Source organism: Gossypium hirsutum, chromosome A11 (genome assembly GCF_007990345.1).
Source record: "Gossypium hirsutum isolate 1008001.06 chromosome A11, Gossypium_hirsutum_v2.1, whole genome shotgun sequence".
Classification (NCBI taxonomy): domain Eukaryota; kingdom Viridiplantae; phylum Streptophyta; class Magnoliopsida; order Malvales; family Malvaceae; genus Gossypium; species Gossypium hirsutum.
In genome coordinates, this window is record NC_053434.1 from 30,386,149 (window position 1) to 30,530,327 (window position 144,179).

Sequence of the window (144,179 nt, forward strand, 5' to 3'; positions counted from 1 at the left end):
ATAAGGTCGCACGGGTCGCCGAAGACGACTGCGGTCCGATCAATGGCTGAGTGCCGATCATATTTACCCGAGGTTGTGTGCCGACTATATTACCGTCGCTAATGGCTGTGTGCCTAACATGATACAACTACCGATGGCTTAAAGCCTTCTGATTATGGCTTTGTGTCAACCTACATATGGCTCTGTGCCAACCTGATTATGGCTGTGTACCAAACGTATTTGCCTAAGGCTATGTGCCAATATATGGTTATTGATGACTCTGTGTCGATCACATTTACCTAGGGCTGTGTGCCGGTTATGTTACTCTAGTTGATGGCTATGTGCCTAACATAATGCAGTTATCGATGGCTTTGTGCCACGTATTCTGTTAAGTGGCTTTGCCACATTATCTGTTCCTGGTGGCTATGCCACAAATATCTAATCTGGTGGCTCTGCCATAATATCTGTATCTGGTGACTCTATCACAATATCTGATAATTGAGCAGCAATGCTGCAACTGTAGAGTGTAGGGCTGGGTGGGTTGTGCTATTCCCCACATGGAGTGTAGGGCTGGAACGGGTGGAGTGTAGCGGTTGGTTATAGGCTGGATTGGGTTGGGATTGCTTTCACATTCTGATTTTTTATTCTGTTACCTCATACTGATTCTGATTTTGATTCTGTTACTTGATACTGATTCTGATTTTGATTCTGTTACCTGATACTGATTCCGATTCTGATTCTGTCACCTAATTCTGATTCTGATTTTGATTCTAGTTTTGATAATGTTTTTTATTTTGTAATAGGTTAAAGCCTATTTGGTACTGTCTGTTATAATGGGCTAAGGCCCAATTGGTACTGAAACTGTAAGTAAGGCTGGGGCCAGACTTTTAATTCTTTTATATGACAACTGTTCCTTTTATATAGTAGGGGATTTCACACTGAGTTTTCGTAAACTCACCCCGTTTATTAACCTTTCAGGTAATTTCCAGCCTTAGATGGATCGGGGCTCGGAGGAAGCCACAAACACTATTTATTTTATAGTTTCGATTATTACTTTTAAATGTTTTGTGTGGGTTGTAGTAAAGCCGTTGTAATTTTTTGGATTTCAAATTTGGAATTTTATTTATTGTTCTTATAATTGCTAGTATTAGAACACGGTTTTCCAAAGCAACTACTGTTGTTCAAAACATCACGTATCCGCAATTGTTTTTAAATTAAGTTTTCGCAACTACCAAGATTTTTACAAAGTTGTTAAGAATGTTATTTAGCTGAGGTTTTCTAACAAGGTTTAAAAAGGGTATAAGTTTTTAATTATTAAGAAGGGTTTTTAATGGAAACATGGTTTTCGAAAAACACTTCAATGTGACACGCCAGATTCGAGCCAAACTTCCATGCCGGGTTTGGGGTTTTACAATTTTACTTTGACCAGACTTCAATTCTTAAAGGAATCTGATTATAGGAATAATTTTTTCCTTATCCCTTATAAATGTCAAATATAGAGTTGTAATCCTATGCAAACTTGTAAACCTTGATCTGTAGTGTTGTGCGGAAGCGTGTAAAAGTGTAAAATTATTGTACTAAAAAATCACACTAAGTTCAATTCCCAGGAAAGAGAGGTGGATCACAAAGATCGCTTAAGTACAAGGTCCTTCCTAGTCAGAATATCCCTCTATCATAATTTAATAGCACAATAAATCACTACAATCACACTTACAAAATATGCAAAATAATACAATAAAGAACACTAGAATTTTAACGAGGTTAAGCAAATTTTGCCTACGTCCTCGGGCACTACCAAATATATTTCACTCCAAAATACAAGTGAAGATTTACAAAGAGAGAGAATAATGCCTAAAGTAGAGAATGACAAATGTGATTTGATTAAAAGAATAAATGGTTAGGCCTATTTATAGTTGAGCTTTAGGGATCAACTTGCAAAGTCACTATATAATTAAGGACCAAAAATTGCAATTATCTCATGCCAAATCTCAATTCCACTTTTGGTGCCTTAAATCTCAGATTTCTAGTGCCAACATTTTGATACCCATATCTTTGACTTTCCAAAGTATGGATGATTTCCAATAACCTCCACCTTGAAGATTTGATTAGGATAGTCTTATCTTCACTCAATTCTTTCTGCCTTTGTCAACAATACTTGATAGTGCCTTCTTCAATTGTTAAACTTGTAGGATATTGATCAAGTTCAAACAATGTTTGAACTTGGTGGTTGTTACCACCTTTGTCATCATATCTGCGGGATTATCTGCAGTCTTAATCTTCTAAAGATGAATTTTCCCCTCATCAATAATTTCTCGTACAAAATGGAATCGTACGTTGATATGCTTTGTACGTGCATGATAGACTTGATTCTTTGCTAAATGAGTAGCACTTTGACTATCAAAATACACGTTAATATGCTACTGAACCAATTCCAAGGTTTTAACCATACCTTGTAACCAAATAGCTTCCTTTACAACCTCTGTTACAGCCATGTATTCGGCTTCTGTGGTTGACAATGCAACTATAGACTGCAATGTAGACTTCCAACTTATTGGTCCTCCAACAAGTGTAAACACATAACCGGTGGTTGATCTTCGTTTGTCCAAATCACCAGCATAGTCAGAATCAACGTACCCAATAACTCCTTTATCAAGTGTAGTATCCTGCTTGAATAGTAATCCAACATCCATGGTCTTCTGAATATACCATAGAATCCATTTCACAGCTTGCCAATGTCCTTTTCTAGAATTATACATATACCTGCTCACTATACTAACTACCTGTGAAATGTCGAGTCTTGTACACACCATTGCATACATCAAGCTACTTACTGCATTAGAATACAGAACTTGTAACATGTATTCTTGTTCCATATTCGTCGAAGGAGATAATTGTGTAGAAAGCTCGAAATGAGAAGCCAACAGGGTACTTACAGGTTTTGTCTGCTCGTTCATGCCAAACCACTATAGTACCTTCTTCAAATATTGCTTCTGAGACAAGCTAATTCTTCCATGAGCTCTATCTCTACATATTTCCATGCCAAGAATCTTCTTAGCTTCACCTAGATCTTTCATCTCAAACTCAAGGTTGAGTTGAGTATTTAATCTCTCAATTTCAACTTTACTCTGAGATGCTATCAACATATCATCAACATATAAGAGCAAGTATATGCAAATTCCTTCTTGTAGCTTCTGAAAATACACGCAATGATCAAATTTAGTTCTTGTATACCTTGGCCCTTTCATGAACTAATCAAATCGCTTGTACCACTACCTCGGAGATTGTTTCAATCCATAAAGGAACTTTGTCAGTTTGCAAGCCCAATTTTCTTTATTAGCAACCTTGAATCCATCTGGCTGAGTCATATAGATTTCCTTTTCCAAATCACCATGTAAAAATGCGGTCTTCACATCAAGCTGAATTAGTTCAAGTTCATATTGCGCAACCAAGGCTAGCAAAATCCGAATAGACAAATGTTTTACAACTGTAGAAAACACTTCATTGTAGTCTATTCTTTCTTTCTGAGCGTAACCCTTTACTACCAATCTAGCCTTGTATCGAATTTCATTTTTACTAGGAAATCCTTCCTTCTTTGCATATACCCATTTGCATCCAATTCCCTTATTTCCTTTGGGCAGTGTCACCAACTCCCAAGTCCTATTTTTATGAAGAGACTGCATTTCTTCATTCATAGCTTGCTTCCACTTTACACCATCAGGATTATTTCTTGCTTCTGTGTAAATAGAAGGAACATCATCATTTGCAATTGGAAGTGCATAGGCCACCATATCATTAAAGTGAGCAGGCATACGAACCTCTCTTCTTGGCCTTCTATATGTAATTGAATCTTATTATTGTAGAAGTTCTTGGGTCAAAACTTCTTCATCATTTGTTCCTTCAATATTAGATGGATCATCATTAACCATTTCAACCTCCACCTACTGCAAAGTACTATTGGTTTTATCATCATTTTTTCAATCCTTGTTCTTCACCATGGTTGATTTATCAAAAGTCACATCTCTACTAAAAATAATCTTCCTTGTATAAGGACACCAGAGATGGTATCCTTTTACTTCACCAGTTATACCCAATAATAATGCTTTATTTGCTCTTGGGTCTAACTTAGATTCTTTTACATGATAATATGCAGTGGAACCAAAAACATGTAAAGAATCATAATCAGTAGCAGGTTTACCAGTCCATATCTCTATAGGAGTTTTTCCATTTATTGCAGCTGATGACAACTGGTTAATTATATGGCACGCATATGTAACTGCCTCAGCCCAAAAATCATTGCCTAATCCAGCATTGGACAACATACATCGAACTTTCTCCAGTATAGTCTGATTCATATGTTTTGCCACCCATTCTGATGTGGTGTATCCTGAATAGTGAAGTGTCGCACAATGCCCTCATCTTGACATACTTGTAGAAATGGATCATTCTTGTACTCAATACCATTGTCTGATCGAAGTCGTTTGACCTTTCGACCAGTCTGAGTTTCCACCATATTCTTCCATTTCAGAAATGCATTTAAAACTTCACTTATTCTTTTCATTTCATACACCCATACTTTTCTTGAATAATAATCAACAAAAGTAACAAAATAGTGCATACCTCCCAAAGAAGCCACTTTGGTAGGTCCCCACACATCACTGTGAACGTAGTCCAAAATTCCTTTTGTATTGTGAATTGCTAAACCAAATTTTACGCTTGTTTGCTTGCCCAGAACACAATGTTCATAGAATTCCAATTAGTAAGAATTTGCACCTTTCAACAAACCTTGCTTCGCCAAATTCTGCAAAGCTTTTTCACCAGCATGTCCCAATCACATATGTCATAACCTAGTAGCCTCTGAATCTGCATCTTTCGCAAAAGCTATTGATGTTGATACAATAACTGTACTTTCATTTAAATATTACAAGTTATTCCTTCTTGTGCCTTTCATCACCGTCAATACCCCAGCTACTACCTTTAGTAATCCATCTTTCAAAGTGATTGTGAGCCCTTTAGATTCTAGGACCCCTAATGAGATGAGATTTTTCTTCAAGCTACGTATGTAGTGAACATCTATCAATACTTGAATTGAGCCATCGTGATTCTTAAATTGTATTGTACCTACTCCCATTGTCTTACAAACACTGTCATTGCCCATAAAAACAACTCCACATTCTAGTTCTTTAAGACTAGAAAACTAGTCCTTATTAGGACACATATGGTAAGTACATCCCGAATCCAAAATCCACTCATCTGTATGACATGCCATTGCCATACCAACCAAGCTAAAGTCTGACTCCTCATCATGCTCCACTACACATGCATTTGAAATAGCCTTGCCCTTTTGTAACTTAGGACAATTCTTTTTCTAATGCCCTTTTTCATGACAAAAAGCATATTCATCTTTGGCAGGTTTCCCTTTGGACTTACTCATTCTACCAGATTTGTTGCTGTTGGAACAGCCTCTTACTGTTATGACTTCAGCAGTTGTATCTCTTTTATCTTTCTTTCAAGTATCAGATCTATATAATGCACTATAGACTGCACCAAATGTGATCATATCATTCCCATGAAGTAATGTGGTGGTAAGATGATCATATTCATCAGGAAAAGAATTCAACAACAACAATGCCTTGTCTTCATCTTCAAATTTCTCATCCAAATTTAGCAAGTCTATTAAAATTTTATTGAATGAGTTCACATGGTCATTCATCGACATACCGAGTACATACGTGAATCGATAAAGATTCTTTTTCATATAAAGCCTATTTTCAAGACCTTTCATTAGAAACTTTTCTTCCAGTGTATCCCACAACTTCTTCACTGATGTCTCCCTCATGATAGAGTACTTCTGCTCTTTGTCCAAACATAGGCGAATTGTACCACACGCCTATCGATTGATCTTGGCCCACTCCTTGTCATCCATCTTGTCAGGTTTTTCTTCAAGGGCTATATCTAGCTCTTGCTGACATAAGACATCCAGGATCTCACATTGCCACATACTACAATTATTGGTACCATCAAATTTCTCTACTTCAAATTTTGCATTGGTCATAGTATTTTTTGCTGATGGCGATGCCTTTGCTGTTTTTCTCCTCAATCCCAACTACTGAATATGTGAACAGTACCGTCAACGTGAATAGAACTGTGGATGAACAACACCGTATGCGCAAATAGTATCATAAACGATTGTATTCTCCAAGTACGAATCTAGCTCTAATACCAATTGTTGCGCAGAAGCGTGTAAAAGAGTAAAATTATTGTACTAAAAAATCACACTAAGTTCAATTCCCAGGAAAGAGAGGTGGATCACAAAGATCGCTTAAGTACCAGGTCTTTCCTAGTTAGAATATCCCTCTATCATAATTTAATAAGTTAGAATATCACTCTATCATAATTTAATAGCACAATAAATCACTACAATCACACTCACAAAATATGTAAAATAATACAATAAAGAACACTAAAATTTTAATGAGGTTAAGCAAATTTTGCCTATGTCCTCGGGCACTACCAAATATATTTCACTCCAAAATACAAGTGAAGATTTACAAAGAGAGAGAATAATGCCTTAAGTAGTGAACGGCAAATGTGAGTTGATTAAAATGATAAATGGTTAGGCCTATTTATAGTTGAGGTTTAGGGATCAACTTGCAAAGTCACTGTACAATTAGGGACCAAAAATTGCAATTATCTCATGCCAAATCTCAATCCCACTTTTGGTGTCTTAGATCTCAAATTTCTAGTGCCAACATTTTGATACCCATATCTTTGACTTTCCAAAGTATGGATGATTGCCAATATGTAGTCTGAGAAAAAATTGCATCATGTTTCTATTGAAATTAAGACCCTGTAATTGAAAAATATTTTATCAACTTTATCTCATTAGATTGAAATCCAAAAGTTATTAAAAGTTATAGTCGATGATAATGTAGAACTCGTATTTGTTTTCCTACAAAAGCAAGGTCTAACTATTGAATTTTATACCATTTCCTTCTTCCTATTATACTGATTATTGTTGTTTTTCTTTCTCGAAACCTCAAGTAGAGAGTTCAAAGTCAATTTTGTTATAACTCTTGACTATCGATCAACATGGTAAGAGATAGAACATGTGGCATTTGTGATAACAATGGTGGATCAGTTCCAAATTATGGCAATCAACTTGGACAGAGGAAGATTTTTTTTAGAACTTCATAAAATCAACATGGAAAGGAAAAATTAATTCTAAATTTGCAATATCAACATGGTAAAGAAAGATCAATTCCGAACTTTGCAATATCAATATTGAGGCAATTCTGATCTCAACAGCATCAACATGGTAGAAGAACATGTAATATCCATCATGACCAATGACAATTAATCTCAAACTTCACAACTTTCTCATGGTTGATAAATAAAACATGTGGCGCTTATCAGAGATTAGTTTCAGACTTTGGAGTGTCAACATAGTGAGAGGTAGAGCATGTGCCAAAGAAGTTTCATCTTAGACATAGAAATACCAAGGTGGCGAAAATAACTTATGCACACCAAAGATTATCCATCCAAATTTTGAAGTGCCAAGGTGGTGAAGATAGCTCATTCATTGTTTGTGGCAATCAAACCCTAGATTTTGAGAGAGTCTATATTGAGATAATGAAAGTCTATTTGTTTTGATGCATCTAGATAGCGGGAAAATTCATTCAACCTTTTGCAACATCAAGATGGTGAAGCATGTACCAAACCTAAAGACCAAGGTATATCCATTGAAGCACTAAGATAATTGAAAATCAAGTGTGCACTGAACTTACTGACTAATGAATAGTCTCCTTATTTGTTATTACATCATGACTTAGAGTAGATTTGTTTTCCAACTCAAGTTAGAGGTTAGGTTTTGAAAACTCAAGCCCTTAAGCTTTTTCTTAGGACTTAATTTAACCAGATTTTTTCTCCAAGGTAGATTCATTTCCAACTTGAGGTGGAAGTCCAGCTTTGAAATCCAATGCACTTTGAACTTCAGCTCTAGTGATGTTTTTTTTTTGTGGTGGTTACCAAACCTGGTTATAAAACCAAGCTCGTGCTTAATAGCCACATCATTTTGAAAGAACAGTTTAGGCTTATGATTAAGAGCATCATCATTTATTTTGGATGAACAGTTTAAGCTCGTGCTTAGGAGCATCATCGTTTAGGCTAAACAATTTAAGCTTGTGTTTAGGAGCATTATTTTTTTGGATAAATTATTTGGGCTCGTGTTTAGGAGCAATATTATAGTTTAAGCTCATTTCATAATGACCAATTCCAAGTTTGATTATGCTACTTCTTCTTCTTCTTGGAGTTGCATGATTTTATCTCAAATTTCTTAAACTGATCCATTTTGAGAAGTCAAACTGAGAGGCTTTCGAGAATGGTTATGATATTGAATTAGAGTGGTATTAAATAGAAATTAGACATTAATTAGAGTTAGTAAGGGTTAATTTAGAGGGTTTAGTAGTTATGACTTATGGACTAAATTGTAAGTTTATCAAAATTATTAGGATCAATGTGTAAATATTAGAAAGCATGATTTAGCATATTAAAGGTCATTATCTTGTAAATATCACAAGCCTTTAATAGCAATATGCCTATTTTTACATTTTTAAGAGAGGCAACAGTTAAGGGAATTATTTTCCATGATCATTTTTCCAAAAAACCACACACACACACACACACAATTCTCTGAAATTCTCTCAACTCTTCAGGATTTTTCAACTTGCAATTTTGATTTCAATTGATGCAAGTTTGAATTTAATATTGTTTTTTAATAAAATATTTTATTAAACAATGATTTTATATCAAGATTTTTTAATATTTCCCATGGTTTTTTTAAGACACATTAGATTTTGGTAGAGGAGGAAGGAATTGATTTTTGAATTCTTTGCTAAATTTTTTGTTTCTACAACAAGGTAAAGCGTGTTCCAACATCAATTTGTGATCCTTGAAACATGAGTTTTAATTTTATTTTTACTTTTCCTTTATTTTTTAGATTTCCTATGTAGATAGAGAAAGCTTTAGTCTGAGTTTTCCTTGATGTTTATGAGTTAGATTACTGTTAGAAATGAGGTTAGAATGTAGTGTGATAGCTTAAATTTAAGTTGAAGAGAGGTTTGAATGAGGTTTCTTAAGTTGTCACTGCTGAGAGCTTTTAGAAGTTCTAAAAAGAGTGTGTGTTTGTTCATGAAGGGTTGGTGGTTTTTGAGAGTGTAGGAGTTTCTATTCCATGTTTAGGTTCTAGGTACAGTTAAGTTAGATTGTATTTCTCTTAAGTTTTTTATAGAAGTTGGAAAGTTCTCACTACAATGGATTGCATCTCATTAATAGTCTTAGGTGGTTTTAATGTTTGATTATGTATTTCTAAAATTTTTTTTATCATTTCAATTGATTGTTGCAGCCAAGGAAGTGGAAGACATCAAAGGCCAAGGGAAAGGAAAATTTTATTGAGGCATGACAGTTTAGTTTGTACTAGCTTAAACAAAATTCCTAGCATAATTTCTTTAAGTGATTTAATTTAGGATGTTTTTATTGATGGCACACTATTATATAATTTGGTTGTTTGTTGATGGTACATTGTTATATAATTTGATTGGATGTGCCATGTTTATAAGTTGAATAATTATAATGTGATATGTAGGCAATGCTTGAACATGGGTTGAAATAAAGTTAAAGCTACGTTGTTAATGATGATATATGAAGTTTTATATCAAATATGTATAACACGTGGTGTTTCCAAGATGTGTTTTAATTCTAAAAAATTATAGCCCCTATTAACCAAATATGGATGCAAGAAAAGATACATGGATTAACTCCTAAACCTTAAACCTTAAACCCAATATTACAAGTCAAAAAAGAAAAAATAGTTGAGAGAATTTTGTGTTTTTTCTCCTTTAGAAAAATGATTGTGGAAAATAACTCTTTTAACCATTCCCTCTATTACAAATACATAAATAGGCATATTGCTATTAAGGTCTAGGGATATTTACAAGATAAGGACCTTTAATTTTCTAAATCATGTTTTTTAATATCTACACATTGACCCCACTAGTTTTGCTAACCTTACAATTTAGTCCATAAGCTTTAAGTACTAAACTCTCTAGATTAACCCTTTATTAACTTAAATTAATGTCTAGTTTCTATTTAATGATACTCTAATCCACTGTTGTACCCATTCTCAGAAGCCTCTTAGTCTGACTTATTGGAATGGCTCAATTTAAAAAATCCAACCCAAAATTGAATTTCTCGGCACCAAAGAAAAATTGAGTCATTATAGGAGGTTCTCAATTGGCAGCAGTTGTCATACTAAACTTCATGTCATGAGATCAAGTAGATAATTCTTCAATGGACTTTGGCTTGATGCTTAGGAGAATATAGCACAAGCTCTACATCATGCCTTGCATGCACAAGTTGATTGCAATTTATACTTAGATTCCTTTAATAGTAGATGTAATCAATGAATAGATTTTATTTTTCTTATTCTAAGCTTATGAGCTCGATCATGTTGACAATATGACGAGTGCTATAAAATTGATTGAAAATTTGTCGCTCAAGTTCTTCCCAACTATCAATCAGTCCAAGCTCAAGATCAGTGTGCAATCAAAGGCATTCTTTTTCAAATACTGAACAAACTGCTTCACCATAAGATTTCCATTAGTACCAGCGCTATTACAAGTTTTCATGAAATGAGCGACATTTTATTTATTGTTGAACTGTTGAAATTTTAAAGGTTGATAATTTCTAGGCATTCTAAAATGATAAATGTTGTAAGAGTATGGTTTGACCTAGGGGTATGAAGGTTGAGTTACATAATTAACTTGATCTTCGAAAACTTCTTTGATGAGCTCATTGAATTGATCGGCATTGACAACTTCATTGATTGTTGGTTGAGGATGTTTGACAACTTGTACACTAGATTGTTCAATTGCCTCTTCTTGTATATTCTCATGTCGAACTTCTTCATTGACTGGCCTCTTCCTAGTAAGTTCAAGGATTCTTCTCATCGTGAAAGCCATCTTATCATCCATTTCTTTAAGACTTGTAGTAAGACTCTCCACCATTTTTGCTAGAGACACCACTTGTTCTTCCAAAAATATGATGTTAGTCGTTATTGTTGAATCTTGTGCCTTAAGTATAGTACATTCGTTTGTAAAATTATAATTTTTTCAAATAGATTGCTTAATAAAATAATTCATGGATTACATTAATATACTTTGTATAATGTCCTCATGTTTCTGCATGCAAAGAAAAATAGAAACAAATATCAACTCATTGGTTGTCTAATGTTTAAACTAATACTAAGCGATGCTACATGGTCAGACTAGAATACAAAAAGACAATTTATATTAGTAGTCAAACCTAAACATGTCCTTAATCCAATCAAAAGAAAGAAAACCAATTGAAAGGCTAATATGTCGTTTATCAAGTTCAATTGTGGAGATGCCTTGTCATGGGCATCTGAGCGAATGACTCCCTGAAGATATAGACATAGATGTGACTAACTAGACTAAAAATACATCAAATTAGACACAAGAAGAATAGATCCTAAATCTGTTTATGGATGTATTCACTTGTGATGTTCAAACTATGGTATACCTTAATTTTGAGTGGATAACGAGTTATGTATGTGTAACTCGTATACTTTGATGTAAGTAAAACTCTATTTAATGCCCCAAAATTTCTATTTTGACTTTTGTGGAAATGTGACAAAAATGTGTATCTGCATCAGTGGTTAAGTGTTCTGGGTGTGTGTGAGAGGTCCCAAGTTCAAGCTTTGCATTTGGCAAATTATGGTATTTTTCTGACTTAAGCCTTATCCTTGCTCAATAGGCTTAAGTTTATTTGTTACTGTTTGATATCAGAATGGGCCTACTGGTCTGGTGGTTAAGTGGAAGGTTAGTTTGCTGAAGGTCCTTCGAGTCTCTGCGTAAGCAAGGGAATTATTTTTGTTACTAGCGTCGGGTAGGAGTTTGAAGTAGTCGGGATTCTAAGTGGGTTAGGGGGGAGAACATTTAGGGATATAGGAGCATAATTTGGTTTGTTGTTATATTGTCTCTCCTCCTACATCCCCAAAATAATTCTAACATCAAAAGTTTCTTCCCTTATTCCTTTACTATTTTTGTTTTCTTTTTCTTTCCCAATTGTTGTTTCTTTCTTCTCTTTCAGCGTCACTTTTTTGGCTTTTCAAACTACTGCTTCTCCGATCACGGTATTCGAACTCATTGGTAAACGATGGCGGTATTTTTGTTTTGAGCAGTGAGAGTTCTTCTTAGAGCCATTAGAGTAGTTTTCTTTTTCTGTCTAATAACAAACTAGTGTTTTGACAGCAGAAAATTAGGAGAATAGGGGTTTCTGTCGTTCAAAATCGTAATCGAACCATCGAGGTAATTGTGTAAGTGTTGGATTTTGGTATTGGTTTTGTAATTATGATTTAGTCGTGAATTAAGTTTGGCACTAAGTGTTCGGTTGTCAATTTTTAGGTTTCTGGAGGCTCGGGAGTGGTTTCGCATTGAAAACAAACCAGGTATGTACACTATTTGCAAGAAAACGCATTCTCGACAAAAGCTGAAAACCTTTCTGTCGACGTCACACGGTCATATGGTAGGCCGTGTCCGTGTGCCATAACACGAGTATCTGATCGATGAGGCCAGGCCGTGTGATGGCTAGGTAGGCTGTGTATGACGCACGGGCTAGACTAATTTTTGACCGTGTGGGCTACACGGGCGTGTGGGTCCACATGAGTAGTCCATATGGGCGTGTGAGATTCTGGGGCAAGCTGTGTGATCCACACACCAAGGCCAAATGGGCCGTGTGGGCCACACGGGCAAGCCACATGGGTGTGTGAGCCCATTTAACTAAAATGTGTTCTAAGGTTGCACGAGTTGCCTAAGTCGACTGTGAACCTACTGTAGGATCGGTAAGCACTACTGAGACCCTTAATTGCGTGAACTGTATATATGATGTATGCACTGAGCATGATGATTATATGAATAAATATTGAATTGTATGCATATCTTATGTTCATGTATTAGCATGTCATATATTGTATGTTGCATTGCATTGGGTTGGGATGTTGATATCTGGAGGAAGTGTACTAAAAGGCTCTCAAGCCTATTATCTGGCAGCTCAGCTGCAATTTACTGATTATGTGCCACATTCGGTACCACTTGGAGCGTAGGGATGGGTGGGTGTTTTAAACCTCACGTGGAGTGTAGGGATGGACGGAGATGGTGTGTAGAGGCTGGTTAGGTAGGACTCTGTTTACTGATTAATGTATATCTGATACTATTACTGTGATGGGCTTAAGCCCTAATGCATATCTGATACTGAAACTGAAATGAGCTGAGGCCCGAACTGCTACTGAAACTAAAAAGGGCTTAGGCGTAGACTGCATTTGACTGTTTGTTGTAATTAACTGTATGCATGTCTTCTGTAGGGATTACACACTGAGTTTACGCAAACTCACCATTTTCTGTTTTATATGTCCAGGTAATCCCTAAACTTAGGCAGATCGATGCGGCGGGGGACTCGACGATGGCCGCGTGGTTATTGAACTACTTTAATTTTAGTTATGGTATTTATTACCTATTTATTTTCTGAGTTATTTTTTATGTAAATTGGACTTTTGGGATTGTTGCTTTTACTTTGGATTTTCACTGTTTTCATGGATTTTTAAAGTGCAAACTCAACAAAAGCTCAGTTTAATTTAAGACGATGTTTTCCTACACGCGAACGACTTTCTTTAAATATCACAGTTTTAAAAGCTTCTACTACAAGATGTGTTTTTAAACAAATAAGCTAACCAGAAAATAGTTTTGAAAGTGATGAAAGATAAAAGCTAACAAACGGAAACGATTTTAACTTGATAAGTTTGATTTCAAATTCCAACTCCTGTGACATCGCCAGATTCGGCCATAACGTCTAGGTCGGGTCTGGGGTGTTACATTTAGTGGTATCAGAGCCAGGTTACAAAACTCAGCTGTGGATTTTGGGTTTTTAAAATTTGGTTTTTAGGAACTGATTTTCAAATGATATGAAATGATTTGACTGAGAAAGTGGTACACTGAGTCTCCAACGTCGATCCTGTAAGTATTTTGATAACTGTTATATATAGCCTATTCTAAAAACACTTTAGTTAGTGTATATTGAAACTGTAGTGAAACTGAAACTGATAGATACTGTTCTTGCGAAAAATAAACTCTGAACTTATGATACTGCTTTACATAAAACATCTTTTAATAAATACTGGAACCGTAACTAATTCATAAAATTTGTAATACAGATAAATTCGAGTAGACATGAGTACGTGAGGTATCCGAGGATGTGGTATTAGAGGTCGAGATAGAGGCCGTAGGGGGCTCGAGTTGAGTCCTCTTTTTTGGATAGCATGTCGAACCTGGATACGAGTGAGACACTGGTGTCACCTACTTCTGAGACTGGGTCTCAAGATCGCATGGCTAGGGACGATGTATTGTCCCAGGCTATGATAAGGATACTAGAGAGGGTCGCTAGGCCCAATACTAGATCTGAGGGCCGAGGGTTGGTTACGAAATGACTCTGTTGCAATAGAGCTAAACTTTTTAAGGGTGTCACTGGAGTCATCCCTAATGTGGCTGAGTAGTGGATAGAGGCTACTAAGAGGATAATGGACAATTTAGACTATACCCCTGAGCATAAATTGAAGGGTGCAGTCTCGTTGCTTCATGATAAGGCCTATCAGTGGTGGTTGACTGTTAAGGAGGGCACACAGTCCGATCGTCTATCTTGGGAGTTTTTTAGGTCTGCCTTCCGAGGGAAGTATGTGGAAGCAAGTTATATCAATGCTCGTAGGCGTGAGCTCCTAAACCTCACTCAGGGAGACCGATCAATGGCTGAGTATGAGGTCAACTTTCTGAGACTGAGCCGCTATGCGCGAGGTATGGTGGTGTCTGAATATGTGAGATACGTCTGTTTTGAGGATGGCCTTAGAGATAATCTAAGGGTGCTAATATCTCCGCAGAGGGAGCGAGAGTTCTCTGTTCTGGTGGAGAAGGCGAAGATCACAGAAGAGGTCAACTGCACTGAGCGCCAAAACAGAGATCACGAAAGGGGTAAGAAAAAAAAGGATTCAGAGCCCTCGAGTTCATATAGAGGCCTAAGAAAAAGGACAATATTGATGGGCAGGTTAGAGTTGGGCCCCCTGTTACTCCTATTAGACTTTAGCTGTGTGGAGATTGTGGTAAACACCATCAGGGTGACTGTTAGAGGAGGATTGGGGTGTGTTTGAGGTGTGGATCATTAGAGCACCGCATTTGAGAGTGTCCACTGAAAGCCGATCAGATGCAAGCTTCGAGTTTTGGTACTTCGCAGCTGTAAAGGGTAGTTTAGCAGCCACTGAAAGGCCGTGGTTAGGCTAGGGGTGGTAACGGTATGGGCCGTGGAAAGAGAGCATCAGGTAGGGGTGTTGGACAGACTGAGGTGAGGCAGCCCGCTCTTGTTTATGCTGCTCGTCACCGAGAGGGCAGAGATGCTCCAAACATTATTGTCGGTACGTTCTTAATTTATGATGTGCCTTGCTTTGCTTTGATAGACATAGGTTTCACATATTCCTATGTAGCTAGCACTGTGTCTAGAAACTTGGGGATTCTAGTTGAGAGTACTTCTAGTGAGGTGATTGTATTGAGTCCACTGGAGCAATCGGTTTAGGTTAGCAAACTGTATAGAAATGTTCCGCTAGAGGTTCAAGGGCTGGTATTTCTGGCTTATTTGATGGAGCTTCCTTTTGGGGGAGTTCGACTTGATTCTGGGTATGGACTGGTTGGTCAAGCACCATGTTAGTCTGGACTATGCGACTAAGAGGGTCGTCTTGAGAACTGAGGAAGATACTGAGGTAGTCATGATTGGAGAACGTCATTATTTGGCTAATGTGATCTCTGCACTAATCACTGAGAAACTAGTTCATAAGTGATGTGAGCCGTTCTTAGCCTATATTAGTGTTTTCGTTTCTAGGGAATCTACTGTAAAGGACATTCGAACTGTAAGGGATTTTTTGGACGTATTTTCTGAGGAGCTACCGGGTTTACATCCGAACCAGGAAGTGGAATTTGGGATTGAGCTTCTTCCTGGTATAGCTCCAGTTTCTATCGCTCCATACCATATGGCATGGAAGGAGCTTACAGAGCTAAAGGCTCCACTGCAAGAACTGTTGGATCGTGGGTTCATCCATCCTAGTGTGTCTCCATGGGGAGCACTAGTTCTATTTGTTAAGAAGAAGGATGGGACCATGAGGATGTGTATAGATTATCAGCAGTTGAATAAGCTGACCATTAAGAACAAGTATCTACTTCCAAGGATTGATGATCTGTTTGATCAGTTTCGATGGGCTTCTGTGTTCTCCAAGATTAATCTGTGTTCAGGGTATCATCCGGGAAAGGTTAATGTCGTTGCTATTGCTTTGAGCAGAAAATCCCTATTTTCTCTACGTATGATGAACACTAAAATAGCTTTGTGTAATGATGGTTCGATTGTAGCCGAGATAAAAACGAGACCGTTGTTTTTATGACAGATTTGTGAGGCTTAAAAGTTTGATAATGAAATGTTAGCAAAACGAGCTCAATTGATTTGAACCCTGATTCAGAATTTCAAGTTGACGCTGATAATTGTTTAAGATTCAGCCGAATATGTGTTCCGAGAAACTCAGAATTAATTCAGATGATTTTGAATGAAGCACGTAGTAGCCATTTATCTATTCATCCAGGAAGCATGAAAATGTATAATGATTTGAAATAGCTTTATTAGTGGCATGGCATGAAACATGATATTTCAGAGTTCGCTTCTAAATGTTTAATTTGTCAGCAAGTCAAAGATGAACTTCAATTGCTGTCAGGTTTATTATAGCCTATTATGATTCCCGAATGGAAATGGATAGAGTGGCTATGGATTTTGTGTCAGGATTGCCCCTATCTCTGAGAAAGAAAGATGTGATATGGGTTATAGTTGACAGATTGACAAAATCGGCTCATTTCATTCCGGTACGAATGGATTATTCACTTGAAAAGTTAGCTGAGTTTTATATCTCTGAGGTTGTGAAATTACATGGAGTACCTATTTCTATTGTTTCGGATAGAGATCTGAAGTTCACATAGAGGTTTTGGAAGAAATTGCAAGTGCACTGGGTATAAAACTACATTTTAGTACGCATGTCACCCACAGAAAGATGGTCAATCCGAGCGAGTTATACATATACTTGAGGATATGTTGAGATGTTGCATTCTTGAGTTCGAAGGTACGTGGGAAAAATATTTCCCGTTGATTGAATTCACGTATAACACCAATTTTCAATCGAGTCTTAAAATGGCACCGTACAAAGCTTTATACGGTCATAAATGTCGAACACCATTGTATTGGAATGAATTTAGCGAGAATAATATTCACGGGTTTGATTTGATGAGAATGACTGAAGAAAAAGTGAAAGTGATTCGCTATAGTTTGAAAGTAGCATCGGATTGATAAAAATCTTACGCAGACTTGAAACGGAAAGATATTGAGTTTTAGATTGGGGGTAGAGTGTTTCTAAAAGTATCACCGTGGAAAAGGATATTACGGTTTGGTCAAAAAGGAAAATTAAGTCTGCGATTCATTGGACCGTATGAGATTATCGAGTGATTTGGAGTAGTGGATTATCGGCTAGCATTGCCATCTGAATTAGAGAAAATACATAATGTGTTTCACATATCAATGCTTCGATGATACTGATCTGATCTGTCACATGTTATTTGAGGTTGAAATTCAATCAGATTTGTCGTACAGTGAAGAACCGATCTGAATTCTAGCTCGTGAGATCAAAGAGCTGAGAAATAAAAGAATAGCATTAGTGAAAGTATTGTGGCATCGACACAGTGTTAAAGAAGCTACATGGGAACCCGAGGATGCTATGAGAAATCAATACCCTAACCTATTCACTAGAAAGATTTTCAGGGACGAAAATTCCTAAGGGGGAAAGAGTTGTAACAGCCCGGTTTTAGCTTAAATCGAAATAGTGGTTTCAAAACCAAAAATATGAGATCAAAAAATTATTTTAATATTATTTTTGGTGCTTACAACATGTGAATATATATATGTGCGAAAATTTAGTGCGCTAATTTTATCATTTAATAGCTCAATTTGAGAAAAATGATTTACTCGCGTAAAATGCAAAAGTGACATTCTATTTGATAAAGGTGTCTAATTCCTATGGCTTATTAAATGAAAGGTCTTTATGTTGTAATTAGACTATGGATAGTGGGAATGGACATAAATGTGAAAATATTAAATGATTATATAATGGTTTTATTAAGGGTAAAATGGTAAAATATGTATTAAGTATAATAAAATAAAAACAAATGTAATTTGTGTTCATCTTTCTTGATATCAACCAAAATTTAGAAATAAGAAGAAGTCATTTTAGGGATTTGATATTCGGCTAGCATATTCCTCGATTAAGGTATGTTCTTTGCTCGGTTTTTAATTATTTTTACATTTTTGAGATTGTTGCTTCATATACTAGCAAGCCCGTACCCTAATTTCTGAATTGCTTGATGAATTTTTGAGTTGTCATTGATGATAGCTTGGTGTTTTTGAATGTTAATGATGGATAATGAATAATTGTTGATAGATTTTAATGTTTTGTAAAGTGAATTTTGACAAAAATGTCAAATAAGGAATAATTTTTGAAATGTGCAAATTTGGTGTTTAAATATGAAATAAATGTAAAATATGTGCTGCTAGGGACCTATTTGAAATTCGACTAGGCTTGGGTTTAATGAAATTTCATGAATTTTGTGTATTTGTGAAATAGGGACTAAATTGTAAAAAATGTAAAAGTTTAGGGCTAAAGTGTAAAAATACCCAAATATGTGTTTAAGGATTAAATTGAATGAGTATTTGACTAAATGGGTTAATTTTGAATACATATAGATTAAGAAAGAAAGAATTTAGATTTAGATCATGGGAAATCGAAATTATCGAGTAATCGATCTGATTCGTCAATTTCGAGTACGAGGTAAGTTCGTATGTGGTAATTTCATTATAAATATATTTTATATGTTTTGTTATTTCATAAAATGTGATTATGAGATTATGAATAATGTTTGAATGGTGAATATGACTATACGGATGTGTTCGAGGATGAAATCGACAAGTGAAACTTCTCGGTTGAACCTTAGGAATAGTTAGGATGCTAATGACATGTCATTAGGTTAATGTATTGGCTTCGGACCATGATATCGGCACTTCGGGTGTGAATAATACCTTGATTTGGCTACGGGCCATGTTGTAGGTATTCAGAGAGGAGTTACCTTGATTTGGCTATAGGCCATGGTACAGGTACTCCAGGATAAGTTACCTTGATTTGGCTACGGGCCATGGTATAGGTACTTATCAATTGTGATCCTTGAGTATTCAATTTTTATTCCAAATGGTTCAACAGGTAAAAGAAATGATTTGGTTGAGAAAGAGGTTAGTACGAGGTGATACACGTACATTAAAAACTTACTCGAGTATTAGATTGAGAAAGTTTAGTGAGATGGTATTTGATCATGTTTTGTGACATGATAAAGGCTTGTGGTTAATGTGATTTGATTCGATAATGTAAAAATAGTTAAATTGCATTTATTTGATGAATTGAGATATTCACTTATGAACTTACTAAGCTATGAAGCTTACTGTGTGTTATTTGTCTATGTTTTATAGATAATCAAAGTTAGCTCGGACTCGGGGATTGTCAGGAGCTGTCATCACACTATCGATCATTTTGTTGGTACTTTTGAAGCCTTGTATATATAGTATATGTCAATTATAGGCTAGTGTCATTATGGTACATTTTGTGTTATGGAATTATAGCTATGTGATTTGGCTTGTATTTGGTAAAGTTGTGTGATGTGAATTTTGCTTATAGAATGTGTTTATATATGCTATGTGATATAAAGGATATGCCTTGTGAATTTTGCATAGTATGGTATGAGATTAAAGTATTGAATTGATGTTATTTTGAGTTTTGAGTTAGTTATTTTGAAGGATGAATAAATGCATATTGAAATTAGGTGGAGTGGATGAATTTGGCATATGAAATCTATATGATTGGAGTAGTAAATGTGTATCAAATTGGCTAATGTTATTTTGGCATGAATTGTGCATGAGTTGATGATGTTTTGGATGCCTATAAATGTGTTAAAATAATATAAAATGTCTTGTTGTAGGAAGGCATGAAGAGGGTGAGAAATGTGGCTTTAACCAAGCTATTTCCACTCCACACAGCCGAGCACACGGGCATGTGGCTTGACAGTGTGTGACACATGACCTTGGTGCACAGCCGTGTGTCCCCTGGAGTACCCCTTTGAATTAAGTCAGTATACCCTATAGGTTTGGCACGGCCTAGACACAGGGGCATGTCTACTGGCCGTGTGTGGCACACGGGTTGGCACGCGGGCGTGTAGCTGACCATGTGTCCCAAGTCAATAACCCCTCTAGATTTCACACGGCCTGGCACATGGGCGTGTCCTCGACCATGTGGTGCAAGTTAGTATGTATGCCCTATTTTCACACGGTCTGTAACATGGGCGTGTCTGGTGGCCGTATGAGGCATACGGCCTGTTCGTACGGGCGTGTGACCCCTGAATGTATGAAATTTTTCTAAGTTTTTCAAAGTTTTTAAATGTTATTGGTTTAGTCCTGAACCTCTTTTAAGTATGTTTTAAGGTCTCGTAGGACCTTATAAGGGATAATGTGAATGATTTGAATGGATTTAGATTATTAATGCATAAAATTTTGTGAATGATGTGTATTATCTGATAATACCTCGTAACCCTATTCTGGCGATGGATACGGGCTATGTAATAGCTCGATTTAGACCCTAATTAGAATGGTGGTTTGGACCACGAATCCGAGTTAGAAAAATATTTTAAAATTATTTTCTGTGTTTATTATGTGTGAATTTATATCTGTGAAATTTTCATGATTTAATTTTATCGATTGAGTGTCCGATTAAATAAAAGGACTTAATCGCGTAAAATAAAAATTTAGTGGTTATTTCTAAAAAAGGCTGAATTGTTAGTGGCTTTCTAAATTGAAGCCTTAAAATTTTAATATTTCCATTATTAATATGGATGGATGGTAATGGCTAAGGAAAGTAATGATTTTTATTAAATTATAAAGGTTAAATTAGTAATATGGTTAATAAACATATAATGACTAAACAAGTTAACATATTCATATTTTATTTCATTTGTTCCTTCACCAAAAATAAGAAACAAAAGAAATAAAAGATAAAAACTTAGGTTTGGCCATCTTTCCAAGCTCGATTTAAGATTAAGAACCAAAGAAATCAGATTTGGATCAGGGAAAGATGAAAGTTGTCGACTAGCTGCCCTGTTCCATTTTATAACGTCCGAGGCAAGTCTTTAAGCAATTAAACATCGTTAATTTTGAATGTAAATTGGTTTAATATGCTGAATTGAAATTTATGGATTTATAGTAGATTTAGCCCAACATGATTAAGCATGAAAATAACTTATTTGAGTTTAATTTGATTGAGTTATAACATATGTAAGCTCGTATGAACTATATGGAAAATCTAGAAATTTTCAATATATGAGTTGTTATGAGACATTCTTAAAATATTAAAATTCGAGCTCTGAGCCTAGCAAGCCTTATGCTGGTGAATTAAATCAGGCTTTATGCCTAGCAGGCTTACTGCCGATGTATAAAATCAGACTTTGAGTCTAGCAGGCCTCGTGCTAGTGTGTGATACAGGCTTTGTGCCTAGCATGCTTTATGCCGGTGAATGTAATATAAGTTCATGCCTAAAAGACTTTATGCTGGTGTGGTAATTAAATACATTATATGAGTTAAATGTCAGGTACAAATTGGCTTGTTGTTTACCTAAAACGAGGTAAGTATATCCGACCTTGAGATTACTATTGAAATGAAACCTAGTTAAATGTATGCATGATTATATGTATTTGACTTCATATCTAATATAGAAATATGAAACCATGCTATAATACATTAGTTTATATGTTTATGAGTATGTGAACTAGGTTACAATGACTATTTGACTGTGAAAGTTAAATGATAATAATGATAATTTGGCTACATGTGCATTCGGCCAAGGTGATTGTTGAATATGAATGTATATACAAGTGTATATATATATAAAATATGAACTTCATATGTTTGGACCCAATGTGTTACGATACTAGAATTTAGCTTGGTTTAATTAAGTTGATAATATCATTGAAATGTTCAACTTGCTTAAGACTTAGTAAGCTAAGTTAGCTTACTCTGTGTGTTATGTTTACTTTGTTTTATAGATTTTGGATTCAAGTTACAAGCTCGGGGATCGTCGACAAAGTGTATAACACTATCGACCAACTTCGGTATTTAAATAATCAAACTCGAATTACGGCATTTATAGGCTGGAATTTGTTTTGGAAATGTTAGATTTTGGTTTGTATAATAGGCATGCAAAAATGGCTTGTTGTTAAATTCGGTTATGTTATGTTAGGTTCATGTTCACCTTGGTTTTGTAATTATGTGCCTTGTATGTGTGAAGTTGAGTTAGATATCATGTGCTTTGAAAATAGTTTGTTGTTATGCCTAAATTTGATTTTATATGCTTTAGGTTAAATGTTCATTTAGCCTAATAGTTGATAAATATTGAATATGCTTTATGGATAAGTTTGGCCGATTGTTTGGTATATATTTAATGTTAAAGGTAATCATTATTTTAGGTAAGCTGCATATATTATATTCGTGCATCATTAACAGGTTCGACTATGGCATAATGTGTTGGAAACATATATGTTGTTTGTTAAGTTATATAATATGATTGTATATGTAAATTTGGTTGTCATGTTAGATTTGGGAGTATTTTATGAATTGGCAATAAAGGGTAAATGGATATTTCGAACAAGGTAAGTTTGACATGTTGGAATTTAAATTTATAAATTAAAAGTTGGATTGATAATAAAAAAATTACATGCTTATATATATTCAGTCAAGCTTGTTAGTCATATATATATATATGCGCGAATATATTAAAGGTAATATATGTGTATGTTATTTCATTTATTTAATTAAATGTATGTATATGAATTGCCAAGGTAAAAATGAAGAAGAATGGAATTTTGAGCATAGAGGGGTCATACCTTCACATGATGCAATGAAATAAAAGACCATATGAAGAGTAAATTTTGTATTAGTAAAACAAATGGATATATATATGGCATGAGCAATTAAGGTTCAGTAATTAGTAAATAAATTATTGCTCTATAGTTGTTTATGAAATATTTAATAAGTGTGTAGCAATTCAGCTTTGGTAAGTGCTTTTTTTTTTAAAGGTCATGTGGTTTGATAATGGCGATTCATTGATATTTAAACTTATAGTATTCATATATGATGTTAATACATGATTTGTTGAACTAGAGCTTAAAAGTAGATTTTGAATTATAAAGTGTATTGTGTATTAGTATGAACTGTGATATGATCAGTATTGCCTTGTAACCCTAATATGGGTTAGAGATGTTACATTTTATTGGTATCAGAGCTACGGTTTAATCGGTTCTAGGGATAACGTAGCGCGTGTTAGTCTAGATATACATGCCATATTATATACTGTGATAATGTGATGACTTCTGACATCTAAAAATGTGATTTCATATAGTAAATGGATCCCGACAGAGCTGTAGCTGATGATGTCGAGAGTGTAGCACCTGCTCCTGCACTAGGGACAACACCGGTAGATTCTCGACCGACTTCCAGTAATCAAGAAAGTGAGGCTAAACAAGCCTTCTACCAAATGATGAATGATTGGTTTACTCAGTATATCCGGACTAACCCGGCTGCACAACAACCTCCACCCCCGACTAATCTGTCTTTGATGCCTGTTGTACCTCAAGTAAATGATCTGTTGAGATTGTATAAACCACATGTTGATAAAATCAGAAACACAGCCTATCACTGGTGGAGTACCCTAGTATCAGTGGTTCCGAGAGAGCGAGTGACCTGGGAATTCTTCCAGACTGAGTTTCGTAAAAAGTATATCAGTCAGAGATTTATTGATCAGAAGCGAAAAGAATTTCTAGAGCTGAAATAGGGTCGGATGACCGTGACAGAATATGAGTGAAAATTTGTGAGACTCAGTCGGTATGCCCGAGAGTGTGTTTCTACCGAAGCTATAATGTGTAAAAGATTTGAAGATGGGCTGAACGAAGGCATTAAACTGTTAGTTGGCATACTTGAGATAAAAGAGTTTGTGGTGCTTGTTGAGCGAGCTTGTAAAGCTGAAGAGCTCGGAAAAGAGAAGAGAAAAGCTAATTTTGAAGCAAGAGATTTTCGTAAAAGATCATCGGGTAAGACTTTTCACTCTGCATCGAAGAAGTTTAGAGATGATTCTAGTCGATCTAAGGTTACTACAGGTTTTTCTAGATGAGATCGAGACCGACCCTCTGTGAGTTCATGAGCCACTTCGATAGCTAGTGTTGGCAATGTTCGATAGAATAGAGTCGAGTGCAAGCATTGTGGTAAATGGCATTCTAGAACTTGCAGATTGCATGATCGATCTTGTTCTAAATGTGGATTGATGGATCATTTTATTCGAGAGTGCCCGATGTTAGGCGAGCACAACGCTGTTCAGAGTGAGAGGTAAGGAAATGTGTCAGTGCGAGGCAGACCACCCAGAAATACGGGTAATGTGAGTAGAAATCAAAGAGGGACGAAAGATATAGCAGTTATATCTGAGGCTCGTGCACCTGCCGGACGAGAGGAGGCTTCATCCCCAGATGTCATCACTCGTATATTCACTATTTATGATACTAATGTAATTGCATTAATTGATCCTAGTTCGACTCATTCTTATATCTGTGAGACTTTAGTATTCAGCAAGACTCTACCTGTTGAGTCTACTGAGTTTGTGATTAGAGTGTCAAACCCCTTGGGCCAGTCTGTTATGGTTGACAAAGTGTGTAAGAATTGTCCTTTGATGGTTCGAGATTTGTACTTTCAGGCTGATTTGATGCTATTGCCATTTGATGAGTTCGACATAATTTTGGGTATGGATTGATTAACTTTGTATGATGCTGTGTAAACTACAAGAGGAAGGCCATTGATCTACGGAGTCAGAATGATGAGGTTATTCGGATTGAATCTAGTGATTTGTATGGTTTACCAGTAGTAATTTCTTTGATGCTAGCTCAGAAATATGTGAGAAAAGGGTGTGAAGCTTATTTTGCCTACGTGCTTGACAGTAAAGTGGTTGAAAGAAACATTGAATCAGCACTAGTTGTATGTAAATATTTAGATGTATTTCCTGAAGAGTTACCGGGTTTACCACCGATCCGAGAGGTTGAGTTTGGTTTTGAGTTAATGCTTGGGACAACTCCAATATCCATAGCTCTGTACAGAATGGCACCTACAGAATTAAAATAATTGAAAACTCAGTTGGAAGTGTTAATAGATAGAGGTTTTGTGCGACCAAGTTTCTCTCCTCGGGGTGCACCTGTACTGTTTGTGAAAAGGAAAGATGGAACCATGAGAATGTACATTGATTATAGACAACTCAATAAGGTGAGTATAAAGAATAAGTATCCGTTACCACGGATTGATGATCTGTTTGATCAACTAAAAGGGGCTACAATGTTTTCAAAGATAGATTTGATATTAGGCTATTATCAGTTGCGAGTTAAAGACTCAGATGTGCCGAAGACTGCTTTTCAAACGAGGTATGGACACTATGAGTTTTTATTTATGCCATTTGGACTTACTAATGCACCTGTTGTTTTCATGGATTTGATGAACCGGATCTTCAGACCGTATCTGGATCGGTTTGTAGTTGTGTTTATAGATGATATTTTAATCTACTCTCGTGATAAAGCTGAGCATGTCGAACATCTGAGGCTTGTGTTACAAACTTTGGGAGATAAGAAGTTGTATGCGAAGTTTAGTAAATGTGAGTTCTGGTTAAACGAAGCCAGTTTTCCGGGCCATGTTGCATCAACATCAGGTATTCGGGTTGATCCGAGCAAAATTTTCGCTATACTCGATTGGAAACCTCCAAGGAATGTTTCTAAAGTCTGAAGTTTTCTAGGACTTGCTGGTTACTATTGACGGTTTGTGAAAGGTTTCTCTATGATTTCGGCTTCAATGACGAAGTTATTACAGAAAGATGTTAAGTTCGAGTGGTCAAAGAAGTGCCAGAAAAGTTTTGATCAGTTGAAAGCCCTTTTGACCGAAGCTCCAGTGCTAGTTCAACCAGAATCGGGAAAAGAATTTGTTATTTATAGTGATGCATCTTTAAATGGTTTGGGTTGTGTATTGATGTAGGAAGGCAAAGTTATAGCTTATGCCTCGAGGCAGTTGAAGCCAAATGAAAAGAACTATCCGACACACGACCTAGAATTGGCAGCCATTGTGTTCGCATTGAAAATTTGGCGTCCTTATTTATTCGGTAAGAAATGTCATGTTTATTCTGATCATAAAAGCCTGAAATACTTGATGACTCAGAAAGATCTGAATTTGAGACAACGTCGATGGTCAAAATTGCTAAAAGACTACGAGCTTGTAATTGACTATCACCCGAGAAAGGCTAATGTTGTTGCTGATGCTTTAAGCTGAAAATCACTGTTTTCTTTGCATGCAATGAATGCACAAATGGCTATGTCTGATGATGGTTCGATAATAGCTAAATTAAAAGCAAGACCGTTATTGGTTCAACAAATTTGTGATGCGCAGAAGGTTGATAATGAATTACTAGCAAAACGAGCTCAGTGTGATATAGATGCTAATTTAGAATTCAGAGTTGATGCTGATGACTGTTTGAAATTCAGAAACTGAATATGTGTTCTGAGCAATTCAGAGTTGATTCAGATGATTTTGAATGAAGCTCACAGCAGTCAGTTATTAGTTCACCCAGGTAGTACAAAGATGTATAATGATTTGAAACAGCTTTACTAGTGGCATGGTATGAAACGAGAAATTTCTGACTTTGTTCCAAGATTTTCAGTCTGTCAACAAGTAAAAGCCGAGCATCAGGTACCTTCAAGATTACTTCAGCCAATTATGATACCAGAATGGAAATCGGACAGAGTCACGATTGATTTTGTATCTGGTTTACCGTTGACACTGAGCAAGAAAGATGCACTCTGGGTTGTTGTAGATAGTTGACTAAATCAGCTCATTTTGTTCCGATACGTACAGACTACTCATTGGATAAGCTAGCTAAATTGTATGTTTCTCAGATTGTAAGATTACATGGAGTGCCTATATCTATTGTTTTGGATAGAGATCCGAGGTTTACATCGCAGTTTTGGAATAAACTACAAGATGCACTAGGTACGAAATTACATTTTAGTACTGCTTTCCATCCGCAAACAGATGGTCAGTCTGAGCGAATCATTCAGATACTTGAGGATATGTTGAGATGTTGCATTCTCGAGTTCGAAGGTACGTGGGAACGATACCTACCTCTGATTGAATTTGCATATAATAACAGCTTTCAATCGAGTATTAAAATGGCAGCTTATGAGGCTTTGTATGGTCGTAAATGTCGTACGCCATTGTACTGGACTGAGCTCAATGAAAATAAGATACACGGGGTCGATTTGATCAAAGAAACTGAACAGAAGGTAAAAGTGATCCATAAAAATTTAAAGGCGGCATCAGATCGTTAGAAATCATATGCGGACTTGAAACGTAAAGATTTTGATAAACCGTAATTTATACATATTTTTACCTTATGCTTAGCATATTTTTGGATGAATTATCCTTAGATTTGGTGAATTTTATGCTCCTAATCCTTTAATTTCATGTTTTATACTTAGGTGAGCATAAGAAAGTAAAAAGAGCGAGAAACGGGCCAAAAACAGAGAAAATAGACCAACATGGGAAATCAACATGGCCTAGACTTCCTCACACGGGTAAGCCACACGGCCATGCCCATTTGGCAGAATTGAAGCACGACTTACACGGGTAGACCACACGCTCATGCCTATGTAATAGCCTTGAACACGGATTGAAGAATCGCACACAGGCGTGTCACACGGGCATGTCCCTGTCGGGCCCAAGTTTAGTTCTATTCGGAAAAGGCCACTCTTGAGGGCTTTTAGGCATTCTAAAGCCTATTTAAACACCTGAGGAGGCACTTATAAGGGACACATGGAGTAGGAGGTAGGGAATTACTCGAAAAAAGCCGATTGATCCATCTTAGAAGCCGGATTCATCGTCAAAACTGAAGATCTCCCTTCAATATCCTTCAGGAGTTTTGGGTTTTCTTTATGTTTTGTTATCTTCATTATTTTGAGATGTCTTCTTTTATAAATATGAACTAAATCCCCTAAATAACTAAGGGGAATGAAACCTAAGACGGATCTTATTATTATTATCTGAATTGTATGATAAATATTTGACTTGTTCTTAATTATCAATTATTCTTGTTTTAATATTCCAGGATATTGATTCAAGTACTGATGTGCTTATTCAGAGGAGCAAAAGTCACTGTCTAAGAGTAGATCTAACATAATTAAGCGGAGTTGATTGCACGCCTAAAGATAAGGTGACAATATTTTGCCAGATTAGAGTGAAACCTAATAAGGGAATCCATAGATCGAGTTCATACAACACTAGGGAGTTAATTAGAAAGAGATTTCAATTAATCAACCTAGGGGTAGACGTTATTAGTCTCGAGAGAGATAATAATATAAATTATAGATTTCTATGGATCAAGTCAAATGAATAAATCGTCTAATTCAGAGTCAAATAACAAGTGAAATCTAGGTGAATTTTTCCTTCGGTATTGTCTTAATCAATCTGTTTTCTCAAAAGTTTTTCCCAATTTTCTTTTTGTGCACCCTTAGTTTAGTAATTAGTTTAGATAAACAAAACCCATAAATGTTTAGGCTAGATAATAAAAAGAAAGTTAATACTAGTACTTTTAGTTCCTTTAGGATTCGACAATCCGGTCTTGCTAAAACTATACTACTGTTCAACAGGTGCACTTGCCTTCATCGTAATAGTTAGTTTTCAAGAGCGATCCATTATGAATTATAAAACTTATTGCATATATCACATCATATCATGATCAAGTTTTTGGCACTGTTGTCGGGGGACTAAGATATTAGGAACACTTGAATTTTATTACTTTAGCCATTTTATTTTTATTTAATTTAAAATTTTCTTTTCTTTACTAATTTTTCGTTTATTCGCTTCTGGCAGGTTTTTATAGTGCATGACTAGAAGAAACCCATCGGGACCATTACTTTTTGATAGTGAGATCGATCGCACAGCTCGTAGAAACTGAGGAAAAATAAGGCAAAGCCTAAGATACACAGAGGAAGAGCAAGAGGACAACATTCAGACCGCAACCGAGGAGATGGCTGAAAATCAGAAAAATCTGCTACCTCCTGCGATTGCTGCTGACCAGTAAATCAGAATCCTACTCCACGCACTATGTATGATAATGCTAAACCTCCTTTAATAGGAACTGAGTCAAGTATAGTTAGGCCTGCTGTTGCTGCAAATAATTTTGAACTAAAACCTAACATAATTCAAGTGATACAACAGTTTGTTCAGTTTCATAGTTTGCAAGATGAGGATCCAAACAATCACTTGGCAAATTTTTAGGAGTTTTGCGATACTTTTAAGATCAATGGCATTTCTGATGATGCCATTCGCCTTCGATTATTTCCATTTTCATTGAGGAACAAAGCTAAATAGTGGTTGAACTCATTACCATGAAGGTCAATCACTACTTGAAACAAATGACCGAAAAGTTTTTACTTAAATATTTTTGTCGGCTAAAACAGCTAAGTTAAGGAATGACATCTCTTCTTTTGTGCAGATGGATCTAGAAACACTCTACGATGCATGGGAAAGATATAAGGATCTGTTGAGAAGGTGCCCTCACCATGGGTTACCACTCTGGCTACAAGTTCAAACTTTTCACAATGACTTGAATCCGTCGACTAGATAGATGGTTGACGCAGTCGCTGGTGGGAGTATGAACAATAAGACACCTGAGGATGCTTATGAATTTATAGAAGAGATGCCACTGAATAATTATCAGTGGCAAGTCATGAGAACAAAACCGACGAAAGCAGTCGGTGTTTTCAACCTCGATGCGGTTACTATGCTATCTAACCAGGTAGAACTCTTAAATAAAAAGATTGACGGTTTGTGTGGTTCTACTCAAGTACATCCAGTGATGAGGTGCGATTCAAATAGAGGAGGAGCATACACAGAATATCAACCCTTCAACCCTAGCACTGAGGAGGAACAAGTTCAATATATGGGTAATAATGCTAGATCTCAAAATAACCCATATAGTAACACATATAATGCAGGTTGGAGGAACCATCCCAACTTCTCATGGGGTGGTCAAGGGAATCAAAGGCCACAACATCTTCTGGGTTTTCAACAACCACTTTACCAGCAGGAAAAGAAACCAAACCTTGAGGAGATGCTAACAAAGTTTATCTCGGTGTCAGAAACTCACTTTTAGAATACCAAAACAGCACTTAAGAATTAACAAGCGTCGATCAAAGGGCTTGAAACTCAGATAGGCCAACACACCAAATTGATTTATGAACGACCACAAGGTAGCTTGCCGAATAACACTGAATCTAACCCAAGGGAATAGCTCAATGCAATTACCATTCAAGATGAGGAAGGGTTAGTCGAACCTGAACCTGAATCGAGGCAAGGAATTGTGGTAAGTAAAAGCAAAGGCGAGGTATACCACAACGAACAAACACCGGTAAGTAAAGAGTACAAACCTCATGTGCCATACCCCAATACGACAATGAAAGACCGCACAGACGAACAATTCAGTAAATTCCATAAATTATTAAAAAAATCACATATCAACTTACCGTTTATTGAAGCTCTTTCGCAAATGCCAAATTCTTAAAGGAGCTTTTAACAAATAAGTGGAAGTTGGATAAGGCGTCGCATGTGGACTTAAATGCATTTTGCTTAGCCATACTACAGAATAAGCTGGCCAACAAATTAAAAGATCTAGGGAGTTTTACGATTCCTTGTGTAATTGGTAGCTTAGATGTTAATAATGCTTTGGCTAATTTAGAGGCTATTATCAATGTCATGCCTTATAAAATTTTTAAACAACTAGGTCTTGGGAAACCCAAACAAACTAGGATGAGCATTCAGTTAGCAGACAAAACAGTCATATTTCCTAGGGTATTATTGAAGATGTACTCATTAAAATTGAAAAATTCATATTCCCAGTTGATTTTGTTGTTCTAGACATAGAAAAGGATAGTGACGTGCCTTTAATTTTAGGAAAGCCCTTTTTAGCAGCTGCTAGAACTATAATTGATGTTGGTACAAGTAAACTCACACTTCGTGTGGGTGAGGAAATAATCACTCTTCAAGCTCAAAATTCTACTAATGTTGATCATGTAGTGCAACATTCCTTGCAGGAAATACGTTCGAAAAGCATATGTGAGCCTTGTTCGAATAACAATAAAGAACCCATCTATGAAGAACGAAGGGTACAAGTCGAGGAACTAGATGAATGGTGGACACAAAAATCGAGAGCACACGATAGACCAAAACCACCCCATGACGAGCTCAATATTTCACCAAAACAACTTAAGGTTGGAGACAAAGTACTATTAGAAATCCCTTTTACGGTACTTAGCATTTTCCCATACGGCACAGTCGAGGTAATTCATCCAAAATTTGGTACATTCAAGGTAAATAGTACTCGTCTAAAACTTTATTTTGATAAAATTGATAGTAGGGATGAGGAGTGTAAACTCCTCGCACCACCATGACCATGCAACAGAGAGGTAAGTCGAGCTTAGCCTATAAATAAGCACTTCTCGGGAGGCAACCCGAGCACTAACGGTGTTAAATTCTTTAAATTTTAGTTTTTAACATTTAAATCCACTAACAAAGACACTAAACACAGGTTTTCCAGAACCACATGGCCAGGCCCACGGGCGTGCCTTAGGCCATGCCCATACCACGGAAGGCAACACGGCCATGCGATACGGCCGTGTGAAAACAGGGCATAATTTTTTCCCCAACACGGGAATCGATAAGTTGCCACAGCCGTGCGACATGCCCGTGGGTGAATTTGTCAAAACAACACGGGCGTGCGACATGCCCGTATCCACTATCCGTGGTCAAGACTGACAAAATAACACGGGCGTGGACTTCTACACATGGACGTGGGAGAAGCGAATGAAGCAGAGCACGGTTGTGCGACACAGCTGTGTGCATTAACACGCCCAAAGAACACAGGCATGGGCCGAATTTTAGACGTGCCCAAATTTGAAAATCACGATACACGCGGGCAAAAATTAGGGCACACGGGTGTGCCCCACAGCCGTGTGCCCCAATATCTATATAAACTCCTCACTATACATCATCCCCTTCCCCCAAAAAAAAACTCTAAACCTTAGCCGTCGCAACCCCTCCCCCACCGCCGACTGGCCACCCTAGCTTTCCTTTCTCCTTTATTTTTCTCCCCTCTCTTTCCCCTTCCCCCTCTTCCCTTTCTTACACGAGTCACACAACCTCACTACCACACCCGTGGCTGTCCCCAAACACAGCACCACCACTGCGCCATTGCCCCTCCGGCCACCAGTTATCCACTAACAGTTTTCTCGTCTATTTTACTCTCTTTTTATGCTTACTCTCATAATAATCTTAATTTTTTAGCCTATTATATGCATTTTACCACTAATTGGTTATCATAGGAATTGGTTCATTTACTTTGTTTTATTTTTAAACCATGCTTAGCTTTTTTCATCTAGTTCATTTTTAATTTAGTCATGCTATCACTTTACTATTTGCCATACAATTTCTATAGTTAAATTTGATTGCTATTGGTTGAATATTGGTAGTGCTAGTAGTTCAGTTTGTACTTGTTAGTTTAATACATGTTAATCCCTTTCCGAGCTTGTTAAGATTTTCTATCTTTTCTATTCATTAGGCTATAATACTAGTCTTCCTACAGGTATACCATGTCAACTTCACGTGGCAAGAAGACCGTCGTCCCCGCTTCAAAAAAATTGAAGCGCATCAGCTGAAGTGCGCCACCCCTTTCTGCAGTTTCCCTTAGGGCCCCAGGAGGAACTTTTTCAGATACTTCAGGCACGACCCCTAAGTGTTGGCAGCTGCATTGACTGGGCTGTACTTGAACAAATCCAACTGGCTGATGCAGTCCAAGCCCTCCTGACGACTGACCCATGGGGGCTCTTTTTCGAGATCATCAAGCTGACGTACCTCAAGCTCACACTCGAACTCTACTCGACCTTCCATCTTCAAGTAGTTATGACAGAGTTCGATAATCCCGGAATGGTCCAGTTCCGTCTTGACGGTTTAGTCCTCCAGTTGAGCGTACCTGAGTTCGGCGTCGCTTTGGGGCTCTATACAGAGGAGTTCATGGACGACGATGATTTTGACACCCTCCATCACCACATCCACTTGTCTCCCTCCAACTGTTGGAGGGCCATCGATCCTGTTTCGGCCACCTATGACCCCAGCCGCTCTAAGGCATCGACCCTTGCCCCATCCCTGAGGTACTTACACGCCGTCTTCGCCCACACTCTGACAGGGCAACGAGAGAGCACCGGCGTCGTCAACATTTACAACGCCTACTTTTTATGGAGTATGGCGAACGGGCATATCTTCAACCATGCCTATTTCATTGCCCTCGCCATTCGCCATCAGACGGAGTGGCATAGGAAGGGAGTCATACCCATTGGGCCTCATGTGACTCGCTTGGCACGCTATTTCGGCCTCCTCAACACGGCGACGCAAGCATCTTCCCTCACCCTTATTGGTCAGATGTCCCCACAGGGTATCTCGAGTATGCTACATATGAGGATGATCAAGCGTTGACGTGGAGTTGACCCACCCCAGTACCACCTGGTCCAGTCCGCTGAGGAGGAGGACCCAGAGGATATTACTGATGATGTCCCTCCACAGCACAAGGACCCACCATCTCAGCCACCACCCATCCATCGTCCAGTTCATGCGGCTGCTTCATACTCTGACATCTCTGAGCACCTTACTCGATTTGAGCAGCAATGTTTTCAGTGCTTTGATCACATTAATGCTACTCTACATCAGATTTGTCAGCACCTTCACATCTCATCGCAACCACCACCTCGAGAACAATTCGACAATGACGATTTTTAAAGACTTTTTATTTTCTATTTTTATTTTCACTTTTATCTTTATTTGTCTTATTTAAGTACTTTTTATTTTATTTTCATTTAATAATATTTCATTTTTAGGTTTTATAATTTTTATTGAATAATTTATAATTTCAGTAATTTCATTACAAGTAATTATGCTTCTCTATATTTCCTAAAGAGTTCTTGATGTTATCACAGTTATAAAGAGCTCCAAAGCTCATCATCACTTAGGAACTCGAAACTCCACTGGAAAAGGTTCTCTACGACTGCCATGTCCTGCCCGACCACCATAATAACCTCTTCGCTGGACACTGTGGTTATGGAACCCAACCTCTACCTCCACTGGAGTATCCTCCTCCAATCTTATCATTGCCTTGGTCGATTATTCTCCATACCTCCAATTCGAGGATTCCATTCAACATTTAGGAATTTTCACTTCTCCCCCTCTCTCTTCTGATATTATCTTTATATCACTATTATATATCTTTGTACATTGAGGACAATGTACATCTTAAGTGTGGGGGAGAGATATTTATATCATTATCAGAAAAATCTCTGAATTTTGTCTTGTTCTCAAATAATTTTCTCATATCATTATTAGAATGAATTTTGATTAATTTATGATTTTTATTGATATGTCTTGAATTAAAACATAGGCATTCATGCGTTGATGGTTTAAACTTTAAGGAATTAGATAATCAAGCATGATAAGTTGATTTTTTTTTTTAGTTTTAAAAATTTTTAGGTTGTTTCCCCAAGTATAGGTATTATCTTGAGTTGAAATTCACAGGTTTAACATCAAAAAGCCATAATGTTTTGGTGAGATCTTGAGCCTTTAGATCATATTTTATTTCTTTCATGCTCACGTTTATTATGAGTGCGTCAGTATTGATTTGTTATTCTAGAACTTGCTTAACTATGCATGTCAAGACCACACCATTTGATTTGATATGTCGAGATGATAAAGGCACTTAGGTTTAACCTACTCACTCCACAAAAGCCTACCTTCATAATTAACCCTTAGTGAACCCCTTTGAGCCTAACAAATCATCCATTGATTTACCCTCAATATTAACCTATAACCCATTATTGTTGAAATCCCCTTAATAAGTTGATCCCTATTTTTGTCGAGATTTGAATTGAATAAATTACTTAGCTATGTTTTATTTTTGATAGTTAACCTATGTTATTTAACTTGTTCTTAAAAAAAATTATTATTACAATACATACATATATTAGTAGTATTTCGTTGTTTTTGATCTTAAGTGTTCAATTGCATATTTTGAGAAGAAGCTCACATGTATTCAAGTGATGACTAGTTACTTTTCTAGTTAGGTAATTTTTCAATTCAATCTCAATCCTAAATTTTTCTTTCAGCTTGTGACCACACCCCCTAACCAAAGCCACGTTACAACCATCTAAAGACCTTTTTGATTGATGTATCATCTCAATTTATAATGGTGGAGATTTTCTTTCCATGCAAGTCTATGGTAATAACTTTTCATATTGACTAATGAGTGCTTCATTTATTATCCTTAAACACTTCGAGTGATTTGAGTGAAATCCTTAGTGAGAATGTTAAAACTCCGTGATATTTTCAATAAAAGGTAATCACTTAGATGAGGGGAGACACCGATATTTTCCAGACAAAATGGTCAACTTGGAATGTTTGAACCTTTGATATTCTTCTAGTTGAATTCTCAATGTATGATTACTTATGAATTATTTTGAGATATTATTGATAGGAATTATAAGTTGAGAAGAATTTATTTTGATTGTGAGTTGAGGATTTTGCTTGAGGACAAGAAAACGCTTAAGTGTGGGGGTATTTGATAAACCATAATTTATACAAATTTTTACCTCATGCTTAGCATATTTTTGGATGAATTATCCTTAGATTTAGTGAATTCGATGCTCCTAATCCTTTAATTTCATGTTTTATACTTAGGTGAGTATAGGAAAGTAAAAGGAGCGAGAAACGGGCCAAAAACGGAGTAAATAGACCAACATGGGAAATCAACATGGCCTGGACTTCCTCACACAGGTAAGCCACACGACCGTGTCCATTTGGAAAAATCGAAGCACGACTTACACAGGTAGACCACACACCCCTGCCTATGTAACAGCATTGAACATGGATTGAAGAAATTGCAAACGGGCGACCAAGTTTAGTTCTATTCAAAAAAGGCCACTCTTGAGGGCTTTTAGGCATTCTAAAGCCTATTTAAACACCTAAGGAGGCACTTAGAAGGGACACACAGAGTAGGAGGCAAGGAATTACTCGAAGAAAGCCGATTGATCCATCTTAGAAGCCGAATTCATCGTCAAAACTGAAGATCTCCCTTTAATATCCTTTAGGAGTTTTGGGTTTTCTTTATGTTTTGTTATCTTCATTCTTTTGAGATATCTTTTTTTATAAATATGAACTAAATCCCCTAAATACCTAAGGGGAATGAAACCTAAGACGAATCTTGTTATTATTATCTGAATTATATGATAAATATTTGACTTGTTCTTAATTATGAATTATTCATGTTTTAATATTTCAGGATATTGATTCAAGTACTGATGTGCTTATTTAGAGGGGAAAAAGTCCTTGTCTAAGATTAGATCTAACATAATTAAGCAGATTTGATTGCACGCCTAGAGATAGGGTGACAAGATTTTGCCGGATTAGGGTGAAACCTTATAAGGGAATCCATAGATCGAGTTAATGCAGCACTAGGGAGTTAATTAGAAAGAGATTTCAATTAATCAACCTAGGGTTAGACGTTGTTAGTCTCGAGAGAGATAATAATATAAATTAGATTTCTATGGATCAAGTCAAATGAATAAATCGTTTGATTCAGTGTCAAATAACAAATGAAGTCTAGGTGAAATTTTCCTTGGGTATTGTCTTAATCAATCAGTTTTCTCAAAAGTTTTTTCCAATTTTCTTTCTGTGCATCCTTAGTTTAGTAATTAGTTTAGATAAACAAAATCCTTAATTGTTTAGGCTAGATAATAAAAGAAAGTTAATACTAGTACTTTTAGTTCCTTTGGGATTCGACAATCCGGTCTTGCTAAAACTATACTACTGTTTGACAGGTGCACTTGCCTTCGTCGTGATAGTTAGTTTTCAAGAGCAATCCATTATAAATTATAAAACTTATTGCATATATCATATCATGATCAGATATAGAGTTCAGATCAAAGATAAAGTTTTCTTGAAAGTCTCACCATGGAAGAAAATACTCAGATTTGGTCGTAAAGGCAAATTGAGCCCAAGATTTATTGGGTCGTATGAGATTATAGAGCGTATCGGGCTAGTTGCTTACAGACTGTTGTTACCACCTGAGTTAGAAAAGATCCACAATGTATTCCATGTCTCGATGCTTCATAGATATCGATCTGATTCTTCACATATGATTAGTCCGTCTGAGATTGAGATTAAACCTGATATGACGTACGAAGAAGAACTGATTCGCATTTTAGCTCGTGAAATTAAAGAGTTGTGAAATAAGAAAATTCCATTAGTTAAAGTACTGTGGTGTAAACACGGAGTTGAGAAAGAAACATGGGAGTCGAAAGATGCAATGAGAGAACGTTATCTGAACCTATTCACTGGTAAGATTTTCGAGGACGAAAATCCCTAAGGGGGGAGAGTTGTAATAGCCCGATTTAGACCCTAACCAGAACGGTTGTTTCGGGACCACGAATCTGAGTCAGAAAAATATTTTAAAGTTATTTTGTGTTTATTATGTGTGAATTTATATTTGTGAAATTTTTATGATTTAATTTTATTGTTTGAATGTCCGATTAAATAAAAGGACTTAATCGCGTAAAATAAAAATTTAATGGTTATTTCTAAAAAGGGCTGAATTGTTAGTGGATTTCTAAATTGAAGCCTTAAAATTGTAATATTTCCATTATTAATATGGATGGACGGTAATGGCTAAGGAAAGTAATGATTTTTATTAAATTATAAAGGTTAAATTAGTAATATGGTTAATAAACATATAATAATTGAACAAGTTAACATATTCATATTTTATTTCATTTGTTCCTTCACTGAAATTAAGAAAAAAAAAGAAAGAAAACATAAAACTTAGGTTCGGACATCTTTCCAAGCTCGATTTAAGATCAAGAACCAAAGAAATCAGATTGGATCAGGGAAAGATGAAAGTTGTCGACTAGCTGCCCTGTTCCGTTTTATAACGTCCGAGGTAAGTCTTTAAGCAATTAAACATCGTTAATTTTAATTGTAAATTGGTTTAATATGTTGAATTGAAATTTATGGATTTATAGTAGAGTTAGCTGAACATGATTAAGCATGGAAATAACTTATTTGAGTTTAATTTGATTGAGTTATAACATTTGTAAGCTCGTATGAACTATATGGAAAATCTGGAAATTTTTAATATATGAGTTGTTATGAGACATTCTTATAATAGTAAAATTCGGGCTCTGAGCCTAGCAAGCCTTGTTCTGGTGAATTAAATCGGGCTTTATGCGTAGCAGGCTTACTGTCGATGTATAAAATCAGACTTCAAGTCTAGCAGGCCTCGTGCTGGTGTGTGATACAGGCTTTGTTCCTAGCAGGCTTTATGCTAGTGAATTTAATATAAGTTCATGCCTAAAAGACTTTATGCTGGTGTGGTAATTAAATATGTTTTATGAGTTAAATGTCAGGTACAAATTGGCTTGTTGTTTACCTAAAACGAGGTAAGTGTATCTGGCATTGAGATTACTATTGAAATGAAACCTAGTTAAATGCATGCATGATTATATGTATTTGGCTTCATATCTAATATAGAAATATGAAACCATGCTATAATACATGAGCTTATATGTTTATGAGTATGTGAACTAGGTTACAATGAGCTTATATAATATGAACTTCATATGTTTGGACCCAATGTGTTACAATACTAGAATTTAGCTTGGTTTAATTAAGTTGATAATATCATTGAAATGTTCAAATTGCTTAAGACTTACTAAGCTAAGTTAGCTTACTCTGTGTGTTATGTTTACTTTGTTTTATAGATTTTGGATTCAAGTTACAAGCTCGAGGATCGTCAGCAAAGTCTATCACACCATCGACCAACTTCGGTATTTAAATAATCAAACTCGAATTATGGCATGTATAGGCTGGAAAGTGTTTTGGAAATGTTGGATTTTAGTTTGTATAATAGCCATGTGAAAATGGCTTGTTGTTAAATTTGGTTATGTTATGTTAGGTTTGTGTTCACCTTGGTTTTGTAATTATGTGCCTTGTATGTGTGATGTTGAGTTAGATATAATGTGCTTTGAAAATAGTTTGTTGTTATGCCTAAATTTGATTTTATATGTTTTAGGTTAAATGTTCATTTAGCCTAATAGTTGATAAATATTGCATATGCTTTATGGATAAGTTTGGTCGATTGTTTGGTATATATTTAATGTTAAAGGTAATTATTATTTTAGGTAAGCTACATATATTATATGCGTGCATCATTAACAGGTTCGGCTATGGCATAATGTATTGGAAACATATATGTTGTTTGTTAAATTATATAATATGATTGTATATGTAAATTTGGTTGTCATGTTAGATTTGGGAGTATTTTATGAGTTGGCAATAAAGGGTATATGGATATTTCGAACATGGTAAGTTTGACATGTTGGAATTTAAATTTATAAATTAAAAGTTGGATTGATAATAAAAAATTACATGATTATATATATTCGGTCGAGCTTGTTAGTCAAATATATATATGCGAATATATTAAATGTAATATATGTATATGTTATTTCATTTATTTAATTAAATGTATGTATATGAATTGACAAGGTAAAAATGAAGAAGAATGGAATTTTGAGCATAGAGGGGTGGTCATACCTTCACATGATACAATGAAATAAAAGACCATATGAAGAGTAAATTTTGTATTAGTAAAACAAATGGATATATATATGGCATGAGCAATTGAGGTTCAGTAATTAGTAAATAAATTATTGCTCTATAGTTGTTTATGAAATATTTAATAAGTGTAGTAGCAATTCGGCTTTTGTAAGTGCTTTTTATTTTTTTTTAAAAAGGTCATGTGGATTGATAATGGCGATTCATTGAGATTTAAACTTATAGTATTCATACATGATGTTAATACATGATTTGTTGAACTAGAGCTTAAAAGTAGATTTTGAATTATAAAGTGTATTGCGTATTAGTATGAACTATAAAATGATCGGTATTGCCTTGTAACCCTAATCTGGTGACGGATACGGGTTAGAGATATTACAGGTTAGGGGTGTTACAACATTTCTGGGAGACATAGTTTCTGTTAAGGGGCTTCAAGTTGATCCTCGTAAGATTGAGGCTGTACAGGATTAGAAACAGCCTAAGAATGTGTCGGAGATCCACAGCTCCCTTGACTAAGCTTCTGTGTAAGGGTGTCCCTTTCGTCTGGACTAATGCACAGCAAGAGAGCTTTGAGAAGATCAAGTCTGTTCTGACTCAGGTTCCTCTGTACCTCTTCTGATACAGCCTGAATCTAGAAAGGAGTTTGTAGTATTCAGTGATGCATCGCATGTTGGATTGGGTTTTGTGCTAATGCCAGATGGTAAGGTTGTGGCATATGCGTCTCGTCAGCTCAAGACGCATGAGGCAAATTATCCCGACGCATGATTTGGAATTGGTAGCCATAGTCTTTTGTAACACCCCTATCCCGTAACCGTCGCCGGAATAGGTAAGGGGCATTACCAGACTTGTAACTCATGTCAGAACAGTAAAATTTTGAACTTTTTCTTGAAATAAAGATCATTCATTTAAATAAGTACTAAGCACAGCCAGGGATAAAATTTAAACTTCTCTAATTAAACATTCAAAAGATGCCATTTTCGCATGGCTTATATACATTAACCAAAAATATTCTTCCGCCACTAGTCTATTCTATACATGCCATAAAATAATTCTAAACATAACAGTAACAAGCAGTGGATAGTGATAGTGTGACTAGTTGCTGACGATCCCCGAGCCTGTAGCTTCGCAATGAGATCTATAAAACAGAGAAAACAAAGTAAACGGAGTAAGCATTACAATGCTTAGTAAGTTTTAAGCAGTGTCAACAGATAACAATCAAATTATAACATAGTTGTTCGTATTTTTATTTCACTCTTCCTTCGGGCATACCATCCCTTTTACCGAATATGCACATCTCATCATATACAATAGGCAGATAAACTTTCACATAAAAGTGAGCTCATGTGACATAGATATATTGTATGATTTCACATAACCTCTCCCACTGATCCGATGTCACATAATCATAAGAATAGTCTCATAGATTGCTCTCGTATGCATCACATAACTACCTTATGATTTAGTTCAAATCAAGCTCACATATAAACTTGGAGTACATACCTGTTTAACCTTTCGCATTGAATAAATTTATAAGTAATTCTTATTACGAAGTCTTATAGCTTTAAACTCTCCTCGGATTATCGGCGGGACCTTTAGCTCAGATGAAATCTCCACACGAAGTCAGCGGGTCTTAACCCGGACATAGTCACCACATATAGTCATCGGGCCTTAAATCCCGAATTTACATCACAGAGTTTCATGCATATTTATTCACATGTTACAGCATTCACATCGACTATCATATTTGTAATTTATTTACCTCATCAAATATCTAATAAAACACACCTTCCGCCGTTTGTCATTTGGCCACAATATATATATACACATCTCATACATATCTCATATTAGCCATTTGGCTTTACCACATATCCATCTCATACACGTTTCGCATTAGCCATTCGGCTTTATCTCATATCTATCTCATACACATTTCGTATTAGCCATTCGGCCTTACCACATATATACATGTTCACGTTTATCACATTGGCCATTCGGCCTTATCTCATATATGCATGTTCACATTCATCACATTGGCCATTCGGCCTTATCGCACATACGCATGTTCACATTCATCACATTGGCCATTCGGCCTTATTACGCATATATATACAGGTTCACATTCATCACATTGGCCATTCGGCCTTATCTCATATATGCATGTTCACATTCATCACATTGGCCATTCGGCCTTATCACACATACGCGTGTTCACATTCATCACATAAAATCCTAAATCAAAATATAAATTTTCATGTATTCACATCACAATTATCCAAATATACTTCACATACCACATATACTTTCACGTATACACTTTGTCTAGGTTGAATCTACATCTATCATTTTCCAATGAATAATTCAATTTCATGCCATACTATCATTTCATATTCGAATACTTATGAACTTACAATTTCACAAATTTTAATATCAAAGATCCATCTATCACTCATATATCATTTTACAATATCACAATTTAGAATTCATGTATGGGTTTAATCAATAGCTTATGAGCAACTAAAACAAGTTTTGTCAAGGTTTACAACATAATCTCAAATTCAGCACAAGCTGTTTTTCCTGAGCAATAGTCACTAAATTATTTATAACTGGAGTTACAAAACTCCAAATCAATTTCCGTTAATTTTATCTGAATATAGACTCATATATATTTCATCCATAAAATTTTCAGAATTTTTGGTTTGGCCATTCACTACCATATTTTTCTTAAAGTTTCCCCTATTTCACTGTTTGACTAATCTGACCACTCTTCACTACGAATCAAATTTCTCATTTTACAGAATTAAAAATGTGTTTTATTTGATTTCATTTGAAACTAGACTCATTAAGGAGTCTAAGAATATAAATTTTATCTTATAACCATTTTGTACAAATTATAATGATTTTCTAAAAATAGAACAGGGGATTTCGGAGTCATTCTGACACCGTCTCACACAACTTTAAATATCTCTTTATAGGAAATTTCTTTTCTCACACGGTCTCTTTTATAAGAAACTAGACTAATTAAGCTTTGATTACATATTTTATTCAGCCTATAATTCCACACCAACAATTTATGGTGATTTTCTAAAATCACGTTACTGCTGCTGCCTAAGCAAATTATTACAATTTGCTCTTAAATTTCCAAGTCCAAACACTTATGAACTTACCATTTGAGTTTAAAACATATCATGGCCCCATCATATCTTATTAAATCAACTCATTATGTCCTATTATGATTGAATTTACTCAACGTCTAATCACTTAAAACTTACCTCGGAAGTGGTCGACGACTAGATATCCACGGCTATTCGTTTACTTTCTCTTTTCCCTTATCCGACTTTGATCCTCTAAGCTCTTGAGCTCATTCTAGCCATCTTCTAAGCCAAAAATCAAGGCAACCAAACTTTCTTCTCCCTCCCTTTAGGCTACGGCAATGGAGGACAAGGATCAACCAACTTTTGATTCAATTTTCTCTATGACCGAATGCACATACCTTAAATTTTTAGCTTGCTATCTTGCCGAAATCCTCAAAACATATTTCTTCTTTCTTTCCTTTTTTTTCGGTCAAGAAGAACAAAGAGGATGAAGCCTTTTTTTTGTTTTCATCATTTTCCCTTCCATTATTTTATTACCATGCTCCTTATTTTATCATTCCTCCCATGAAACACCAACATAACATGTTTATGACATGTTTTGCCCATCACACTTTGTCCACCCTATTTGTCATGGCCGGCCACTACTAATTAGGGGGAAATTGACATGCAAGTCCACCCTTTTTATTACATGCACTAATAGATCCTTATGTTTTGACCTATCACATTTCAAAAGTGTCACACATAAGTCCTATTGACTAAATTCACATGCAATTTACTAAATCAAAGCTTAAAACTTTCACACATTCATATTCACATATAATAAACATAAAATATGACGGCTAATTATTTTTATGACTCGATTTTGTGGTCCCGAAACCACTTTTCGACTAGGGTCAAATTAGGGGTGTCACAACTCTCCCCCCTTTAGGGATTTTCGTCCCCGAAAATTTCTACCGATGCATAGTTTAGGATAACGTCCTCTTATTGAATTATATTCATATAAACATTAGCTCATCGATAGCAATTGTAATTCATTATTGATTTTGCATCGATCTATAAAATCATTTTCTTATCTTAAAACAAATACATAAACATTTCTACAAGTATGCACATATATCTCATTTTCTTGATTTCATAAGCAATAATCACTTAATTTAATTCACAAATGCATTTCAAACACATATTAAGCACATATTAACATGTATAATTCACATCATCAACCCACATATTTGTAACCCACATTTTCATTCATGTATAAGCTGTAACCTGACCGAAAGTACACATATACTCAAACATCCCAATAAATATCCTTTATAACTCCATCATATCTCACTATTCAACTTAACCTATTTCCAACAGAAAATCAACTTCCACATACCTGAACATTGAATTCATTTAGCACATTCAATCACCGTTATCGATACCCGTATACAACCGATTTGGCATAAAGCCTCATATAGTATACCGGCATGGGATTTATTTTAGCACATAACCCATATATCCAAAATTATCAGCATTCATCAAAAATTCTTACAGACTTTCAAATGTCGAACTTAATCGAAATAATTTCTTGAATATGATTAACCAAAAAAATAGGGGTCATTTAGCAATAGCACATATGACTTCATATACCAAGCATTCCATAGACTAAATCCGTAACACATTTATAACATGAATTCACTTCTTAACAACATATCCACCATCTTTTTACGTATTCACTTATTTAGTATACATAACATAATATAATATGAACTCACAATTTTTTACTTTCATTTGATTTTCACATACCTTCCGTACATACCTGTATCACTTATTCTGATCTTACTTTATTTATCATCTTAAATATACCCGTTGAATCATTCGAAATCATTACGGATACTCATTAAGCACATATAGCTCTTACAATGCCATATCCTAGATATGGTCTTACATATTCTCACATATCGAGCCGATGCCATGTCCCAGACATGGTCTTACACACTATCTCAAATCAATGCCTTCGTCCCAGACGAGGTCTTACGTGAATTCCACTTCACACACTTAGTGCCCACTGATCGATCTCGCACTCATAGTGCTCGGTTAAAGGAATTCGCACACACACAGTGCCTCTAATCATTCACACACATAGTGCTCTTATTCATTCGTTATTACACATTGAAATGACTTAACCAAGTCTATAAACATCATGTATGTACACTTTTAAACATGTCATCTCATTTAAATTTGAATTCGTATAGTAATGAACACTTAAACTTTGCTCAAATTACCGGCACGAAGCCTACTAGGAACGAAGGCCTGAATGCACGTCACCAGCATGATTGCTCTTCGGGACCTAGCCCGGATACATCACTAGCACGAATGCTCTTCGGGACTTAGCCCGGATACATCACTAGCACGAATGCTCTTTGGGACTTAGCCCGGATACATCACTAGCACGAATGCTCTTTGGGACTTAGCCCAGATATATCACTAGCACGAATGATCTTCGGGACTTAGCCCAGATATATCACTAGCACGAATGCTCTTCGGGACTTAGCCCGGATACATCACTAGCACGAATGCTCTTCGGGACTTAGCCCGGGTATATCACTCTCAATTCTCATGTACATATACACATATAGCAATACACATTAGTATATCATTTACATTACTTGAATACAACCACAACACGCTTATCGACCATTCAACTTCCAGTTCCATAGCCACATACAAAAATCACATTTATAGTCATAACACTCTTTCAAAATTGCATCACTTATACCCTTATAATTCAATCCAAATCGAAATTCAAATACGAATACATGATACGTACCTGATCAACCTAATAATTTAGGCATATCTAATGAAGTTATATCGTAAATTCTTATAGTCAGAAGCTTGCTACAGCTCGATCGGGATCAAGATTCATTACAATACAGCAAACACATTTTAATAGTCAAAAATCATCACACTATCATTTTATCACTTTATGGCATGTATAAATAGACTCACGCGTGCTACGTTAGTCCTAGAATCGACTAAACCGTAGCTCTGATACCAATAAAATGTAACACCCCTATCCCGTAACCGTCGCCGGAATAGGTAAGGGGCATTACCGGACTTGTAACTCATGTCAGAACAGTAAAATTTTGAATTTTTCTTGAAATAAAGATCATTCATTTACATAAGTACTAAGCACAGCGAGGGATAAAAATTGAACTTCTCTAAGTAAACATTCAAAAGATGCCATTTTCGCATGGCTTATATACATTAACCAAAAATATTCTTCCGCCACTAGTCTATTCTATACATGCCATAAAATAATTCTAAACATAACAGTAACAAGCAGTGGATAGTGATAGTGTGACTAGTTGCTGACGATCCCCGAGCCTGTAGCTTCGCAATGAGATCTATAAAACAGAGAAAACAAAGTAAACGGAGTAAGCATTACAATGCTTAGTAAGTTTTAAGCAGTGTCAACAGATAACAATCAAATTATAACATAGTTGTTCGTATTTTTATTTCACTCTTCCTTCGGGCATACCATCCCTTTTACCGAATATGCACATCTCATCATATACAATAGGCAGATAAACTTTCACATAAAAGTGAGCTCATGTGACATAGATATATTGTATGATTTCACATAACCTCTCACACTGATCCGATGTCACATAATCATAGGAATAGTCTCATAGATTGCTCTCGTATGCATCACATAACAACCTTATGATTTAGTTCAAATCAAGCTCACATATAAACTTGGAGTACATACCTGTTTAACCTTTCGCATTGAATAAATTTATAAGTAATTCTTATTACGAAGTCTTATAGCTTTAAACTCTCCTCGGATTATCAGCGGGACCTTTAGCTCAGATGAAATCTCCACACGAAGTCAGCGGGTCTTAACCCGGACATAGTCACCACATATAGTCATCGGGCCTTAAATCCCAAATTTACATCACAGAGTTTCATGCATATTTATTCACATGTTACAGCATTCACATCGACTATCATATTTGTAATTTATTTACCTCATCAAATATCTAATAAACACACCTTCCGCCGTTTGTCATTTGGCCACAATATATATATACACATCTCATACATATCTCACATTAGCCATTTGGCTTTACCACATATCCATCTCATACACGTTTCGCATTAGCCATTCGGCTTTATCTCATATCTATCTCATACACATTTCGCATTAGCCATTCGGCCTTACCACATATATACATGTTCACGTTCATCACATTGGCCATTCAGCCTTATCTCATATATGCATGTTCACATTCATCACATTGGCCATTCGGCCTTATCGCACATACGCATGTTCACATTCATCACATTGGCCATTCGGCCTTATTACGCATATATATACAGGTTCACATTCATCACATTGGCCATTCGAGCTTATCTCATATATGCATGTTCACATTCATCACATTGGCCATTCGGCCTTATCACACATACGCGTGTTCACATTCATCACATAAAATCCTAAATCAAAATATAAATTTTCATGTATTCACATCACAATTATCCAAATATACTTCACATACCACATATACTTTCACGTATACACTTTGTCTAGGCTGAATCTACATCTATCATTTTCTAATGAATAATTCAATTTCATGCCATACTATCATTTCATATTCGAATACTTATGAACTTACAATTTCACAAATTTTAATATCAAAGATCCATCTATCACTCATATATCATTTTACAATATCACAATTTAGAATTCACGTATGGGTTTAATCAATAGCTTATGAGCAACTAAAACAAGTTTTGTCAAGGTTTACAACATAATCTCAAATTCAGCACAAGCTGTTTTTCCTAAGCAATAGTCACTAAATTATTTATAACTGGAGTTACAAAACTCCAAATCAATTTCCATTAATTTTATCTGAATATAGACTCATATATCTTCCATCCATAAAATTTTCAGAATTTTTTTTTTGGCCATTCAATACCAAATTTTTCTTAAAGTTTCCCCTGTTTCACTGTTTGACTAATCTGACCACTCTTCACTACGAATCAAATTTCTCATTTTACAGAATTAAAATGTGTTTTATTTGATTTCATTTGAAACTAGACTCATTAAGGAGTCTAAGCATATAAATTTTATCTTATAACCATTTTTTACAAATTATAATGATTTTCTAAAACAGAACAGGGGATTTCGGAGTCATTCTGACACCGTCTCACACAACTTTAAATATCTCTTTATAGGAAATTTCTTTGCTCACACGGTCTCTTTTATAAGAAACTAGACTAATTAAGCTTTGATTACATATTGTATTCAGCCTATAATTCTGCGCCAACAATTTATGGTGATTTTCTAAAATCACGTTACTGCTGCTGCCTAAGCAAATTATTACAATTTGCTCTTAAATTTCCAAGTCCAAACACTTATGAACTTACCATTTGAGTTTAAAACATATCATGGCCCCATCATATCTTATTAAATCAACTCATTATGTCCTATTATGATTGAATTTACTCAACGTCTAATCACTTAAAACTTACCTCAGAAGTGGTCGACGACTAGATATCCACGGCTATTCGTTTACTTTCTCTTTTCCCTTATCCGACTTTGATCCTCTAAGCTCTTGAGCTCATTCTAGCCATCTTCTAAGCCAAAAATCAAGGCAACCAAACTTTCTTCTCCCTCCCTTTAGGCTACGGCAATGGAGGACAAGGATCAACCAACTTTTGATTCAATTTTCTCTATGACCGAATGCACATACCTTAAATTTTTAGCTTGTTATCTTGCCGAAATCCTCAAAACATATTTCTTCTTTCTTTCCTTTTTTTTCAGTCAAGAAGAACAAAGAGGATGAAGCCTTTTTTTTTTGTTTTCATCATTTTCCCTTCCATTATTTTATTACCATGCTCCTTATTTTATCATTCCTCCCATGAAACACCAACATAACATGTTTATGACATGTTTTGCCCATCACACTTTGTCCACCCTATTTGTCATGGCCGGCCACTACTAATTAGGGGGGAAATTGACATGCAAGTCCACCCTTTTTATTACATGCACTAATAGATCCTTATGTTTTGACCTATCACATTTCAAAAGTGTCACACATAAGTCCTATTGACTAAATTCACATGCAATTTACTAAATCAAAGCTTAAAACTTTCACACATTCATATTCACATATAATAAACATAAAATATGACGGCTAATTATTTTTATGACTCGATTTTGTGGTCCCGAAACCACTTTTCGACTAGGGTCAAATTACGGGTGTCACATCTTTACCTTGAAAATTTGGAGGCACTATCTGTATAGTGAGAAGTGCATCATATACACTGATCACAAAAGCCTTAAGTACTTCCTGACTCAGAAGGAGTTGAATCTTCAACAGCGTAGATGGATTGAGTTGCTTAAGGACTATGACTGTACTATTGAGTATCATTCTAGCAAGGCCAATATGGTGGCTGATGCATTAAGCTGTAAGACAATAACTGATCTGAGAGTGATATTCACTCAACTTTATTTGTTCGATGACGGAGGTTTTCTGGCTGAGCTGCAAGTTAAACCAACTTGGATAGAATAGATTTGGGATAGACAATTAGAGGATGAATCGTTGGGTCTTTGGTTCCGTCAGGTTTAGGGTGGTAGCACTACGGATTTTGGGCTGAATAACGAAGGGGTACTTTGTTTCTGTGGTCTTGTTTGTGTACCAAATGATACTGCTCTGAGACTGTTTATTTTGAGGGAGGCACATAGTAGTCCTTATGCTATGCACCCCAGCGGTAATAAGATGTATCGCGACCTTCGTGAGCTATATTGGTGGCCGGTATTGAAGCTGAAGGTTACTGATTTGGTGGCACATTGTCTGACATGCTAACAGTTTAAGACTGAGTATCAGTTACCTTCGGGTTTGCTGCAAGTGGTTAAGATTCCCTTATGGAAATAGGAACGAGTGACTATGGACTTCGTTAGAAGGTTGCCCTTAACACCCACTAAGAAGGATTCTGTTTGGGTCATCGTGGATCAATTGACCAAGTCTGCACACTTCATTCCAGTTAGGACTGACTATTCTCTTTAGAAGTTGGAGAAACTGTATATCTCGGAGATAGTTAGACTACCTGGGGTTCCCGTGTCGATCATTTCTGATAGGGATCCTCGCTTTACGTCTTGGTTCTGGAAAAAGTTACATGAGGCTTTCGGTTCGAGATTGGACTTCAGTATTGCGTTCCATCCTCAGATCGATGGTCAATCTGAGAGGGTGATTCAAATACTATAGGATATGTTGAGGAGATGTGTTATCAATTTTTGAGGCAGTTGGGAGGATTACCTGCCGCTAGCAAAATTCGCCTATAATAACAGCTTCCAATCGAGTATTCAGATGGCACCTTACGAGGCTCTATATGGACGTAAGTGCCGTACTCCTTTGTGTTGGACGGAGTTGGGCGAACGTCGAGTGTTAGGTCCTGAGTTGGTTTCTGAGACTGAGGATAAGGTCCGACTAATCATGGACCGTCTAAAGGCGACTTCTGATAGATAGAAGTCCTATGCAAATTTGAAGAGGTGTGAGATTGAGAATTCTATAAGGGACTTCGTGTTTCTCAAGGCTCACCATGGAAAAAAGTTCTAAGGTTCAGTCGCAAGGGCAAATTGGGCCCTAGGTTTATTAAGCCTTACCGAATTATGAAGCGAGTGGGACTGGTCGCTTATCAGTTAGAGTTACCTCCAAAGCTAGATCGTATTCACGACTTGTTTCATTATACCCCTATTAAGGAGATTGAGGTTAGGCCAGATTTGACCTTTGAGGAGGAGCCAGTTCAGATTCTGGATCGTGATGTAAAGGTTCTTTGGAGGAAGTCTATCCCATTAGTGAAGGCGCTGTAGCAGAATCATAGCACTGAGGAGGCCATGTGGGAGCCTGAGGATGCGATGCGTCAGTAGTATCCCCATCTATTCTGATAATGTAAATTTCGTGGGTGAAATTTTCTTTTAGGGGGTAGAGTTGTAACAACCCAAAATTTCTATTTCGGCTTTTGTGGAAATGTGACAAAAATGTGTATCTGCTTCAGTGGTTAAGTGTTCTGGGTGTGTGTGTGAGGTCCTAAGTTCAAGCCTTGCATTTGGCAAATTTTGGTATTTTTCTGACTTAAGCCTTATCCTTGCTTAGTGGGCTTAAGTTTATTTGTTACTGTTTGTTATCAGAATGGGTCTGTTGGTCTGGTGGTTAAGTGGAGGGTTAGTTTGTCGAAGGTCTTGTGTTTGAGTCCCTACGTAAGCAAGGGAATTATTTTTGTTACTGGTGTCGGGTAGGAGTTTGAAGTAGCCGGAATTCTGAATGGGTTAGTGGGGGGAGAAAATTTAGGGATATAGGAGCATAATTTTGGTTTGTTGTTTTCATGTCTCTCCTCCTAAATCCCCAAAATAATTCTGACATCAAAAGTTTCTTCCCTTCTTCCTTTACTGTTTTCTTTTTCATTTTCTTTCCCAACCATTGTTTCTTTCTCCTCTTTCGGCATCACTTTTTTGGCTTTTCAAACTACTGCTTCTCTGGTCACGGTATTCGTACTCATTGGTAAGCGAGGGCGGTATTTTTATTTTGAGTAGGGAGAGTTCTTCTTAGAACCATTAGAGTAGTTTTCTTTTTCTGTCTAGTAACAAACTGGTGTTTTAACAGCAGCAAATCAGGAGAATAGGGGCTTCGCTCGTTCAGAATCGTAATTGAACCATCAGGGTGATTGTGTAAGTGTTGGATTTCGGTATTGGTTTTGTAGTTACGATTTAGTTGTGAATTAAGTTTGGCACTAAGTGTTGGGTTGTCAATTTTTAGGTTTATGGAGGCTCGGGAGTGGTTTCACATCGAAATGAACTATGTGTGTACCCGAATCGTAAGAAAACCTTTCTTTTCTATCAACACCACACGACCGTGTGGTAGGCTGTGTGCCATAACACGGGCATGTGATCGACAAGGCCAGGCCGTGCATGCAAGACATGGCTGTGTGATGGCCAGATAGGCTGTGTGTAACACACGGGCTAGACTAATTTGGGCCATGTAAGCGACACAAGCGTGTGGGTCGACACGGGTAGCCCACATAGGCGTGTAGGTCGACACGGGTAGTCCACACGGGCGTGTGGGATTTTGGGGTAGGCCATGTGATCCACATAACCAATGCCAAATTGGGCAGTATGGGCCACACGAGCGTGTGAGCCCACACGGGCAAGCCACATGGGTGTGTGGGCCCACACGGGCAGGGAGCCTATTTAACTAAAATGTGTTCTAAGGTTGCATGGGTCACTTCAGTCGACTGTGAACCTACTAAAAGGTTGGTAAGCACTACTTAGACCCTTAATTGCGTTAATTTTATGTATGATGTATGTACTGAGCATGATGATTATATGAATGAATACTGAACTGTATGCATATCTAATGTTCATGTATTAGCATGTCATATACTGTATGTTGCATTACATTGGGTTGGGATGTTGATATTTGGAGGCAGTGTAATGAAAGGCTCTCAAGCCTATTATCTGGAAGCTTAGCTGCAATTTACTGATTATGTACCGCATTCGGTACTACTTAGACTGTAGGGATGGGTGGGTGTTTTAAACCCCACATGGAGTGTAGGGATGGATGGAGATGTTGTGTAGAGGCTGGTTGGGTAGGACTCTGTTTACTAATTAATGTAAATCTGATACTGTTACTGTGATGGGCTTAGATATGCATATCTGATACTGAAACTGAAATGGGCTAAGGCCCGAGCTGATACTAAAACTAAAAAGGGCTTAGGCCTAGACTACATTTGACTGTTTGTTGTGATTGATTGTATGCATCTCTTCTGTGGAGATTACACACTGAGTTTATGCGAACTCACCCCTTTCTGTTTTATGTGTCCAGATAATCCCCAGACTTAGACGGATCGGTGCGGCGGAGGACTCGACAGAGACCACATGGTTATTGAACTACTTTAATTTCAGTTATGGTATTTATTACCTATTTATTTTCTGGGTTATTTTTTAAGTAAATTGGACTTTTGGGACTATTGCTTTTACTTTGGATTTTCACTTTTTTCATGAATTTTTAAACTGTAAACTCAACAAAAACTCAGTTTGTAACACCACTAACCCGTATCCGTCGCCGAAATGGGGTTACGAGGTATTACCGAAAAAATACAAATTTCATACATTTACACAATTACTCAGATCATATTCGAAGGTATACCTTTGTAACTTCAGTTTATCAATTCTTGAATCATTAATACACAAAGCATAAAACAATTTTATTAAACTCACATATAACCATTTTGTTATCTTATAACATGAATTGCTATTCATATGGTCAATTTCCAATACAATAACTGAATATTAATACATTCTAAATACATATACTTTATTCAATGTCAACTTTCATTTTTCTTTATTACTATACACGCATATAACATTTCATAAAACCAAACCAATATGTCAATCATAATTTACTTTTCTCATCAAACACATCACAAGTTTGTATTTATACATATAACATAACATACTCTTGCCTGATGCTATAAAGTGTCAAGGCCGAATTTAAACATGATAATATCACTTAATACACAAGCTAAATAGCATGTCTAATCATTATATTATCAAACAATCTACGAACCATTTCTAAGCATAATTATCAAATCTAAACATACCAAAATTTATATACTAACATCATGACAAAATTACAAATACATAATCAATTCATTTGCTCACCTCTTCGGCTATTAAAAATTAACCATTAAAGTCATACCAATTCCACCATTCAATCTTAAGTTAAACTTTACCATTTGCATATCTGAATGCAAATATTAACTTGTCACTTAATGACTATTCGTTTAGCTAACCAAACATACCTCATACATATTCTTTATTTACTAATAAGTACCGAATCAAAATAGCCATATTATTTCTATAATTTGCCGTTAACTCTTTATACATATAACAAGAATCAAACATTAAACTAATCATCTTGACCTTTAAATATCAAACCACAAACAAACATGTTACATACACACATATTTAATTTATCTATCATTAGCCAAATATGAATGCACATCATTTATAACTAATGATTAAAAACTTATAATCATTATCCATATTTACTTCATCACATAACCAAATACCAATAATTCAAATCATAACCATTTACCTAATACATCCCACTTATATATCATACATATTACTCAACAAAAATATCCAACCACAATTTCACATTATACTAAATTTTCCATACGCATATTCTTTGGCATAACTTCATCACCATTAGCAAATATATCAACCATGATTCACATATAAACATATAATGACCGAAAGATCAAAACCACAACTAAAACATATCCATCAACCATATTAACCTCACTTAAGCTGAATTTTATAATCAACCACCTCTCAAAATATACCACAAATCATACATACAAAATGAGCTACTTTCATGGCCGATTATGATTCATCATTAACACATCTCATTTTCAAATCATATAATCAGCATCACAAACATATCACCAAAACAAAAATCATACTTATCATATAATATGTATACCAAAATAAACTCCAACCATATCAAATATAACCAAAATTCGATCAAACCTTGAAACCGAACCTAATAAAATAAACAAGCCATTTTTGCATGGCTTAATATATACACATACCAAAGTCCAACATTTTCAAATATTATTGCAATGACCCAAATTTTACGGTTATCGGAAAAGTAAATTTTCGGGTCTCCATTTCTGAAAAATGGATTTGTAAATATTTATTAAAAATATTTACGAAGACAATTGAGTGGTTAATTAGAGTTTAATTAAGTGAATTAGCTTAAATTAAGGATAATTGGATAAAAGGATTAAATTGAATGAAGTGTGAAAGTTTAATTATAGAATAAAGAAAATTGAAAGGGCTAAATAAGTAAATAAGCTAAAAAGAGTGCCAAGTGTATGGCAAAAATAAATACAAGTGTAATAAATATAATACACACATTTGTAATACATGTATATATTTACTTATTATTTAAGTAAATATTAATGTATTTATTATTAAATTGATATTATATGATAAATAAATAAAAGTAAGACAAATGTGTGGTAATGATTGAGTACAAGTGTATTAATAAAAATACATACTCTTGTAATGCTTGTATTTTAGTATTAATAGATTTTATTATTTATAAAAGGTATTTATTAATTAAATAATTATATTATAAGATTTTTATGTGAAAAATAAATAAAAAGTTGACAAATGTATGGTGCATATGGTGACATGTGTAATACTAATATACATACAAATGTAAAATACATGTATATTTACTTATTATATAAGTATATTATTAAATTATATATTAGTATTAAGTAAAAGATATTTATATAATGAATAGATTAAAGAAAGACAAATGTAATAATATATGTGTATACAAATGTAAAATAGAAATTGAATTAGAGGATGAATAAAATATGGAATTAAAGCTTATTGAGTCTAGTTTCTTATAGAAGAAACGGTGTAAGCAATTGAATTGTAAATTATGAGATATAATGAATTTTATGAGACAAGGTTAGAATGAATTTGGATTCCCCTGTTCTGACTTTGAAAAATCACCAAAAATTGGAGAAAAATAATTATAGGCTTAAAGTTATATGTTTAGAATCCCTAATGAGTCTATTTTCAAGAGAAATCAACGGGAATATTATCTGAGTTCTGTACTGTGAGATAATTAATTTTTAGTGAAGAAGGGTCGAAACTATCAGACAGCAGAATAGGGGTGAATTTAAAGAATAAACTGTACTTAATGGCTAAACCAAAAATTTTGAAAATTTTATGGTAAGAAGATTTGTGAGTCTAGTTTCAGGAAAAATTAGTGAATCTTAATTTAGAATTCTGTAACTCAAGATATAAATTAGTAATGTATTAATGATTATGAATTGTATTAATTTCGTAGTCAATGTGGTACCGGAAATCTCGGCTAAGAAAGGACAAGACATAGTCAGCGGGAGTTAGCTCGAAAACTACGGTTTGTATTTCTATAATCCGAACTTAATATTTAATTATTGAATTTATTATTTATTATGTATGGTAGGTGCATTGATTAGATTATTTGAAATAAAATGAATATTGATTGAAATTGAAGGGTGAATTTAATTAATAATTGTTGTATTTTAATTGAATGTTATGGTAAATAATTAAAGTTTGAATTATTGGTATTGTGTTTTTATTGAAATGATTTGATTTGAAAATGTGGTGAAATAATTATGAACATGTGTTTATTGTGGAATTTAATTATGTGAAAATGAAAGTGAATTGAATTGTATTAAATTATGAATTAATGTGAATAATTGAGATATATATATATTGAATTGAATGAAAATGTATGAGATTGTGAAAATGTGTGAATATATGTAATTATTGGAATGGTATATTAAGGAAAGAATTATTGAATTGAGAAAGTGAATTATAATTGATACTGAACTAAGATAGAAATTATACTGAAAAGTGAATTAAATACCCTATTAACTAGTCGGGCTAGTCGGATATAGTTGGCATGCCATATGATATGGAAGAGTACAGGTTTTGTCGGCTTACTGATCAGGCACTTATGTGCCGACTACTGTTACTGTTACTGTTACTGTTACTGTTACTGATTCGACACTTTGTGTGTCGAATACTGTTACTGTTACCATTATCGATTCAACACTTTGTGTGTTGAATATTGTTACTATTACAGATTTGTTCCGATGAGGCACTATGTGCTGTACTGGTGTGTTGGTTGGATCCGTGTATCCGTCTGAGTCCGAGTCATGTTAATAAGGGTAAAAAAAGGTATAAAATAACTGATTATTACTGAATAATTGACTGTTACCGAATAATTGACTGTTACTAGATAATAGACTGTTACTGAATAACTGAATATTACTGAATAATTGATCATTACTGAATAACTGATTGTCACTGAATAAATGACTGCTATTGAATAACTTAATTGCTACTGAATATCTGATTTTACTAAATAATTGATTGTTACTGGATAACCGATCAATTGATCGATACTGAATAACTGGTTATTATTGAATAATTGATTGTTACCGAATAAGTGACTGTTACTGAATAAATAATTGTTTTAATTGTTAATGAACATTACTGATTGATTAATTACTATTGAAATTAATAAATGATTTGAAATTTAAAGTAGACCAAAACAATGGTTGGAAAGTGAATGTTTGAATACTCATTGAGCTTGAATAGTTCAATATATATAAATTAATAAGTTTTATAATTGTTTAAGTGTTCGGATTATAGAAATACCACTAAGTGTATACTCAGCGTACGGTTTGTTTTCGTGCGCAAGTTAAGTTAAGGCTAGACTGTTGAATCAGCATCACAGGCCGATCCCGAATTCAATGAGGTAAAGTATGTTGAGTATTGATAATGGCATGTACCTAGGATATTTAATGAGAGTCATTTAGGTTGTAAAAGTATTGATGAAATAAGTAAACTATGGTTGGCAACAGTATATAGTATGAATTTTGACATTTATTAAAAATTCATAGTGATTCTAAATTAGTTCCAAATTGAATTTACTGTTCATATTGGATCGCGAGAGCCCATTAATGGGACGACATCTTAAAACTAGGATGAGTGTGAATATTTATTTTAATTAATAACCAGAATTGGACTGTACTGACTGGTAATGTCTCGTAACCTTGTTCCGGTGACGGTATAGGGTTAGGGGATGTTACAATTATCTAGCCTATACATGCCATAGGTTCGAAATTTAGCTTATAAAGTACCAAAAACAGTCGATGGTGTGATAGACTTTGCTGACGATCCCCGAGCTCGTACCTTGACTCCAAAATCCATAAATAGAGACAAAAATACACACACAGTAAGCTATTATAGCTTAGTAAGTCATAAGCAAATAAATAACTCAATTTAACCAAACCTATACAAACTATTATAATCACATTTAATTTCAAACTTACAATTTCATATACAACAGAAACTTTCATTTAGCCAAATATACATATATCCTATACCAAAATATCATTCAATATCAAAAACCATAATATCATTATTTAACCGAATATACATAAACTCATATACCTATAATCATGAATCATTTCATAAATATTGACATTATATATATTCATAAGGCCGAATATATTCATTCATATATGTTTGCACATAGATCATAATAATGATACTACTATACATAACCTTTGGTCGAATGCACTATCATATACACATATATTTTCATTCACATCACATATAAATTGCATTACTTATTAAATAACAAACTTACCTTATTTTCAAATAGGTAATAACTAACTCATACCTGATCACTTTAGCTCGATTTATACATTCGATCACAACTTATCATTGCCCGTTGAACCATTCGGAATTGAATAGGATACTCGGATAATCACACATATCGTACAATGCCAACGTCCCAGACGTGGTCTTACATGTAATCACATATCGATGCCACTGTCCCAGACAGGGTCTTACTCGCACACATAAATCAGAATCACCTATGTCATGACATATGTATCCTAGCTATTCCTTAGGTTCCTATGGGGCTTTCAGACGTCGTAACCCAATCGAATCAAACTCGTGCACATAGATTCCAAGCTTATACATATTCATCTTCCACATATATACTATCACATTATTCATTTCAGCATATATAGTTCGTATTTAATCAAATAAATAACATCTATTTGCTTATAAATTTACCTCGAACAACAATAATTGAAACGAGACGACTATTCAACAACTTTGGTTTTTCCCCAATCCAAATCTGATTTCTTTTATTCTTGATCTAAACATATTCAAATTAAACTCATTCAAACATAATTCTATTCAATTTAGTCCAAAAACACATAAATGGGAAAATTACCATTTTACCCCTGACATTTTACACTTTTTACAATTTAGTCCAAATTGCACAAAACACAAAACATGCAAAATTTGCACACACCATGCTTAGGCCGAATGCTATCCATGTTCATACAAGTCCATACATTTCATTTATTTCACATTTTAGTCCATTAATTTATTATTTTTGCAATTTAGCCCTAATTACTCAAAATCATCAAAAATTCCAATACAAAACATATTAATCCAAAACATATCCTTCATAATTCATCAACTAACATCACAAAACTCAAATATTCATCAATGTAATAACTCAAAATATTCATCAAAATCAGAAATTCAAGCATGGGCTTTGTACATTACACTGCAACGATCTCAAAAACGTAAAAATTATCAAAAACCGAGCTAATTACATACCTTGATTAAGCTTAACAATGGCTGAACCTTTGAAAACCTTTTTCTTTCTCTTTTATTTTGACATTCGGTCATGAAGAAATAAAAGACAAATGCATGATGAATTTTATTGTAACATATATTATTATAATGACATTTTATTATTCATTTACTAATATAACCTTAATGATTTAATATAACAACTTAATAATGCATGCCATTACCGTCCATTCATTTATTCAATGGCATAATTGCAACATAAATACTTCAAATTATATAGACACATTCAATTCGGTCCTTACATATTAAACCATCAAATTTTCATTTTACGTGATTAAGCCCTTTTATTAAATCGGGCACTCAAACGACAAAGTTAAAACATGAAAATTTCACAGATATTAATTCACACATAATAAACACAGAAAATAATTTTTAAATATTTTTTTGACTCGGATTTGTAGTCCCGAAACCACCGTTCTGAATAAGGTCTAAATCGGGCTGTTACACAGTTTAATTCAAAAACAATGTTTTCCTACACGCGAACGACTTTCTTTAAATATCACAATTTTAAAAGCTTCCACTACAAGATGTGTTTTTAAACAAATTAGTTAACCAGAAAATAGTTTTGAAAGTGACAAAAGATAAAAGATAAAAGCTAACAAACGGAAACGGTTTTAACTTGATACATTTGATTTTGAACTCCAACTCATGTGACATCTCCAAATTCGGCCATAACGTCTAGGCCGAGTCTGAGGTGTTACAGTCTGAGTTCAAATAGATAAGGAATTGAAAGCTAGTGCATTGGGTATATGACTTCTATAGATATGTAGTGTCATTACAACAGTGGAATTCATAGCTCAAGATACGGATAAATGATATCCTCTCATTGGCATTACATTGTAAATGAAAAGTAAACATGGCTAAGAGTCTTTTGTCTTTATGATGGATGACTTCATTACTATTTGATAGAAATTGACTTTTCATGAAGGAAGATGTAATGTTTAGCATGAGATAAAATAGGATTATATTGGGAGAGCAGATTTATCCCAAAGAGATTAAGGATATCCTATGATGGTAACACAACTTATGACAAGCACTGATCAAGTCTCTTTTGTAATGGTATGTCATTTGGGAGAGCTCAATTGCGATACTATAGAGGAATGACTTCGTGACTAAATGAGTTTATAATTAATAGGCGAAAAGTTGGAACTTAATTATAAATCATTTATGCCTTAATTGCATATGTCCAAATAGTCCCTCAACTAGCTCGTTGAAATAAAAAATGAATTGAATATTTAATTAAATAGATAAAAATGGTAAAGTTAGAGAAATTGGAAACATTTTAAATGAATATGGTTTTTTTCTAAATGGAAATTACTTGAAAACTTAATTTATGATTTTTTGAATTATTAATAAATCAATTGAAGTTCGAAAATGAAAATAAATTAATTGGTCATAGTGAATCCGTTAAATGTAGAAATATTAAATATATTTTCTCATAGATTCTTTTATGGTAAAGTCGTTATAATTTACTTATTTAAATTAATTCATGATATAGAAAACAAGTATTGGGTTGTATTTAATTATAAAGTACTGGGTTAAAAGGCTAAGAAGTATTTATAATTGGACTCGATATGGGAGAGGCCCAAAAACCTCTCATGATGAAGCATGGGATCGAAAACCCTAGTTTATTTAACTAGGGTTGTCGGCCCCCTAATCCTAGTTAGACTAAGATTTAGTTTTTATATTGAAATAGACTTCTACAGTTCAACAAGAGTTTCACTTCTTCTCCCTATAAATAAATGACACTGGTAGGGATAAATATTGAACTTTGAGATATTATTATTCTCCCTGAAAAATATTGAGAATTTTTTTTCTAAGTATAAATTCTATTTTTCGGAATAACAATTCTATTGGTTTCTGTTAAAGATAAATTTGTTTTCCAACTTAAAGCGAAGAGTTTCTAGTTATGTTTAATTCGAATTCATTCGAGCCCACACTCGAAGTAGTTTGTGGTACAAGAATAGCGAAAAATATTGTTCAGTTGAAAGCTGGGAACAAAAAGGATCCATCTAGCTGAAAACACAAGTGTGATTTCGGTAAAGGGTTTATTGCTATAAATATCACAAACTAGCTCGGTTTTCAAAATTTTAATTTTCTGTTATGTAAGAAAACTATTTTCGAACCAGATTTTTTTCCAATAGCTATGACATTCATCACTCTAGAATTTGACTTTAAGGAGATGTTGGAATGGAGTTTTCACTTAGTTAACATTTTTTTTCCTTGAATGATAATTGGCGATCTACATTTGATCCACTAACGAAAACTTTGAAGATAAGTAAGGACGTTGGCACCTAAAAATGAAATAAAAAAAGTTACAGGATTAGGTTGAGCAGGCTTGTGAGTTGGTTTGTTGATGATCTTCTTAGAAGCTATTGTAAACTGCAAACTTCAACTTTTGGAGAAAAGAGATGAAATGCAAAAGTTGTCCTACAAGGTGTGCCAGGAATTTGTATACAAAAATATCAAGTAAAAATTGACTTGAAAATTTTGAGTCAAATTTTATTGGTTTAAATTCACTAAAGGTCTTTGTACTCTTTTGAAATTTAAAATTTAGTCTCTAGACTTTAATTTTGAGACATTGAGTCTTTGTACTTTTTTTAAAAAAATCTTGGTCCCTACATCTATTTTTTCATTAAAGTTAATGATATGAAATGTGAAAAAGCTTTTTCAGCTCTCAACGTTTACAGTTTTTTGTTAATTTGATTGTCCTTCCACTTTAAAAGTACATAAAAAAATTTAATTTTTTTCATATTTTAAATAAAAGCATTAAAATTTAAAAAAATATTATTTTTTTAAAAATAAAAATTATGAAAAAAATAAAAATTATTTAAAAATATAAAAAATTCCAAACTTCAATGTTATCTAAACTGGACAGGTCAAACCAGTCATATTGAGATTCGATTAGGGTATTGATCTAATGAGAGGCAAAAAATCAGTTGACCTACAAACTGGTATAGATAGGTTGAATCAACTTAAAAAATCAATTCAACTGACAGTTGAATTGATTTCAAATTGGTCCGATAAACTAGTTCTCAATACTACCAACCCAACTAGTTCAAAGCAAATAATTTATTAAAAAAATAAAAATTATAAAAAACCAGTTCAATTGGTTTTCTAACCTAGTTCAATTAGTCTGTACCGATTCACGAGTCAACTATTTTTTCACCTCTCACAAGATTAATACCCCAGCCAGTACGTAATCCAACTGCTCTAGTTCGATTTAGGTAATAATGAATTTTGGATTTTTTTTAAATTTAAAAAATTATTTTTTATTTTTGAATTTTAAACATTTTTGAATTTTTTTTATTTTTTTTTAAATTATAATTTTTAAAATTTTTGAGTTTTTGTTAAAATATGAAAAAAAATTGTTTTAAATTTTTTACGTTCTTTAAAATGGTAAGGATTAAATTAAAAAAACTACAAATGTTGAGGGCTAAAATAATTTAAAATTTTTAAAAATTGGTAGACCTGTGAACTGGTATAAACTAGTTGAACCTAGCTAAAAAAACCAATTGAACTGACAGTTGAACCGATTTTTATAATTTTTAAATATTTATTATTTTGAATTTTAATAAATTATTTATTTTAACCAATCAGACCAATCATTTTGGGAACCAATTGGTCAAACCTATTCAAAATCAATTTAACTATTGGTTCAACCAATTTTTTGACTCGGTTAAACTAGTTTGTATTGATTCACAGATTATTTAATTCTCATCGGACCAATACCCCAACTAGCTCCCATTCCTACTGGCCAATCTAGTCTAGTTGAGATAACATGAAATTTTGAATATTTTAATATTTTTAAAATTATTTTTTTGAATTTTTATTTTTTATTTAAAATATGAAGAAATTTTAATTTTTAAAATTTTTATGTACTTTTAAAAGGTAATGACCAAATTGATAAAAAAATGTAAATATTGAGGGCTAAAAAAGTTATTTTACCTTTGTCATCATTAATTTTAATGGTAAAATAAGACGGAGGGACCAAGATTTTTAAATAAAAAAAGTTTAGGGACTCAATGTCTCAAAATTAAAGTATAAAGACTAAATTTTAAAAGAATACAATAGTGACCTTTAACATATTTAAACCAATTATATTTATCAACTTTGAATATAAGTTACAATCTCTAGATCTCTTAATTGCAAATAAAACTCATTTGTTTCTTCTCTATGATAAAGCTTCAATCCAAGGGTTGTCTAGACTTGATTTTGGAAGGATGGAAGTTGTTTCAAGGACCGCAGGGACTTAATCTTGGATGATTGATGTCCGCTTCAAGGGTTGCCAAGAGATATTGAAAACAAATTTGAAGAGAGTTTGGAATCTAAGAGTCTTCAATACTTGATCTTGGATGGAGAGTTTCACTTCAAAGGTCGTCGAGACTTGATCAAGAAAATGAGTTTTGTCTCCTTTGTATTGATAAAACCAAATTGGGAAAGCTTTGATCTAAGGTTGTCTTGACTTGATTTTGGATCGAAGGATCTGTCAATTGAATAAGATTGATTACTCAAAAACAATTGAATAATATCAGAGAGCGGGTTTCTTTAGGATTTTTTGAGTTCTTCAAATTCTTCATAGACTTCTTAAGATTTTTGAGAACTTCTAGTCTTCAAAATCCTCTTCTTGAACTTTGATTTTTTGAACTTCTAGTGTTTCTATATTTTTATATAAAATCAAATGCGCATATATAATTAAGGTTGTAAAAAAAAATTAAACTGAAAAAATGAAGTGAACCAAATCAAACTAAAATAACTGAAAAATTTTGGTTTTTTTATTATTTTTTTTTATTTCAATCTTTAGTTTAATTGGTCGATTTTCGATTTTAACTTTTTTTTACCTATTTATATACCTAAACCCAAAATAAAAATATACCTATTAAAACTTAAAAGCGAATATTATTTAACTTTTTGTACTTTATATTATGTGTATATATAAAAGTTTAATTTCTTGATTGTATTATTATTTTATGATATTTTTTATTGTTAATGTTCCAAGTTTGTGATTCTCTATACATGTATTAATAGTTGTAATAATTGGAAAGCAAAAAATGTAAAGAGATGGGGGTGTGAGAAAATTTGTTTATTTGGTAGGCATTTCAAAAGTGATTTCGGTGACACTATAAAACCACAAACAATTTAGGTTACACCATCATTCTTCAACTCCCGTTTTGTAATGCATGCAAGTGAACGTGAAATGTATTCTTTTTCTTTTCTTTTTAAAAAACGAGCTTGATTGAAAGGATGAGAAATGTATTTTAATACTTTTTAGAATGAATTTGAAATAAAAAAAATTAAAAGTGATACGAGATAGAAATAGTAAATTAAAGAAGAAAGATAATTATGAAAAAAAAATATTTTATTTTGTTCAATTCATACAACACAGCACACAAGAATACTGAAAAATCAAATTGAAATATTAGCCTAATATTGGGCCCAAATACTCCCGAAATGGTGTTCCAATATTACCCTTGTTTCCGTTAATGCATTTCTAACTTCCTGCCGGGCTTTTCGATTCAAGTTCATCAATATTTATAATCTTTCTAATATTATTTTCTCCAGATTTCTCTCTGGAGATGTTTTCTCTTTTCACATAGAAACTAAGGTAAACAAATTGACCTTAAATTTCCATTTCCTTGCCATCCTCCACTTTAGATCAGAATCCGAATATTCTTTTTTCTTTCCTAAATCCTGAATTTTGCCTTTATTTTTTTTTGTTTGCTTATACGCTTACATTTTAAAATAGTTTAACTTTATTTGCCATTAAAATTTTTTTATGGGTTTATAAGTTGAGAAATTTGAAAACAAGAAGCGATGGAGTGGACCACGTTGCAACACTTGGATCTACAGCATGTTGCTCGAGGCATTCTGCAACCGTTGCAGCCACATGCTGCTGCTTTTCATCACACTCAGGCTCTAGTTGCCGCCGCCATTGGCACGTATATCATCGGTAATATCAACTATAATCCTTGCCAATTTTTATTTTTTTGAAATTTTATATGATTTAAAAGTTGAATCTGCTTTAAATGAAGGAAAAACTTGTGTGTGTTCTGTTCAGTTCTTTTTTCCTTTTTCTGTTTTACTTTTTTTTTTTTTGTTGCAGAATTTGATGCTTTAACCGGAAGCAAGTTATCTACTATAGACATTGGCTCGCCAGTGGTTCGAATGTCTTATAGTCCTGCATGTGGCCAATGTGTCATTGCCATTCTTGAGGTTGGTTCTGGAATTTGAACTTTTAACGTAGATCATTAAGGCAAACAAAATACTATAGTTGTCCTAAGAATAGAATTACTACTTATCAAAATTGGTATTGGTACACATCGGTTAATGTAGGTGGAAGAGCAAACGAGATTGGTATCAGTTTCATTTTAAGATTTCATTGCCTTTACAAAGTTTTTTCTTGACAAAGTATTCCGCAATGAGGAAATAGTTTGATTCTTTTTCCCAAGAGTGTCTTGTTATTTTAAAGTTTGGTGTTTTCTTTCTCTGTGTGTGTTGAACTTATCAGTCGCTGACTTAAACGATATTTCTTCTAGTATTAGAATCTCTCTGATATCGGTATTCAGGGGGTCTTATGTTTTGTTAGGTTTTTTGTGAAAAAAATAAAATAAAAATAAAAATAAAAAACACAGATTTTTACGTGGAAACCTTTTCGGGAAAAAATCATGGGCAGAGGAGAAGAAAATTCACTATGTCGAATTCGAATTCAATACAAGAGGAATAGACTATGTCTATTTATAGGCTTGTAAAGCCATATTCTAGTAAGACTAAAACACCTTATTCTAATCAATATCAAATAAATAGAATTTAATGAGGTTTAAAAAACCTTATTCTAAAATAAAATAAAAGAAGTGTAATTCTATATAGATTCTTCTTTTATTTTATTTTACCACTGTATTTTACTTAAATAAGGATTCAAGTCACTTAATTGTAACAATCTTCACCTTGACACGAATTCTCAATGAACAAGTTCTTCATTACGAACTCTCAACAAACAAGTTCTCTACCTCTTCCACAAAACCCCTTAAGGGTTTAACTTCAACAATGAAACCAACCAAGTCTGAGCAATGCTCAGACTTGGTTATAGGAAGTGACTTAGTCATCATATCTGTAGGATTTTCATCAGTACTAATTTTGCTCACAACAATATCACCATGAGCAATAATATCACGAACAAAATGATACTGAACATCAATATGTTTTGTTCTCTCATGAAACATTTGATCTTTTATAAAAAAGATGGCACTCTGATTGTCACAGAATACTGTGCTGATTTGAAAGTCTTCATTAAGTTCACTAAAGAGTCCCTTCAACTTAATAGCTTTTCTACAAGCCTCAGTAATCGCCATGTACTCAGCTTCAGTGGTAGAAAAAGCGACTGTAGTTTGCAAAGTGGCTTTCCAACTAATTGCACAACCTCCGATTGTAAAGACATAACCTGTGAGAGATCTTTTTTTATAAATGTCTCTAGCAAAATCAGCATCAACATACCCAATGACTCCATCTCTAGTTTTTCTAAACTGTAAGCAAATATCAGTAGTACTCGTAAGTATCTTAGAATCCACTAAACTACTTTCCAATGTTCTTTACCGGAATTCGCCATGTATCTGTTAACTGCACTGACTGTATATGATAAATCTAGACGTGAACAAACCATAGCATATATGAGAGATCCCACTGCACTAGAGTATGGAACATGTGACATGTACTCAATCTCATCATCTGATTGTGGAGACAAAACCGATGAAAGTCTGAAATGGGCTGCTAAAGGAATACTAACAGCCTTAGCACTCTGCATATTGAACCTGCAAAGAACTTTCTCAATGTACCCCTTCAGACTTAGGTACAATTTACTTATTTTTCTATCTCTTAGAATCTCCATTCCAAGTATCTTCTTTGTTGGTCCTAAATCTTTCATCTCAAATTCTTTACTTAGTTGGGTTTTGACCTTTCTTATCTCTCATTTATCTTTTGCTGCTATCAACATGTCATCAACATAAAGAAGTACATACACAAAAGAACCATCACTGTTTTTCTTAAAGTAAACACAACTGTCAAAACTACTTCTTTTGAAATCATAAGAATTTATAAAGGAATCAAACCTCTTGTACCACTGTCTTGGTGACTGTTTCAAACCGCAAAGGGACTTTTTCAGCAAGCAAACATAGTCCTCTTTTTCTGAGACTATAAAACCCTTTGGTTGTTGCATGTAAATATCCTCCTCAAGTTCTCCATGCAAAAATGCAGTTTTGACATCTAACTGCTCAAGCTCCATGCATGGCCACAATACCAAGCAAAACTTGAATCGAACTATGTTTAACAACTTGGGAGAATACATCTGTGAAGTCCACTCCTGGAATTTGACTGTAACCCTTTGCAACGAGCCTTGCTTTATATCTGGGTTCTTCAATTCCTAGAGTCTCTTCTTTCTTTTAAAATACTCATTTACAACGAACAGCCTTTTTACCTTTAGGAAGTTTCACAAGGTCCCATGTTCTATTTTTGTGGAGTGATTCCATCTCTTCTTGCATAGGAAACATCCACTTTTCTAAGTCTTCACAGCTAACCGCCTTAAAATAATTAGATGGCTCTTGATTTGCATCTATATCTTCAGCCACATTTAAAATATAAGCAACTAGATCAGCCTCGGCATACTTCTTTGGAGGTTTAATTTCTCTTCTAGTTCTGTTTTTGGCGATATAGTATTGCGGTGAAGAAGCAACTCTATTCTCAATTTTTGTTCTGGCTTGAGAAGTTGACTCTGTATTAATCTGATGCTTCACCTACTTTTGATTTTCTTTATTGGAAGAGTCTTTAAGAGACAAGTTAGGTAGCATAGCAGTTTCATCAAAAAACAACATCTCTGCTAATCACAACTTTTCTATTTTTAGGACACCATAACTTATACCCTTTTACACCAACTTTATAACCAAGAAAAACGCATTTAATGGATCTCGGTTCCAATTTTCCATTATCAACATGAGCATACGCAGGACACCCAAAGATCTTTAAATCAGAATAATTAGCAGGATTATCAGACCATACCTCTTGTGGAGTCTTTTTCTCAATGGCAACGGATGGAGATCGGTTGATCAAAAAACATGCAATAGAGGCTGCTTCTGCCCAAAATGACTTCGGTAAGTTGGCATTTGACAACATACATCGAACCTTCTCTATGATCGTTCTGTTCATTCGTTCTGCAACGCCGTTTTGCTGCAGAGTATGACAAACTGTCAAGTGTCTCATGATCCCTTCTGACTTGCACAATCTATTAAACTCATCAGAACAGAACTCTAAACCATTGTCTGTGCGAAGGTATTTTATCTGCTTTCCCATTTGTTTTTCAATCATAATTTTCCAAGACTTAAATATGGAAAACACATCACTTTTCTGCTTCAGGAAGAACGCCTAAACTTTTCTAGAAAAATCATCAATAAAGGTTAGCATATAATTAGCTCCACCTCTCAAAGGCATTCTAGATGGCCCCCACAGATCAGAATGAATATACTCCAACATTCCCTTCGTGTTACGAATTTCTCTAGTGAATCGAACTCTCTTTTACTTTCCAAAAACACAGTGCTCGCAGAAATTCAGTTTGCAAATTCATTGCCCATCAAGAAGTCCTCTTTTGCTCAATTTTGCCATATCATTCTCACTCATATTCCCTAGGCGCATATGCCAAAGTTTAGTAATATCATCATCGGACAAGGAAGAGGAAGCGACAGCTGCATCACCAATAACAGTGAACCCTGCAAAACATATAACTTAGCAATCTTTCTCTGCCCTTTCATCACAACAAGGGACCCTTTGGAAATATTTAAAACCCCACTTTCAGCTGTGTATCTGTACCCTTTTGAATCTAGAGTACTCAATGAAATTAAATTTCTTTTCAATTCTGGAACATGTCGTACGTCACTAAGTGTTCTGACAACTCCATCAAACATCTTAACTTTAATTGTTCCAACACCTGCGATTTTACACGAAGCATTATTTCCCATCAAAACATCTTCAGACACTATTTCGTAAGTTGTAAACCAATCCCGATTGGGACTCATGTGAAAGGTGCAGCCTGAATCAAGTATCCACTCCTCGCTTACTTTAGAATCATTAACAGAAGCGACTAGAAGTTCACTATCGCTGTAGTCTTCTACAACATCAGCTTCACCGGAATTTTTTGGTTGTTTCCCTTTTGATTCTTAGCCTCCCTTTTAATCTTATTTTGTAGATTATAGCACTCAGATTTAATGTGTCTTTTCTTCTTGCAAAAGTTACAAGTTTTACCTCTGTTTGAAGACTTTGATCTACCCTTAGATTTACCGCGAGGATTTCGTTCCTGTGTCCTTCCACGATCATCATCAGCATTCCGATCTTGTCTCCCACGAAAAATGAGACCCTCTCCCTGAGAGTCGGGTTTAACCACAAGATGCTTCATCTTATCATACGAGGTCAAAGAATCATAAACCTCATCAACTGTGAAAGACTCGCGGCTATATAAAATTGTGTCTCTAAAGGTTGAATAAGACAGGGGCAACGAACAAAGTAGAATCAACCCTAGATCTTTCTTATCATACTGAACCTCCACGGCCTTCAAGTTTGAGAGAATTTCTTTAAACACTGTTAAGTGTTTGTGTACAGACGCATCTTCCTCCAAACGATAAGCATAAAGACGTTGTTTCATATGCAACTTGTTTGTTAGAGTTTTCGACATACATAATTGTTCTAGCCTCTTCCATAATGCAGCAGCGGTCTTCTCTTTCATCACACCCTGCAAAATTTTGTTGGACAAATGCAGATGTAATTGTGTTAACGCCTTTTGATCCTTACGCTTCTTCTCTTCATCTGTTAATGTCGAAGGTATTTTATCTATCCCTAGCAGGGCATCCTCCAGATCCATCTGTGCAAGAACTGCTTGCATCTTAATTTGCCACAAGGCAAATCTGGTGTTGCGATCCAACAGCATAATTTCATACTTCAAAGACGCCATTACAGTGACCGAGCTGAACAACTCGGAAGCTCTGATACCAATTTGTGAAAAAAATAAAATAAAATAAAAAATACACAGATTTTTACGTGGAAACCCTTTCGGGAAAAAACCACGGGTAGAGGAGAAGAAAATTCACTATGTCGAATTCGAATTCAATACAAGAGGAATAGACTATGTCTATTTATAGGCTTGTAAAGCCATATTCTAGTAAGACTGAAACACCTTATTCTAATCAATATCAAATAGATAAAATTTAATAAGTTTTAAAAAACCTTATTCTAAAATAAAATAAAAGAAGTGTAATTCTATATGGATAGTGGCCTTCTCTTGGAGCGAAGTTCTTTTATTTTATTTTACCACTGTATTTTACTTAAATAAGGATTTGAGTCACTTAATTCTAACATTTTTCCTATTTTTGAGAAGAGTAATGCCAAGCAGGCTATACAGATGTATATATTATCACAGCTATTTCATGAGAAGCAAATTTGGTTTTTTTTTCTTCCATTATTATGATATTACCACTAAGATCCTAGTGTACCTTCCTTGATGTTTTCCTGAAGTATGCTTCCAGTACTCAATTTTCTCCTTTTTTTTGTACTTGAACATTGTATTACATTTTGAAGAAAAAAGCGTATCTTTCTCTAACATTTTTATTCAGTGAAATATGAGTATGATGAGCTCTTTCTATTTTTATGTGAATGGATCACTATTATTTTTTGTCTAGTTCCTTTCTATATGAAGTTCTCCTACATTAATCATAACCCTTTTTTTTCTTTCCTGAAAATTTCATGTTACAGGATTGTACAATTCGTTCTTGTGACTTTGATGCTGAACAAACTTGTGTTTTACATTCACCTGAAAAGAAGTCAGAGCATATTTCATCTGATGCAGATGTCCATCTTGCTTTGACACCTCTCCAACCAATTGTATTTTTTGGTTTCCACAAGAGAATTAGTGTAACGGGTAGGTTTGCTACTTGCCTTTTTTAATTTTAGAAATCCATTTTGTGCTTGCATCATCCTATTATATTATGGAAGTTATAATAGACTTTTTAAAGTTTTGATTCCCATGCATGAAGTTGTTGGGACCATTGAAGGTGGGAGAGCACCTACAAAAATAAAGACAGACTTGAATAAACCTATTGTGAATCTTGCTTGTCATCCTCGACTACCTATTCTAGTAGATTTTCATGTTCCTTGGATTGGTTTTTATTGTCATTATTGTTAGTATTTTTTTAATGTTTCTTTCTGATAGGTCTGTAAATGTATTTAGTTGCTTATGGTCCTCTTAGATCTAGTTCTGGTAGAGTTAAAAATCATTATAGGTTTTAGCGGCTAGATTTCTTAGGCTAGGCATGATATTTGAATCTTGAATCTCCTCTTTCTTTTGCTTGGATCATTCAATGTTCATGAGATATGTATGGTAGTATTTGTTTATTTTTTAAGATATGAAAGAAAAGAAAGACAGACCAAGTTTTAGCAATTAAATGGGACTTGCTATATTTTCAATTCCAGTACAATACTTACATACAGAATATGACCTTAAATAGGAAAATTTTACTAAACTGCAACTTGACAAATTGGCAAGTCTAGGCACACGAGATTTACTCATTAACTGATTTCTATCAAATCAGCACCGCTCAAATTATCCTATCAAAGTAAAGATCAATAAAATAATCTAACAACTTTTCTAAACAAGTTGACAAGTTGTTAACTTGTATCAAAAGCTTTGGAATAGTCCGCGGCATTTAAACCTCGCATCCCAATCTGCAAGACAATTTACGCCTTGCGTATCCATGAATCTAATTCACATTTGGATAGTCCGCCAATGGATGTCCGCTTGATAGTTTGCCAACTGACAATCAGCCAAATAGCTTGTTCGCCAGATAACTTATACCGATGTTCTCAGCCAAATGTGCAAGCTGTTGCATGAATGGTCATCTCTCAACATTCCTCCTTAACCTTTGTGAAGCGAACGTTAATTTCATTTCTCAGTTTCTCAAACCTTACTTTTTCAAGAGGCTTGGTCAGAATGCCCGCCAGTTGACTCTCTATGCTACAATGAACTAGAGTTACCTCCTTGCTCTATTCGACTTCTCTCACAAAATGATACTTGATCTTGAAGTGTTTTTTCTTCCCATGAAAGATAGGGTTCTTCACAATTCCAAAGGCGGATTAATTGTCACACAAAACCTGCGATGCTTTATCTTGCACAAGATTCAAGTCACTTAAAATATTTCTCAACCAAATTGCTTGGTTGATTGCTGCTACTACCACATACTCCACCTCAACTATGGATTGAGCAATAGTTTGTTGCATCTTGGAACTCCAACAAAACATGCTAGAACCAAATGAGAAGAGATATCCAGAACTGCTTCGCATATCATCAACTAGTCCTACCTAATCACTGTCAATGTAGTGACTGCATTCGCACATGTGCATAAACAAACGATTTTATAAGTGTGACTTTACTGCAAGCATACAAGTCAATTGTAATATTTATAGTATTACAATGGAACACCAAAGTATTCAAAGAATCAAACCTAAATGAGATGGTGATTAAGTGATAAATAGCATATATGATAGAGTCTAAGCGACTACTAATACGATTTTATAGTATGACAAATCATAAAAAGGAAATTTTGCAAAAAAAAATTAAATATGCTAATCTAGGGACTATTACAAAGAGTATAAAACTAAGAATTTAACCAAAGACTAATGGTGGTTTGTTGATTTCAATGTGGTTCACCAATTTTCGGATAAGGAGCTTAAATTGCTTACATTACTAAGTGGCTCCATTTTATCTTTCAATCTCAATTTTACCAACTTAGACAAATTAATTTTGATTTATCTGTCGATCTCACCGGTTAATCTGGGACTAATGAACGGGTGCTCAATAAGATTACCTTTCAGTATCACTTATCTAGATATTCCCTTAGGGGTGTCACTTTCTAAGTTTTTAAGTCTATTCGATTTAGTCTAGTTTATTACGATTTAATTTTTATCCAAAAATCAATTTATCCACATCTCCATCAACCAACTCCCTTTTAGGTTTAACTATTCATAAAGAGAATGAACGTGAAAATGAGAAGTAAATAAGTCATTAAAGTAAAACTTAAGAAAAATATAAAAGCTAAGATTTTTATGAAAGAAAACTTAAAAGAACTAAGAACATTTAATAGAGAAATCTAAAGCAATAAATATAAAAGAAACTAATTTTAATAGATTTAAATTAAAAGAAACTGAAATACATTAAATTAAAGTTGAAAATGTCTTACAATTAAAGTAAAATGACTGAAAGTGTAAATAAATATAAGTTACAGTAATAACTAACTTAGCTAATACTAAGAATAATAATAACAAGAAGTAAATGCAGGAAAATAAATTCTAAAACTAAGAAAGAAGGGGAGAAAAATGAAAACCCTAAAAAAGTGCAGAAAAACTAAGAAAACACCTAAGGAAAATTAAGGCTAAAACTAAACCAATGAGTGTTTCCCTCCTACTCGGATAATTTTGGTTGTTTAAAGTTGAATTTTGATGGATTTTCGTTAACAAAATTGCCCCTACATGGGCTTTGATTGATTGGTGAACCGAATGGATAAAGATTACCCTTTTTGTCCAATTTTATCCCACTGACGATGTCGATGTCGCGATACCCAGAAGAGGATATCGCGATACCTCGAAAAATGTCGAGCCTTAGGGTCTTCTTAGAATGGTGGATGTAGTAATACCACTGAAGGTTGTCTCCAATCTTTCATACTATTGGAGGTATCGTGATTCCAAGGTGTGGATATTGCAATACCTTTTCCTTTAGTGTCATTCTCACTCTTCTTCCACCTCCAACACGTCCTTACACCATTCAATCACACGTTAGGCCTCCAATGAAACTATTGGCTAAATTGAGTTACAAAATGAGCAAAAATGATACATTTTCACTTATTAACTTAAAACCTAAAAATTACGAAAATTTATGTAAAAGACTATTTGCTCGAGAATAAGCTCTTAAAGTATACTAGGAAATTCTAATTTGTCAGACTAATTTCTAGCAAATCATGTAGCCAACAAGCTTCAATATATCCGCCTTCATGAACCACACGCCAAAGTTGACAGTCCCTTTGATATATCTCAGCACTCTTAGTAGCCTTAAAATATGATACATTGCAGTAGTGCATGAACCTTGATAAAAGACCTACTACGTACATAATATCTGGTCGTGTTGTTGTTAAATACAAGAAGCAACCAATGAGACATTTGTAATTCTTCTAATCAACCTTATCAAAATCTCCATTTCTATTAAGCTTTTCTCCAAGTGCTATAAACGTGCTTGCTGATTTGCACCTTTTCATGCAAAACATTTCCAATATCTTCAAGGCAAAACTTTGCTGACTGATAAACAACCCTTCCCCAAATTGTTGTACATTCATGCCAAAGAAATACCTCATTTTGCCAAGATCTGACGTCTCAAACATTTTCTCCATTTGCAGCTTGAGTTCCTTCAGCCAATCATCACATCTCCTAATTACAAGCAAGTCATCAACTTACAAAGATACTATTAATGTTGTGACCTTTTCAACCTTCATATAAAGAGTTGGCTCACTAAGGTTTTTCTCAAATCCCAAATTTTGCAAGTAATCATCAATTCTTGCATACCAGGCTTTTGGAGCTTGTTTTAGCCCGTATAAGGCTTTTTTAAGTTTGTACACATTATCTTCTTTTTATTTGACAATAAAATCTGGAGGCTACTGCACATAAATTTCTTCTTGCAAGTAGTCATTTAAAAAAGCTGACTTGACATTAGTTGATAGATCTTTTGTCCTATTTGGGCTGCCAAAGCTTATAGCAACCTAATCATATCAAGCCTTGCTATTAGAGCAAAAGTCTCAAATTAATCGACACTAAATTGCTAATTGACACCCTTCACAACCAACCTTGCCTTTAACCTGTTAAGTGAACCATCAGTATTGAGCTTGGTTCTGAACACTCATTTAACACTAATAACTTTTTTATATAGTGACCTATAAACAAGCTCTCATCTCTAGTTCTTGCAAATCATGTTCAACTACACTCTCATTGCATCCATTCAGCCTTTTATTAGTTTAACCTCTTTGAAGCTCGCAGGTTCAAGAACTGCAACATTAGCCTTTTGATAGATTTCAACAATTGGACACATGCCCCTAACTGGTATGTCATCAAAGTCTTCTTCTTCAGTTTGATTATCAGTAGACTACAACACCTATTCAAGCTTTCCTTGCTTGAGCATCTGAGCTTCAGGAGCATCCCATTTCCATGCTTTCTCTTTATCAAACACAACATCTTTACTCACCACAATTTTCTTAAAGAAAGGGTCATAGGTCATGTACCTATTTTTATTGCTACTATATCTAAGGAATATCCCAGACTGTGTTCTCCTATCGAGTTTGCTTCTTTTCACCAATGGAATATGAACAAAACAGATACAATCAAATACTTTTAAGTGAGAGTTGAAGGTTTGTACCCGAACCAAACTTCAATGGAGTCTTCTCCTTCACAGCCTTGGTTGGCAATCTGTTTAACAGATAGACTGCAGTCTTAACTACCCCAGCCCAGAATTCATTTGGCAGTTTGGTTTCAAGCAACAGACACCTCATCATGTCCATTACAATCTTTTTTTTTTCCTTTTATACACTCCATTTTGTTGCGGAATGTAAATATTGGTGAGCTGGTGATGAATCCCAACTTCTTCACAATAGCTTTTGAACTTGTCTAAAGTGTACTCGGTTCTATTATCAAACATGATAATCTTCAATTTGTTATCAATCTGATTTTCAACCTGTACTTTAAATTTTCAGAAAACTTTAGCTATGTTAGTTTTTTGTTTCAAAAAAATAAACCAAGTAATACCTCGTACAATAATCAATAAATAGAATGAAGAATCTACTATCATTCAAAAAGCTATTTTTATGGGTCCACATACATTAGAGTGGACCGAATGTATTTTTTCATTGGCACATCAGGCTTTGTTTACTGGAAATAGAAGCCTCGCATGCTTCCCAAGTTGATAGACTTCACAGAGGCCATACTACTCTTCAATTTTGGTCATATTCTCAATTAAATTTGTCTTGCACATTTGATTAAGGGACTTATAGTTCACATGTCCTAACCTTTTGTGCCAAATATTTGTTTCATCTACTGAAAGCTTCTGTCTTTCATTAAGACTGTAATAACTTCCTGTCCCGACAAGGCTAATATAGTGTAGCTACTGTCTTTAAAAACTACGCTATAATTTTTCTCAAGCAGTTGACCAATGCTAAGGAGATTATGATTTATTTTAGACATTAAATGAACATCTTCAATTACTTTTGTACTTGATGGTGTATTGATCAACACATCACTTTTTTCTTTAGCTTGAATAAGTTCATCATTTCCAATCCTTACTTTCGAAATAAAACTTCTGTCAATCTTTCTGAAGATGCTTTCTTCTGAGGTCATATGGTTGGTATATCCACCATCAATCAACCAACCCTTGGCGACTCTACTTCTTGATGCAAAACATGAAGCTGCAAACAATTGCTCCTTTTGAACGTAGTTCCCATCAATAGCCTGAGCCTAAGAATTATACTACTACGACCCTTGCTATTGTGTTTTCATTTTGTTCTTGTGTACCTTCTCCATGTGGTCAAGTTGCTTGCAAGCTCTACACTGTATATCTAGTCTGAACCAGCAATATTTCTCCAAATAAGAGGTTTTTTTGCAGTGAGAGCATGAAGGATTCTTCTTTCTTCCTCCATCTCTCCTTGGCTTTTCTTTCTTGTATGTCCAGTCTTTCTTTTCTTTGCAATTCGAGGAGATCGACTATTTTCTGTTTCTAGCTTGAAAGGCTCCCTCAACATACTTCTCTTGTCTCTCCTCTATTTTTGATCATACAAGGCATTTATCAGCTCTGATAGAGAGATCGTGGACAAGTCTCTCGAGTCTTCAAAAGGATATCTTTTACTCATACCTCTCTAGAAGTGTTTTGATGACTTTCTCAACTACCCTACTATTAGCAAGCTGATCCCCAAACAATCTGTTGTCGTTTACAACAACCATGATTCTATCAAAATAGTGCTTGACAGTCTCAGACTCCTTCATTTTCATATGCTTAAAATCCCTTCTCAAGTTGATAATCTGTTGTTGCATTGTCTTCTATGTACCTTGAAACTCTTCTTTTAGCTTATCCCAAGCGTACTTTGGAGTCTCGCAGGTCATGATCCTAGTGAAAATTACATCAAAAACACCATTACAGAGACAAGAAATAGCTTGAAACTTCTTAGCATGATCATCAATATGCTACTTGATCTGTGCTATTGTTGGATTGGCCCTCAACAGTGGTGGCTCAATATCAACATTCACTAGCTCCCACAAGTCATCTTTACTACCCAAATATGGTAGTTTCCACCATTGAACATAGGTGGTGGAGGAGGTGAAAAACTTGCTGATGACATTTTTGCACTAACAAAGAAAAAAAATAACCTTCAAAGATGATTGGCTCTAAATACCAATTTTTTACTTTTTAAGGTATGAAATAAAATAAAGACAAACCAAGTTTTAGCAATCAAATATGACTTGCTATATTTTCAATTCCAATAAAATATTTACATACCGAGTATGACCTTAAATAGTAAAATTTTACCAACTCCAACTTGACAAGTTGACAAGTTTAGGTAGATGAGATTTACTCATTGGCTGATTTTTGTCAAATCAGCACCGCTCAAACTATCTTATCAAATTAAAGATAAATAAAATAATCTAACAACTTTTCTAAACAAGTTAGACAACTTGTTAGCTTGTATCAAAAGTTTCGTGATAGTCCGCAGCATTAAACCTCGCATCCCAATCTGCAAGATAGTTTACGCCTTGTGTATTCACGAATCTAATTCACATTTGAACAGTCCACCAGATAGTTCGCCTACTGACAGTCCGCCAAATAGCTTGTTTACCAGATAACTCGCACCAATGTTGTCCACCAAATGTGCAAATATTGTATGGGTGGCCATCTCGCAACAGTATTTAAGGGGTGGATGTGAAATGCTTATTACATTTAATTCTGATGAAATAATTATTAAAATGGTTTTTGCTTTTCTATCTGAATTTCCAAAAAATCAAAGTAATCCATGTTTGCAAACAGTAATTCATGAGAATAACTACCCACCATCTTCTGTTGTGATACATCCAGCTAATATAGTTGTTATTCCAATGGTTGATCTATTTACCTGTCTTATCGGTCATTATATTACTGCTAAATTATCTTTTTCATTCTTATGATTTAGAATATACTGAGCAGCTGTTTGTTTTCTGGTTCGTGTCTCTTCCTTTCTGAAAAAATAGTATGTAGCATATGCAGAAGGTTTGATTCGGGCATACAACATTCATACATATGCGGTTCTTTACACACTACAACGTAAGTTGAGGAAAAAATGAACTCCATTTTTAGAAAGAAAAAAAAAGATTTATTATATTAGTCCTGCTCAATGTCATATTGTTTTTCCTGTCTTGCTTTCTTCAGTTGATTATACCATTAAGCTCCTTGGTGCTGGTGCATTTGCTTTTCACCCAATACTAGAATGGATTTTTGTTGGTGATAGACGTGGCACGCTTCTTGCATGGGATGTATCAACAGAAAGACCTATTATGATTGGAATGTGAGCATTTCCTTTTTTTTTTTTTAAAATTGTCCTTTTATGTAACATGCTTTTCGTCACCTATTCTCTGTTTTCAAGCCTGTGTGTTTTGTGCGTTGAAAGAAGTAGATATTCTAGGCACTTTTCTGCTGGGATATTTTGTTTTTTGCCATGCAGTACTCAGGTGGGTTCTCAACCTATTGCATCAGTTGCTTGGCTCTCAATGTTGCGTTTACTTATCATTCTCTCCAAGGATGGAACTCTACATGTTTGGAAAACACGACTGGAAGTTAATCCAAATAAACCTCCAACGCAAGTAAATTTTTTTGAGCCTGCTTGTAAGTACATACAAACTTTCTTGGAAGGTAGTAGGAGAAGAGATACATATATGTTATATATTTATCTTAATTGAAAAACACATACTCAAATCCTTTGACGTTTTCTTTGTAGCAATTGAATCATTGGACATTCCACGTCTTCTTTCTCAGCAGGGTGGGGAAGCAGTTTATCCCCTACCAAGAATCAAAGCTTTGGAAGTTCACCCAAAATTGAACTTAGCAGCTCTGCTTTTTGCAGTTAAGGGAACTTACCTATATTATTGCCTTAAAACTGTTTGCTAATTTATGATGAGTAACATACATTTTCTATGACAGAATATGACCAGTGCTGACATGAAGAGCAGAGCTGCTTACACTAGGGAAGGAAGGAAACAACTCTTTGCAGTTCTGCAAAGTGCCAGGGGATCTTCAGGTGGATATTTATTTAATCTACCTACACTCGCAGTGTTGCATATGAAGAAAATACTTTGTTTTAAAGTAATTTATTCTGGCTTTATATTTCTTAATATACCTGGATGTCAAGTTTGAAGTCTTATAGTATGTTATAAAATGGTTCCAATATAGGATGACATTTGATTTCTTATTGGCAAAGGTTAGGCAAAGTTATTCTTCATTAATGTGATTGAAGTAGAATTGAATTTATTATTCTTGGGCACTGTTTTTAAAGAATGTATATTCATGTTTCTTGAGAAGTTGCTCAGTTCTTATGTTGATAATGTTGTATACATTTCTTAACTTTCTAATTAGAAATTAAGGAAAGTTGTTTATGCTTTTATTTATTTATTTTTCTCTTTACCATATGTCTTATTTTTCTGAATATCACAATGATTATTCCTTTTGGTGATAGCCTACTTAATTCTTTGACTATATCTACTGAAAGTTTATACATGTGTAGCATCTTTCTTAAAGGAGAAGCTCTCATCCATGGGTTCCTCGGGAATTTTGGCTGAACATCATCTTCAAGCGCAACTGCAAGAACAACACAATAAGGGGTGAGTTAAGTTTGTTTTCAAGCAAATACACAAGTTTTGGTAAGCACATTTGGAGTTTCGAACTTAAATCTGGATGCAGATAAACATATTCAGATTGGAGGTTGAAATGTTTAATTTCGGGATAATGATCACACAAATATGTGTATTCCATAGTGTTGTTGAATGTGGATAAATTCCTACCTTGGTATGATTCCATTTTATGATACAATCTTAGGATATTTATTTAATCATGCATCATTTTGACCATTTATATATTTCATGGCAGCCAAAATCATCTTACGATTTCAGACATTGCACGGAAGGCATTCCTCTACAGTGTATGCTGCTCCTTCGACAAACTTTATTTATTTCAAATGGAGTTATTTATTTGACATATTAAATTCTAAAATATATGTTAAATGCATTTTCAAGAGCTCTTAACGGATTCCTTTACTTTTAACTATTGATTATTGCAGCATTTCATGGAAGGTCATGCTAAAACTGTCCCTATATCTAGGCTACCTCTCATCACTATTATGGATTCCAAAAAACAACTGAAGGACATTCCTGTTTGCCAGGTGACTTGGCTATGCATCAATATCTATGTCCCCTTTTAATTTTTGTCTGACATGACTGACTTTATTGGCAGCCCTTTCATTTGGAGCTCAACTTTTTCAACAAGGAGACTCGAGTACTTCATTATCCTATCAGGGCTTTTTATGTAGAGGGCATGAATCTTATGGCTTACAATATTTGTTCTGGAGCAGAGAGTACTTACAAGAAACTTTTCACATCGGTAAATGCTTAAAAGGATGTATCTTTAATGTTATAATGAGGCTGTGATCTTGAAATAGATTTTTCTTTCAGATCCCTGGAAATGTGGAATATTATCCTAAGCATATGGTTTATAGTGAGAAGCGGCATCTATTTCTCGTTGTTTATGAGTTTAGTGGCACTACAAATGAAGTGGTCCTTTATTGGGAAAATACTGATCTAAAGTTGTCTAATAGTAAAGGAAGCACAGTTAAAGGTATGTTTGTTCGCCTGTTTTACTTGCTATTTTCTCGTCATATCAACCGGATTAGTTATATATGATATTATCCTGTCGAATTTGTAGGTTTCGATGCAGCATTTATTGGTCCCAATGAAAATCACTTTGCTATTCTTGATGAAGATAAGTCTGGCTTGGCTCTGTATATCCTTCCAGGCGCAGTTTTACAAGAAGCTAACGGACAAAAGGGTGCAGTTGAACCAAATCTTTTACCTGATGAACCTGTGGATGTAAAATTGAAATCTGTTCAGGGTCCTATTCCATTTATGTTTGACACTGAAGTCGATCATATATTTTCCACTCCTATAGGTGATTGGTCACATCCGTTTCTTCATATTGGAATCACCATTTGTGACACATGATACTGATCAATATCTTCCTACTACAGAGTCCACTTTGATATTTGCTTGTAATGGGAAGCAGATTGGCTTGGCAAAGTTGATTCAAGGGTCCTGGCTTCCAAATTCTGATGGTCACTATATATCGACGAAAGCAGAAGGGAAAAAGTATGCAAGGTTAAAAGCAAATGAGATTGTGCTTCAGGTGATTAATTCAACCTTTTTTAAGATGACTTGATATTTTTATTTCATGATAGCTATTTAAATATTGCAATAAAATTCGTAATAACGTGTGTTGTGTTTATATATCTATACCATATTAAATTTATGTGTTTTATGATAAATTTAATCAGGTTAGCAAATTAAATGTAAGTTTTTAAAACAAAGGTTTTCAGTATAATGAATCTATTGATATTCTTTTGATTCGATTGAACATTTGTTCAATTATTGTCCCAATACATGACAAAGGATTTGTTGAAAATCTTTAATTTATTTGGCAGCATTGAATAGCTAATCTTTAGGCATTATAACTGATTTTTAGAGATTTTAATTAGAGATATTCTTTCCTTATATAATTCAATGCTTCATGTATATATATGTACATATTTCTAAGAAATACATAGTTTTGAGTGAGTTTTTTCGCGATATATTAGAGTATTCATCTCTAATTTCATCATGCTATCAAATTTTTTATCCAATTTTTTGGAATAATTCTTTTCCTGATTTTCAAAGTTTGTTCCAAAAACCCTAGAAACACTAAATTGGTACTTTCCACCCTAGCCTTAATTTTTTTCTCTCACCGCCCCTACATTGGAGTCAGCATCCTCTAGTCGACGAAACCTCAAAATTCGATCACCAGAAGACCCACGCGTAGGCCTCACACATCGTCACAAGCTATTTGTATCTTTGTTTCATGTGCCGCCATGTTTTTTCTGATGCTATCACAGTGCTCTCTGCTCCCTTCCGATCATTCTCCTTTGATTGTTGGTGTATTTTGGCTAAGTTTTTTGTGTGGGATCTCTTTTCTATCTTTTTTGGTGTTTTTTGTTATAATTTTTCAAGCAGACTTTTTTGGGGTATTAGTTTTTTTTTTTAGCATTATGTCAATGGACGAGACGCTCATGATTCCAACCAATAATCTCTCGTTGCAAATTACTCTTGTGAATCTTGATGGACATAATTGCCTTGCTTGTCAAGGTCCTGCCTGTTGTTTATCAAGGCTCGTGGCTTGTAGGGTCACATCACCGGTACCACGTTGAAATCTAAAATCATTGATTCAACTTTTAGTCAGTGGGATTCAGCGAGCATGGCTTATCAACTCTATGCAGCTCCATATTTCCAAAACTTATTTGTTGCTTGATATTACAGAAAAGATTTAGAATGCTAATAATCTCACCTACTCTTGTGTTGGGAATGATGCGTAAATTTTTTTAGATTCGTAATAAGGTCCATAGTACAAAATAGGGAGAGCTAATGATTTCTCAATATTTTGCTGAATTAAGTGGCTTGTGGCAGGAACTTGATTATTATCAAGATTTGTAAGTGACTTGTACCAATAATGCTGAAAAATTTAAGAAGATGTGGAGAAGGAACACGGTTTTTATTTCTTGGTTAGGTCGAATACTGAGTATGATCGTATTCAAGTTCAAGTTCTTAGCAAAACTTTGTTTCTTTCTCTCCATGAGGCATACTCTTATGTACAACAGAATGAGAGTCTTGTTATGCTTTATAATCCACCTATTGAGAAAGCTGGCCTCATTGCTACCCAAGATAATCTAGTGGGTGCTAAGTCTAACAAAGATCACTTGACGTGTGACTATTATGGTAAGTCTCGGCATACTAAAGATTCATGCTGAAAGTTACATGGTCGTCCGCTCGAGGTCGTGGTGGAAAACAATGGAGTAATTCTCAGCCTCAGGCAAATTTGTCAGGCTCTGTGACAATAGAGGACAAGTCTACTTCTAATGGGAGTTTTACCTCGAATGAGATTCAACATCTCCAACTTCTCTTGTCACAATAGGACTTTACATCGGGTGTTAAGACTAATCATGCGAAATCAGGTACTGTTTTAAATGCTTCATCTACTTCTAAATCTTAGTTATTGATTTTGGTGCGAATAGACATATGATAGGGTCAAACAAAAACTTATTTAATTATATTACTTGTTCATCTAAAGATAATATGCAAATAGTCTATGGCCCCCTTACCTCCGTATCAGGAACAAATTTTGTTATACTTTCAATATCACTTTATCCTCTGTATTCCATGTCCCTAAATTCTTGGTTAACTTTTTATCTATTAGTATTATTGCTAAAGCCTTAAATTATGAACTTGAATTCTTTCCCAATCATTATGTCTTTCAAGATCCCCAGACAGGGAATACGATTGACAGTGGTAGATTGTATGATGACTTATATCTTCTGGATCGATCGTCCTGTATGTCTCAAGCCTTATTTGGAGAGAATAAATATGTCGATCGAGAGACAATTTAGTGGCATAGGTGGTTAGGACATCTATCATTTATTGTTCTTATCAAGATATTTTCTACTTTGTTTTCAAGAACTTAGTTGGATTCTTTAGTTTGTGATTTATGTGAGTTTGCTAAGCGTACAAGAAACAGTTATCCTTGACGTAATAACATAAGTAATGTTCCTTTTAAGATTATTCATTCTGATGTTTTGGGTCATACTCGCCTTACTTTTTATCTAATAATTGTTGGTTTGTTACATTTATTGACTGTTGCACTTGGATGACATGGGTTTTTTTTTATTTAAGTCTAAAAGTGATGTTTTCTCGTGTTTCTGTTTTTTTAATAAATTGGTTACTACTCAATTTGATGCTAAAGTTAAGATTTTGCAAATTGATAATGGAACCGAGTATAACTTTAATGATTATTTAAAATCATATGAAATTCTACATTAGACCAATTGTCCCGGTACAAGTGCTCATAATGGTATTGCCAAAAGGAAAAATGAACATCTTTTGGAGGCTACTAGATCACTTATGTTCACTACGAATCTACCAAAGACTTACTAGGGGGATACGATTTCCGTTGTTGCTTATCTCATTGATTAGATGCTTCTTTGAGTCCTTGATTTTAAAAGTCGTATAGATATCTTACAGGGTAAGATGGATTACATAATTTCACCGAAGGTCTTTAGTTGTGTTTGCTTTACCCATCTTCGACACAAGAGCAAACTGGATTCTCAAGTAATCAAATGTGTTTTTATTGGATACTCTTCTACACAGAAAGGTTACGAATGTTATCATTCATTATCTAGAAAGTATTATATAAGTATGGATGTAACATTTTTTGAGGATGAACCTTACTTTTCTTCATCACAACCATCTCTTCAGGGGGAGGTTATTGAAAATTAAGAGAACACATTTCTCTATTACTCTTCCGAGGGAGAATTTAGTTTCAACAGAGACTTCGGTTTAAGAGAAGACTAGTGGACAGTTGTTGGATAGGCTTGATTTAAGGACATACACTAGAAAAAGCAAGAAACGATATACCATCATACAATCTACTCTATACCCTGACTCTTCACTGTCAGGTGAGTTTTTTTACTTGAATTTGCTATTGATTTAGAATTACCAATAACCTAACGAAAAGGTGTTAGAACTTGCACTTTACATCCTATCTCTGATTTTGTCTCTTATGATTTCTTATCCCCATTCTGTAGAGCTTTTGCTTTGTCCCTATTCTCTATGTCTGTTCCACAGGATTGAAGAGAATTTATCACTGATCCAAGATGAAAGAAGGTTATAATTGAAGAAATGTGGGCTTTAGCAAAAAATGATACGAGGTAACTGATTAATCCTCCTAAGGGTAAGAAAATGGTTGGCTGTAAATGGGTGTTTACTATCAAGTACAAGGATGATGGTTCAATTAAAAGGCTCAAAGCCATATTAGTATCGTAAGGATTCACTCAGACATATGGAGTGGATTATCAAGAAACATTTGCTCTGGTTGCTAAATTGAACACAATTAGGATCGTTTTATCATGTGCAACAAATCTCGATTGGGACTTACAATAGTTTGATGTAAATAATGCCTTCTTACATTGAAACTTGAAAGAAAAAGTGTATATGATATTTTCTATAGGATTTGAGGATAAAGATACTCAAATGAAGGTGTGTAGACTAAAAAAGGCTCTATATGAACTAAAGCAATCTCCTAAAGTCTGGTTTGACAGATTTAGTGAAGCCATGGTGTTGTTTGGCTATTGACAAAGTACTGTTGACATACATTCTTTATAACACATCACAAGAATAATATTACTCTCCTTATAATTTATGTTGATGACATAATTATGACAAGAGATGACAAGGAAGAAATGACACAGCTTAAGAAACAATTGGCTTAGGAATTCGTAATCAAAGACTTGGGAAAGTTACAATATTTATTCATAATAGAAATGGCTAGATCGAAAGAGAAAATCTTTATTTCCCAAAGAAAGTATGTCTTAAATCTTCTTACAGAGACCTTCATGTTAAGTTGCAAACCAGCAAAATCACCTATTGAGAGTAATCACATGTTACAAGCAAGGATCGTGAAATAGTGGATAAATGAAGATATTAAAGACTCGTCAGACAATTGATTTATTTCACTCATACTTGACCTGATATAGCTTATACAGTTAGTTTGTTAAGCTAGCTTATGCATGATCCTCATAAAGCCCATATACAGGTAGTATTGGGAATTTTGTACTATTTGAAGTATGCACCGGACAAAGGTATTCTCTTCTCCAAAAATAGTCATCTCAAGATAGAAGTATTTACAAATGTAGATTAGGTTGGCTCTCTTGATTACAGAAAGTTTACAACGGGTTATTGTACTCTTGTGGGAGGAAACTTAGTCACTTGGAGGAGTAAGAAACAAAGTGTTATGGTTCAATCAGGTGCAGAGGTTGAATATAGGGACATGGCTCAAGGTGTTTGCAAACTTTTATGGCTGTAAAAGGTATTGGAAGAACTAATGTTGTTGACTGAAAATGGATCAACCTTGTATGTGAAAACAAAGTACCTATCAACATAGCTCAAAATCCATTACAGCACAATAAGACCAAACACATTGAGGAGGAATGTTGAGAATCTTTGATTTATTTGACAGTATTGAATAGCTAATCTTTAAGGATTGTAGCTGATTTATAGAGATTCTAATTAGAGATATTCTTTCCTTACATGATTCAATGCTTCATGTATGTATATATTTACATATTTCTAAGGAATACATAGTTTTGAATGATTTTTTCCTCAATATGTTAGAATATTCATATCTAATTTTACAGGATCATAACACTTACAAGTTAGGTTTAGTTTATTGTTATGTGCCTGCTTTGTATGGTTCCTCTAGTTAACTTTAACTTGCAAAGGATAGTTCTTTTACATTCGTTTTAATTCTTCATTTAATTTAAATGAGGCCTCAATCTAGCTTATAATATGTATCATGTTAGATTCTCGATAGCTACTTATCATAAACATACCAGGAGTTTTCTGAGAGAAACTGACTTTCTTCTTTCTTGTTTAAGATCCCAGCATAGTTATATTTACTTAAGCATGTTAAGGAAATGCAACAGCATTGAGGATTGAGATCTTGTTAAACTTTGGCCTGCAATGCAATATCAGGCCAGCATAGAAGCAGTATAGAAGCCGAACCAGTTCAGCAACAAATTTTGTTCATTTGTAACTTGATTTAGTTCTTTTGTAATTTATACTTCAAGTTAGTAGGAGTAGTTATTGATTTATGTTTAATGTAGCTGACATCACAGCCATTACATCAAGCATAAATCAACAACTACTCCTACTGACTTGAAGTACAAATTACAAAAGAACTAAATCAAGTTACAAATGAACAAAAGTTGCTGCTGAACTGGTTTGGCTTCCATGCTGCTTCCATACTGGTCTGATGTTACATTGCAGGCCAAAGTTTAACACTTCTCCTTGGACTGTATGCAACAAACACCAACCCTTCTTCTCAAAGCCTCAAATAGTGTGGCACCTTGTGACTTTGTTAGGATATCAGCAAACTGATTTTCTGAACTGCAATGAACCTGATTCACTTTTCTCAATTCTTTAGCCTCTCGAACAAAATGAAATTTAATCTTAAAATGTTTAGTTTACACATAAAAAATAGGATTTTTGGCTATGGAAACTGCTAACTGATTATCAACTCTAATTTCAGTAGCTTCAATTTGTTCTTCATTCAAATCACATAGTAGCTTCCTAAGCCAAATAGCTTGATTAGCAGCTGCAATGTATTCTGCTTCAGCTGTCAATTGAGCAACAGTTTGTTGCTTCTTTGAGCTCCAACAAAAGACCCCTGAGCTAAGAGTAAAAAAGTATCCAGAGGTGCTCTTCATATCATCAATGGACTCTGCCCAATCACTATCAGAATACCCTGTCAGCTTGAGCTCTTTTCCCTTCTCAAACTTCACTTCATAGTTCAAAGTCCCTTTCACATATATGAGAACTCTTTTAGCTGCTTTGAAGTGAACAACATCACAACAATGCATAAATCTGGATAGGAGACTAACAGTAAACATTATATCAAGTCTGGTAGCTGTTAAATAAAGAAAACAACCTATCAGGCTTCGGTATTCTTTCTCATTAACTCTTTCATGATTTCCATTGCTAGTTAACTTTTCACCTTGAGCCACTGGTGTGCTGACAATTTTGCAATTGAACATACAAAACTTGTTTAAAATCTTCAAAGAAAAGGCCTACTGACTTAAGAAGATGGCTTGGTCAATTTGAATTATTTCCATGTCAAAAAAATATGTCATTTCCCCCAAGTCAGTCATCTCAAGAACATTCTACATTTGCATTTTGAACTCATCAATCAGCTCTTCCTTGCTTCCAGTTACTAGTAAGTCGTCCACATAAAGTGACACAATTAGAAGAGTTTCATGTTCCGATTTCTTCACATAAAGTGTACGTTCACTAACACTTTTCTCGAACCCGAGCCTAGACAGGTGTATATTAACCCTGTCATACCAGGCCCTTGGTGCCTACTTTAGACCATACAAGGCCTTTTTCAGCCTATAGACCTTGTTTTCTTCATTAGGAACCTTGAACCCTTCTGGTTGTTCAATAAAGATTTCTTCCTTGAGGAAGCCATTCAAAAAAGCAGACTTGACTTCCAACTGATGCACTCTTCAACCCTTTTTGAGTTGCTAAGGCAAACAAAAGCTTTATTTTATCTAACCTTGCAACAGGAGCAAAGGTCTCAATAAATTCAATCCCATACTATTGGCTATATCCCTTCACCACAAGTCTTGCCTTGTGTTTGTTTAGAGAGTCATCAGCATTGTATTTAACTCTAAACATCCACTTTACACCAATAACTTTCATCTGGTTTGGTCTTTCAACTAATTCCCAAGTGTCATTCCTGTGAATCATCTCCATTTCAATTTCCATGGCCCTTTTCCAGCATTCTTCTCTGGCTGCTTCATCAAAATTTGAAGGCTCAACTATTGCACATCACACTTTTGATAAATGTCTACAATGGTTCTTGTGCCTCTTACAGGTTCATCATCAAAATTATTATCAACTGATCCTTCTTCAGCTAGTTCTAGATTACCATCTAGCTGATCTTCTTCACTCAAGCTTGCATCTGTCCCATTCCAGTTTCATACTCTTCCTTCATCAAATTTCACATCTCTTCTCACCATGATCTTTTTTGTTGAAGGATCAAACACCCTATAGGCTTTCTTGGTACTGATATAACCAACAAAGATCCTGGCACAGATCTTCTTTCAAGTTTGGTTCTCTTTTCAGTTGGAATGAGAGCATAGCAAACACAACCAAACACCTTTAAGTGTGAAACTGTTGGCTTGAGTTCATACCAAGCTTCAAAAGAAGTTTTTCTTTGATAGCATTAGTAGGCTACCTATTGAACAGATACACTTAAGTGTTTATTGCTTCAGCCCAAAACTTGCTTGGCAATTTGCTTTCAAACAGTAAGCATCTAGCCATATTAAGCACTGCACTATTCTTTCTTTCACAGACTCTATTTTGCTGAGAAGTATAGATGTTTGTCAATTGATGATAAATTCCAGCTTGCTCACGCAGCTTCTGGAACTTCTCAGACAAATATTCAGTTCCATTGTCTGATCTTAAAGCCTTGACCTTGCAGGCTGATTGATTCTCAACTAGCGCTTTAAACTTGTTAAATGCTTCAAACACCTCTGACTTTTGCTTCAAAAAATAGACCCAGCAGAATCTACTAAAATCGTTTATGAACAGCACAAAATATCTATTTTCATTCAAAGAAGAAGTCTTCATTGGTCCACATATGTTAGTATGGACCAATTCGAGCTTGGCTCGAGCTCTCCATGCCTTATTGACTGGAAAAGGTAATCTTTCTTGCTTCCTAAGCTGGCAAATTTCACAAACATTGTCACCGAATTCAATTTTGGACATGTATTCCACCATGTTTGATTTGTGCAACAAATCAAGTGATTTGTAGTTAACATGGCCTAATCTTTTATGTCATAAACTAGCTGTGTCAGTAGCACTAGTATAGGCCTTCATTTATAATTGATTCATGTTCAACACAAAGCAATTTTTAGTCATGGTTATTGTGAATAATTCTTGACCAAGTGGGTCTTCAATAATGCAGGAGTTATTCTTAAAAACAAGTGAAGAACCCTTCTCAATAAGTAGGCCAACACTAAGCAGGTTTTGGTCTATGTCAGGCACAAAAAGTACATCTGAAATTACTTCGTTACCTGAGTGTGTGTTGATCACTACATTTCCCTTACCCCTAGCCTCAGTGAGATCTCCATTTCCTATTCTGATTTTAGAAGAGAAGCTTCTATCAAGATTCTTGAACAGCCTTTCATTAGATGCCATATGGTGAGTGCAGCCACTGTCTACTAACTAGTTCTTTCTCACTTTGGCTGAGTTTACATAATAGGCTGCTGTGAAAACATGCTCTTCCTAAGCTTGAACATCCCTAGCAGTCTGAGCTTGATTTTGCTGCTAAGTTTGTGCCATTTATTTGTTCTTGCACACCTTCTCAACATAACAAAATTGTTTGCAACTTTTGCACTGGATTTTTGGCCTGTACCAGTAGTACTTCTCTAAGTGTGTGCTTCTTTTGCAGTGAATGCATGGTGGAAATTTCTTCTTTCTAGCATCCCTCTTTGATTTCTCTTTTTTTTCAAGCCATGGTTTCTTCCCTTTATAGCTTAAACTTGATCTTTCTTTGGCTTTTTCTTGGAAAGCTCCTTCTGGATGCTCCTCCAGGCTGTTGGCCCTCCTTTGCTTAAGTGCATATAGGGAATTTACCAACTCAGACAAGGAGATGGTTGATAAATCCCTCGAGTCCTCCAATGAAGAGATCTTTGACTTAAAATTTTCAGGGAGAGTTGTAATGACCTTTTCAACAACTCTGCTCTCACTGAAATCATCTCCAATGAGCCTAATGTTGTTAACTGTGGTCATTATCCTATCAAAGTACTGCTTGATGGTCTCTGACTGTCTCATTTTCAAATTTTCAAAATCCCTCTTAAAGTTGATAAGTTGCTACTACCTTGTCTTGTCTGACCCCATAAACTCTTCTTTCAGCTTCTCCCATGCTTGCTTTGGTGAGTCACATGCCATTATTCGAGTGAAAATCACATCAGATACACTATTTTGCAAGCATGCCATTGCTTTATGCTTCTTGACACACTCTTCACTGTGCTATCGAATTTTTGCAATGGTGGGATTGGCCCTCAATGGAGCTAGTTCAGTGTCATTCTCGACCACATTCCATAGGTCATATGCTTGCAGGTAAGTTTTCATCTTCACTATCCAAATGTGGTAGTTCTCATTGGTGTGAAGCTCATCTTGCAGCAACAAAAACAACAACTTCTGTTTTAAGTTTTCTTCACAAAAAAACAACCAACAACAGAAGCCCTCCAAGATGACAGGCTCTGATTACCATTTTTTGGGTTATTAGGATATAGAACTAGTAAGCAAGATGCGTGAAATATTTTTACTTACTCACAAATGTGCAGCAAGAGAGCTTATAGCTAATAGCTCATTTTATGAGTAAGTAAAAATATTTTGTTCATTTGTAACTTGATTTAGTTCTTTTGTAATTTGTACTTCAAGTTAGTAGGAGTAGTTGTTGATTCATGTTTGATGTAATGGCTGTAATGTCGCTACATTTTGTGTGTAATTCTAGCTAAGCTTTAGTCATGTATTAGTGGAATCAGTTATGAATTAGAAAACTATCATGTAACTCATGCTTTTATTTTAATGAAAATTTAAGAAAAAAATCAGTTTTGGATTTTCAATTTTCAAGCTCTATTTTGCATCCGTTTTTCTTTTCTTCTTTGTTTTTGCTCAAAAACCCAACAAATGTAATCCGGACTACTTATATATATGGCATATTGCTTATTCAAGTAATGAAGTTAATCTTTACTTCTTCTTAATTACTTGCTTCTTCTTTTTTTTTTTCAACACAAATTTTAGTTCTTTTGATCTTGTTTGTGGTTCATAACCTCAACAAATGATATCTTGAGCCCAAGTCTTTGAGGGCTTGTTTTTGCTTCTGTGCTTGTTAAGAAAGACAAGAAGTTGTTAAAGCCTGTCATCTTTGAGGGTTGCTTGTAAAAAAGACAGGAACAACTCACTCCTGTGAGACTCCCAAGTAAGCTTGGGATAAGCTGAAGGAGGAGTTGATGGAGTATGCGTATGAAGACACTTCACAACAGGAGGGAGTATGTGCAAGAAGAAATAGGATTGTAATGAACAAAGAAACAAAGCAAGATGTGTTTGTAAGGCAAGTTTCCAACCAAGGCTATGAAGGTGGAGAAGACTCCATTTGATGAACAAATCTTTGGCACAAAAGACTGGGATAGTCAAGTGTGTAAGTCAGATTTGGTTGAGAATGAAGCCAATGTTGAAAATGAATTGCTTGAACAGAGTCAACTTGAAACAAAGCATCTAAGGACTGCCAAGTTCAAAAAACTTGATGAATGATTGGTATTTGCAGCATGGAGGCTAAGGAGCAGTGTTGAAAATGGCCAACCATGCTGTTGTTATATTCTTGGTTAAATGCATGCAGCTTGTAAACATGCTGCATCACGTATGCTTGCTGTAACAACGAGGTTGTTTAGTTACTTTGTTAAGTTACTTAGTTGAAAATGAACTAAGTTGGTATTGTTTTGATGTTTTTAGGTGCTGATTGACATAATTAGCTTGTGTGCAAGTTAAGTTTTACTTGTTTCAAAGTATGATTAGTGGTAGTAAGTAGTATTTGGTGATGTATTTGGCTATAAATGTATTTTTTTTTCTAGTTGAATGAATAAGCAAAATGAGCTATCAGTCATAAGCTCTCTTGCTGCACATTTGTGAGTAAGTAAAAATATTTCATGCATCTTACTTCCTTGTTCTATGCCCTAATAACCCCAACAGATCTCTTCTAGTGTCTATTCAATTGTCTATATATATAAAACACATGCATTTTTGTGACAAGAAAATTCATTAGTTTCTTGGAACTAAATAGTGTATACATACATGTATAAAAACTTATACATACATATTATGCATTTATCTATCTATCTATAGTATGTCAATTTATGCATAAGATTATATATCTATCTATCTACTTTGACAACACATTTTCTCAAAAATAATATGCTACAAGGTAGGATTTTTAACCACGTTGTTTCAATATCCGCAGGTACATTGGCAACAAACTCTGAGAGGCTACGTTGCTGGAGTATTAACCACTCAAAGAGTGCTTATAGTTTCAGTAGATCTTGATGTACTTGCAAGCAGTTCCTCTAAATTTGACAAAGGAAATCCTCCAATATCCTGAATATATAACGAAGCTTCTTAGCACAAAATACATGACTACTTATACATTTATACAAAGTAACTATCTATGGATTTGAGTTGCACATGGACTACTTTTTGGGTCAGGCCTATATATAGCATCGATATCATATATAATTACCTAAGCTCAATCCAAGTCCAAATAATAAGAATCAAATTTTGTTCAAACTCGTCTATATTTATAAATAGTTATCCCAATCCTATTTAGGTGTACCCAATTCTTTTTTTTGAAAAATTATTAATATTTAGTAATTATATATATTATTAAATTTTAAACATAAACACTTAATATGTTTTAATATTTTCATTATAGTATTATATTTAATTTCATAATATACATAAATTATACAAATATAAAAATAAATATTAGGCCTTACATATAGAAACTTAAGCCCGATTTATATTCAAAATCGACATAATTTTTTTCCTAAATTCAATTTTTAAACTTAATACTTTTATTCAAATCTTCTTAATATTGAGACTAGGTTACAAGCTTGGCATATCATCTTGTCCTTGGATGGGTCTAGCTTGTAAATTTATACAATTTTTTACTCTGAGGTTGGTGTATCAACAAGGAGAAACAGGAGATATCTCTTTTATCTTGTAGTACCTGAGTCTATTTCTTGAATCAATATCCTGATTCTATGACTTGTTTAAAAAAAGATGTGCCCACCAGCTGTGGTTGTTGAGAAGAATATAACCTTAGCATTTTTTTCATTTTGTTCAGCCTTCATTTGTCTGTCAAGGGTAGCGAGTTTCTTTAATCAATAAATATGAGGTTACGCTTGTATATGTTTGCATGCATGCTTGTAGTAGTAGACGTATGAAATATATATACCCAAGATTAATAAATTTGTTTGACTTCTTAACTCGTACGCACTTTAGATCCCTTTTGTGGGTTGGACCTGCACTTCTCTTTTCTACTGCAACTGCAGTTTGTATTTTAGGATGGGATGGGAAAGTGAGGACTATACTTTCCATTAGCATGCCAAATGCAGGTTTTTATTCTCGTTCTCAGTTGCCTTTTATTCCATTTTGTTGTATCAAATACAACTCTCTGATGCATCAATGTATTGTGGAGCTACTGAGATGATCTTCTACTCTGCAGCTCTAGTTGGGGCTCTAAATGACCGGTTGTTGCTCGCTAACCCTACGTATATTAATCCCAGACAAAAGAGGGGGGTTGAGATTAAGAGTTGTCTTGTTGGGCTTCTCGAACCTCTTCTTATTGGTTTTGCTACCATGCAACAAAATTTTGAGCAGAAGCTTGGCCTTTCTGAAATATTGTACCAAATAACATCAAGGTTTTATTCTCCCTTTTGTTTGTGTGTATTTTAATGTTTTCTGCCAATGTTACTTATCTGATTGTAAGTCCTTTGATGGGTAAAAATTTAGCATCTTGTCGGTTACTATCTTTGCATTAACTATATCAAAATTGATTGGTGCATTAAACGTGTATCTGACTTTTACAGTTTTACCTTATTAAGGTTTGACAGCCTACGTATCACTCCTCGATCTCTTGATATTTTAGCTAGAGGTCCTCCTGTTTGCGGAGATCTTGCAGTATCATTATCCCAAGCAGGTCCACAGTTCACTCAGGTAGATGAATGGTTATGTGCTATGTTTACATTTCAGTTCCCTTTTATTTTTGTTCTGAATTTGCAAGAAACAAACTTAGGTTCTGCGGGGAGTCTATGCAATCAGGGCACTTCGTTTCTCTACTGCTTTATCTGTTTTGAAGGATGAATTTGTGCGTTCTAGAGATTATCCAAAATGTCCACCAACCTCTCATTTGTTCCACCGATTCCGCCAATTGGGACATGCCTGTATCAAGTAAGCAATCACGGTTGTTTGACTTCTATCTCTCTCACTGCTGGGGTTCTGGGTTTTACAAACATGTTTAATGAACTTTTCGTAAATAATCTTATTTTTTAGAAGGTTGAGAAGATAGTAATATTTTGTTGAAAAAATAAAAGGTTGAGAAGATAGTAACTTTTTGTTGAAAATTGGCCTACCATGAGTGCATGCAGCTTGTAAACATGCTGCAGTACGTATGCTTGCTATAACAGCAAGGTTATTTAGTTACTTTGTTAAGTTGCTTAATTGAAAATGAACTAAATTGGTATTGGTTCAATGTTTATAGGTGCTGATTGACATAATCAACTTCTGTGTAAGTTGAGTTTTACTTGTTTCAAAGTATGACTAGTGGTAGTAGGTAGTATTTGGTGATATATTTGACTATAAATGTATTGTTTTCTTATTAAATGAGAGAGCAAAAATAGAACAAAATGAGCTAACAGCCATAAGCTCCCTTGCTGCACATTTGTGAGCAAGTAAAAATATTTCATGCATCTTGCTTCCTTGTTGTATGTCCTGATAACCCCAACACTTTTTTATGAAAAAAGTCAATTTGTTGGTTAATTTTCAGAAGACTGAACATGTAATATACCATGCTAGATATATGCGTACTGGCTCCTGATTCAGAGTTTAGATTAGAATATTCTAGTTATTAGCACTGCTACTGAAATTTTGAATTGATATTCATACCAATCTTCCATGTGTATAATTTGGGATAGATTACCTATTTTTGTTGTCGTTACATACCTAATGCAGATTGAATCTTTAAGAGTTATCTATTCCATTAGATCCATATCAAAGTTCAAAACGTATAAAATGCTGTTTTGCGTCTTAGCTGATGCATCTATCTTCGGAATTAATTGTCATTATATAGCATTATAGGCATCTTCTGATCTTCTATCCATTAACATTGTTGATCCTTCATGTCTGTTCGAATTGTCGAAGTCCAAAACATATAAAATGTTGTCTTCTGCCTTAGTCAAGCATCTTTCTTTAGAATTATTGTCATGATTTCATATAATCTTTATTAACAGCATTATAGGCATCTTCTGCTCTTCTATATATCCATTAACATTGTTAAGCCTTCCTAACTGTTTGAATTGCCATTTTATGGTCCTATTTTTTCTTTAATGAGACTTCAGCTTAAATTGTAGGTATGGTCAGTTTGACAGTGCAAAGGAAACTTTTGAAGTCATAGCAGACTACGAAAGCATGCTAGACCTGTTTATATGCCACCTCAACCACAGTGCAATGCGGCGTCTTGCTCAGAGGCTAGAAGAAGAAGGTGCTGATTCAGAATTGAGGCGATATTGTGAAAGGATTTTAAGAATCCGCTCAAGCGGTTGGACACAAGGCATTTTTGCCAACTTTGCTGCAGAAAGTATGGTTCCTAAAGGCCCTGAATGGGGTGGTGGAAACTGGGAAATCAAGACCCCTATGACCTTGAAGAGTATACCCCAATGGGAGCTTGCTGCAGAAGTTATGCCATACATGAAGACTGATGATGGTGCCATTCCATCAGTTATCTCAGATCATATTGGTGTTTACCTTGGTGTAATAAAAGGAAGAGGTAACGTTATCGAAGTAAGGGAAGGTAGCCTGGTCATACCTGGAGCTACTGACAGTAAGCCAAATGGAGTCCATACTTTTATGGATAAATCTATTGATAAATCTGTGGGAGTTGCAGGTGGTGGAACCAAGGCTGATTCTTTTAAGGGTCTGGAAACTTTAATGAAACCACATGACAGTTCCACTACCTTTGATGAACAACCTAAAGCTGCAGAAGAATTTAAGAAAACAATGTATGGCACAACTAATAATGGTAGCAGCAGCGATGAGGAGGGAGTATCAAAAACTAAGAAGTTACAGATCAGAATACGAGACAAGCCGACATCAGGCACAGTGGATGTCAATAAGATTAAAGAAGCAACAAAGCGACTTGGTGATGGCTTGGGTCTACCTAAAACTAGAACAAAATCACTGAGTGGAGTTTTTCAGGATCTTGGTAAGAATCAACAGCAACCTTATCCTGCTACCAGTGGGGCTGTGAATAATCCCACAATTTCTGCCCCTGGAGATCTCTTTGGCACTGAGGCATGGGCACAACCTACATTTTTATCAAAACCAACTCCTGCGCCCACCTGTTGGAACAGTGGCAGCAACAAAAAGAGATTTGCAAGCAGAAGCAAGAGTAATCGAAGCAGAAAAAGAAAACAAGCAGAGCAGCAAGCAAGAAACTTGAATGTACAGCAAGAATTGTAACTGAACATTACCAATTTTCATTCAAAATTTGAATATATAAAAGAGTTACAAATTTTGATTCATTTGACAGTTACCTAATGACATAACTGCTCCCACTTAAACTAAACTAATTCAAGCTTAAGTCAAATACAAAATAAGCTGACATATCAGCTTTTACATCATCAATCCAATCACAAACTTAATCCAACTAACTTTGGAAACTAGTTAGAGTTGAACTAAACTAAATTACATCAAAACAAAACAGCAATGTCAGTTGCTTCATTTGGTCCAAAAACCATTCGTGCGCGCCAAGCAAAAATGAGCTGAGCTCGATAGCTGCTGGTCTCGACAGTAGCATGCTTCTGGCTCCATGTTGCATTGCAGTCCAGCTTTCAACACTCCTCCTTGGACTGTATGCAACATTCCAATTGCACTTCTCAAAGATTCAAATCGAGCAGCCCTTAAAGGCTTGGTCATTATGTCAGCCAATTATGCCCCTGAGCTGCAATGCACAAGGCTGACTTCCTTTGCTTGTTCAGCCTCTCTAACAAAATGCAGTTTGATTTTAAAATGCTTAGTCTTACCATGAAACACAGGGTTCTTGGCTATCGCAACTGCAGACTGATTATCCACCCAAATTTTAGTTGCTTCATCTTGAGTTTCATTAAGGTCATGAAGCAGCTTCCTAAGCCAAATGGCCTGATTAACTGTTCCTGCTGCAGCAATGTACTCTGCTTCAGCTGTGGACTGAGCAACAGTTTGTTGCTTCTTTGAACTCCAGCAAAACATGCCCGATCCAAGTGTGAAGAAGTATCCAGAGGTACTCTTCATGTCATCGAGGGATCCTGCCCAATCACTATCAGAGTAACCTTCTAATTTCAGTTCCTTCCCACTTTCAAACATTACACCAAAGTTAGCTGTGCCTTTGATGTATCTAAGGACCCTTTTTGCAGCTTTCAAATGTGCCTCATTGCAACAATGCATGAATCTCGATAACAGGCTAACACCAAACATGATGTCTGGCCTGGTTGCTGTTAGATACAATAGACAACCAACTAGGCTTCGATAATGCCTCTCATTAACCCTTTGCTGATCACCATTGCTGGTTAATTTTTCACCTTGTGCCACTGGTGTACTTACTGCTTTATAATTTTGCATGCAAAATTTGCCAAGAATCTTCAAGGCAAATGTTTGTTGGCTGATGAAGATGCCCCGATCAGACTGGTGAACTTCCATGCCAAGGAAGTAAGTCATGACCCCTAAATCTGTCATCTCAAACACTTGCTGCATTTGAATCTTGAACTCATCTATGAGCTCAACTTTGCTCCCTGTCACTAACAAGTCATCCACATACAAGGAGACAATCAGCAAGGTTTCAAATTCTGACCTCTTAACATACAGAGTAGGTTCACTAAGGCTCTTCACAAATCCAAGCTTGGTCAGATAAGCATCAACTCTATCATACCAGGCCCTTGGTGCCTGTTTCAGGCCATAGAGGGCCTTTCTTAACTTGTACACTTTGTCTTCATGTCCAGCAACTTCAAAACCTTCAAGTTGCCCAATGAAGATCTCCTCCTTGAGAAAACCATTCAGAAATGCTGATTTGACATCCAATTGGTGAACTTTCCACTTCTTCTGAGCTGCTAAAGCAAACAGTAGCTTGATTGTGTCCAGTCTTGCCACTGGAGCAAAAGTCTCCAAGAAGTCCACACCATACTGCTGACTGTAACCCTTCACCACAAGCCTGGCCTTGTGCTTGTTCAGTGAGCCATCAGCATTGTACTTGGTCCGGTACACCCATTTAACCCCAATAACCTTCTTATTTTCTGGTCTGCTCACCAACTCCCATGTTTCATTTTTATTGATCATTTCCAGCTCAGCTTCCATAGCTTCCATCCAGCTTCTGTCCTTGGCAGCCTCTTCAAAGTCTGAGGGCTCAATCACAGCAACATTGCACCTCTGATAGACATCAGCCAAAGTTCTGGTGCCCCTCACTGGTGTGTCACCTACAGCATCTTCACTTGGTTCCTCTTCTGTAGGCTCAGCAACCAAGTCCAACTGATCCATTTCAAACCTGTTAGCTTCAACACTATTCCAATTCCACACCTTTTCTTCATCAAATTTTACATCCCTGCTGACTAAGACTTTCTTTGCTATAGAATCATAAACTCTATAGCCCTTCTTGTTGCTGCTATAGCCAACAAAGATTCCTAGAGTGGCCCTGCTCTTGAGCTTGGTTCTCTTTTCCACTGGAACAAGAGCATAACACACACAACCAAACACTTTCAAGTGTGTTACTACAGGTTTAACTCTATGCCAAGCCTCATAAGGAGTCTTATCCTTGACTGCTCTAGTTGGCAGTCTATTGAGCAGATACACTGAGGTGTTAACTGCCTCAGCCCAAAACTGACTTGGAAGCTTGCCTTGAAACAAGAGGCACCTGGCTATGTTCAGGACAGTCCTATTCTTCCTCTCACAGACTCCATTCTGTTGAGGAGTATAGACTGTTGTGAGCTGATGATGAATCCCATCACTGTCACAAAGCTTTTGAAATCTCTCAGACACATATTCAGAGCCATTATCAGTCCTCAAAGCTCTAATTTTGCAGCCTGATTGATTTTCAGCATAAGCCTTGAATTTACAGAAGGCTTCAAACACTTCTGACTTTTGCCTCAAGAAGTAGACCCAGCACAACCTTGTTAAATCATCTATAAACAGGGCAAAGTACCTGTTCTCACTGATTGAAGGTGTTCTCATAGGACCACAAACATCAGAGTGCACCAATTCGAGCTTGTTTTGAGCTCTCCAAGCACTGTCAGCAGGAAAAGGCAGTCTAGCCTGCTTACCAAGCTGACAAACCTCACAAACATTCCCACTAACCTCAACTTTTGAAATGCAATCAACCAAATTCAGCCTATGTAGCAGATCAAGCGATCTGAAATTGGCATGGCCTAGTCTCCTATGCCACAAGTCAGTGCTGTCAGCAAGGCTGGTGTATGCCTTTCTTTCTACTTGGCTAACATCCAGCATGAAGCATCTATCGGTCATGGAGACTGAGATTAACTCCAGACCATTCATGTCTTGAACAGTACAGCAACCATCCTTAAAAACCAATGTATAGCCCTTTTCAACTAATTGGCCTACACTAAGCAAATTCTGGTCTAAGTCAGGTACAAAAAGCACATCTGAGATCAGCTTGTTACCTGAACCAGTGCTAACCAGCACACTGCCCTTGCCCTTAGCCTCAATCAGCTTGCCATCTCCAATTCTGATCCTAGAGTGGAAGCTTCTGTCTAAGCCCTTGAACAACTTCTCATCTGCTGCCATATGGTGTGAGCAGCCACTGTCTAGTAGCCAATCATTGCTGGTTTTTGTTGTGCCAACAAAACAGGTTGCTGTAAACACATGCTCCTCCTGAGCTTGCATGTCCTCAGCTGGTCTAGCTTGTTGTAGAGCAGCCTCCCTTGGTTTGCCTTTGCACACCTTCTCTACATGACCAAACTGCTTGCACTTTCTGCACTGAATATCTGGCCTAAACCAGCAATATTTTTCTGAATGTGTCGTCTTCTTGCAGTGAACACATGGTGGATGTGGTGGAGTGAAACTCATTTTGCTAGACTGAGTTTAAGTGCTTCGATCCTTTTTAGTTTTAAGCTTTGCTGTAGATTTTAAATTGAAATCAACAGAATGCAAACAAAGGCCCCTCAAAGACTCGGGCTCATGATACCATTTGTTGGAACAATGGCAGCAACAAAAAGAGATTTGCAAGCAGAAGCAATAGTAATCGAAGCAGAAAAAGAAAACAAGCAGAGCAGCAAGCAAGAAACTTGAATGTACAGCAAGAATTGTAACTGAACATTACCAATTTTCATTCAAAATTTGAATATATAAAAGAGTTACAAATTTTGATTCATTTGACAGTTACCTAATGACATAACTGCTCCCACTTAAACTAAACTAATACAAGCTTAAGTCAAATACAAAATAAGCTGACATATCAGCTTTTACATCATCAATCCAATCACAAACTTAATCCAACTAACTTTGGAAACTAGTTAGAGTTGAACTAAACTAAATTACATCAAAACAAAACAGCAATGTCAGTTGCTTCATTTGGTCCAAAAACCATTCGTGCGCGCCAAGCAAAAATGAGCTGAGCTCGATAGCTACTGGTCTCGACAGTAGCATGCTTCTGGCTCCATGTTGCATTGCAGTCCAGCTTTCAACACCACCAAAGGTGTTGGAATTGCAGCTGGACCTATACCGGAGGACTTTTTCCAAAACACAATACCATCCCTCCAGGTTGCAGCTGCTTTGCCTCCTCCTGGAACTTTAATTTCAAAGTTGGATCATACTTCTCAACCGGCTGAAGTTGGCAGAAAAGTGCCACCTGATCAGGTAAATACACCTGTAGCTAGTGCTGGTCTCCCTGATGGTGGGGTTCCACCTCAAGCCACTGAACAATCTATTCCTCCTGAGTCTTTTGCACTTCCAGACGGCGGTGTTCCTCCACAATACTCAGCTCCGGCTGCTGGTATGCCATGGCCTCAAGTCCAGCCTGCTCAAACACAGGTATCCACGCAGCCTCTTGATCTTAGTGCTCTTGGAGTTCCAGTCACCACTGAGTCAGGAAAACCTACTCCTCCAGCATCTGTGCGCCCTGGACAGGTGAATACGCACATTATGTTATCTTTTCTCACTTTCGTTCCTGATTTTAGGAGGCCCTTGCATTTTCTACTTAATTAACATAGCCGCCTAATAACTTCAAGTCTCTTAACTTATTGCCTTGGAAAATACTAAATTATTTCTAATTGTATTTGCAATAAAGGTTCTTTTGGCATATTTGGCTTTGTAGCTATAATCTATCCTTGTCTCTTGGGAGCTCTCTACGTCTTTCATTCTCAGGAAATGTGTTTATTTTATAGCTTCCTTTATTCTTCGGTTTACCATATTTTCTGTTCTGATAGGTTCCACGTGGGGCTCCAGCTTCCATATGTTTTAAGACTGGACTTGCCCACCTTGAGCTGAATCAACTTCCAGATTCATTATCCTGTTTTAATGAAGCTTTTCTGGCATTAGCTAAAGATATCTCTCGTGGAGCTGATATTAAAGCTCAAGCTACCATTTGTGCTCAGTACAAGATAGCAGTAACCTTTCTTCAGGTAGGTCATTTTTTCTTTCAAGGCACCAAAGGATTTAGAACTTGAGTCAAACATCCAAGAATATCAGCATGTTTTTTAGTTGTACTACAGACTAAAACATAGAATGGATTGATGATATTTTATATCGGCCAAATATTCAACGGGCAAGCCATTATTTTAGGAGCGTAGATTTTTAATTTCACTTGGGTTTTGAATACATTAATATAGGTTCTCTCTCTCTTCTGTGATCTATTATGGTTCTGTCCTTGCTTTTGCATTTCCCATTCACATAGGATGACGAGGATCTTGTTTAGGCTCTTTTGATGCTAGTTGTTTCTATTTTTTTTTTTTTTCATCTGCTCTTGAGGACAGTTGCATTATAAACAGGTGTAACTTCAAAGTCTTTGTATTGCACACTGACATTACTAAAGATCATAAAATTAAAATTTCTGATCTATGATCTATATGGGACGATGATGCGCCTATTCTGGGTACATGGACCATTATGCAACATGTTTAGTTAAATCTATTGCCATTGTAAAAAACAAGGTGGGTAAGTTTATGCTAATTGATGATGCGTGACAATTCAAAAATTCAAGTTTTCACTAAGCTTAGCAATAGCATTCTGCTTACGTTGTGCCCATTAAGAAACCCAACTTTCACCCATTTTTCTCTAGCTTTCAACTATAAAATATCTGTCATGACTGGATATTGCGTTGGTTCTACTCCAGGAAATTTCAAGGTTGCAAAAATTCCAAGGCCCAAGAGCGCTAAGCGCAAAAGATGAGATGGCTAGATTATCAAGACATCTGGGTTCTTTGCCACTTCAGGCAAAGCACCGAATAAATTGTATCCGCACTGCCATAAAACGAAATATGGATGTTCAGAACTATGGTTATGCGAAGCAGATGCTTGAACTTCTCCTGTCTAAGGCACCTCCAGGTAAGCAAGAGGAATTGAGGAGCCTTATTGATATTTGTGTTCAGAGGGGTTTAACCAACAAGTCAATTGATCCCCTGGAAGATCCCTCTCAATTCTGTGGCGCCACACTCAGCCGTCTTTCTACTATCGGATATGATGTTTGCGATCTTTGTGGCGCCAAATTTTCGGCTCTCTCAACTTCCGGATGCATTATCTGTGGTATGGGAAGCATTAAAAGGTCAGATGCGCTAGGAGGGGCAGGCCCCGTACCTTCACCATTTGGCTGACTTCATATCTGTCATTTCCATAATCTATAACACTCTCCCGGATGACCGTCCTTAATGTCATAGGACTCCGCCTTCCCTTTGTTTTGACTCCTTCCGGTGTTCAGTTCGTTTTTCATCGACAATCTAACGGCGCCTACAAGGTTTGTATCTGATTCTTTTTCTTACTCGCCCTCTCCCTTTTGTTTTCACCTTTTTCTCATCCCGTTCAGCTCCATTGATCTGCTCTTGACTTAGGACCTCCTCTGTTTAGTACTTGTCAGATTTTCATTGTTGCTAACACCATAACAATTCCCTGGTTTCTAAAGACCTTGCAGATATGCTCACTTTTACTTTTATTACTCTCTGGTTCATTCTCATGTGTATACCATTGCAAAAGTACAGAAAATAGCCAATCATCTCATCTCATACGCATGAGAATCTTTTATCTTCTTTTTTTAAATTTAATTTTATTAATTTATTTATTCAACGAGACTAGGCTTGAAGTACGATAAAAAGAACATCCAAGAATGATTGTTTTCGTAAGGATATAAAAATTGGTGCAGTGGTGGGCTCAAGTTCACATAACCTGCTGCTGCTATTGTCGAGTTGTCAACAAAACGAAGCAGGGCTCTTCCAACCTGTTGTGGATGAGCAGGTAAAAAGGATTTGTCCCTTTCCAGATGCCTATCCTGATAATATCTATTTGGTGCATTGGTGTTGAAAATTTTGATATGTACGAGATTGAGATTATCATATGTTTATAAATTATATTTTAAAATAAATAAATAAAACATGATAAAATTTCAATCTAATGGAAATAAAAAGTTCCAGCTTAATGCACTAAATAATAGTTATTTTTATTGATGGCAATAATTTCTTGATCTAATGACAATGTTATAGACATAAAAATTTAGGTTAATTTCAAATAAAATCATTTCTCTTTCCCAATTATAAAAAAAAATAACTATTTTTATTGTTTTATTTATCACTTTCTTGCTTCATCCCTTTAGAAATCACCTTAGAGAATAATTTAAAAAAATAAAATAAAATAAAACAAGATTTCTTTGTTTTTTCTTATAAACCAAATGACTTTACTTACGGTGTTAATAAATACTCAACAACTCATGTTGACAGAAAGACTTCGTTGTTAATAGACCCTTTATTGGCAAAGTCTTCATTCATTAATTAAGAAAGTTAAGTCGTTACTATATGTATTGTTTTATTCGTTTTTAGTAAGTTTTTTAAATTTTATAAATGAAATTAATTAAATTTTTTAATATCATGAATTTTAATTGTGTAATTTTTTAATAGAATTTTTATTTAATTCAATTTTCACAAATTACTAACATTATTGAATTGGTATCATTTTATGTTGATATATTACATACACATAATTATATTAATATAATATGAAAAAATATATATTTGTATTCATTTCATATATATATAAACCACAATTTATTTTGCGCGTATGTATAATTACACTAAATTAAATTTCATGTATCAAATTTCATATTGAACTAAAATTTATATATATAGTATTTTTTTTTTAAAATGTAACAAGTACAATACAATTACAAACACAGGTCATAGAAACCAACATCAAGTAGAAGCAAATTATTATAACACAAACAAATTAAAAACTAATATAATCCATACTAAAGCCAACAAATTGAGACTAACTGAACTAAAACTCCCACACATAATAAAAACTCAAAAATCTACACATATAATTGCACATGATACCTCTCCCATTTGAATACTCAATATGCATGTTGTCTTCCTTTACCAACTGACAAATAGTAAGTTATTAATTCACTTAAAAAGTTCAAAATTTCAGTTTTCACCACTAATTTCAAATGTAAACTCATATAATCCCCAAAGAATAACTCCTAGCAAGACTCACTTTCTGGTTTATCTTCGCTGACAACTCAAGTCCTCGAAAGTTTCATTAAAAGGGAAAAATGAAGGCGCAAAAACTGTAACATAAATGAATGAAATATCAATTCAATAAACCAATGGTCATTGGCCAACCCCAGAATCCACTGTAAACCCAGTTATTCACCTCCAACCCCTTTTTTTTTTCTTTACAGATGCTAAGATTCCATATGTACTTTCACTGTGTCTAATATATTAAATATATTGGCCCTACCGATCCCAAGTCCATGGACCTTTGTTGATGGAAAGATGAATTTGTAAGAAATATAACCTTCAATGGTGTAAAAGTGTTGGATAAATTTGGCAGCAACTAAATCAAAAAGGAAGTTTCACTAAGCAACAGCAAAACTAAACAATGAAAACAGAAGAAAGACTAAGAGCAGCATGTAACCGATGAAGCAAAATCCCACAGCTTTCATTTCCATTTCAAAATATAAAGGAGTTACAAAAATAATAATAAGTCAGTTACCTAAACTGTAACTGCTCCTACCAAATTTGGCAAGTTGCCAACTAAAATATTACAAAAGAAAAGCTGAAAAATTCAGCTGTTACATCCATCAATTTCAAATCTAAAAATACTAGCTTTAGATATCAAGCTACTTGCGAACTTGTTAACATCACAAAAATACAAAATTTAAACAAAAAAGTTGCTTCTGGTTCAATCTTCAAACAGACATGCTGCTGCTGCTCAAGATGCTGGTAGTTTGTTGCATTGCAGACCAATGCTCAACAAAAAGCAATCTGAAACTGAAATCATATGGCATTACTCGAACTAGTTTGGAAAGAGGCTCTTTCCCCTTTCTTTCTAGACATTTGACTGCTTCATTCCTCACTTCATTCGATAGTTGCAGACAAACCCAATCCAGAAACGATTCCAAATCCTTAGCAAAGTCAAGCAGATACCAATCCAACAGCTTTGGAATTATTAACTTGTTTGTTCTTGAAATGCCAATGGCTGCCTGTAGATACTCTCTCTTTGCTGTTTCCAGCTCATCTTCAACCTCAGATGCTGTGTATACTCTCACCTTCATTTCACAAAACTACCATTTCAGCACTTTCAAAGCAATACATGAAACAATATTCATTTACATACAAAGCTGCCCTTTTAACCATCACCAGGCTTTGAACCTCAATATAAGAGATGGTGGTGGCGAGTTCTGGTCATTTCCTAATTGTCTTTTTTTTTTCCGGCATTTTCATAATGAAGTTGATGATCGGAAGTGAACTTACAGCAGGAGATGACCAGCTTCCACATGCAAGAGCAAATGTGACCAGGGGTTCGGACCACTCCAGTCCGAATTTATTGCGTGCTTTCATCTCATCATTTTTGGCTGCTTCAGGACAGGTCTTTAAGAAGAAGAAGAAAAGGGATGATTAGCAATATCAAATATGCTTGAACAAGATTGAAAAATTTATGGGTGTATTCACTATTCAGTACTCTCCCCTGAAAAAGATGAACAATTTTACTTACAAATTTCAAATGGAAAGGCAGCCTTAAAATGAAATGCTCAATCGTTACTGCCTTTAGCAAGTATCCTCCCACAACTATTGTAGCCTGAGGCAGCCATAAACATACACAAATTTCAGTCAAATGGTCCAAAAGTTTATGTCAACAACAATTCAAGCACAGCGACCACTGTCCGATACAGTGAGGGGTATTGTTTCAACAGGCGCTAACAGTTAATTATCAGCTACAATAATTTCAGAAATTTGTGATAAGCATGAATAAAATGACACCAATAATAGCATCCTTGGAAAATCTTTAAATAGAAACAATAACAAGAAAGATGATGAATCAAACCTTTTGCATTAGTGCCACCACTGTTTCAGGAGACTCAGGAGTCCCGTGCTCCAAAATCGCCTAACAGATTGATTGCATAAATGTTATGCTCTAGCTTTTGGAATATATTAAAAAAATCAAATGTATTAACATCAAGATATACAATCTTACATTCATCATACAGGAATTATAAGTGTTTATCCAGAATGCAAGTTTCTGCTGATGGCTAAGACCCTCTAAATCAACAGAGGCTAGCTTCCCTAGTAGAAACCTGAAACAATAGTGTCATAGACATAGAGCTGAATATAAATGCTAGCATAAGAAAAGACCAACCAACCAAAAGAGCTTACTTCAATCTATGGATCAGAAACAAAACGTTCGTTTTTCGGTTCAGATCAATTGTATTAGCTTCAATTGCACAAAGATACTTATAGGGGCCAATGTCTCTACTTTTCAAATCTGAACAGATTTCATAAGGGTCTTGACATTCACACTCTCTGTTCCTTTCATGAGAATTGACAAATGGTCGAGAAGGTAAAGTCCCGGATTCCACAGCTTTGCCTTTCGAGGTGCTCAACCTCGTGAAAATGCTAGACAAGCACCTTACAATATCTTCAGATATTTGGTTTGGTGTATTATCAGCTTCTGATACTTTATCCTCTGAAGACCCAGAAGGGCTTTCTTGTGCTCTTTCCTGGTCTATTAATCTACTATCTAGCTGGACAGTCAAAGAAAAACCCACAATTTATACATTATATGGATAAAAACTCTTCTTTTAACCATTCATTATCAATACATACCTGTAACTTCAAAGGATCCAAACATTTGTCTGCCGATTTATGCGGAGTTGGAAGTCTCTTTACCGGTGTCACAACCTTGGAAATTGCCTTTTCAGAAGATTGTTTATCCTTCACAGCATTGCCAAATGATTGATTCTCTTTTCCTCTTACATCTCCGGAAGCAGAATTTGGTTTTGTCGAAGCTTGTCTCACATTCGTTGGCCTGCTAACGGACTTCCCAGATCCATCGTAAATGGTATCAGGAGGCAATAGCTTTCTGCTTGAAACACTTCTAGAAAGAGACTGTTGAAGCCTGGCAATGATCGTTATTGAACTCGTCTCGTTTACAGAAAAAGACCTCGATCGCTGGTGTTTAGAACTTCTGACCGGAGATTGCTGGATGGATTCGTTCAAATTCTCCACATTCCTCTTGGAAGATGCATAGACAGCTTCTTGATAAAGGCCTTGCCTAAAATTCACTACTTGCTCTTCAAGCCTAACAACTTCCTCTTCCAAAACAGCTACTTCAGCAACTAGCTCCAGTGTCTGCAAATCCAAATTTTACACAAATCATGAATTTTTTTTACAAAGTTTAACATGTTTCTTCCTCAAACAATTCCATTAAAGAATCAAGCAGTTCCATATTGAAAAAAGGGAAAAGAATGAGATGAGGTAATGAAGTAAGAAGACATACATATGGAGGTAAGTAAGGAGGAAGGCGAGGAAGAGCTCCTAAAGGTCTAGTCAAAGCTCTCTCCAAAGCTTTATGAACATTCTCTTCATGTCTAAGCTTCGTTTTTAGCTTATCAACCTTCAATTTACCAACACCACAACAATCAAAAATTTTACAAAAAAATAGAAAAAGAAAAGAAAAGGTAAAAAATTGTGGGTACATCTTGTAATAAGGCCATTTTCCTTTCCCTGTTTGATCTTCTCCTATTGGTCACAGTTTTGGTGGCTCCAAGCGCTCTGCTATCCTTAATCTTCTCCATCTTCTTCTCCTTTGTATAATCAGATAGGCAAAAATGATTTTAAAAAGGAAAAATGATAAAATTCAATGAAATAACTGAACCAAAGAAACTTAAAGAAGACACTATTCCTTTCTTGAGACAAGTGTAAGTGCCCACTTAAGATTTTGGATCAAAAAGTTCTGCTTTATAATTTTATCAACAAAAATAGTTTGAAATGAAACCTATTGCAAATTTTTCAACGGGATAAAATCCAAATTTTTTTGTTCAAAGTTTCCAACTTTTAAGCATAAAAGAACAAATCTTTGGTCACTCAAATTACCAATTAACAAAAACCCAATCTTCAAATCTTGAAAAAGAAACAGATAAAGGGTAATATATATAAAGGAAAAAAGAGTGAAGTTACTTTATTTTTCTCATGATTTGGAGAAGCTTTCATGGAGTGAAGAGCTGTACGAACTCTTGTATTCATTTTTCTTTCTTTGGATTAAAAGAATTCAAAATCCAAAACTAAAACAATCAAACAATGCAACAATCTCTACACTCTTACTGTTACTAATATTTTCAGAAAAAAAAAAGGTAATGAAAAAGAAAAGAAGATAACCATTGAAACTCTGAAAGTTCAAAGAAAAAGGAAATGAGAGAGAGAGAAAAAAAAAGGTAGGATATTTCTTTGAATACCCTTTGTTTATTCTAAGTTACAGAGCGGGAAACTTGAAAGTAAAGCGACTAGAAAATAGCAGAAAAATGCCTGCATGTATATGATTTTCAATTACATCGAAGTGTTTATTTTTTTAAAAAAAATTAATATTTATGGATGAAAACAAAAGCAAACATTGAAGAAAGAAGAAAAGGACGAGGATTGGAGCTTGGAAGCGGCATCAAAGAATAGCGTAACAGATGGACAATCCAAAAACAAAAACTGTAATACGATACCTGTGTCAATGTATTAATGTTTTCTTAATGCTAATATCTTTTAATAAAATGTGTATTTTTCAATTAATTAAAAAAAAACATGTTATTACTAAACAAGACAAGAGCAATTCTCTGACTTACTGCACTTAATACTCCACTTGTCCCACTGCTTCTTCACCTGCTTCAGTCCTTCACCCTCACTTGAATTTTCTTTCCTTTTTTTCCCTCTAAGTAATAGTTTTTTTTGCCTTTTATAGTCTTGTTCTTGGATTCAAAATGTATGTTTAAATATATAAGTTTTGGTTAAGGTTTAAATTATAGAATTTTTTACAGCAATATTACAAAATAAAAAATTAAATTCAAAAACGGTATGTATGTCCAATTATATAAAAAATAGGACGTTTAAAGGGTAGAGAGTGGTGCATATGCTATATCACCCTAGGTTTTTTCAATAGAAAACCGTTTTATGTAAAAATAATAATATTTTAATGGGTCATGCCTAGAGGTGTGCATGGGCCGGGTGGCCCGGCCCAGCCCGAAGATCCGTCCTAAAAATGGGAGAGTTTGGGTAAAAATATAGGCCCGAAAAATGGGCTTGGACAAAAAACGAGGCCTGTTTAGAAAACAGGCCAGGCCTCGGGTAAGATTTTTTTGCCCGGGCCCGGCCCAGCCCGATTTTAATATTAATTTTTTTATTTTTAATTTTAAGTAACTTTAGTACTTTTACTTTACTCTTTTGTTGTTTTTAATGTTATTTTGATATTGTAAAACTTTTGTTATTAATATAATTTGGTTCTTAATTTAGTTCTAATTTGTTTCAATTTTCCAATTTTAATATAATTACTTTTTATTATATTTTAATTTATGTATTATTTTAAGAATTATTTTAGTCTCATTTTTATTTGTTTTTTGTTGTAATATTTGTTTTTATGTTTTTAAATGTATTTGATTTATTATATTTTAAAGTTTTTTATTTAATAAAAAAAAGTAAAAAAAATTAATATGGCCGGGCCGGGCTCGGGCCTACCATCTTTTCCCCTGGCCGGGCTTGGACAAATTCTTAGGTCCATATTTCGGGCCGAGCCGGGCTCGAGCCTTGAAAACGGACCGAAAATACGAGTATAGGTCAGTAGGGGTGGTGCCAGGCAGGTAGGCGGCACCAGTCATGCCTCCCTAACAAGCGGCACTAGTGCCAGGCTTCAATTTCATCAGTCAGCGCTGTCTAGCCATCCTCAGGCCACAAGAAGAAAGATAAGCAAGAGGGAGAGGGATTTGTGGGACCTTATATATATTACCCTTTAGATGTTTTTTGGATATAATGATGGGACTAGACAGAAGAAAGAGAAGAAGAGGGGGACCTTGTAGACAAGGGCGAAGCCAGAAATTTTTTTTAGGGGGGCCGAAATGAAATTTTAATTTTTAATAGTCTAAATCTTTATAATATTTAAAGGATTAAATCAAATTTTTATAATTTTAAGGGGGCCAAAGTGCAATTTTACCTTTACTAAATTAAAATTTTAAAAATTTCTAAAATGACTAAATAGTAATTTTCTATTTTAGGGAGGTCGGGGCCCCTGCCAGCCTCCCTCTAGATTCGCCTCTGCTTGTAGAAAAGAAGAGAAACGTTAAAAAAAAAAAGAAAACAACGGTGGAAAAAAGGATAAGGTATTTTTGTTTTTTTTTTTTAAATAGAAGGGATTATGACGATGAATTATTATAAATTATTTTGTTAGTACTGTTTAGTTTTTATTGTAATTTTTATGTTGCTTTTAATTTATTTTAAAGTTATTTTGTTAGTAACTATTATAAATTGTTTGTTTAATTTAATGTTTATTGTGATTTGTTAAGTTATGAATGTAAATTTTTATGTTTTTTTAAATTTATTTTAAAGTTATTTTGTTAGTAATTTATGATTAGGTTAAGTATTTGTTTAGTTTAATGTTTATTGTGATTTGTTATGAATGTAATTTTTTTTGTTTTTGATTTATTTGACAATTTTTTTTATTTAGTGAGATGTTGATTAATTTTGTTTTTATATATTTTATAGGCTGCTTGAAAGAAACTAAACAGGCATGTTTCTGTTTTATTTTTGGATTCGTATGTTTTATTTGTTTAGATAATTTCGGTTTATTTTAATTATATTTGTTAGAATTAAGTGACTCGAATCTTTATTTAAATAAAATATTGTGGTAAAATAAAATAAAAGTAAAATCCATATAGAACTACACTTCTTTTATTTTATTTTAGAATAAGGTTTTTTAAACCTTATTAAACTCCATCTATTTTGAATGAATTAGAATAAGGTGTTTCAATCTTACTACACTCTTATTAGAATATGGCTTTACAAAGCATATAAATAGACATAGTCTATTCCTCTTGTATTAATTCAAATTCGACATAGTGAATTTTATTTTCCTTTACCCGTGATTTTTTTTCCCGAAAGGGTTTCCATGTAAAATATGTGTGTTCTTTATTTTATTTCTTTTTTCTTGGCAATATATTGTCATTACCGATGTTCTATTTTTACAAATTAGTATTAGAGCTTTCGAGTTTTTTATCTCAATCACGATAATGGTCATTTTTATGCTTGTGTTGAAACTCATAATTAACTTTTTTAAATTCTAATCTATATTGTACTGAAAATTTCCATCCATAATGTTTGATATTAAATATTTAATGATAATTTTATAAATATTTAGAGGTAAATTATTATACCTGGTTTATTCTTATTCGTTATTTCACTATGGTAAACAAAATAGTGAATGGGTACAAATTATATATCACTTAAATTTTATGAAAAATTCAAAGTAAAACATGTAATGTGACCAAACGATCTCTAAGGTATACAAAAGAATGAACATATTTTGTAAAAAAAGAATATGGAGAATATATTTGTGTACAATAAAAATGAATAAATTTGTGTTAAAAAATGAACAAAATAGGTTAATAAGGTGTTGTCTTCAATGCATCCCTCAATTGTGGACATGTTACCTTCGTATTCCCTAGGTTCTTACAATAATTGCATAACCTCTGTAGATTGGTCCTCTCCCAAACATACATATTGTTGCATATTTGAGTAGAATTAGACCAACCTTTTGAAGGCGACGTAACCGAATATTCGATACCAATTCGAACGGGGCACTCGACACGGACGACCACATATTCTCATCTAGAATCGATGGGAATTCATATTTTCATACAATGTACATGCATTCTAGTCTATACACATTGTTAATACATGCAACAATTGCATGTGTACACAAGAATCAAAGTGCCTGAAATTTTCCACAATCGCAAGTCCCTTGTGTTAGGGAAACACGGTATGCTGCCCTGACAATATCTTGGTCAGGTCTACCGTACTCTGTAATTCGAAATGATAGGTTTAGACGCAAGTGACACACTACATAGTGTTTGCTTTCTCTGTATTTCATTTAATTTCTTTCATGACATCATCGCACCAAATGTGACCGCCTACTATCTTTCTAGCATATGTCTTCGCCCGCTTTAGAAATAAGGCTACCAAGCGAAAGTATGTTTCTTTCACAACAGAGGTTATAAACAAATGACGTGTCTTCTTCAGTATGGAATTAATGCATTCCGCTAGGTTCGTTGTCATCTACATGTATTGTAAACCCCTATCATACAATTGTGTCCACTTGTTAAAGGGTATGTTAGTGAGGTATGTCACACTGTGGCTATTGATGGCGCGTAATTTATCTAATATTTTATAGAAACGATGTTGGACGAGCTCGTATCCTATCAAAAAAATTATACCCATAAATGCAAAAAATGAATGAAATATGGTATAACATGATTGTGAAAATAGTGACAACTTCATACCCACGTCAATGACTTGATCTCATTGGCTATCCAAACCATATTTTGTGTGGTAGTTAGGGTCGGCATGTTTTATACAGTACCGATGTGTGTGTGATTCTAAAGGTTACCATGTCGTTCAATTGCAGCCAAGATTACGGGTCCCTTATCGAAGATAAAGCATATGTCAAGTTGTAGGACAACTTGGCAACACAATCAACTAAGGAAGAAATCCCAATCATCTGTCCTTTCTCTTGACGTTATTGCAAACGCTGTCGGTCGAGTCCTCCAATTACCATCCTGGGCAACGATCATCAACAATCGATGATCATACCTCTTGCACATCCAGGTGCCATCAAATTGTACCAATGGTTTGCAGTATCGAAAAGCTTCCATCCATTAGTCGAAGGTCCAAAAGAATCAATGGAAAACTCTTTTCCCAAGGACCAAATGATCACGGAAGTATGCTAACTACGTTTCTAGATTGATTACGAAACCTGGTACATATTGATCTAGTACCTGACACCATTGCCATAAATCATTATATGACATGTCCCATCCGTGATGTAACTTCTCCATAACCTTTTATTTTGCGACACATGCCTTGTATTACGATGGCATGTAATCATACTAACTACGGATATTAGTAATCAATACTGACACAGGAATCATATGACTCATTTTCACCATAAGTAAAATTATGTCAGCTATAATGTCGGAGTTTAGCTTCAAATGATCTTGACTTACACCTGTAAGAGAAGGAATCAAAGTTATGTTATTGGAAAATATGGAGACCATTTTCAGTCACATAGAAATGTCTGGTGATCGCATGGCGTACCTGTTGCAACACAAGTATGTGGACCGGTATAATTCTTTATTGTCCATAAGCCCATCTTCTTTCAGAAAGATGCCATGATTTTTCATTGGCACCTGTCGTTGTGCATTGTGCGCTTGGTCTTGAATTTCTCCGAATGAGATTTTGTGACATGTCAGCAGGAAAGCTCGCTCAATTGGACGTCCTTTATGTCCACCATTTGTTAAAGCCTACCAAGATGTCTTACACTCGAGAATCCTGGGTAAGTTTTCAAGCACCTTTGAAGCTTTTATTCGATGAAAACGCCTCTTCCGAGATGCGTTTTCAAGCACACATTATTTTTTTTCCTTTGAATCTTACCCCTCTCTTGTACTTATAAAACAGGGGCTCTCCCTCCCCACTCCATCATCTATCCTAGCCATCATTTCTCCACTTTACAAAATTTCTCTTTCTTAGTTTTCTTCTCGCTTCAGTGTTTAAATTTTTCGTCGAAAATATTTATTTTTGTTTAAGGTATTTTTAAGTCATCGGTGATGTGATATCACTCTGAAACGCACACATTTTGTATGTCGTACTGGAATGGGACTATTACCTTATAAACGCATCCTTTTGAAGTCAGGTTCTAGGGTGATAGTGCTTTATACGGTTATGAGTCGAAGTCTATATAGAGGTCCTGGTCGACAGCCGTTATATGGTCATGGATTGGAGTATAATTAGGGGGCCAGTTGATAGTCGTTATGCGGTTATGAGCTCAAACTTTTTGGATACCCAAAGAAATACCATACATAAGTTTGAGGACATAATCATAGGGGAAATTTGAAGGGTTTCCCACTATAATCTACATAATTTTTTCTTGAATTTTACTCAACTAGTTTCTTTAACCTTCCTTATTTGAAGGTCGCCACCGTTGTGGATGCAAGAGGACTCTCAAACTACTAACGACTGTGACAGTGGAGTAAAAGTGATGCTTCTTTTAGGGCAACAATGGTTGTTGTTATTAACAACTCATTAATAACTACAACCATTACCACACTGACTCGAGTTTGACCTCTATTTAGCCAAAACATCCGCTCTCTGTCTAAGAGTCCTCTTGCATCTATCTCGGTGCAACCTTCACATAAGAATGAAATGTTAAAAATATCAGCTACTTTGAAATGGAGAAAAAAATTATGTTGATTACACCAGAAAGCCCCTTCATTTTTTCCTATGATTATAGCCTCAATATTATGTATGGTATATATAAGGTATCGTCTTCGAGTATCCAAAAAGCTTGAATTCTTGACTGCATAATGACAGCAACTAGCTCCTAGTTATACTCCAACTCATGACTGCATAGCAACTGTCAACTAGGACCTCTACTTAGACTTCGACCCGTGACCATATAAAACATTGTCAACCTAGAATCCGACTTCCATAGGATGAGTTTCTGAAGTAATGGTCTCATCCTGGCATGACATATGAAATATGCATGTTCTGAGACATGTTATTGCATCCTCAACCCCTCAAATCTACCTATAAACTTTCATAGTGTCATCCTCAAATCCTTAAACAATAAAAAACCCTAAAATAACTAAACAGAAAACCCCTAAACCTAAACCTAAAAAATGTTAAAAATTCTTCAACAATCTTTCACACACTATCTAAAAAAATGACCTATTTAATTATTTAACTTTTATTTTCGACATATTTTACTAATGTAACCCAATTTTTGTACTTCAATTTAAAGTGTCAAGCCTTTTCCTACCCTTTTGGATCTACATTTAGATATCCTTGGATTGTTGCATGTAATACTTATTATATAATTATATGATATAAATTAAAGTATTATATTATTAAATATGTAATACCATTTTAAAAATTTTAATCGCTATATTTGTTATATGTTTATAATGATGGTGTTAAAAGATTATACTCCTACTTAAAGTTTTTCAAACTCATTTTATTTTATAATTTAACATAAAGATTAATATTTTTTTTATTCATGACAATGTATTAATATGGTTATATAAATTAAATAATTACAATGTATTTTTATTTTAAGAATGTTGTCTAGTTATAAATTTCATTTTTTAAAACTTTTTCGGGCTTGAAGTATTTTTGCACTTAAATTTTCTTAAACTCGAGCTTTTAACTTTTTAAATGAGATTAAGGCTTCGTTTGGATGGGCGATTGACTGCGGTGCGGTGCGTTTAACTTACTTTTTGTCTCACGCTATAGTATCGCTAGAGTATCTAATCTCACCGCTACCGCTATTTTTACACTAACCGCAGCTAAATGCACCGTCCATCCACACTCACTTGAGTGTAAAGCGACTCAACCGAATTTGGAACTTGGGTATATTTGTATTCTATTATTAGGGAACTTTGTTTTGCTTCGTAAAAAGTATTACATAAATTGTCGTGACTAAAAAGCAGCGCAAGTAGCAGAGTGGCACGTGCGGTTTGGTAATAACTTGATGCAGTGTTGTATTTACAAAAATAATAATTCCGAAATTGAAGTTAGATCAATTTAATTTGGCTTTTTAAATAAGCAACCCAACGTGCTAATTAATGATGAACCAAACCCCTCACGCGGCTTACTACCCTTCAATTTCTTTTTAATTTTAATCAATGCCTCAAATTTTAACCATATATTTTTATTCAATCATTTTCCTGTATTTAATACTTAACGTTTGTTTCCGGAATTGTTTATAAAATAAAGTAATTAGAGGATATAATAAATGTTAAAATTCGTAAATTTAAAAAAAAAAGATTGCGTGAAGTAATAATTAAATTAAGCTTGAATTTTTCCATTAAAAAAAGAGAATTTTCAATTTTGTGTTTTGATACTTTGATTTTAATATTCTCACTTCTAATTGCCGTTTCTTTCCTTTTTCTTCCTTATTTTGGTTATTTTGAGTATTCTTACCAAATATTATGTTTTTTTTATTTTTTTCTAAAATTCTTAGATACGAGATTATGTTAATGATGTTATTATTACATTAAATATTAACCATGATTTAGGCAATATTTATTAAGTAGTTAATGACAAATTAAAGTTTTTCCCTTATTAGAAATGAATAATGATTATATAATTATTGTTATACTCTACTCATTATTTAGTTAGCTTTTTGAAAAATATAGGTGATAGATGTTGGAGATGGTTGGCACGAACAGGGGCGATTTTAAAGAGAGGAAAAGGGCTTAGGACCTAAAAATGAAAATAATTTAATTTATATCAATAATGAATATTTAAGTAATATACTAAAATTGTATTTTGGTCCTTCCAAAAATAAAAAAAATTTCGTTTAATTTTTTTGAAAATAATGAAATAAAAAATTAATAAATAATAAAATTGTATTTTGACCTCTTATAAAATTATTATTCAATTTTGATTCTAAAAAAAAATGAATCCATACAATACTGGGACTGAGAAATGAGGGTCACATTATTTGAATTCATATCAAAAAATATTTGACAAAAAATTTAATTATCACTATATACAAATCAAGAAATGAAGAATTAATTATAAAGAAATTCAAATTTAACAAAGTGTGAGAATGAAAGTGATAAAAAACAAGGAAGAATTAACTATAAAGAAATTCAAATTTAACAAAGTGTGAGAATGAAAGTGATGTCTTGGAGTCAAAAACAATGTTAGGGAAGGGGGTTAATAGGGGCTAGAGCCCTAAAATAATAAATTTTTAATTTAACTTTTTAAAAATATAAAGAAACAAAATAATACAATGAACAAATGAGATTTTAAGTCAGATAAAAATGTGAAATGTAAAGTGCATCTTATAAATGAAAAGAGTTTCTAATTTATAGAAAAAAATATGAGTATCTAACACGTGTCTTGGAGAGAAGAATGGATAATTGAGTGATACTGAACTATTTGCATATGTATTTAAATATGATTGAGGTTTCACAAATATTAATAAAAGATAGTAGTGTAAACATGATAATGATGCGGTATGCAGGGTAGGTTCCCTATCCTTTATCAAAGGTGTTTAACTTGCTGAATTCATCACATATAGCATCTTTAAATTATAAAATTTTAAAAGAAAGTGAAATAATTCCAGAGGAATTGCTAAAACCTCGCAAAAAATATGCAAAAATGAAAAAGTACTAATCTAACGGTACATGAAGTAATATTTTAAAGTTAAAAAAAGAACAGCTTTCGAGATGGACATTCCCAAGGCATTGAGAAAGATTAGATGATGAGCATGGTGGTGGGTAGCAGAAGCACGTGACCCAGTGTTCAAATTTCTAGCATATTCATGGCTACCTCATGACTCATAGTTAATTATTACGTAGCCTTTTTGTCGGGGAAATAAAGCTTGGCGTTGGTGGTCTCAAGCTATTATATTAATTTTTGTATTTAAATTTAAATTTAAATTATTTTATTAATTAAATAGTAATTTGAGTTAAAATTTCATTTTTGGTAAAAAAAAATTACAAGAAGATATTAACACTAAGATTTAAACATTAAAACTTAAAATACTAACACAAAACTTTATCCAGTTATTTCAAATCTAAAATATAATATTTCAAACATAAACTTAAATTGAATTAAATTTAAGTTACCAATAAATTAATATTTGGAAAATTTTACTCTTTTAGAGCTACTATTTTGTGTGTATATAATTTTTAGTGGAATTTGTTTAACTTTGTTTCAAATGATTGGAATTAGATCAAAGCTACGCTGTTTGGTTATCATGAAATGAAAGCCATGCGTGGTGCCATTGAAATTATTTCTATGCCTTTGCGACCACATTTTCTTTTATATTATACCAATACTTAGTTTTGAATTATTTATGGAGTTCGCCTCATTGATAAGCTTATCGGTGCAAAGGCTCGCCCACCTAAAGAACCAATCATGCCTATTCAAAATGTATTAGAGACCTCCTTCATCATGTTCGTTATGACCCAAAAATCGTAACTCCTACCACCCGTCATTGCATGACTTCTTTTGTTCAATCACAACATAGGAGCCTACAACCCTATGAACTAGCCTATGAAATAGTAGTACTAGTTACTAATTCGCACCCATCATTGTCTCTAGTGTCCATCACTTATTAAAGGATCATTAAACTCCCAAAGGGCCCAATCACCCATTCTCTCTGAAGAGCTCTCCGTTTTGGCTCTTAGTATCTCCACTATAATTTCAACACCCTATAACCACCAACCCCCAAACTTGTATCACTAATTGCTATATTTGTGAGAACAAACTAAAAAAAACCATGTCTCTAACAAACCAACGCCTTTATCCTCTAAGCTAAGAAAACCCAAAAAAATGCTCAACAACGTTACCGCATCCCTAAGTCAAGGTTACTATGCCAACCGTATGTTATAAGTTCATCCCTTACCTCATGTACTAATGCCATATGCAAAACTATACCAAGCTCTAGCTGTTAGTCGGAGACAACCACAGGTAAACTTTCCTACCCTACAATATTAGGAACTTTAGGCTTAAAGTGAGCTTTTTTAAATCTATCACCATGCAAGCAGACTTATCCTAATCACGAGTAATACAGACCCAAAAGGGCTCACTTTCAACAATTGGATAATGCTACTATAACACAAGTAGGAGCTCGAAGGAAAGGGCCACATTTCGTTCATGGAGAAAGCATCAACTTGACTGGATTATAATGTCATCAAACTCTCCTAAAAGGAGAAATGAACCCCCCGGCAATGTAAACCCTAAGGCAAAATGCAAGAGAGAGTGAGAGAGAGAACGAGAGAAAGAGAGAGCCATTTATGGTAAGTTTTGTTAATATACCTTGCCTATACAAATTTTGAGTGATATGGCATATTTCAAAATCTTGGGCCTCTTCTAGCTCTTATGTGGTCAAACTTAAAAAAAAAAAGGTAGTCCTCGGGGAGATTCCAACTCTAGAGAAAAGTTGGGCATGAGATAAAGTATTGCCTTTACTTAAAATATGTCAACAAAATGACTATCTAGTAAGGACACCTTCACTTAGTTATTCGGCAAATAACCCAGGTGGAAATTATACCAAAGATAAAGGGAAAAATTAACTACGATGGTTTTGACCTTTTGAGCATCAACAATACTAAAAACAACAACAAAAAGAAAGGAAGGTTATAGAGCCTCACACTACAAAGATTAAGTAGGTAAGAAGACATCCTTTGAACGGGAAAGGACTGTTAAGATGACACAATAAAAATGGTGTTGAAATATAAAATCCAAAAAACTCCCCCTACCATGTATAAGTCAATTGTATGAAGTATGCCAAAACCTACAAGATGAATGGCGAAAGGATTGTAATATGACACCTTAAAGAAAGGTGTTGAAATGTCAAAACCTACAAACTCCCCTTAACGCTAATTGAATAAAGTATGCCAAAGCATACACCATAGATAATGCATTCAAAGAGTCAATAAGCCAATCAACATTTACTCTTGGCTGAAAAGCTCAATAGTTTCCAAGAAACATATATTAAAAAATATCCATCACTTCCACCAAAGAAAACTTCACAAACATCTAGTTCTACCTCTTTAGAACATTGCCATCACAATCAAAATTGTGAGAATAATACCATAAACCATAGTTGGTCCCACTATTTGAAACAAGCGGCACTAACATCACCACTACAGTGCATATAATTAATGAGAATGAAGAGAAATTGTGATAAAAATGAAACTATGCAAGCTCAATGGAAGGATAGTTTTATGTGCAACAATTCTGTGTTATTTAAGCTTTTGTAGGATAATATTGCCAAAAATCGAGCCCCATAATTGTAAAGGAATGGTTAATATAATAAATACATCTTCAAGTATCTTTGGATGGTTTGATGTAAAACACAAAGAGGTAAAAACAAAAAGACACATAGCTAAAAGCCTTTACTTAGGTGGCCAATAAAAAAAAGTAATAATTAGCTTGCTAGGAAATTTTATGAATATAGGGATAACAAGTTAACCTACAAGCATTCTAATTATGGAATAAAGATAGTACAAGCCATAAGTTAAGCATGAGCAGTTCAATAAATATCTTGAGAAATGCACCTAGTGACCGCCTCCGGATGTACCAACGTCCAGAGTATAAATCCTCTACAAAATATATTAAAAAGGGTGTTATCCTCAAGCATACGGGTTAGATTATAATATAGTTACAACGAAGTAGATGAGCACTCTAAGGATCGTACCCAAGGAAGATGAACACTAAGTTAATTCTAACCTAAGCACACCTAGATCTAATTAGTACTTTAGATGCATTATATTATGATGAAATAAAAGAGAGGTTTTCAGTATTTTTAATAATAATAATAATAAGAAAAAAAACAAAAAACAAGAAATCAAATAGCAGAATTTGTCAAATTTGAACATGGGTGATAAGCTCGCTTCAGTAATCATAACCAACTATCACTTCAAGTTTTCTTGTTCAATCAACTACTCAATACCCTAGTAGGATCTTACGATATTCCAATAGAATAACGAGTCAGCAAGAACTACTTATCTCTCGACCTCACAGTCTAGACTGATTCCGGGATAAGGTGTTCACAAATAGGCCATACCAATTTTGGGTTAATTCCCACCTTGATGACTTCTTAGGGTTGTCAACCTTGGGTTTAAGTTCTTCCTTTCTTGAACAGCCGATTCATAAAGAGAACCCTACAAAATAGTTAATGTAACACCCCTAACCCGTATCTATTGCCGAACTAGGGTTATGAGGCATTACCGGACATATCAAAACATTTAATAATCAATTCAAAAATATCATCCACACATCATAGCATCATGTCAAACATCATTTCAAAGTCCCTTTCTTAGGTCATCGAGACCTTAAACATGCTTTAGGAAAGGGTTGAGATACAAAATTTCTTAGAAACTTAATAAATTTTCAAAGTTACACAAGTCACATGCCCGTGTGATCAGGCCGTGTACCTCACACGGCATTAGACACGCCCGTGTGTCTAAGCCATGGCTAAACAGGGCATACATATTGACTTGTACCACACGGTTGGAGACATGCCCGTGTGCCTTGGCCGTGGTCGAAACTGACTTGGGTCACACGGCTAACCACACGCTCGTGTGTCTAGCCCGTGGACCATTTGAAATAGCCACATACGCCCATATGCCAAGGCTGTGTGCCTCACACGGCCACCAGACATGCCCGTGTGTCTAGGCCGTGCTCGAGATTGACTTTAAATTGTAGGACTGCCCCAGGGGACACATGGCCGTGTCACATAACTATGTGTCGCACACGGCTGAGACACACGCCCCTGTCTCTAGCCGTGTGGACAAAAATAGACTATTTGCAAATCCAATTTGTCACCCATAATGGTCATCCCTACAATTCCAAAATCAAAGCACAATTCATGACCAAATAACAACCAAAACCATACTCAAACATGCATAATTCAATCCACAATGTCACCAATCAATTTCATTCTTATTATCCAAACCAAAATGTACCAAAATCACATACCAAACTCATTCATTCATACATGTCATTATCTCAATTTTTCACATCCATTCCCATACCAAAATTATACCATTTCCATAACTAATTCACATAACTAACTTACCAAATTGACTATTTCTCACTAGGCCATTTATGCACCTCAATACATACCATTTCTTAACTCAACTTATATACCAAAAACCACACCACATAGCAACTTTAATCTAGCCATATCATATGGCATGATATACACTTCAGAAATCATATCCAAATACTTCTAGCTTATACATGCCATACTGTAATATTCACATTTTCAAAAGGTACCAAAATAGAGTTCGATATTGTGGTGATGATCCTCGACGATCCCCGAGCTTCCTATAGCTTCGATAATTACAAAACAATTGTAAACACACACAAAGTAAGCTTTCAAAAGCTTAGTAAGCCATATACAAATAAACTTATCTCATAACACATTTCTAAACCAATACATTTATATAGATCATAGCAAAATACAATCACATATTAATATGTCTCATATAGCTCATTAGATCATAATTCACTTACATATAACACATTACATTCTCATAATAATTCATACATATATCATATGTCCACAAATGTACATATACTTACCTTTCATTCTCAAACATGAATTGGATACACATTCACATAGTCATTCGTTTCTCGGAATGCCCGTTGAACCTTACGGAATCAAAAAGGATATGCGGATAGCTCGAAAAGCTCATAAAATGCCAACGTCCTAGACGTGGTCTTACATGTAATCAAATATTGATGCCGCTGTCCCAGACATGGTCTTACACGAAATCAAATACGATACCGATGTCTCAGATATGGTCTTACACGTAAATCTCAAATCGATGCCAACATACCAGATGTGATCTTACAAGAAATCACAAATCAAAATCCTATGTCATGACATATGTATCCTAACTATTCCTATGGTTCGTACGGGACTTTTTGGACATCGTCACATTATTGAAACTTTCTCGGATTTCTCATTTTCAACTCAAAATAGCCATTCATCACTATTCATTAACATACAAGCAATAATAATTCAATTCAAACACATTTATTTGTATATCGACTTACCTCGTATGGGAATGAACGGAAACGAACAACTATTCAACTACTTTCGACTTTCCCCGATCTAATTTTATTTTTTTAGTTCTTGATAATTAAACCTTGCAAGTGCCGAACCCTAACAAGACATGGAAGCTTTATTTTCTTTTAACAATCGGCCAAGAAGAAAGAAAATAAGCTGAAATTTAACTTTGGTTTTAATTATAATAACATAATATATTAATTACCATAATAACCTTTGTTAAACCATTATAAAATCACTTAATGGATGGTCATTAGTGTCCATTAAACTTATCAATGGCATAATAACAACATAAGGACCTTTGCTTTAGTAAATCATGGCAAATAGACACCTTTATAATATAGAAGGCCACTTTTACAATTTACGCGATTAAGTCCTTTCTGCAAATTAAGCACACAAATAGTAAAATTAAATCATGAATTTTTTCACAGATATCAATTCACACAATAAATACGAAAAATAATATTAAAATATTTTTCTGACTCAGATTTGTGGTCCTGAAACTACTGTTCCGACTAGGGTCTAAACTGGGCTGTTACAACTCTCCCCCTTAGGGATTTTCGTCCTCGAAAATCTTACTGTTAAACAGATTCAAACATTGCTGTCTCATAGCATCTTTGGGCTTCCACATAGCCTCTTCAACACTATGTCGATGCCACATTACTTTTACTAACGGAATTTCCTTATTTTGCAGTTCTTTAACCTCACGAGCTAAGATACAGATCAGTTCTTCTTCATAAGTCATATTAGAATTAATTTCTATTTTGGACGGAGTAATTACATGTGATGGGTCAGATCCGTATAGTCGAAGCATCGATACATGAAATACATTGTGGATCTTTTCTAGCTCAGGTGGCAATAGTAATCTATACGCAACTGACCCAACACACTCTATGATTTCCTACGGTCCAATGAACCTTGGACTTAATTTACCTTTTCTACCGAACCGAAATACTTTCTTCCACGGAGATACTTTCAGAAACACTTTGTCGCTGATCTCAAATTCAATATCTTTTCGTTTCAAATCTGCATATGATTTTTGACGATCGGAAGCTGCATTCAGACTATCTCAGATTTTTTTACTTTCTGTTCAGTCTCTTTTATCAAATCAACCTCGTGAATCTTATTCTCACTGAGCTCAGTCCAATAGAAAGGCGTACGACATTTTTTACCATATAAGGCTTCGTACGATGCCATTTTAATGCTCGATTGAAAACTATTATTATAAACAAATTCAATTAATGGCAAATACTGTTCGCACGCACCTTCAAACTCAAGAATGCAACATCTCAACATATCCTCGAGTATTTGAATAATCTGTTCAGATTGACCATCCGTTTGCAGGTAAAAAGCAGTACTGAAGTGCAATTTAATACCTAAAGCCTTTTGCAATTTCTACCAAAACTGCGAAGTGAATCTCGGATCTCTATCTGACACAATAGACAATGGCACCCTGTGCGACCTCTCAATATTGAAAATGTATAATTTAGCTAATTTATCAAGTGAGTAGTCAGATCGTACCGGAATAAAATGACCTAATTTTGTCAATCAGTCAACCACAATCCAAATCACATCTTTCTTTCTCGGAGATAGGGGCAAGCCCTAAAAAAAATCTATCGTTATTCTATCCCATTTCCACTCTGGAATCATAATCAGTTGTAACAAACCGGATGGCACCTGATGTTCAGCTTTAACTTGCTAACAGATCAAACATTTCATAACAAAGTCGGAGATATCTCTTTTCATTCCAAACCACCATTAATGCTGTTTCAAATCATTATACATTTTCGTACTACCCGGATGAACAGATAGACAACTGCTATGAGCTTCTTTCAAAATCATCTGTATCAACTCTGGATTTCTTGGAACACAAATCTGATCTCGAAATCTCAAACAATCATCATTATCAATTCGATAGTCAGATTCAGAATCCAAATCACACTGAGCTCGTTTTGCTATAATCTCATTATCAACTTTCTAAGCTTCGTAAATCTGCTGAATAAATAACGGTCTTACCTTCAATTCGGCTAATATCGAACCATCATCAGACAGAACTAAATGAGTATTCATTGCATGCAATGCAAACAATGATTTCTACTCAAAGCATCAGCAACAACATTTGCTTTTCCCGGATGATAATCAATAACAAGCTTATAGTCTTTTAAAAGTTCTAACCATATTCTCTGTCGCAGATTCAAATCTTTCTGAGTCATCAGATATTTTAGGTTTTTATGATCTGAAAACACGTGACATTTCTCACCAAATAGATAGTGACGCCAAATCTTCAAAGCGAACACAACCGCAGCCAATTCAAGGTCGTGTGTCAGATAATTCTTTTCATGCAGCTTTAACTGTCTCGAAGCATAGGCTATAACTTTGCTTTCTTGCATCAAAATACAACCTAAACTGTTCAACGATGCATCACTATAAATCACAAATTCTTTACCCGATTCTGGTTGTACTAACACTGGAGCTTCAGTCAATAGAGCTTTTAATTGATCAAAGCTTTTCTAACACTATTCAGACCATTCAAATTTCACATCTTTCTGAAGCAATTTTGTCAACAGAGTCGTGCTCATAGAAAAGCCTTTTACGAACCGTTGGTAATAACTAGCAAGTCCCAGAAAACTGCGGACTTCAGAAATATTTCTCAGAGACTTCCAATCTAAAATAGCTGAAATCCTGCTCGGATCAACTCGGATACCAGATGCTGACACAACATGTCCCAGAAAATCGACTTCTCGTAACCAGGATTCACATTTGCTAAACTTCGCATACAACTGCTTATCACGCAAAGTCTGTAGCACTATTCTCAGATGTTCAGCATGCTCAGATTCATTACGAGAATATATCAAGATGTCATCTATAAACACAACTACAAATCGATCCAAATATTGTCTAAAGATCCGATTCATTAGGTCCATAAAAACAATAGGTGCATTTGTTAGTCCGAAAGGCATAACTAAAAACTTATAATGTCCGTACCTCATTCGGAAAGCAGTCTTTGGCACGTCAGAGTCTTTAACTCGTAACTGATAGTAACCCGATCTCAAATCTATCTTTGAAAACACAGTAGCTCCTTTCAACTGATCAAAACAAATTATCAATTCTGGGCAGAGGATATTTGTTCTTGATAGTCACTTTATTTAATTGACGATAATCAATACACAATCTCATCGTGCCATCTTTCTTTTTCACAAATAGAACGGGAGCACCCAAGGTGAGAAACTCGGTCTTGCAAATCCTCTATAGGTCAACTCTTGCAACTGAGACTTTAAATCTTTTAACTCGGTCGGAGCCATTCTATATGGAGGTATTGATATCGGAGTAGTTCCCGGCACTAACTCAATACCAAACTCAACTTCTCGTATCAGAGGTAATCCCGATAATTCTTTGGGAAATACGTCAGGAAACTCACAAATAATCGACACTGATTCAATTTTCTTTTTGATCACTTTAGTGTCGAGCACATAAGTAAAATAAGCTTCACACTCCTTTCTCACATATTTCTAATCTAACATCGAAGAAATCACTGCCGGTAAACCACTCAAATCATTAGACTCAATCCGAATGATCTCATTATTTTGACATCTCAGATCAATTGTCTTTCGTTTATAGTTCACTATCGCATCATGTAGTGTTAACCAATCCATACCTAGAATTATATCAAATTCGTCAAATGGTAACAAAATCAAATCAACCGAAAAGCAATTATCTCGAATCATTAATAGACAATTCTTGCATACTTTATCAACTAGAACACATCTGCCTAAGGGGTTCGATACTCTAATCACAAATTCAGTAGGCTCTATAGGCAAAGTCTTACTGTATGCTAAAGTCTCACATACATAAGAATGAGTTGATACAGGATCAATCAATGTAACAAAACTAGTATCATAGAGAGTGAAAGTACCAGTAATAACATCTGGAAACGAAGCTTCCTCGCGAGGGCGAATAGCATAAGCTTTGGTAGGTGCTCGAGCCTCAGATCTAACAGTTGTGTCTTTAGTCATTCTTTACGTGCCACTCACATTACCTGTGTTTCTAGGTGGTCTCCCTTGAGCTGTATTGCCACTTGGCCTCAGATTTTGCACAATCTCTTGCTGTACAGACTCAAGACATTCACGTATAAAGTGATCTAAGGATCCACATCTAAAGCAAGCTCGATCATTCAATCTAAAACTTCCCGGATGTCTTTTACCACACTGTCTACACTCGGTTTGATCGGATTGGACATTTCCAACACTTGCAACAGAAGTAGCTGGAGCTCTGAAGCTCAAATGTGATCTAGTTCGATCTCTACTCAAATGTCCCATATTAGCCTTTGAACGACTATAATCATCTTAGAATTTCTTTGATGCTAACTGAAATGACTTAATCGGTGATCTTTTTCGCACCTCTTTAGCTTCTAAATCGACTTTTCTTTTCTCTTTCCCGAGTTCTTCAACTTTACATGCTTGTTCAACAAGCACAACAAACTCTTTTATTTCCAAAATCCTGACTAACAATTTGATGTCTTCATTCAAGCCATCTTCGAATCTCTTGCACATTATTGCTTCAGTTGAGACACATTCTCGTGCATACTGGCTTAATCTCACGAATTCTCGTTCATATTCCGGAACAGACATACGACCCTATTTCAACTCAAGAAACTCTTTGCGTTTCTGATCAATGAACCTTTGATTGATGTACTTCTTTCTAAACTCATTTTGAAAGAACTCCCAAGTGACTCATTCTTTCGGAACCAGTGATATCAACGTTTTCCACCAATGGTACGTCGTATCTCTCAAAAGTGAAATGACACATTTAAGACATTCATCAGGAGTACGTGACAATTCATCAAACACTCGTATTGTATTCTCGAGCCAAAACTCAGCTCTCTCAGCATCATCATCTGTAATAGCACGAAACTTTTCAGCCCCATATTTTCTAATTTTATCAACCGGAGGCTTATTCAACTGAATCAAATTAACTTGTGGCATAACAGGGACTTGTGGAGGATTAGACGGGGACGAAGGTTGTGGAGCAGTCGGATTAGTTCTCATATGCTGAGTGAACCAATCATTCATCATTTGGTAAAAGGCTTACTTAGTCTCTCCCTCATGGCTACTCGAAACAAGTTTAGAATTAGATTGCGCTGCCCTTTGAGTGGCAGCGGATGCATTACTTTAAACATAGCCAGATACGGCTCAGTTGGGATCCATTTATTATATAAAAGCACATTTTTAACTGTCAGGATTCATCACACTATCATAGTTTATAACTATGGCATGTATAGCTAGACTCACATACGCTACGTTAGTCCTAGAATCGACTAAACCGTAACGCTGAGACCAATAAAATGTAACACCCCTAACTCCTATCCTTTGCCGAACTAGGGTTATGAGGCATTACCGGAGATATCGGAACATTTAATAATCAATTCACAAATATCATCCACACATCATAGCATCATAGTCAAACATCATTTCAAAGTCCCTTTCTTAGGTCATCGAGACCTTAAACATGCTTTGGGAAGTGGTTGGGACTAAACCGAGTACATACAAAATTTCTCAGAAACTTAACAAAATTTCAAAGTTATAGAGGTCACAAGCCCGTGTGATCAGGCCGTGTACATCACACGGCATTAGACACACCCGTGTGTCTAAGCCGTGGCTAAACAAAGTATACATACTGACTTGTACCACACGATCGGAGACATGCCCGTGTGCCTTGGCTGTGGTCGAAATTAACTTGGGTCACACGGCTAACCAGACGCCCATGTGTCTAGCCCGTGTACCCTTCGAAATGGCCACACTCGCCCATGTGCCAAGGATGTGTGCCTTACACGGCCACCAGACACAGCCGTGTGTCTAGGCCGTGCTTGAGACTGACTTTAAATTGTAGGGCTACCCTAAGGGACACATGGCTGTGTAACATAATCGTGTGTCGCACATGGCTGAGACACACACCCATGTCTCTGCCTGTGTGGACAAAAATAGAGTATTTGCAAAGCCAATTTGCCACCCTTAATGTTCATCCCTAAAAATTCCAAAATCAAAGCACAATTCATGACCAAATAGAAACCAAAGCCATACTCAAACATGCATAATTCAATCCACAATGTCACCAATCAATTTCATTATTATTATCCAAACCAAAACATACCAAAATCACATACCAAACTCATTCATTCATACATGTCATTATCTCAAATTTTCACATCCATTCCCATACCAAAATTATACCATTTCCATAACTAATTCACATAACTAACTTACCAAATTGACTATTTCTCACTAGGCCATTTATGCACATCAACACATACCATTTCTTAACTTAACTTATATACCAAAAACCACACCAAATAGCAACTTTAATCTAGCCATATCACATGGCATGATATACACTTCAAAAATCATATTCAAATATTTCTAGCTTATACATGCCATACTTCAATATTCACATTTTCAAAAGGTACCAAAATAGAGTTCGATAGTGTGGTGATGATCCTTGGCGATCCCCGAGCTTTCGATAGCTTCAATAACTACAAAACAATTGTAAACACACACAAAGTAAGCTTTCAAAAGCTTAGTAAGCCATATACAAATAAACTTATCTCATAACACACTTCTAAACGAATACATTCATATAGCTCATAACAAAATACAATCACATATTAATATGTCTCATATAGCTCATTTGATCATAATTCACTTACATATAACACATTTCATTCTCATAATGATTCATACATATATCATATGTCCGCAAATGTACATATACTTACCTTTCATTCTCAAACATAAATTGGATACACATTCACATAGTCATTCGCTTCTAGGAATGCCCATTGAACCGTACGGAATCAAATAGGATACGCGGATAGCTCGAAAAGCTCGTACAATACCAATGTCCCAGACGTGGTCTTACACGTAATCAAATATCGATGCCATTGTCCCAGACATGGTCTTACACAAAATCAAATACGACGCCGATGTCCCAGACATGGTCTTACACATAAATCTCAAATCGATGCCAACATCCCGGACACGATCTTACACAAAATCACACATCAAAATCCTATGTCATGACATATGTATCCTAACTATTCCTATGGTTCGTACGAGACTTTTTGGACGTCGTCACGTTATCGAAACTTTCTCAGATTTTTCATTTTCAACTCAAATAGCCATTCATCACTATTCATTAACATACAAGCAATAGTAATTCAATTCAAACACATTTATTTGTATATCAACTTACCTCGTACGGGAATGAACGGAAACAAATGGATATTCAACTACTTTTGACTTTCCCCGATCTAATTTTATTTTTTTTAGTTCTTGAAAAGTGCCGAACCCTAACAAGACATGGAAGCTTTATTTTCTTTTAACAATTGGCCAAGAAGAAAGAAAATAAGCTAAAATTTAACTTTGGTTTTAATTATAATAACATAATATATTAATTACCATAATAACCTTTGTTAAACCATTAATGTCCATTAACCTTATCAATGACATAATAACAACATAAGGACCTTTGCTTTAGTAAACCATGGCAAATAGACACCTTTATAATATAGAAAACCACTTTTATAATTTACTCGATTAGGTCCTTTTTGCAAATTAAGCACACAAATGGTAAAATTAAATCACGAAAATTTTTACAGATATCAATTCACATAATAAGCACGGAAAATAATATTAAAATATTTTTTTGACTCCAATTTGTGGTCCTAAAACCACTATTCTGACTAGGGTCTAAACCGGGCTGTTATAGTTAATTTATCATACCTCTAGTCGCTAATCCCTCACGGGAGGATTAGTTCCTCATGGATATCATAAATAATATAGACTTGATATGTAGCATAAACATGAATAACAATTCAAGAATATAAATTTTAGAAGAAGCTTGATTTGTATTGAATGAAATGCTAAATCGTCATAGAGTTTGACTAAGTTCACAAATTTGGTTTCTTTCGCAAAAGCAAAAGAACAATACTGAAATAAACCTAAAGCCTTAGAAAAGAGAAAGACTAAAGACTAAAAATTGGAAGAAAATTATGCAATATGAAAAAACCGTCCTTAACATGTGTGAAATGAGCCAATTTATAGACTTAGAGTGGTCGTTGTCCTTAACCCTATGATTTCCGTTCTCGTGTTTAATGTTTGATTGTGTGGGCCAAAATGCCCCTGGCTTGTAATTATTTCCTGTACAGAGGTGATGTCGCGATACACTAGGTCTTGTGTCGAGACATCGAAGACAGTATGTTTCATCTTTAGGTATCTTCAAGAGTGTATCGCGACATCCTCAGGTTCTGTCGTGACACCAAAGACAGTCTTGAAATTCTTCTATCTTGCTCCCTATATTGCGACATCCAACTCTCTGTGTTGCAACATAACGACTAGTATTGAGTTAGTACACCTTTTAATTGTCTCCTAGACGCTCACAAAGCATATTAGCTCACCCTTAGGCCTCATTCAGCCCCTAAAGTTAATAAAAGACTCAAATTACACAATTTATTGAATTTAGACAAAATTACGAAAACTTAACTAAAACTTAACCAAAGTGCTTGTATTCAATATCTAAAGTGTGAAAACTAGTTTAATCTGCTACATCGAATTATGGTAGATCAAACCCCCCACACTTAAGTCATTGCTTGTCCTCAAGCAAAGCAAACAAAAATAAGAAATGAAAAGATGACCCTTGAGCAAGTATGATACATTTGATGGCTTTGAAGCACACGAATAAGCATTTCATATTCACATATAATCTTGGCATGATATCTAGATGACTTACCATTTTTGATATCAAACACCTAAGTTCAGTATATTACAAAGCATACATGCATTAATGGATTCAAATGTAGGGATCCATCAATAAATTATACAAGTAATTTGATTACCCTAACATAATACAAAAAATCATAAGTGCAATTATTTAGTATGATGTCAAATTGTAAATAAGTCTACCTAGATCACATAGAGCTTTTCGACTTGTAATGTTTTGAGGCTTGGGACAGATATGAAGTTCAAGAACAATAAGCATCAAATAGTTTCAAGGTCAAAAATAGTTTGACACATCATATTGTCCCCTAATCTCCCCCTTAATGACCCTTTCTCGCTCACCGCCTTATTTCTCCTTCTCTCACCGTCTTTCTTTCTCATTATAGGAAACCTCAGCATCATATAGCAACTACGGCTAGCTTATGAGTTTTTGAACACTTAATGAGTTTTTCCATTTTTATGACTATTTTTTCACTTTTCCTTCTTTTTTTACAATACCTCATTCACAAATGCTTTTATTCTTTTCACGTCTTTTTTCTACTCATTTAATTTTTCTTTTTCTTTTTTTTTCATTTTTTGTCGTTTTGTACTTTTAAGCTAACTTATAATCACCATATTACATTGATTTTTCCTATCACTCTTTTTTTACAAAATCACTGTAATGTATCTACTTAACCCTCAATACGTATGGCTAGACGTTTATAATCATGCAATTTAGGACCAAATAAAAAGGGTAAGAACAAATTATTATTTTTAGCTTAGGTTTTATATAGAGGTTCATCAAGAAGTGTTTTCTGGCTCAAAATAGGTACTAAGGATGAATGAACAAGGGTTAACTTTTTGGCTCTGAGTCTATACCAAAGAATGCCTTAGGTCAGCCCTAGGTATCTCAATGTTCACAAATTTAGTCAACCAAACAATCAAAAATTCAACGATCTATCATTCATACTAGCATGCTTGTTTCCTTGTATTCTCTATATTATTCGGTACATTTAATTGCTTAATGCCTATTTGCTGTGTAGTATATAGAACTTAATAGTCTAATAGTCAAACATTAAAAATCACCTATCATCATGCCAAATTTACCATAAATACAATCAACCCATGAACATGCTCCTAACCAATCACTTGTAGTTCTACAAACTCAAGTACACAATTGACAAGAAAAATAAAAGACATGCATAAAAATTAAACAAATTTTCTATGTTACCCCTCACACTTTAGATAACACGTTGTCCTCAACGTGTAACCCTGAAAAGGTAAGGAAAGAAATTACCTGATTGGTTGTAATAGTTCTGTAGGAAATTGATAGTGCTTCCTCCTTTGATTGTTGAAAGCTTAAAATGGTTATGCTTCTTCCATACGGGGTTCCTACATAGAAAATTCTACAATAACAAATAAAAGAAAATAAAAATTTATTGTTAATCCTACTTATAAAAATAAAAAATTAAAGATTATTCCTTATTAATACATTCTAAAAAAAGTTAAAATGAAAGATTTAGTTTAATCATCATCTGAATCATCATAACAAGGTGAGTGCCCCCTTTCTGTTGGTGCTTTTCCTTTTCCTGTGCCATATCCTTGGTGGGAGCTCTCACCCGTCGAAGGTGCAAAGTGGGTTGGGTTTCGGATGACAAGCCCTTTGGGTGTAGAATATTGCGACTGGAATGCCTCATCATAGTTGTCCTCATTTCTCGTGAGATCATTTTCATCCCCCACCTAATCTTCTAAGGTTGCCTCCTCCTCTTCAGCTCTATGATGGGTCCGTGTTGGATTGAACATATTTGGTGGATAATTTGGAGCTCTCAACCTATTCAATCAAGAGAATTCTTGGAGTACCGGACCCGTCTCTTGCATCCATTTGATCATTCCATCAAATTTTTCTTTAGTGCTCTTGCTTGCTCCTCTCTGAGTTTTGGATTACTCCTTCCGTTTAAATGATGTAGGAATGTCCATCTTTTTTTTTCCTTCTCTGGTTCCAATCGATAATATGTTATCTCTAAAGCTCAACATACTACGTATATAACGAATCTCCAATTATGCTTATTTTTGGCTTCATGAATTGCTCATTGTCATCCATCGGAACCTCTACGCTTTTGCAAAGTGTCGTCACGAGATGAGGAAAAAAAATCCCAACCTTCTGGCCATTGACGCAACGCTTCATATTTTGATGGATCCATTTTCCTATGCATATTTTCTTTTTTTTTTTTGAAAAATGCCATACAATAAAAAGGGCTCGAAATGTATTGACATTCAACGTTAAGGGCAAGTGTCATTCTAGTGCATATAAGTTGCATCTACATTTTAGCTATTGGAAACATTATAGCTTGGTTGAAATTAGTCAGTAGTCTGGTATCTTGTCAGGCATTCTATTCTCCTTGGTTTTTAGTTAAGTAGTTTATGATGTTTTCCATATCTATGTCTTTAAATTGCATTAAATCAATATTTTGTAAATAATCAAATTCATAGTATGGAACATCATAATATTTGCAAATATTTTTCGAAGAGAATGGTACATCTTTACCTCTTATCTTTACCATTTCCCACATTTATTCATGAGGTTGTCGGGTTTCCTCATCTTTAAGAGTGGCATAAAATTCTTGTACAAGTTGAAAAAAATCTTTAAGAGAGACACATAATTGCTCCTGTCTATGATACCGTACTAAAGACCATATTTCATTACAAAAAATCATTTATGGTTTGAATCCCCTTTCTTGGATAAAAGTTTTGCCTTGAAGTTCATGATAATACTTCTTGGCATTTTGGTTTCAAAATTTTAAGGGATTTGAAACCACCGGTGGTTTTTGCACATTGGTTTTTCTAGTTTTCTTAGATGGCATATTTTCTATAATGTTTGCTAGCACTACTAACAACAGATAACATTTCAAAAGCCATGGAACAATAAATTTTCAAGTTCTGGAACTTTTATCATTGACTTTGGAGTCTTTGTTATTCTTTTCCCCAACATTGTGATGACTCCCCTTGCTTAATGATTATACCTGCACTTAGAATAAAATGAGAAATAATTGCAACAAAATAGGAGAGAAAATAAGAAGAAGTGGTTAGGTTTTGTAGATATTTGAGATGGTTTGTAAGGGTTTAGAAGTTAAAAGAGTTTTATGGTTTAGTTAAAAAGGTGTTTAGGACTTAAAAAAGGGTTTTTAAAGGTTAAATTTAGGTAGAATGAGGTTAACAACTGGCGAGCTACGCAATCGGGTCAAGTCAACCCCGCAAAAAATTGTAGCGATGTCGCGACACAGGGGTTTTGTGTCGCAACACCTCTAGCAATTTGCCGTTGTTACAACATCTGTGTTCAATATTGCGGCACAATCTGAAAATTTTGGAATTCTAGGTATACTGTCTTTGGCGTCACAAAACACCAGGTCTTGTGTCTCTACATCGAGTCAATTTTCTCTATTCCTTCAATTCTGGCCTTGGTGTTACTATACGGGGTTGTCGTGTTGCGACACTGACTCTATTTTTGCCTAAAAGTTTAATTTTTAAAGTGTCATAGTCTTGAAAAAATATAGATTAGATACAAATTAGAATCTTGACTAAACAGTTAATTAAATATACAATAATTTACATAAGATTAAATATTAATCTAAATTGTCAAGTTTTATTTCCGAATTCATCCAACAACTCCATTAATGTGTGCAAGGATGTGTTTTTGTTTCTTTCAATGTTAGTCCATTGGCCATCATACGATTCCACCTTCTTCCTATTGTCCATTTCTTTAAACTTGTTCCTTCAACCTACACTAAGTGTAATCAAATTTGTAAATAAATATTTCATTACACAATATTCTTGTAACTTTTCCCGATTTTCTCCATTCTGTTGGTTGTCACACATAAAAATTCTATTTCCCCATTAATCTTCATGGTTAATTCATTTTTTTTCTAGATCAATGGTAAACCTTGATGTAGCTAGAAAAGACCTGCCTAACAAAATGGGTATCTCTTGATCTTCTTTAAAGTCTAAGACTACAAAATCTGTTGGAATAATAAAGCTGTGTACTTTGACTAACACATCTCCCAATACTCCTTTTAGATGCACTAAGGATTTTTCAGCCAACTGTAGTGTAATTTGCGTGCTCTTGATAGGTTTTAAACATACAAATAAAGGCATTAAATTGATGCTAGCTCCTAAATCACATAGAGCTCTATTGAAATGAATGCTCTCTATCTCTATGGGGATTGGAAAACTTCCTGGGTCTTTTAGCTTTTGGGGAACCTGTCTAGATATAATAGCATTCTCGGAAGCGTTCATATTAACTTGTTCACCAGCCTTAATTTTCTTATGTCTAGACATGCTTTCTTTTTTTTTAAAAAAAATTGACGTACTCAGGGACTTTCTCAATTAATTCAATCTAGGGCAAGTTAACATTTAAAGTTTTAAACAAGTTCAGAAAGCTTACAAACTCATTTGCATCCCATTTTTGTCTCTTTTCCAACCTCGAAGGGAATGGTACTTGTGTGATAACAGGATCCTTAGTCGATTCCTTCTTCAGATCAGTTGCCAATTTAGTTACCTTCTCTAGTTCTAGGTCTTTTTTAGCCTCTCGAGGGTCCTCTTGAAGATCTCCGACACTCTCTCTTGCTTCAACTCGTATAAGAGTTTCTAGGCTATTGAAGACTTTGCCCAAACAGAGCGTGATTGCTTTCACATGCTCCTTCACTTCCTTTCGAGGATTATTTTCAGTATTTCTAGGAATGCCGATACTAATTTGTCTTTTGATATCAGTCATCATACTCATCAATTGACTCATCTGATCTTCTAGCTTAGTCAATGTTTTTTTTTTGAGTTAGTGTAGTCAGACTGCTATTGCTTCACATCTGTCTCCTTTGACTGCATTTCCCCCTCTATCCGATCCAAACCTTGACCACATGCAGTATGGTTGTAACACCCCACACTCGTGCCCTACACCGAGATGGAATATGAGGCATTACTAAACTTACACACATGCATTTCCAACGTTTACAATCGTCACAGCTTGATCAAATTTAAAACTTTTTCGAACTTTGTCTAAACTCCTTATTACGGGCTAACGAGGCTTCAAGAATCCATTTGAAACCATTCGGGACCATCTCGAGTCCTTTAACTAACTTTAGAAAAATAACTCTTGAAACAGGGCACACGCCCATGTGAAAGGGCAACACGCCCGTGTGGTCATTATAACGTGGACGTACTGATGGCTCGTGTGACACACAAGGCCTAAGCATCTAGGGACACGCCCGTGTCCCATGCCCGTGTTAATTAAATTCTAAATTTGAACCTACAAGGGGTTTTGACACGGCCTGACACACGCCTGTGTCTATTGCCCGTGTTCCTCACACGACCATGACATGCCCATGGAGCGACTATGTTTCACATACGGCCTAGACACACGCCTGTGTGTCTACCTGTGTGGACTATATAAGACTATTTACCAAGCCTTATGCCACCTGGAAGCAAAATTTTACACCAACCATGCCAACAATTTCACATTCATGAAAGACTATCTTGCATTCATATAATGACTTTCAAAATTAGCCATTTTCATGGCCATATACAAAATGAGTCAAATACTAAAACAAGCCTACACTTTTGGCCCCAAAACAATGTGACAACAAAATAAAATCAAAAGTTCCTATACATGCCATAATCCAAATGATAAAACTAGCTATACCAAGTGCTTCAAGGATAGTGTGGCTGGCTTCCCCGACGTAGGCGATGATCTACAAGCTACTTTGGCGGCACCATAAGAAAATGGAAAGGAAAGACGGTAAGCTTGGGAGCTTATTAAGTACATATATGCAAATAAGTGTAAAACGAAACATTCATCAAAAAATGGCTTGTCATACTTAAAGGATATATCATTTTAAGCTCACTATCTTACTTTTCACTTCCTTTATGCATACTTACTACATCTCATCACACACTAAGGTCTTGTTCATGGGTTTAGTATACATACTTGTAATCATCCATAAAATATCTCAATTTCATTCTCTCTGATAACATATCTCATTGAAATTTTCCCCAACTCGTTCTTCAAACTACCCGTTGAACACTCGAAATACTAATGGATACATGGAAAGTTTACACTTAAGTGTCATATAAGTAGTCAGAGCTACCTCGTACTTTGTAATGATTACATTTTGAGTTACTCATGGGCCTTTTTGCCATGTCAGTACCCGGACCCCATAACTCTATCATGTAATGCCTACTCATTGAGCTACTCACGGGTCTGCACTCAAGGTCAGTACCCAGACCCACATTACATATAAAATTTATCTCATGAACTCAGACATAACTTATGAGTTCAGACCATATAGTTTCTCATGACATACCTTTTGTATCCTATACTATTTCTGAGATTCAACGGGATTTCATATTTAACCTGATGTCATCGTACTTATTCATCATATAGATTACTCTTATATCACAATATTTATGCTTCTATGGTAACCAGTAAGATTATAATGCATGATAATGATAAAACATTTAAAAATAAGCCACAATGACACATTATTTACATATGCACTTACCTCGGCACAAAATGATGGGAACAAACCTAATCCTCGTAAACTTTGTTCTTCCCTCGATTAAGGCCCGAATCTCGTTTCTCTTGATCTAAAATGTCAAAATTTAACTTATTTAATACACAAATCATTCAATTCAATATGAGACTTATACTTTGGTAAAATGATCGTTTTGCCATTAAACTTCACAAAAATTACGATTTTACCCCTAGGCCCGAAAATTGATTTGTATCGAATTTTCTTATTAGTCAAGCCTAACCGAATTCATTTTATAACTATAGCATCTCACAATTCTCATTATTTCGCACATTTATCACCTATTTCATAGCTTATGCAAAAATGGTCCTTACTTAGGGTTTCCATGAAAATTACTTCACAAAAGTTGTTTATTTCACAACTAAGATTCTTTTTCTTCCATAAAATTTCAGAAAACAACAGGAATACTCTCATAATAAAACCTTAGACTTTTAACCATCTTGCAATATAGTCCCATAATTAGCTAGCTCATGCTACAAGGGTCCTCAAAATGTAAAAAATCATCAATAAAAACCATCTAAATCACTTACTTGCAAGGATGAGAAGTTGCTAAAATTTTCGAGCTTCTAAAACCCCTAGAATGGTTGAAATTTCAGTGGAGAGGTGAGGAAGATGATAGCCCTTTCTTTTTTATTTTATAAGTTTCCAAATGTCACCTAACTTTGACATTTTGACCAATCTTGTCCCCTATGGTCGGCCACCTCAAAAGAGCCTAATTGCCCTTTAAAGGCCTTAAATTTTTGTTCTCTAGCTATTTAACACATTTGGGTAGTAAAACAAAACTTTTGCCCTTTATGCAATTTAGTCCTATTTCGCAATTAAGCAGGAAATCGCTAAAATTATCTTACCAAAATTTTCATGCATTCATATAATCATGCTACAACACATAAAATAATAATAAAATAATTTCTCTGGCTTCAAAATAGTATTTTTCAAAACCACAGTTCCGACTAGCCCCAAAGTCGGGCTGTTACAATTTCCCCTTAGGAATTTTCGTCCCTAAAAATCTTAACGGTGAATAAGTTTGGGTATTGATCTTTCATAGTCTCTTCAGTTCCCACGTGGCCTCTTCAACTCCATGTCTTTTCCATAACACTTCCACAAGGGGGATGCTCTTATTCCTTAATCGCTTAACTTTTCGAGCTAGAATCTTAACCAGTTCCTCTCCATAAGACATGTTCGATCTAATCTCCACTTCAGTTGGAGAAATCACATTTGAAGGGTTAGAGCGGTATCGGTGTAACATGGACACATTGAACACATCGTGGATCTTTTCCAATTCTGATGGTAGAGCTAACCGATAAGCTACCGGCCCTATTTTCTCTATCACCTTATAAGGTCTGATAAAACGCGGATTCAATTTTCCATTTTTACCAAATCTGGGAACCTTTTTCCGAGGAGACACTCTTAAAAATACTTTGTCGCTGACCTGAAATTCAATTTCCTTTCATTTCAAATTCGCATACGACTTCTGTTTATCTGAAGCGGCCCTTAAACAATCACGAATTACCTTAACTTTTTCTTCAGTCTCCTTGACTAAGTCGACCTCATGAATCTGAATCTCTCTAAGGTCGGTCCAATACAAGGGCATTCGACACTTACGCCCATACAAAGCTTCGTAAGGTGCCATTTTCAAACTCGACTGATAACTATTGTTGTAGGAAAATTCGACCAGCAGTAGATGCTTTTCCCAACTGCCTTGGAATTCTAGAACACAACAACGCAACATATCCTTAAGTAAAATTTTCCAAATCAACCCAGTGTCCATAGGAACACAAATCCTACCCCAGAACCTCAAGCAACCATCGGAATCAATCCAAAAATCCGATTCAACACCCGATTCACACTGTGTTCTCTTGGCTAGCAATTCACTGTCACTCATCTGAACTTCGCAAATTTCTTGCAGAAATGTCGGTCTAGATTTTAACTCAGCTAGAATCAAACCATCCTCTGACAAAGCCAATTGGGCATTCATTGCTCTCAGTGCAAATGATGATTTTCTACTCAATGCATCTGGGACCACGTTTGTCTTACCCGAATGGTAGTCGATAATTAACTCATAATATTTTAATAGTTCCAACCACCTCCGTTGTCTCAGATTTAAATCCTTCTGAGTCATCAAGTACTTAATACTTTTATGATCGGTGTATACATGGCATATCTATCTGAACAAATAATGTCGCCAGATCTTCAAGGCAAACACTATGGCGGCCAACTCGAGGTCATGTGTCGGATAATTCTTCTCATGAGGCTTTAATTGTCTTGAGGCATAAGCTATAACCTTTCCTTCCTGCATAATTATGCAGCCCAAGCCATTTAGAGAAGCATCACTATAAATCACGAACTCTTTTCCTGATTTGGGTTGTACTAATACTGGAGCCTCAGTCAACAACTTCTTCAACTTCTCGAAACTTTGCTGACACTTATCCGACCATTCAAACTTAACTTCTTTTTGCAGTAACCTGGTCATGGGAGTAGCAATCATGGAGAAGTCCTTTACAAATCACTTGTAATAACCAGCAAAACCCAAAAAGCTTCTAACCTCGGTCATATTCTTTGGTGATTTCCATTCAACTATAGCAAAAACCTTGCTGGGATCAACCCTAATGCCATCACTCGAGACAATGTGACCCATAAATCTGACTTCTCGAATCCAAAATGCACTCTTACTAAACTTGGCATACAACTGATTGTCTCTTAGAGTCTGTAGAATGATATTATAATCCTACCACAATGCTAGAACTCTGGTCGAGAATATCTGACATTACCCACACGAGCCACTGATGTAGCCCTAGATTTAAAATCCGAATCTTTCTTCTTATGATCTCTAGGTTTCTTAGACTGAGATGGTAATGACTTGCTTGCATGCCTCTTCCTTGCATCTCTAGTCTCGGCCTCAGTTTTTTTCTTTTCCTTGATATAATCCTCGGCTTTACATGCCCGAATAACAAACACTACAAATTCCTTTAACACATCTTAGCTTCGGAGGACACACACTCCCAAGCATACTTACTAAGTCGGACGAACTCATTTTCATATTCAGTAACCGTCATGTGGCCCTGCTTCAAGTCAAGAAACTCCTTATGCTTTTGATCCATGAATCTCTGACTAATATATTTGTTCCGGAATTCTTCTTGGAAGAATTCCCATGTGACTTTCTCGTGAGGTACCACTGAAATTTACTTTTTCCACCAGTGGTATGTTGAGTCCCTCAACAAGGATATGGCACACTTCAAGCATTCTGTGGAAGTACAAGATAAGTCATCTAATACACTGATGGTATTCTCTAGCTAGAACTCTACCCTTTCAGGATCATCATCTTTATTGACATAGAACTCCTCGACTCCATGCTTTTGGATCTTGTCCACTGGGGGTCTATTTAATCTCACAAAATCCATACCGTAGGGTGCTACAGGGATTGGTTGAGGAATAGGGAGAGGTGGAGGGGGTTGAGCATTCGGGTTCGCTCAGACGAATTCCGTGAACCATTCATTCATCATGTGGAGAAAGGCTTCCTGAGCCCCTTCTCCCCCTCCCTGACTAACCGTGGGAGATTGACTATCAGATGGCACCGCCCCATTGGTAGGAGTTGATGCATTACTTTCTACATCATCCGCCATAGTTCAATTGGGATCCATTACTATAAGAAAACATAATAACAAGATCAAGAGCCATCACACTATCATAATTCATCCATGGCATGTATAGCTAGATTCGTACACACGCTAGGTTAGCCTAAGAACTGACTAAACCATAGCTCTAATACCACTAAATGTAACACCCCGCACCCTTTCCCTATGCCGAGACGGAATATGAGGCATTAGTAAACTTACACACATGCATTTCTAACGTTTACAATCGTCAAGGCTTGATCAAATTTAAAACTTTTTCAAACTTTACCTAAACTCCTTATTATGGGCATACGAGGCCCCAAGCATCCATTGGAAACCATTCGGGACCATCCCGGGTCCTTTAATTAACTTTAGAAAAATAACTCTTGAAACAGGGCATACGCCCGTGTGGAAGGGAAACACCTCGTGTGGTCATTATAACATGGCTGTGCTAATGGATCGTGTGATACACACGGCCTAAGCATCTAGGGACACACCCGTGTCCTGTGGCCGTGGGAATTAAATTCCAAATTTGAACCTACAGGAGTTTTCACACTGCCTGACACACGCCCGTGTCCCATGCCCGTGTGAATTAAATTCTAAATTTGAACCTACAGGAGTTTTCACACGGCCTGACACACGTCCGTGTCTATTGCCCGTGTCCCTCACATGGTCATGACACACCCA

At 35.1% G+C, this 144,179-nt stretch overlaps 5 protein-coding genes and 1 non-coding gene across 9 annotated transcripts; 3 read left to right on the forward strand and 3 right to left on the reverse strand.

Moving 5' to 3' along the window:
• Positions 1 to 29,791: 29,791 nt before the first annotated feature.
• Positions 29,792 to 29,898, reverse strand: LOC121210506 (small nucleolar RNA R71). Its single transcript, XR_005905624.1, has one exon. It is a non-coding gene; the product is annotated as a small nucleolar RNA R71 (small nucleolar RNA).
• A 35,056-nt stretch (positions 29,899 to 64,954) lies between these two features.
• Positions 64,955 to 79,056, forward strand: LOC107901509 (uncharacterized). Its single transcript, XM_016827552.2, has 5 exons — positions 64,955 to 65,386; positions 65,540 to 65,649; positions 71,218 to 71,383; positions 78,766 to 78,838; positions 78,944 to 79,056. Exons 1-5 carry the CDS (start codon positions 65,251 to 65,253, stop codon positions 78,945 to 78,947), a joined length of 489 nt encoding a protein of 162 aa, XP_016683041.1. The 5' UTR covers positions 64,955 to 65,250; the 3' UTR covers positions 78,948 to 79,056.
• LOC107901492 (uncharacterized) lies at positions 78,950 to 97,765 on the forward strand. 3 transcript variants are annotated; one of them, XM_016827529.2, is made up of 17 exons: positions 78,950 to 79,079; positions 79,236 to 79,396; positions 79,509 to 79,633; positions 79,712 to 79,808; positions 80,292 to 80,388; positions 80,654 to 80,705; positions 80,844 to 80,945; positions 81,017 to 81,163; positions 81,235 to 81,397; positions 81,485 to 81,727; positions 81,807 to 81,961; positions 93,440 to 93,568; positions 94,475 to 94,592; positions 94,703 to 94,898; positions 95,082 to 95,193; positions 95,273 to 95,427; positions 96,606 to 97,765. In XM_016827529.2, exons 1-17 carry the CDS (start codon positions 79,069 to 79,071, stop codon positions 97,711 to 97,713), a joined length of 3,171 nt encoding a protein of 1,056 aa, XP_016683018.2. In that variant the 5' UTR covers positions 78,950 to 79,068; the 3' UTR covers positions 97,714 to 97,765. The 3 variants fall into 3 exon arrangements, with proteins under 3 accessions (XP_016683018.2, XP_040937731.1, XP_040937732.1); XM_041081797.1 differs by lacking the exon at positions 78,950 to 79,079 and having other exon boundaries at positions 79,103 to 79,396; XM_041081798.1 differs by lacking the exons at positions 78,950 to 79,079; positions 79,236 to 79,396; positions 79,509 to 79,633 and having other exon boundaries at positions 79,736 to 79,808; positions 80,306 to 80,388.
• A 3,668-nt stretch (positions 97,766 to 101,433) lies between these two features.
• On the forward strand, positions 101,434 to 104,465 carry LOC107960064 (uncharacterized). Its single transcript, XM_016896271.2, has 4 exons — positions 101,434 to 101,510; positions 101,907 to 102,360; positions 102,660 to 102,854; positions 103,565 to 104,465. The coding sequence occupies exons 1-4, from the start codon at positions 101,434 to 101,436 to the stop codon at positions 104,039 to 104,041; spliced, it is 1,203 nt and encodes a 400-aa protein (XP_016751760.2). The 3' UTR covers positions 104,042 to 104,465.
• A 1,887-nt stretch (positions 104,466 to 106,352) lies between these two features.
• Positions 106,353 to 110,643, reverse strand: LOC107901482 (uncharacterized). Of its 2 annotated transcripts, none has more exons than XM_016827514.2 (10): positions 110,542 to 110,643; positions 109,411 to 109,518; positions 109,212 to 109,328; positions 108,539 to 109,063; positions 108,089 to 108,456; positions 107,910 to 108,009; positions 107,760 to 107,819; positions 107,430 to 107,513; positions 107,189 to 107,305; positions 106,353 to 106,983 (listed from the first exon to the last, which is right to left on the reverse strand). In XM_016827514.2, exons 2-10 carry the CDS (start codon positions 109,507 to 109,509, stop codon positions 106,624 to 106,626), a joined length of 1,830 nt encoding a protein of 609 aa, XP_016683003.2. In that variant the 5' UTR covers positions 109,510 to 109,518; positions 110,542 to 110,643; the 3' UTR covers positions 106,353 to 106,623. The 2 variants fall into 2 exon arrangements, with proteins under 2 accessions (XP_016683003.2, XP_016683011.2); XM_016827522.2 differs by lacking the exon at positions 110,542 to 110,643 and adding an exon at positions 109,892 to 110,404.
• A 30,277-nt stretch (positions 110,644 to 140,920) lies between these two features.
• Positions 140,921 to 141,472, reverse strand: LOC107960049 (uncharacterized). Its single transcript, XM_016896258.1, has 2 exons — positions 141,392 to 141,472; positions 140,921 to 141,310 (listed from the first exon to the last, which is right to left on the reverse strand). Exons 1-2 carry the CDS (start codon positions 141,470 to 141,472, stop codon positions 140,921 to 140,923), a joined length of 471 nt encoding a protein of 156 aa, XP_016751747.1.
• Between the last annotated feature and the right edge of the window lie 2,707 nt (positions 141,473 to 144,179).

Bases quoted from the DNA above. Each gene is read 5' to 3' on its own strand.
- LOC107901509 (XM_016827552.2), top strand. From the start codon at position 65,251: ATGGAGTGGACCACGTTGCAACACTTGGATCTACAGCATGTTGCTCGA. The intron at 65,387-65,539 runs GTAATATCAACT...TTTTTGTTGCAG, and splicing joins CATTGGCACGTATATCATCG to AATTTGATGCTTTAACCGGA. The intron at 65,650-71,217 runs GTTGGTTCTGGA...TTCATGTTACAG, and splicing joins GTGTCATTGCCATTCTTGAG to GATTGTACAATTCGTTCTTG.
- LOC107901492 (XM_041081797.1), top strand. From the start codon at position 79,126: ATGCTTTTCGTCACCTATTCTCTGTTTTCAAGCCTGTGTGTTTTGTGC. The intron at 79,809-80,291 runs GTGGATATTTAT...ATACATGTGTAG, and splicing joins AAGTGCCAGGGGATCTTCAG to CATCTTTCTTAAAGGAGAAG. The intron at 94,593-94,702 runs GTTTTTATTCTC...TCTACTCTGCAG, and splicing joins CATTAGCATGCCAAATGCAG to CTCTAGTTGGGGCTCTAAAT.
- LOC107960064 (XM_016896271.2), top strand. From the start codon at position 101,434: ATGGCAGCAACAAAAAGAGATTTGCAAGCAGAAGCAATAGTAATCGAA. The intron at 102,361-102,659 runs GTGAATACGCAC...CTGTTCTGATAG, and splicing joins CATCTGTGCGCCCTGGACAG to GTTCCACGTGGGGCTCCAGC. The intron at 102,855-103,564 runs GTAGGTCATTTT...GTTCTACTCCAG, and splicing joins TAGCAGTAACCTTTCTTCAG to GAAATTTCAAGGTTGCAAAA.
- LOC107901482 (XM_016827522.2), bottom strand. From the start codon at position 109,957: ATGAATACAAGAGTTCGTACAGCTCTTCACTCCATGAAAGCTTCTCCA. The intron at 108,457-108,538 runs GTATGTATTGAT...TTGACTGTCCAG, and splicing joins TGGATCCTTTGAAGTTACAG to CTAGATAGTAGATTAATAGA. The intron at 107,820-107,909 runs GTAAGATTGTAT...TCAATCTGTTAG, and splicing joins ATAATTCCTGTATGATGAAT to GCGATTTTGGAGCACGGGAC.
- LOC107960049 (XM_016896258.1), bottom strand. From the start codon at position 141,472: ATGCCCTTGTATTGGACCGACCTTAGAGAGATTCAGATTCATGAGGTC. The intron at 141,311-141,391 runs GTAATTCGTGAT...ATTGAATTTCAG, and splicing joins AGACTGAAGAAAAAGTTAAG to GTCAGCGACAAAGTATTTTT.